The sequence below is a fragment of the Cheilinus undulatus genome, linkage group 12 (genome assembly GCF_018320785.1).
Source record: "Cheilinus undulatus linkage group 12, ASM1832078v1, whole genome shotgun sequence".
NCBI lineage: Eukaryota > Metazoa > Chordata > Actinopteri > Labriformes > Labridae > Cheilinus > Cheilinus undulatus.
This window is the reverse complement of record NC_054876.1, coordinates 45,007,411-45,123,590: the sequence shown is the minus strand read 5'-3', so window position 1 is coordinate 45,123,590 and position 116,180 is coordinate 45,007,411. Positions and strand designations below refer to the sequence as shown.

At 38.8% G+C, this 116,180-nt stretch overlaps 2 protein-coding genes across 3 annotated transcripts; both read right to left on the bottom strand.

Annotated features, from left to right (window-relative positions):
* Positions 1-34,542: 34,542 nt before the first annotated feature.
* pof1b (POF1B actin binding protein) lies at positions 34,543-94,130 on the bottom strand. 2 transcript variants are annotated; one of them, XM_041800558.1, is made up of 13 exons: positions 93,580-94,130; positions 84,566-84,634; positions 56,426-56,691; positions 53,057-53,090; positions 50,993-51,073; positions 49,230-49,322; positions 48,498-48,611; positions 45,919-46,071; positions 44,194-44,313; positions 43,607-43,750; positions 40,331-40,401; positions 39,028-39,142; positions 34,543-36,121 (listed from the first exon to the last, which is right to left on the bottom strand). In XM_041800558.1, the coding sequence occupies exons 1-13, from the start codon at positions 93,904-93,906 to the stop codon at positions 36,101-36,103; spliced, it is 1,608 nt and encodes a 535-aa protein (XP_041656492.1). In that variant the 5' UTR covers positions 93,907-94,130; the 3' UTR covers positions 34,543-36,100. The 2 variants fall into 2 exon arrangements, with proteins under 2 accessions (XP_041656492.1, XP_041656493.1); XM_041800559.1 differs by having other exon boundaries at positions 34,543-36,076.
* An 8,001-nt stretch (positions 94,131-102,131) lies between these two features.
* LOC121519077 (heterogeneous nuclear ribonucleoprotein A/B-like) lies at positions 102,132-114,706 on the bottom strand. Its single transcript, XM_041801864.1, has 9 exons — positions 114,598-114,706; positions 111,628-111,833; positions 111,175-111,343; positions 109,700-109,858; positions 109,397-109,528; positions 106,792-106,894; positions 106,287-106,433; positions 105,067-105,157; positions 102,132-102,986 (listed from the first exon to the last, which is right to left on the bottom strand). The coding sequence occupies exons 2-8, from the start codon at positions 111,807-111,809 to the stop codon at positions 105,087-105,089; spliced, it is 963 nt and encodes a 320-aa protein (XP_041657798.1). The 5' UTR covers positions 111,810-111,833; positions 114,598-114,706; the 3' UTR covers positions 102,132-102,986; positions 105,067-105,086.
* Between the last annotated feature and the right edge of the window lie 1,474 nt (positions 114,707-116,180).

The window sequence follows — 116,180 nt, the reverse complement described above, 5'->3', positions numbered from 1 at the left end:
TATTTAAATTGAAAAAAAAAAAACAGAAAAAACATTGTCATCTCATTAATATTCTTGTGAAAATATTCTTCCAAAATTAATGGAAGTTTTTCAGCCTTTTAGTCCTTATCACCTTTACTGCAGCCAGCCACTAGGGGGTGATTGAGATACACTACATTGCCAAAAGTATTCGCTCACTTGCCTTGACTCACATATGAACTCAAGTGACATCCCATTCTTAATCCATAGGGTTTAATATGACGTCGGTCCACCCTTTGCAGCTATAACAGCTTCAACTCTTCTGGGAAGGCTTTCCACAAGGTTTAGGAGTGTGTTTATGGGAGTTTTTCACCATTCTTCCAGAAGCACATTTGTGAGGTCACACACTGATGTTTGACGAGAAGGCCTGGCTCTCAGTCTCTGCTCTAATACATCCCAAAGGTGTTCTATCATGTTGAGGTCAGGACTCTGTGCAGGCCAGTCAAGTTGATCCACACCAAACTCTCTCATCCATGTCTTTATGGACCTTGCTTTGTGCACTGGTGCACAGTCATGTTGGAACAGGAAGGGGCCATCCCCAAACTGTTCCCACAAAGTTGGGAGCATGGAATTGTCCAAAATCTCTTGGTATGCTGGAGCACTCAGAGTTCCTTTCACTGGAACTAAGGGGCCAAGCCCAGCTCCTGAAAAACAACCCCACACTATAATCCCCCCTCCACCAAAATTTACACTTGGCACAGTGCAGTCAGACAAGTACTGTTCTCCTGGCAACCACCAAACCCAGACTCATCCATCAGATTGCCAGATGGAGGAGCACAATTGGTCACTCCAGAGAAGGCGTCTCCAGTGCTCTAGAGTCCAGTGGCGGTGTGTTTTACACCACTGCATCCAACACTTTGCATTGTACTTGGTGATGTATGGCTTGGACGCAGCTGCTCGGCCATGGAAACCCATTCCATGAAGCTCTCTACCACTGTTCTTGAGCTAATCTGAAGGCCACATGAAGTTTGGAGGTCTGTAGTGATAGACTCTGCAGAAAGTTGGCGACCTCTGTGCACCTCAGCATCCGCTGACCCTGCTCCGTCATTTTACGTGGCCTAACGCTTGGTGGCTGAATTGCTGTTGTTCCCAGTCACTTCCACTTTGTTATAATACCACTGACGGTTGACTGTGGAATATTTAGGAGCCAGGAAATTTCACCACTGGTCTTGTTGCACAGGTGACATCCTATCACAGCACCACACTGGAATTCACTGAGCTCCTGAGAGCGAGCCATTCTTTCACAAATGTTTGTAGGAACAGTCTGCATGCCTAGGTGCTTGATTTTATACACCTGTGGCCATGAAAGTGATGGAACACCTGATTTCAGTTATTTGGATGGCTGAGTGAATACTTTTGGCAATATAGTGTATTTTAATTATATTTTTCTGTAACCCTCTTGATGTCTCTCACTGAGTTTGGTGCTAATATGCTGTGTTGTGTTTTGCCATAAATGCATACATTATACACACCTTCTGTGAAGCTTCTAAGAGGGGATTGCACTCTTAAAGAGGCTTATGTGGAAAACTGATGCTCACAATCTGTGTGGGTGTGGGTGGAGTGGATGGCATGTGTTGCGGACTAGGTAGTAATGGTCAGAAATTCAGTGCAGTGGGGTGTGGGGGGCCTGGTTGTTTGGGGCATGCCCCATGTGCGCTGGCGGGCCGGGTTCGAATCCGGCCGGTGGCTCTCTCGTCCCTGTTTCTGATTCTGTCCACTGTCCTCTTCTGTCAATAACGGCATAAAAAAGACCCTAAAAATCTTTTTAAAAGACACCCAGTGCATTTATTCAGGACTCACCACTTGTTTCCATGGCACTGTCAGCTGTTTCATTTGTATATTGTTTTTTACTGTAGTACTTTTTTTGCGTAGCGATCGTAAAGTTTTTCTATGGCCTAAAAAAGTAGTATAATACTGCAATAAGTAGTTTTATATATATTTTTAAATAATTTTTTTGCACAGCTTCGATGGAAATATGAATAAAGGCAGCACTTAATTTTTCTCATTCAAGGAAAAGTCATCAAATTTCCAGTTGAAAAAATATAATTATAGGGATTTTCCTCTGCTTCTTAACACAGTGGTGGGTCATTTTGACCCTAAGACAACAGCACCAGGTTACACACTATGACTGATCCATGGCTGAGGAAATGTTTCACTAACTGTAGACTCAGTGAGCAAAACTTCCCCAAAGAGAGAGGATGCCACAGACAAAGCTTGATCCCCAAAGAGGAGAGACTGAGACTGTGCACCCACTGCAGCCAGCAGGATGTGGAAACAGAGCTGCACTTTCTAACCACTTTTCCTTTAAACAAGGACATCAGAGACTAGATCTTTCCACTTTCCACCAGTGAAAAAAACCAATTCACCTGTATCGGGCAAATGCTGCAGCCCATTAGGTGAGCCGTTGTAACAAAAACGAGCCTTAAAAACCACACCAGCACCATAAACAGGCCTGTCTGCATCCCTTTACTCTGTAGGGCAGGAAAGCGCATCTTATCTTTATGTTTATCATAATCTTATCTTATCCTATCCTAGCTCATCTGTCTTATCTTATCTTATCCTTTATCTTATCTTAACTTATCTCATCTCACCATGTCTTATCTTGTTTTATCTCATCCCATCTTGTCTTATCTTATCTCATCTCATCTTATCTCATCTTGTATCATCTTATCTCATCTCATCTTGTCTTTTCTTATCTTGTCTCATCTCATCGCTTTTTATCTCATCTCAAATCATCTCGTCTTGTCTTGCCTTTTCTTAACTCATCTTGCCTTATCTTACCCGATCTTATCGTTTTCCTTATCTTATCTTGTCTTATCTTATCTTATTTCATCACATCTTGTATCATTTTCTTTTATATCATCTTATCTCTTATCTTATCTCACCATGTCTTATCTTGTTTTATCTAATCTCATCTCATCTCATCTTGTCTCACCCTGTCTTATCTTATCTTATCTTATCTTATCTTATCTTATCTTATAGAGATGCAGGTGTTTGGGGGCTTATGGTCTTGATAATGGCTGATTTAAAAGAGTCAAATGTGCTGCTAGAAGACATTCATTCATTCATGTGTTCCATAAGAACAGGTGACATCACTGTCAGTGTGCTGCATGACTGTAAAATGATCCTCTTCCTTTGTGTGTGCGTGACTGAATGCTCATGTTTGTGCGTGTGCTTTTGTCTCTTTTGGTCTGTGCCCTTACTCAGCAACTTGCAACCATCCGGACCACAGCAACACACACCAGTGTAGGCCGTTGTGCACTCACGCACACACACGTTAGAGTAACCGGACACTGGATCCTAATGGTGGTGGTGGTGGTGTGTGTGGGTGTGTGTGTGTGTGTGTGTAGGGGGGGTGGGGGGGGGCTCTGTTTCCTGTCGGGGAAAATATCTGAGATGAAACAAACTGCTGGTAGAGACTCACTAAGAGATGCAGAAAACATAGGAATATCTATTGAAATCAAACCTACAGAATGTTAAAATAAATGTACAACCCCAATTTCAAAAAAGTTGGGACACTGTGTAAAATTATTCTGATGATTGTCAAATCTCATAAACCCATATTTAATCACAATATGGTGTGGGCAGCTTACACATCTGAAAAGGAACTATCAGTGCTGAAAAGTAGAGAGAGGTTTTAGAGCAACATATGCTCCCATCCAGACAATGTCTCTGTCAGGGAAGGCCTTGACTATTTCAGCAAGACCATGCTAAACCACATACCACATCCATCACAACAGCATGGCTTCACAGGAGAAGAGTCTGAGTCCTGTCTGTTGGTCAAGTTTTAACTTTCAATGGAGTGCATGGCTAGAAACCCATAGACACATCAATGACATCGCATATTGAATATAACGAAATAAGTTAAAAAGCAATTAATCCATAGTAGCACGAATCTGAATGAGGTTGCAACATGCTTTATGCTATAAAGGAGGAGGCTGGGGCGGAGGAGGTTAAGCTTTGCCAGCAGCAGCAGCAGCATGGTACATCAGCATTTATGCAAGCAGGTATTAGTATGTCACATTTAAATACACCACTGAGAGGAAGAGCTGTGATTGGCTGGGAGGAGGTAACTGGGATCAACTGATAACAGTCAGCTGATCAGGGCTGGATATGTGACTACTGTGTCCAGGCTTCATTACCAATAGGCCTTTGTATTAACTATTTAGTGAGGATAGACCTCAGAGTGGAAAAAGCCTTACACTTCCCCCCAAACCAAAGGTTTATGTGAAACATATGGTTGATATCCTAATTACCTCAGGTTTTCTGTTTATTTCTAAACTGCTAGTCTCTGTTATTGGCTTCGCATGTTTTCAGCATGTTTGTTAGGAAGAGTTCCTCTAAATCTGCTCCCTTCTCTGGATAGATGAGCTCACTGAACGTCTCCCCCAAACACAAAGACACATTCATCTTCTTGTGTAACAAATTCCTGAAATATTGCCTCTCTTACATGTGACTTGCATCCAGATTAGACAAAAACAACAGCATAGAGAGCAGCATGTGTCTGTGAGAGTGAGAGATGGAGTGATGTTCTGGGTCAGGCAGGGATCAATGTCAAATGGCCTGGTTAACAGCATACAGCTGACAAAGTCATTCATTTCTGCCGGCGCTCCACCCTCAACACACTCTTTTCTGTGTGTGCCTGTGAGTGTGTGGTGGTTGTGTGTTGTGCTGCAGTGTCAGACCCCCTGCTGGATGGGGAGGAGGCGTCCCACCCATGGAGCACATGGGTGTCAACTTACACAACACATTACAGTTTGTCTGTCACGTGAGCAACGCCACACACACACACACACAGACACACACTTGCCCTTCACTGGATGCTTTTAACCGTTGAGCTAAACCGATGAGATGAAGAGTTCTCCTTCATTTGTCCTCAAGGTCTGACTTTATACTGGAAGATAGCTTAGACCAGTGATACTCAACGTGTGGCTCTGGAGCCACATGTGGCTCTTTTATGTCTTCATTTTAAATATTATTCCCCCAGAAAAACTTCAAAGAGGGAAACTTTTTACCCTTTTCACCAGTTTTGCCACTTTCCATCTATTTAAGCTATTTTTTGCCATTAAACACCCCATTTTTCCAACATTTTTGCCCATTTTGCAACTTCTTTTTCCACCTTTTCCCTATTTTTTCCACTTTTATCCCATTTTTGCCCCTTTTCACCATGTTTTGCCACTTTTTGCCCATTTAAGCTACATTTTGCCATTAAATACCCCTTTTTCCTGATTTTGCCCATTTTTGCAACTACTTTTTGACACTTTTTTCCAATTTCAGACACTTTTATCCCATTTTTGCCCTTCTTTTAACCATTTTTGCCACATTTCTTCCAAATAAGCTACCTTTATGCATGAAATACCACTTGTTTCCTTTTCCCCAAATTTTTGCCCCTGCCTTTTGACACTTCTTCACCATTTTTGCCCCTTTTCACCATTTTTGTCAGATTTTGCCCGTTTAAGCTACCTTTTTCCATTACATACCATGTTTCCTTTTGTTTTGCCTATTTTTGCCAGTCTTGACTGCTTTTTGCCCATTTTAGTCACTTTTCACTCATTTTTTTTACATGTTTTTGACACTTTTTGCCCATTTTTGACACTTTCATTCCATTTTTGCCCTTCTTTTAACAATTTTTTGCCACTTTCTGTCCAAATAAGCTACATTATCCTATTAAATACCACTTGTTTCCTTTTTCCCCAAATGTCTTGACTGCTTTTTGCCCATTTTAGTCACTTTTTTCTCCATTTTTGTCACTTCTCATCCATTGCTACTTTCCAGCCATTTTCACTCCTTTTCACCCATTTTTGCTCCATTTTGACCATTTCTGCTCCCTTTAACTTATAGGCTCTCTATTACTACTTTAAGCCATTGTTGCCACTTTCACCCCTGAGAGAACATGTGGTTCTTTCAAAGGTATTTTTCAACAATTTGGCCCTTAGGTTGAGCAGGGTTGAGTAACTCTGGATTAGATAAAATGTGACTGAACCATAAGCTACAGAGCAATTAAAGTTTACAGTTAAAGTTTACAAAAGCTCACATTTGCAGAAATGCATCAGACACCTCCATCAAAGAGTGGAGGTGTATGCTCACATACGGTCTGTTTCCACCAGTCAGTCCAGTATAATCCAGTCCAGTACGTCTCAATAAACCCAAATCTTTCTTGTGCTCAGCTGGTCTTTTGGCTCCAAAACAGCTTATCATATGGTCCCAGTTTGGCTTTTAAAATGTGGATTGAATAATGGCACAAAAGAAAAAAGGCAACTGGTTCTCATGAAGGTACCAGATGTGTCTAGTATGACAGAAATGTGCCTTCATCCTGCACCTTTTGGTGACGTCACAAACACTGTTGGCTACAGCAACTCAATTGATATGACAGTTTCTGCTGATTTTTACAAAAGATATATTGGCTTGTGGAGGTTAATTAATGGAGATTGTGTTTTTCATCCCCATAATTTAAACATTAAAGTTCACTTTAAGGACTTTAGTTTTACTTCTGAAATGCATATTTAAAGAAGTAGTCTGACAGTGATCTGAGGTTTTCTGCATGAAGAGATGGACCAGTTGTGAAAATCAGAAAAATCTGAATCAGCGGTAAAGTGTGCTATATGGCTGCTTTAAATTGATACAAACCAACAGACAAATCTCTGCTACTGACACCGGTTAAAATCATACTATTGCCAATGGGCTTATGTCTGTTAAAAGGGCTGTTATTGGAAACAATGGTGGATATTAATCATACTTAAAAATCCTAAAATTCAGTCTGAGTAGAGCGTGTCCAGTATCTAAATCCACTCTGCTCTTACAAATTCTGTTTTCATCATGCACATTCTGAGAAATACTTTCTGTTTAACAAGATGCCCCATTTTTGATTTTTCAATCCACATTTTTCAGGCTGTAAAGGTGAAACACACATTTTCAGACTAAATGTACATTATTCAGAAGAAAAAACGGCCATTGAACACTTTTTCTTGCTGCCCAGATTAGTCAGAACATATTCAGACCTAAAGGCCTGGAAGCCCAGTCTGTTTCTGTGATGGCAGTAGAGATTTATTATCCTCTGCTGCTGCCACAACTTCAAGGAAGGCTGAAGAGATCCCAGAAATTATGCAAAGTATTCAGGGAAACAGCAAATGGATTAAAGTAAATGCAGACCAATACGAAAACAAAGGAGGAGGAGGAACTGACTCACAGCTTCCTTTAAGCTCTGTGTCATCTTGGATGTTGGCATTGTCACCATTTATAGTAAAATGAATGAATGGACAGAGCTGGGACAGGACTTTTGGTGACAAATGGGTATGCTGACAAATACTTCACTACTTTCTAAGGTACTGGCAGCAGATTACTGTACAGCAGAGAGAGCTGACATGGTAAATGTTAGACCTGATTGGGATCAGTGTCATATTTGCATGTTGATGTCGGCGATTAAGAAATAAAATCCAGATCTAATGATCTTTGAGCAAAAAAAAAAAAAAAAAAAAAAGATGATTGAAATAAACAGTGCAAAAAGTGTCCTGATCATTCTGGAAAATAACATGAAAATATAAACAATATTATCCATCCATCCCATCATCCATCCATCAAACCCATCCACCAACCCATGCATCCATCCATCCTTCCATCCATCCATCCATCCGTCCATCCATCCATCCATCCTTCCATCCATCAATCATCCATTCATCCATCCATCCATCCATCCTTCCATCCATCCATCCATCCATCCATCCATCAATCATCCATCCATCAATCATCCATTCATCCATCCATCCATCCATCCATCCTTCCATCCATCCATCCATCCATCCATCCATCAATCATCCATTCTTCCATCCATCCATCAATCATCCATTCTTCCATCCATCCATCAATCATCCATTCATCCATCCATCCATCCATCCATTAATATTGGAGTAGTTCTTACTACTTGTAATACAAAGTTATTCTCACTTAAACTTGTAAACTGTTGTTTCCTTTCTAGAAGCTTATCAGGCTATATTTCCTCATATTTACACCCTCATTGTGTATGAAAGATGCCACAATGAGAAATTCCCAATGTCCTCATATGAGTACTTGCTGTTTATCAGTGTTCTAGATTATTATTAAGAAAATGTGACAAATTTTCTTCCCACATCCAACTACAAATGTTCCCATGTTTAGATAAAGAAGATACTATCATATAATTAGGGCCCAAGCACCGAGTGGTACGAGGACCTAATTGTATTCGCTAGGATTTTTTTACTTACGTATTTGCCGTCATCGCATGGACTTTTGAGGCCCTTAACATTTATGAATTCGCAGGAAACTTTGCACGTACATCCGGTCTTGAGAAAATTTTGATATTTTTTGGGTCTCCAACATGAAAATTCAGAATTGCAAAAATAGCGTCCCCTAACAGTTTTCAAAGTTAAAGTCCCCTCCTTTAACTTTGTCTGAGATTCATCAAAATTTGTGGGCAGGTGCGGCTTGGGAAGTTCTACAAAAAAGCCTCTTGGGCCTACACTCTATCTCCAACAGGAAATCTGCCATTTTGAATAAATATGCAAAAAAGGGGCTGTTTTTGGCCTTTTCCAGGGGTCATATTTGGATTAACTCCGCCGATGGATTTCATCTGATCAACTTGTACTTTGGCACAGAGCTACATGAGACATGGACGATGAAAATGTATATGGGGTTTTCTCATTAGTCGAAAGGTGTGGCCATGGCGAGCCCTCAAATTTGCATATTTCTTTGGTAAACAGGAATTAGTTTATAACTCAGCTGTGCATTGTCTGATTGGACTCATATTGCTCAGGAATATTGACGGTAATGGCCTGCACCCATTCATATGGTCACATTTCCTACAGATTACAGCTCCACCTAGTGGTGACAGGAAATGTCAAGGTTTATGGTGCAAGCTACAGTTTAAAAACTACCCAAGATATCCACTTCAAATTTGTGTCAGGAAGGACTAAAGAAGTGGATTGAGCTTTGTGAAAAATAAAATTGACTTTTAGTCAGAGGGCGTGGCCTCTGAGGGGCGAGTCAAGTCACCATTTTGTCTCACCAAAAATGTTCATAACTCTGTTCATTCATAACTCAAGTATACATTGTCATATCTCAGACAAATTTCATGTCCCTGATAGCAGTCCAGGCCAGAACACATCCATACTTGAAATTTTGAAAAATTGTACAGCGCCACCCTCTGGCAACAGAAAGTCACTACTCCTGAATTTCACATCCCAGTACCTACATGGTTGGACAAATCATTCTGAAATTCACTCAGGCAGTTCCCAAGGAGTTGACCTTACACATATACAATGGTCAAATGTTTATGTGAAAGGGCGTGGCCATGGCGATTTTTTGTTTGCCATGAAACAGGAAGTAGATTTTTCAAATGGTTATAAGACATCTAGAGCAAAGAAATTTGACCAAAAAAAAAAATCTCATTGGCATTCTGAGATGATTAATATTCATTTTGTAGGTGGGCGTGGCCTATTGGCTGAATGGCGCCCCCTAAAATATTTCAAACATTCAGCCCCCCCCCCCAGCAGGTTTGACCTAGGATTTTTAACATGTGTGTGCAGATGTGTCATGTCAGGACACAAAATAAAAATCCTCTTGGACCCATATCGTAAGTCAAACAGGAAGTCGGCCATTTGAATTTTTTTGTAAAACAAGCCATATTTTAGGGGTCATATTTGAACGAACTCGTCTGTGGGTGTTCATCCAAACTACTTGATCTTTGGTGGAGAGAAAGAAGAGATGTCTTAGGTCAAAAGTTATTTGGGCCATGGCGGCCCCTTGAAATGAAATGAAATGCTTCATCACATGATAAAAGTGGCTGGTGCTCACTAAAAAATTTCCATTTATTACATGATTGGCCAAATCCTGCTGAAATTAGCCCAGGCACATCCCTCAAGGTTGATATTACTCAAATTTCCAGGTCAAGAGTCCTTACCTAAAATGGTGTGGCAGTGACAATTTTTCATTTGCCATATAAAAAGAAGTAGAATTATCTAGTGCTTACAAAACTTGTAAAGCCATGAAACTTGGCATAAAAATACCCAGTAGCAAAATGAGATGATTGATAGGATGATTGTCGGTGGACATGGCTTTTTGGCTCAGTAACGCCCCCTACAGTAATTTGAAAATTCAGCCCCTGCAGCAGGATTATCTGAGGATTTTGAAAATTCTTGAGCTTATACATCATTTTAAGTTCTACAAAAAAAGCCTTTTCTGTTGAGGAAATTAAACTCTTTTAGTGTGGACAAACCTGTTTTAAACCTTTTTTATAGATCCTTTATTGAATCAGTTTTAACTTTCGCTTTTATATGTTGGTTTTGGCAACCTGAAGGAGAGGTGCAGAGCCAAATTGCAGAGAGTGGTGAACACCTGCTCTAAAATTACAGGGGTGCCCCCAGTTGAGTCTGTCTGCACTATATGACAGACATTTGGTCAGAAAGGCCCTTTCAATTGTTGCTGATCCATCACACCCATTACATCAGGAGTTCCATCCTCTGCCCTCAGGGCGGCGCTACAGAGTACCTGGGCTCAAGAGCTCCAGAGCTCAGTGCTCATACATTCCCAAGGCCATCGCGGCTCTAAATAAACAATTATAGGTTTGCGTCTCTCCCGCTGAACCTGTAGTTTCATCAGCACCTTACTCTGTGTCTCTGTTATGCATTATTATCTCTGTTTCTGTAAATCTGATTACTGGTAGGTGGTTTGTACTTGTATAGTTAAACTGTTGCCTCTAGATTTGTATTTGTCTTAATCTGTATTTGTATTTGTGCACTTTGTCTAGTGTGTATGTTTGGCTATGCTGCATCCGAATTGCCCCTCGGGGACAATAAAGACTTACAAACAAACAAATAAACAAACAAAAAAGCCTATCGGACCCATGCCGTAAAACAAACAGGAAGTCTGCCATTTTTATTTTTGTGGTCAAAGAGCAGCACATTTAGCATAATTATCACTACAGCCATTTTTACACAAAAACTATCCTCTGAGAACAGAATCCCTTTTCTTCTTTGTTTTTGTTTTAGTTTTATGTTTTTTGTTGTTTTTTTCAGGTTTGGTGTTTAAATGTCAATCAGATCCACTAATGTGCCTGAAACTGCTGTAGTATGCATGCCAGGCCAGTAGATGGCAGTGTGACTGACAATGAAACACATGCATGCACACCTTCCTCCTGGTGGTGTCAACAGACAAACATGGCTGACACACAAATGTTTGTGTGGACAGATGAAGTCAGGTTGCTTCCTAGTGACAGTCAACCACAAAATAAATAGGTATTTTTAAAAAATGGGAACATATAAACGTTGACAGGAAGTGAGCAGCTCAAACAAACAGCACATTTTTGTGTGGTCTGTGCAGCACCAGGCCAAGATCAAGTCTCTGACGGACTACATGCAGAACATGGAGCAGAAGAAGAGACAGCTGGAGGAGAGCCAGGACGCTCTGACAGAGGAGCTCGCTAAGCTGCAGGCTCACGGTTCGCACATTTATATTAACCATTAAAACATTTTAGTTCAAGTAAAAGAAGGTTAACTTGATGGAATTTTCCTCTTTGTTTTTCATCAGAGAAAAGGCACAAGATGTCAGGAGAGGAGAAGGAGGACATCGGCAGACAGGATGGGGACGGGGACATAAAGGTGAGGAGGAAACACGTCACTGAGAGTCTCTGTTATAGAAATGTTAAATAGCTGAAGGTTTTTGTGTCTGTGTGGCACAGAAAACTCTGGAGGATCAGCTGGAGAACCACAGAGAGGCTCACCACAAACAGCTGAGCCAACTAAAAGACAAGATCGAAGACGAAGATGTAGGACAAGCTCACAGAGTAAGTCTGACTGTTTTAAATCCAACTACATTTTTAAAGATGTTAGAGACCACAGACATAAAAAGAAACACATAGCATGAGATATTTTAATCAAAGTTTGCAGTAAAATAAGTACACTAATTATTTAGACCAGTGTTACTGAAAACTACATACATAGCCACATTTAAAGTGGTGAAAAGTGGCAAAAATGGATTAAAAGAGGCATAAATGGTCAAAAAGCAGAAAAAAATGGTGTAAAGGTTCAAAATTGGAATTGAATGGCAAAAACTGGGTGAAAAGTGTCAAAAAAGAGTTACAGATAACAAAAATGGTCAGAAAGCAGCAAAAAAATGTGCAAAAACAGTGAAAAGGGACTAAAACGAACAAAAAGCGGCAAAAATGTGGTTAAAAATTAATGAAACATGACTAAAACGGTCAAAAAGATGCAGAAATATAGTAAAAATTAATAAATAGTGATTAAAATGACCAAAAGCAGTAAAAAAATTGGTGAGAAGGTGCAAAATTGGAATAAAATGGCAAAAAATGGGTGTAAAGTGGCAAAAATGGGTGAGAAGCGACATAAAAAGGAGTTACAGATGACAAAAATGGTCAGAAAGCAGCAAAAAGTGTGGTAAAAAATAGATTAAAGTAGGTAAATTGGTCAAAAAGCTGCAAAAATGTGGTAAAAATAGTGAAAAGTGACTAAAATGGGCAAAAAGATGCAAAAATGAATGAAAAGTGACTAAAATGGCTAAAAGCAGCAAAAATGAACGAAAAGTGACTAAAATGGCTAAAAGCAGCAATAAAAAATTGGTAAATAGGCAAAAAATAGGCATTAAATGGCAAAAAGTATGTGAACAGTAGCAACAATGGTTGAGAAGCGACATAAAAAAGGAGTAACAGATGATAAAAACGGTCAGAAAGTGGCAAAAATGTGGTATAATAATAGTGAAAAGTGACTGAAAGGGGCAAAAACTGGCAAAATTGGCTAAAAAAAATTATGTGAAAAGTGACTTAAATTGTAAAAAGCAACAAAAATGTGGTAAAAAAAATGGTGAAAATTGAGTTAAATCAAAAAGTGGCAAAAATGTGGTAAATTATTGGTGAGAAGTGACTAAATGGTTAAAATGCTGCAAAGAGTGACAATAACATGAAAAGTGTCATTTAATGTCAAAAAGCAGCTTAAGTTGGGTGAACAGTGGCCAAAAAAGTGCCAAAAAGGGGAAGAAATTGCAAATATCAAAAAGCAGGATGAAACTGGCAAAAACTACAAAACTGGCAAGAAGAGGTTGTACAAATGGGCTAAAAGCAGCAAAATGGATTAAAAGTGTCAGAAAAAGGGGAGAAGAATTAGAATGAAAGAAACTAAGAAAAAATAAAGGTTGGCAGTTAAAGCCTCCTGTATAAGATTGGAAACAAACTGATTAATGTGACTTAATATGCATTCCTGAAGTGATATTTTTCTGGGGAAAAATATTTAAAATGAAGACACAAAAGAGCCACAAACCATCCCAATGAAGCCACACATTGAGTTTTACTCATTCAGACTAATAACAGTTTGTGACAAGACTTGAACTGGATCTGGAATTTAGTCTAAAACTGTCTAAACCAGGAATAAAATTTTGACTTCAAGTCCACAGAGACGAATGAAGCAGTAGAAAAATCAACAAACCTATTCATGTTTGATGTTTTTTAGATCTAGGATATTTCCACAGATTTGATTGGTTCTCATTGAACCACTTATGCCGGTTTAAATGATCCTAAAGTTTGTTTTTTATTGTTTTTTCAAACGAAAGTACTGACAGTCATTACGACTGTCTACTGTGTGTGATCCTCATGAGGAAGGATGTAAAATCCTCGTACCACTCCTCTTTACTGAGCCAGGAACTTTTATCTGCATACGACTGTAGTCTGGCTTTACACTGGCTCTAAAAGTCTACACACACCTGTTACATTGTTGTCATGTGAAGGTTCCCTACCTGGGGTCCAGGCACCCCTGGGGGGGCACCTATTATGAACTTTTATTTATAGAGTCATGATTGAAAATGTGATGTAAGAGGCAGTATTAGAGTCCTCTAAAAGGTCTGTACATTTCTTGGAAAAAGGTGACATTTAAAAGTACATTTTTGAGATGATAAATTTGTATTTTTTCAAGAACCTGAATTCAGAATTTTCTAGTTCAAAAGTCCTAAATTATTACATCATGCACTTTAAAATTTCAAATTTGTAATGTCAGAATTGAACATTTTAAATTAGTGAATTTACAAGGATCCACACTGAAAACAGTGAATAGAAATGTCTCTTCAGAGTCAGGGGAATAATGATATGTGATCATTCTTGGATCATTTCCTCACTGATCAATCCTACTAAGAAAAATCTCCTGATTAGGCGATCAACTATAGGACTTATGGAAGGAAAACAGCTTCTTCTCTTGTCATTTTCTTTTTCCACGGCTCTTTTGGATTTTATAATGACAAAAAAATTCTACCTTTTAGTTGACATAAATTTCCAGTTTTCTTTTTCGGGTAAATTAATGACTTGTTAAATTAGAAATGTTTGAGATTTTACTTAAAAATTGACTGAACCTTCTCATTTTGGTATTCTTATGGTGGCTAAATGCCGTTGTAATGATGGATAGTTTATACGCAGATATTTATCAAGAACTAGTTTATTATGTTAGGCTGTTATGCTGGGATTTAGTCGATAAAACAATTAAAAATGATGTTTAATTTTTCAGAGATTGTCCTGGGGGGCTTTAGATTGTTTAGAGTAGAGGGACCCCAAAGAAAAAAGGTTGGGACCCACTGATGTAAAGGTCTATCATTTCAGAAATGTTCTGCCTTCTACCATTTTTCAAGCCAAATAACTGTTTGGAGAAATTTCCAGAAACCAGATGAGCAAAATGAATCTATGTTGATGTGGGTTGTTGACATTTCTCCAGACAGTTACTCTGCCATTAAAAAGCATCCAATCAGAGCTCAGCGAGCGTCTCCTCTCAGTCTGAACCAGGGTCTGCTGCTGGAGCAGGAGAGGCTGATGTCAGACTACAACAAACTGAAGACTGAAGAGCAGGAGAAGGACACCAAGCTGCAGAAACTCATGTGAGTAAAGGACTCATCCATACATTTATTTATGTTGAATGTGAGTTCATGTGATTTTTGTTTGCAGGCTGCTGACTGAGCAGAGGAGAGCAGGCCAGAGAGGACCTGAAGGGCCTGGAGGGTCAGGGTACCAAAGTATCATTTATTTTAAAGGGCATTTGAACCTATGGAAATCAAGAAAATGATTTCCATACGTTCAAACGCCCTTTCAGAATAAATGATACTTTGGTACCCTGACCCTGGAGGAGAGCATGGTAAGTATTTCCTGTTTCTACAGCGGAGGAGATGAAGTCCCCATGAGGGGGTTCAGTGATCATCCATGCATGCAAATAAAGACTCCATCCTGTAAAACTCCTGCTGTGTCTGCGTTTTTGTTCCATAACCCCCTACTTACATCCCTGACGGCTCCCCAGGGGGGCGCTGCGCCGCGTCCCCCCTTCTCCATCAGGCATGCCTTGATCCAGGTACCGGCCACAGTGGGGTTTGAACCCCAGCATCCCCTGCAGAACTGGTCTAGTCCAGTGCTCTGTGCCACCGCCGCCATACCTTTCACACTACCATCTCTTCTCCTGGCGCATTTATCCTCTTTGTTCAGGATGTGGTTTTAAAATTCACTGAGACCAAGATGGGAGTCGAACCTGGAACCTCCAGACTCTGAGTCAGTCTACTATCTCTTTAGGCTACAGAGCTAGACATGCAGCAGAGCCTCAGAGGGGCTTTTCCTTCTTTATTTGGACTTAAATCTTGAAAACTTAAAGACATTGGTTAGATTTGAAGTCCCATGGTAAGATTTGAACCTGTAAACTTCTGATTCAAAGTCACTTGGCTTTTCCACTAATCCACAAAGACACACACCTGTTCATGTTTCTCAGAGGATCTGATCTCTGCTTTTGGGGACTGGACTTAAAAATGCACCAAGAATCAAACCCACAACCTTCCAAATCTATGATAGTCCTCTTTACTCCTGAGTCAGCAATTTACACCAGCAGCTTCAAAAATCCACAAAAGATTTGATCCAACAACCTCATGACTCCAGGGCATTTACCTGCTCAACTGAGCTAACACACAGGATTAATCTAGCTGCACTTTCTCTGAGACTTCACATCTGAAGTAGAACATCTCTACGATCCACAATCTTTGCTGCTGGAGACCATTTTCATATTGGAGTTGCACATCTCCATGAGTGACATTCTTTGCTGCTGAAGGCCTTTTTCACATCTTGAGTTGCACATCTACATGAGTAATGATCTTTGCTGCTGAAGACCATTTTCATACTGGAGTTGCACATCTCCATGAGTGATGATCGTTGCTGCTGAAGACCATTTTCATACTTGACAGGAGATATAAATAGATTTAAAAGCATTGACAAAAATGAAGAAACGAACTTGTACACATCTTGAGCTTCTATTTGCTCCTCCGGTCAATCTTCATCATCAATGATTGGAACATTCAGTTATTGCTTTTAGCCACTCGGTCATTTTTCTCCTGTGGAGTGAGCGTGCACAGGAGGGAGAGGGAGTGAGGTTGCAAGCATGCAGGAGAGAGAGGGAGAGAAACACTGGCTGAGCCAAGCAGAGCAGAAAGAGGAGCTGTGAAAATGACAATACAGTGATATGTTCAAAATTTGGAGCTGCATTCAAAATTTTCAGGGTTCATGCCTCCTTCTCATTAGTTTTACTGCCAAAATAATGGCAAGCTCTGGAAATTAATGACGGGTATCACCCTCTGTTTCTGTGACACTGTGAGTGTTGCAAAGCTCACATAACTCATGGGTGCAGCGCGCCTCGTTGCTGGCATGCAAAGGTTGCTAAATATCCGCTTTCGTGTAACACCTCGACATGCAATGGGTTGCGAGGGCCGGTTATCGCTGCCTGCAGCTTTAATTTTAATAGTTTTTGTACCTCTAACAGCTGTTGGCAGACAACGTGTCCATGAATGAGGCTGACAGGACTAAGATGAGCAAAATCAATTGTATTAGTATAAGGAACCCAAATGTTATGTCTCTAGATATGGATGCAGGGCTGTAGGAGACTAGAGCAGAGTGAGACAAAAACACAAACTGTGCAACCTCTGTATATGAAACAGCTCTAGTATATATTCTGTTGGCCAGTAGTTCTTCTCTGCTGTTTTGTTGAAACAGTAAATGAATAGAAATAGATCTAGAATTGAAATGAAGGCTGCAGTTGTCATCAGTGTTGGGCTCTTGTGCTTGTCAGCCTTTTGCAAGTCATTCTTTTTATGTCGTTAGATTTAGCCTGCTTCCTGTGGGTACGGGTAGGAAGGTTTAGACATCGCCTGTCTTGAAATCCTTTAGAAATCTTCAGGAGTGCACATGTGCAGCTGACTTAGACTCCATCATTACTCTGTTTTTCAGACCATGCTCACTCACTTTCCTCCCACAAATGTCCCACCCTGGCCACCGCCCACACCTTCTAATTGCCGCTGATATTTGGGTGCAGAGAAGAAGAAGAGCCTCTGATCCATTAAGTGACCAGACCCAGCTTGATTGGCTCCGGACGATCCCCTGAAATAGCAGGATTGGCTGCCGGCCAAGAACACATTTCCTGTGTGTCTGAGAGGAGCTTCAGCCACCGGGGCTCAAATGCATTTCCTGACTGTGTATAAAACTTTTATTAATGACCAGGAGTGCATCAGCGGCTATGCCCACTCGCCCACACGCTCACTCTCTCACCCACTCATTCACTCACTCATCAAGGGGAGAGGGAGAGATAAAAGAAGGGATGATGGGAGTGAAAATGAGTTGCAAAGACTCACGATGTCAGAGGATGAGGAAGAAGAGGATGTGTGTTTGTGAGAGTGTGAGAGACACTGATGGATGGATCAGGAGATGACGAGATAGAATTAAGTGAAACAAACCAGAGGCCAGACATTAAAAGAGAGAGAGAGAGAGAGAGAGAGAGATGGGAGGGAGGTTTCCTATAGGCTCACAGTCTACAGTATCTCTTACAGTGTAACTCTATTACACACCCATTCACCCCAGGTCACTCGGTGCACCTTTTTCTTTCCTTTGAATTACAGGAATATCACAAAGAAATTGACTAAGATTAAAAAAGCATGTCCTAAATAAGATGACTGATAATGGTTCTAAAGAAGTGTTCCTCAACCGCAGAGCCAAATTGTTGAAAAGTACCTTTGCAAGAGCCACAATCTAAGAGGTGAAAAGTGGCAAAAACAGTTTGAAGTATCAATAAAAATAAGTTAGAGGAAAAAAATGGTTAAAATGCAGCAAAAATGGGTAAAAAGGGGTGAAAATGAGGAGAAAAAGTGGAAAATGGTCAGAAAGTAGCAACACGGGTGAGGAGGGACTTACAGGTGAAAAAAAAGGTTAAAAAAAAGTGGCAAAAATGTGTCAAAAAATGAGTGAAAAGTGAGTTAATTGGGCAAAAAGCAGTGAAAATTGGCAAAAATTGGCAAAAAATTGGAAACGAGTGGTATGTAATGGAAAAAGGTTGTTAAAATGGGCAAATTTGGTATTTAATGGGAAAAGGTAGCTTATTTGGACAACAACTGGCAAAAAATGGTTATAAGAAGGGCAAAAATGGGATAAAAGTGGCAAAAGGAAGTTGCAAAAATAGCCAAAAGATAGGAAAAAAATGGGTATTTAATGGCCAAGGTAGCTAAAATGGGCAAAAAATGGTGAAAAGTGGCAAAAACAGTTTGAAGTATCAATAAAAATAAGTTAAAGGTGGAAAAAATGGTCAAAATACAGCAAAAATGGGTGAAAAGGGACAAAATATGAGTTACAGGTAGAAAAAAATTGTAAAAAAGTGGCAAAAATGTGTCAAAAAACTAGGAAAAAGGGGTATTTAATGGCAAAGGTAGCTACAATGGGAAAAAAGTGGCAAAACATGGTGGAAAGGGGCAAAAATGGGATAAAAGTGGAAAAATTTGCAAAATGGCCAAAAACATAGGAAAAAAGGGTTGTTTAAAGGCAAAAAATAGCTTAACCCTTTACCTACTGAGCCGGCGCTGTGTTTTATATGTCCGGAGTATTATTACCATAACTCTGTCAAAGTTTGTCCGATCAGAAAAATTCTTTACGGTACTTGAAACCATACGATGTGGGCATTCATAGCAAAACACCAGAAGTATCGCGAGACCGCTACACAGATTCTTAACACTATAACTCCTCGAAAGTTTGCTCAATCTAAAAAAAATCCCAACGCTGACAGAGAGCTGAGAATCTGTGCTTTCCGGCAATATATGATGTGTGGTATATATATTACGGTAATGTTGAACAGCACCGTGAAAACGGCAGCTTTGGCAGAAGATTAGTGAGAAAGGAGAGTGAAGGAAGAGAGTAAAAGGAGAGCGAGCCAGAGTGGTGTTTTGTTTTCAAAAAATTGCCTTAGATAGTGGCATTTGTGCGTGTCTGTCATGTGCAATAACATGTTACTTGAGAATGTTGAGAATGCATTTTTCCACCTTTATTTGCACTAATTGTCATCTATGTATATAGTTATCTTTTGCACTGTGTTTTGCACACCCAGGGTCCTAGACTCAGAAAATGACTGGTCATTGTTCTAAACATGTCTAGGTTCACATTTCAAATGTCAAATCAAAACTTCATGAGCAATAACAAAATTTCTTCTCATAAAAGCCATAAAAAACAAATCTGTTTTTGTGTTTTTCTTCTTTTAAACTGCTGACAATTCCATATAATGTGCAATAATCATTAACCAGATGTTGAAAAGTCAAGTTCAAATACTCCTAGGAAAAGAGACCAAAGCCCTCAGACTTAGGGCATTTCCTGACTATTTTACAGCCATAATAACAAAATATGTCCAAATTGCCATTTTAAGACTCAGTAGGCAAAGGGTTAAATGGGTGGAAAGTGGCAAAAATGGTGAAAATGGCAAAAAGTTTCCTTTTTGAAGGTTTTCTGGTGGAATAATATTCAAAATAAGACATAAAAGAGCCACAAATCATCACAAAAAAGCTACATGTGGCTCCAGAGCCACACGTTGAGTATCACTGATCTAGAGGTTGCTGTTTTCAGTACACTAATTGGTGGTTAAGGTTTATTTAAAATGTGGACCATTTCACTGTTCTAGCACTTGGCTCAGAGAACTCCCAAACACAGTTCAACTTTTAGAAAAGAGGAGTTTTTCTTTGCAACATTTTAAATATTAGCTTACAGCTCTAGTTTATTACACTACTTATGTTAACAGCAGAAAAGGAACCAGGGCCTCACTGGGAAATCATGATTGTTTTTGCTCATTTATCCCTGCTTCATATGCCCCAGAATCAGAGGACAAAATCTTGGGGAAAATGGTTAACGATATTATTCTACCTCACTCCTCTCTATCTCCACATTCATTTTCGCTCTTTCGCTGCATCTCCCTCTTCTCTCTTTGTGCTATCTTTCTTCCGTCTCTTTTCTATGTCTTCATCTCCCTCCTGTTTTCCTGCATCTCCATCTTTTTCTGCACCCTGGTTTTCTCTCTATCTACAACTTCTTCTCCGGCCTTTTTGTGTCTCTCTGCCACTCCCTCTTCTGCCTTTCTGTGTCAACCTTTTGTTTCTTTCTGCATTCTCAGTTCACTTCAAGTCAACTGTGCCTTTAGCATTCTCTGATTTTTCCACATCCCCCTCCTCTTTTCTTCTGCTCCTCCCTCTTCCATTTTCCTGCACCTCCCTACTGCTCTTTTTCTGCATCTCCATTTATTTATCTCGAAGTCAAACTTTCAACTCCCTCTGTCTTCCTGTATTTCCTTCCTCTCACTTTCTGCATCTTCATCTTCTCTCTTTCTGCATCTCTCTCTTCTCTTTCTGCATCTCTTTCCTCTCTGTTTCTGCATCTTCCTCCTCTCTATTTCTGCATGTCCTTCCTCTCTCTTTCTGCATCCTTCTACTCTGTCTTCTTTTGGACACAACAGCTCACAGTGACATAATAGTGCAGCAGCAATGGCACACTGTTTCACTCCACTCTTTCACAGCTTTGGCAGATGGCTGTTCATCATGAATCTTGTTCTGTTCCAGATTTCTTCCAATAAAAATGAAGGTTTTCCTCTCTACTGTAACTTTTCCAGATGTTTCTTAGTGCTGAGCTCATGGTGGATTAATGTTGGGTTCACCTTTATAAATAACTGGTCTACAGTATGGTCTAGACTTGGCCTTTTTGTAAAGTGCCTTGAGATAACGTTGATGCTTTATAAATACATACTGATCGATTGATTGGTTAGTTTCTACCATGGGATTGGCTGATGATAGATTTGCATTTACCAGCAGTTGAACAAGTGTACCTAATAAAGTGGTCAGTGAGTGTATATTCATACACATTTATTGATTAAATCTGCTGTTGTTGATGCCACAGTGCATTATTATGAGTGTTGCAGCTGCAGCAGAGGGTGTTTGGTTCCTGCTATGACGTACTTCTGCACAGTTTTAGGTGGGATGTTGTGCGTCACGACTAAGTGCCTTCACCTCAAAATAAGCGAGGGTTTCCTGTAAACACATTTCCTCCATCCTCTCTTCTTTTCCTCTTACTGTATGTCTCTTGCATTCCCATTGGGAGGAGTTAAGACGTTGAGGAAACACGTAAGCAGAATGGAAAACACCTTAATGTCCTGTTAAACTAGAACACAATATCTCTGTCCAGGACAGTCCTGTTTGACAAAGATTCACTCTGTAGGGAGCATGAAGGGGATTAGTGAACTTAATGGGGTTTGATGTTTAAACAGGAGAAACTGAGAGAAAAACATAAAAAAGTGAAAGTTTGAATGTGTGTAGAAGAGGATGTTTCATCAAATGGAAAAAAAAGATGAAAGATGTCAATGCTTTCCAGGCAGGATGGAAGACAGAGAATGAGACAGAGCTTCCGTGACTGCTGAAAAACAGAAAAATGATTCGATAAAACCTGGATAGAACTTGGACAATAATTCAAGGCATCACATTTACCTTTGTAGTTTGTGTTTGTTGTGAGTCCTAGAGTTCAGGGTTTACCTCTTGTCATGCATTCGCTCCTGCAATGCTCTTTGTGCAGTTTGTAAGTCAAATTAGAACTACTGACAGACAGGGGAGCAAAGACAACAAGGCAAAAGCCTTTGACCTTGTACCTCCAAAATCTAAACAGTTCATGTTTTAACATTCATGAGGCATAGAGCCCTTTGACCTTGACGCCAACCTTTGACCAGTGGCTCTCTCAGGATGTTTGAGGGGGAGGAATAAAAAAATAGTAGAATGGCATGGTGATGAACTGTCTTTACCCCGAAGCATAATGAGTCTGAGTTACCACCTCCAAGCAAAATGCATCTTTGCTAATTTAAGCAAAGATGCTAACAAAAACATAGGCTCAAGCCATGATAGCTAATGTTGCTAATGCTAGCAAACGCTAACAACAACATGTTCAAGAAATGCTAGCTAATGCTGCTTATGTTAGCAAAGACGCTAACAACAACACAGGATCAAGCCATGATAGCTACTGTTGCTAATGTTAGCAAAGACACTAACAATAACACGGGATCAAACCATTATAGCTACTGTTGCTAATGTTAGCAAAGACGCTAACAACACGGGATCAAGCCATGATAGCTAATGTTGCTAATGTTAGCAATGACACTAACAACAACAACAAAGGATCAAGCTATGATAGCTAATGCTGCTAATGCTAGCAAAGACACTGACAACAACATGTGATCAAGCCATGATAGCTAATGTTGCTAATGTTAGCAAAGATGCTAACAACAACACAGGATCAAGCCATAATGCCAAGCTACCCCGGTGCAGTTCATCAGACATGGAGTGGCCCCCAAAACAACAACATAAGCTAACTAATGCGATCGCTAATGGGTCACCAGAGACTGCAGACCATCGACATCGTTGACAACAAGGGGCTTCAAGACATCATCCAGGTCGCCTCTGATGACCTGTACCTCAGAACACCTACGAGAACTATTGTCACAAGAATCCGTGAACTGTATGACAGCTAAAAAGGCAACTAAATTGGAGCTGCTGGCCCGAGCTACATTTGTTACACTGACCAGAGACCACTGGACATCAGTCAGCAACTTCAGCTACCTCGGCGTAACAGCACACCTGATCATTCACTTTACAGCACAAGTTATTTTCTACCTGATGTGTTTGTCTGCTGGGCTCGTTTGCAGTTTATAAATATTATTGCTCAGTGAATTAAGACACTCTGATTAACAAACCACAAATAAGTTTAAAAACTCTAATTTGTTTAATATTTCTTCATTTAAACACTATACTTGTACTAATTTATCTCAAGCAAAAATGCAAGTAAATGGTAGTATTTTAAATTCTTAATTTATAGATGATAATAATAATAATAATAATAATACATTTTTTTAAATGTAAAGTTAAAATAATTAAGATAAACATTTGATAATAAGAACGTTTAAAAATCTAAAAACACTAAAACTAAAGTGATTAATCACAGCATAGTGATGTGAGTAACTTGATTAATTTTTTCAATCAAATGACAGCACTAATTTAGATCTATAAAATAAAGGTCAAAGCCACTAAATGTTATTTTATTTAGACATGTCACCCTCTGGGCTGCATGATGGGCTTTGCAATCAGTGAAATAACCTCAAAACATCATAGAAGTGCAATTGATTAAAAAAAAACAAAAATCAAAATAACACAACAAATGTGCCTTCACACTTTTATTTTCAAAGAACTAACAGATGATTTAGTTAGTTTTGGCTACAACAGTCTGATCAATTGCCTCTTACTGTAAATAAGATTTTTAGACTTTAAAAATACACTGTATCAACTGATTAATTGACAAAAAGGTTGCATCACTAACTATAATAAATAAATCTCTGCGTAGTGATTTTGGATGTGCTTCTGAGTGAGCTGCTGTCGTTCATACTATAAATTCCCGGCGTTGCCCCGATGAAGAGCACAAACACACACATCAGCCCCACAGCCACACAGGGGGCTTCACAGGGCCGCTGACTCCAGGCATGGGGCCTGGTTACCAGGAAAGAGGGGTCGATACGCCCCACTGCGAGGGGCAGAGGGCGTCAATAAAGACGAGTTTAATCACTCCAAACTTTGTATGGAGGCTTTTTCTGCTCATGCTGTTTATTTTGGGGTTTGTATCAATTAAGTCAAACCATAGGGATGATTTTACACAGCTGTCACTTTTACTACTGAATAACTAGATTTAATCAAAAACAAGATAACCAGTTGGAATACAATGTTTAAACACACGTTAGTATTTTTGAAATACATGTTTAGCTGCTCAAATTAGGACCTCTCCTCTCCCTCTGACCTTAATTGTTGACCATAATTTACACTACATGGACAAAAGTATTCGGACTGTAATGACACTTTATTCAAACACATACTTTAATATGGAGGTGGCCCCTTTTCCCAGCCATAACAGCCTCCAGTGTGTTTCTATGGGAATTTGTGACCATTTATCCTGTAGATCAGTGTTACTCAGCCCTGCTCAACCAAAGAGCAAAATTGCTGAAAAATACATTTGCAAGAGCTGCAATCTAAGAGGTGAAAAACAGCAATTAAAATAAGTTTAAGGTGGCAAAAATGATCAAAAAGTGGCAAACACTGGGAGAAAAAAGGCAAAAATGGGTGGGAAGTTACCAAATAACGAGTTTAAAGTGGCAAAAATGTTGTAAAAATGAGTAAAAAATGACTAAAATGGATAAAAATCAGAATAAAGTTGGGAAAATGGGCAAAAAGTGGCATTTTATTGCAGAAGGCAGCTTAAATTGGTGAGAAGAGGCAAAAAGGAGCAAAAAATTGCAAAAAGCAGGATAAAAGTGACAAAAAGAAGTGTAAAATATGTGTTCAAAGCAGAAAACACTGGGAGAAAAGTGGCAAAAAATGGTCCAAAAGTTGCAAAAATGTTGCAAAAAATGAGTGAAAAGTGACTAAAATGGGAAAAAAAATCTGAAAAAAGGTGGGGAAAATAGGCATCAAGTGGCATTTTATTGCAAAAGGCCGCTTAAATGGGTGAGAAATGGCAAAAAGGGGTGAAAAATTGCAAAATGCAGGATAAATGTGACAAAAAGAAGCAGCAAAAATGGGCTTAAAGCAGCAAACACTGGGAGAAAAGCAGCTAAAAACGGCAGAAAGTGGCAAAAATGGTCCAAAAGCAGCAAAAATGTGGCAAAAAATGAATGAAAAGTTACTTAAATGGGCAAAAATCAGAATAAAGGTGGGAAAGAGGGGAAAAAAGTATGAAAGCATGGGAAATTAGTGGCATTTAACTGCAAAAGGCAGCTTAAATTGGTGAAAAGTGGAAAAAAAAGGTGAAAAAAGAGGGAAAAATTGCAAAAAGCAGGATGAAAGTGTCAAAAATGGGCTAAAAGCAGTAAAAATGGGATTAAAGTAGCCAAAAATTGCAAGTAAGGGCAACAGAAATATGCAGACAAAAATAGAGGGTGACAATTAAAGCCTACTATGTTAGTGTGGGAAACAAACTGATAATTGGATAATTTTGGATAATTTATGAGGTATTTTAAGGTTTTCTCAAGGATTAATTTTTCAAATGAAGACATAAAAGAGCCACAAATCATCACAAATGAGCCACACGTTGAGTATCACTGCTTTAGAGCATTAATGAGGTCAGGCACTGATGTTGGACCAGAAGGCCTGGCTCACAATCTCAGTTCCAGTTCATCCCACAGGTGCTGGATGGGGTTGAGGTCAGGGCTCTGTGAGGGCCAGAACCATGTCTTTCTAGTCCTTACTTTGTACTCTGGGCCACAGTCATGTTGGCATAGAAAAGGGCCTTCTCGAAACTGTTGCCACACAGTTGGAAGCATAGCATTGTCCTAAATGTCTTTGCATGCTGAAGCATTAAGATCAGCCTTCACTGGAGATAAGGAGCTGAAAAACAGCCCTATATCATTATCCCTCCTCCACCAAACTTCACAGATGGAAAAACGCAGTCAGGCAGGTAAAGTTCTCCTGGCATCTGCCCAACCCAGACTCACTTATCCGATAGCCTTACAGAGAAATGTGATTTGTCACTCCACTGTGCCTCAGTCCAGTGTGTGCTTGGCATTGGTGATGTGAGGCTTGCATGCAGCTGCTCGGCCATGGAAACCCGTTCATGAAGCTCCTGCTGCACAGTTTTAGTGCTTATGTTAAGGCCAGTGGAAGTTCAGAACTCTTCAGCGATGGAATCAGCAGAGAGTAGGAGACTTTTATGCAACATGCACCCTTGCAGCCATTGACCCCGCTTTTGTGGCTGAATTGCTGTTGTTCCTAAACTCTTCCACTTTCCAATACTATCACGTACATTTGACTGGGATATCCAGGTGGGATGAAATTTCACAAACTCTCTTATTGCAGAGGTGACTTCCAATCATCCTACCACATTTAAAGACCCTGAGCTCTAAAGGACGACTTACTTATGATCTGGTCTTTAGGGGCAAGAGTACTTGGGTCTAGGCCTGAGTCCCTATATTGAAAGAGAGTGATCTGAAACCACTTCACCACAGCATGCCATTGCTGTTTACTGTGAGTCATCTGTTCTTGGCTTGGTTTAAATGTGCCTTTTTGTATTTTAGTATCATTATAATTGAGGAAACCTCAATGATTTTCAAGGATAAAGTCTCTCCAAGTTTTGTTACCATTAAAAAGTCAGATATTTATATTTATTACATCTTAAGTACGGATGCAAACATGTTGAATACCTCCCCTTTTTGTGAATATTAATATCATACTTCCATTCATGCCAATAAAGCGTATTGATCTGATTATAGAGAGAGAGAGAGGGAGAGACTGGAGAGCGTAATGGGGAAGCATTGATTATGGCTGTTAACTCTGGCTCTTTGATGTGGATAATGCAGTCTCTCTCTTCCTGCCTCTGCGCTGCCTTTACACTCTAAAACCCCCGGGCCCCGGAGGATATTGGGTTTACAGAGACACAGAGAGGGAGAGAGGAAGAGAGAGCATACATCAGCTGTGTTGCAAGAGTCTGACGGGGGAAAGAAAGGGTCAAAAACATGTCAGCATAAATCTGAAGAAAGTGTTATGAGAAAATATTTAGAATATTTCAGACAAAGTTGGAGAGGTTCCCTGGTAGAAAAACAGAGCACATGAAGCAGCTGTAGGAATTTGGATATTCGTCCTTTGGGAGTGAAGGAGGAAGTGATGTGACGTGATTATGAAGCAATAAAGTCTGCAGAGAGAGCGAGGAGGTCAGAGTGGAAGGATGTCAACCAAACACTGGGCTCAGAGATGTTTGCTTCCTGTTTTCAACTCACTATTCTTGTCCTTTTCTTTTAGAAAATCAGAACACCTCCTTTAACTCAGAGGCTATCACACATTTGCAAAGCTCAATCCATCTATGGCACTGATCATCAACTGGCAGCTTGTGGGCCATATCAGGCCCCCCCAAAGCTTCCAATCCGGCCTCCAGAAGATCATTGAATTCAGAAAAGGAGGAAAAGAAGACGTGGTTTTATGGGAATCTTTTGGCTAAAGCTGTTAAATACACCCCCAAAACATTAATACTGAAACACACTATATTGCCAAAAGTATTCACTCACCCATCCAAATAACTTAAACCAGGTGTTCCATCACTTCCATGGCCACAGGTGTATAAAATCAAGCACCTACGCATGCAGACTGTTCCTACAAACATTTGTGAAAGAATGGCTCGCTCTCAGGAGCTCAGTGAATTCCAGCATGGTGCTGTGATAGGATGCCACCTGTGCAACAAGACCAGTGGTGAAATTTCCTGGCTCCTAAATATTCCACAGTCAACTGTCAGTGGTATTATAACAAAGTGGAAGCGATTGGGAACAACAGCATTTCAGCCACCAAGTGATAGGCCACGTAAAATGACGGAGCGGGGTCAGCGGATACTGAGGCGCATAGTCTGCAGAGGTCTCCAACTTTCTGCAGAGTCAATGGCTACAGACCTCCAAACATCATGTGGCCTTCAGATTAGCTCAAGAGAAGAGAACGGTAGTTGTCTGACTGCATTGTGCCAAGTGTAAAGTTTGGTGGAGGGGGGATTATAGTGTGAGCTTGTTTTTCAGGAGCTGGGCTTGACCCCTTAGTTCCAGTCAAAGGAACTCTGAATGCTCCAGCATACCAAGAGATTTTGGACAATTCCATGCTCCTAACTTTGTGGGAACAGTTTGGGGATGGCCCCTTCCTGTTCCAACATGACTGTGCACCAGTGCACAAAGCAAGGTCCATAAAGACATGGAGGAGAGAGTTTGGTGTGGATGAACTTGGCTGGCGTGCACAGAGTCCTGACCTCAACCCCATAGAACACCTTTGGGATGAATTAGAGCAGAGACTGAGAGCCAGGCCTTCTCATCCAACATCAGTGTGTGACCTCACAAATGTGCTTCTGGAAGAATGGTCAAAAATTCCCATAAACACACTCCTAAACATTGTGGAAAGCCTTCCCAGAAGAGTTGAAGCTGTTATAGCTGCAGAGGGTGGACCAACATCATATTAAACCCTATGGATTAAGAATGGGATGTCACCAAGGTTTATACTAGAGTCAAGGCAGGTGAGCGAATACTTTTGGCATTATAGTGTAGTTTCAGAACAACATCACATTTGATCTGTTTGTACAAAAATTCACGTGTCAGCTATTATTTGTAAATATTAAAAATATCTATATTTTAAAGGATGGGTAAAGACTGGTGGAAATGTTGCAATGGCCAGAAAAAATGGTAAAAAATAGTTCAAAATCTGGCAAAAAATGGGTAAAAGAGGGAAAAGGGGGCAACAAGCATCAAAAATAGGTTAAATGGGCAAAAATGGTGCAAAAAAGTAATGAAAAGGGGTTAAAAAGTGCAAAAATAGATGAAAAGTGGCCACTATTTTGCCACCTTTTTCTCCCCACTTTTGACACTTGTATCCTGCTTTTTGCACTCTTTTTGTCCATTGTTGCCTATTTTGTAACTTCTGACCCATTTAAGCTGCCTTTTGCAGTTAAACTCCACTTAATTCCAATATTTCCACCTGTTTTTCTGATTTTTTTCCCATTTGAGTCACTTTCCACTCATTTTTTGCCACTTTTTCTCCCCATTTTTGCCACCTTTACCTCAGTGTTTGCCATTTTTTGCCTATTTTTGCCACTTCTCACCCATTTAAGCTGCCTTTTGTAATCAATTATTGTCGCTTTGTGCCAATTTTCCCACCTTTTTTATCTGATTTTTGCCCATTTTTCCCCACCTTTTTCAGATTTTTGCCACTTTTAACGACTTTTTGCCACCTTTAACTTATTTTTTGGTCACTTCCCACCATTTTTGCCACATTCTGCCCTCTATTTGCCACTTTTCTCCCAGTGTTTGCTGCTTTTGACCACTTTTGCCACCTTTAACTTATTTAAATTCCCACTTTTCTCCACTTAGATTGTGGCTGTAGCAAATGTATTTTTCAACAGTTTGGCTCTTTGGTTGAGTAACACTGGTTTAAATGCTCATCTGGCTGATTTGTATAAACACCACTTACTTTTCCAGCCTTATGTTGCCCTGTCCCTACATTTTTGAGATGTGTTGCTGCTATCAAATTCAAAATTAGCTTATATTTTTCATAAAATGGTAAAATATCTCAGTTTTAACATCTGCTATGTTGTTTTTGTTCTATTGTAAATTTAAGTGACAGTTTAGGAAAATCACAAATCATTACATTTAATATTAAGGCCATAACTGTTAGGGATTTCATAAAACCTGCCTCATATCATCAGAAATATTATCAACAGCATTATAAAAAAAATTAAATTAAAATCTTTAATCACCCGAATATCTTGAAATCATACCCCTTTATATTTTTCTGTTTCATTTATCATTAGTTATTATAACTGATAATCAGCGGGGTCTTCACTGCTCCCCTCCTGCATACCTCGCCCCCACTCAGGCATCGCTGTGTCTCAGGACAGTCCTGACAGTCTGTAAACCTCGGTGATGGTTCGTGTTTCCTCCGTGGCCATGTGGGCTCTGAGAACAGTGACTGAAGTCAAAATGGTTGACAAGCAGCCAACTGAGCCAAGCCCTACAGAGCTGGGATGACCTCATTCTCGGTCTCTCTGCTCCATCAGCTCCACTCATTGACCCCGGGTGTGAGAGAGCTGCAGAGGGGAGCTGGCTCCCTCTGGTGGAGGCAACTAACCAAGCAGAACCATGCAGGAACATCAGAACTTCATTAGGACTGCTACAAATCACCCATCAGTTCAAAAGTCTCTTCTATGAGGGAAAGGGGAGGGTAAAATCTTATTTTTTTATACTTGGCTGTCGAAGAAGCAAGTGGTGTTTGACCATGACCATTTATTCTAACTAGTGCTGTCATCATATTTACATCCAGACAGCTACTAGTTAATAAAATACTTTAATGAAAATGGAATTGCAGCTGCTACCAGGCTGTTATTAGCTACATTGATAAGATGTTAGAAAGACCTGCACCTTTGGCTGCAGTCACAGCTCTGAGTCTGTATGGATGGGTCTCAGTCAGGCTGCACATCTAGACTCTGCAATTTTACTCCATACTTCTTTGCAAAACTGCTCAAGCTCTGTCAGGTTACACAGGGATCAGGTGTGAACAGCCATTTTCAAGTCCAGCCACCAATTCATCTATTGGGTTGAGGTCTGGGCTTTGACTCGGCCACTCCAGAGCATTGCCCTGGTTTTCTTTGAACCATTTCTGTGTAGCTTTCATTGTTTTGCTCATTGCTTGTGGTGATGTGCAGTGTTTGCCGTCTTGTCTGATGGTCTACAGCTCCATTTTGGTCTTATCAGACCAAAGAACTTTCTTCCTCTTGACCATGGAGTTTCCCACATGCCTTTTGGTGAACTCTAGTCCAGATTTAATCTGAGTTTTCTCCAACAGTGTCTTTCTCTTTGCCACTCTCCCATAAAGCTTTGACTGGTGAAGAGCCCAGCCGACAATTGTTGTCGCAGAGTCTCTCCCATCTCTCTTTCTCTGAGTTGCTTGGAGTGTTCTTTTGTTTATATGGTGTAATGGTAGCCATGAATACTGATTAACCAGTGACTGGACCTTCCAGTATAGTATACTACAATCACTGAGACACATTCGCTGCACTCAGGTGATCCCATTTCACTAACTGGGAGACTACTAGCACCAATAGGCTAGACCTCTGTTGAATTAGATCAGTCACTTTAAAGGGGGTGAATATTTCTACACTCACTTATTTTACATTACACATTTTTATTTAATTGGCATGACTATGTAGAAATTGTTTTCATTTTGACATTAAAGAGGGTTTTTTTGTATTTTTTTTGTCAAAAAAGCCAAATTTACGCCAGATTATTGAAGCCCAGTTCGGAATTTCCTTGAAGAAACTCACCTTACTTGTGCAGAACGCTTTCATTTTGAATATTTCCCAGCTCAGTTCAGCTATACAGTGGATGGAGTCACTCGGGGGATTTGATGAGGTAATACTGTGAAGAAAGACAGGACTGTGCCAGTAGGGACACGCAGCTAGCATGCAGCACACACACTTGGTATGAAAGTCGTGATGGTGTGTGTCAGGGCTGACACACACAGCAGCTGCACACAGCAAAACAAGCTGCCAGTCTGCAACGGGCCAGTCTGCAGTCAGTCAGTAGGAGGAGCTCTAATCTTCTTGGCTTCACTCTCAGATAGCTGTTGCTTTGTCCACACTAATATAAAGCCTATCTTTTGGATCATGCAGTTTTAACATGTGGACTGAAACATAAAACAAGCAGACGTTTTCAAAGTTACATAATTGATTTTAATCACAATCTCTCACAGCTGAAACATTTCTCTCTGGAGTGGACTGAGGCAGCTTAGCCCAAACCCTGTTCAACTGGGAAAACAACAGCAGTTTGCATATGAAAATATATTTAAAGACACATCTATGTGCAGAGTAGCTGCAACCTGTTAATTCAGCTCAGCTTACAATTAATTTATTCTCAAAGAAAGGCAGGATTTGGTCTTTCTGCAGATCACCCAGATAGCGAGCTGATGAAGGCCGATCGTTATGGCAACCAGAGAGCCGATGAATGGTCTGATTGTGCCAAAACTGTTTGGTCAGTTGGTCAAAATCTGGCAGGAATATCTTCAGATTATAATGATATACCAAACAGTGATGCAGGCCTTTCATTAGCTTGCTAAAAAGCAAACAAAATAAGGCACATGAGGTCCCATGACATTCAAAATATTTTACAGAACTCCTGCAGATGCTCGGCTTTGTGTCCACTGTGCAGCTCTGTTTTCAGTAGTGTTAAAAAGATTAAATGGAGATTGTCATTGCCACAAGGCTGAAAGTTATGCACGAGCTAAGTTTTAAATATTCCAGCATGCTAAAAATGGGCGCTGCAGCCTGTTAGACTCTTTACAGTACATGCATAAAATATTAAATATTTATATATAAATAAATGTAAATATTTATTGCACATCCTCTATCCATGAATCCTGGTCAGTATTTTCTGTTATTTTTTAATCAAATCTGGATGTTGAAGGCACTGTGGATCAGAGAAACAGGCTGCTGCACCTCCAGGACGAGCACCCAGTGGACACAAAGCCGTCAACATGCTTCCTGAACAAAGACAACCAGAGGAATCCACAAAGTTTACATCATTTGTGCTTAAAAATATCTTCCACCATCTTAAACCCCCACTAAATCATGCTCCACTTCCAAGCCATCCACCCCGTAATCCCACCCTGTAAGACCCACCCTCTGAGATGCAGACCCAGACCCCACTGTCATCTACAAAATCTACCTGTGATCAGCACATACCCAAGCACCTCTGAGGCAAACATATCACAAAATAAAAAGACAATAAAACACATAAAAACTTCAGCTTAGCACAAAAAAGCAAAGCAAACTACCCAATCAGAACATTTTTTTAAATGTTCCTCTCATGGATTGTAGGAGGGGGCTGCTCTACAGTCACACACATTCACCAAGCAGGCCCCTCCTACAATTATTTATATATATTTATATAAATATGTACATGCAGAGTAGCAATCATAGCATCGCGTTCCTCGTCCCCTGGGCTAGCATGGCTGTGGTGGCTTTGAGGGACATGCTACATGCTAGATGGTACCAGGCTGTATGGACGTGCAGAAGTGACAACTGGAAGCTGAGATGGTGCTGGTTTGGTAGATTTGTCAGGGTTTAGTTCAATGTTTGCAAATTATCTTCCTCTTGTGGAGCTAATATGAAGAAATGCATGATGTTTACTGTTAGGGATGGATCCCTCTCTTAAAATACTGATTTAAAATGAATCATGCATTTCAGAGTGATTGTGTTTCTCATGTTTTTTACCTAGCTGAGAAGCAAATTTCCCTTCGAGGACAACAAAGTTGAAGTTAATCAAAAAGACAAGAACTAGAATCTGCTTTATTGGCCAAGAGGTCTTATTTCATATTTTCAATTTAGCATCTCACAATTAGGACTCAAACTTAGGATTTTGACTTTTTTGAGCATTTTAACTCATAATTTTGACTTCATATATAATATTTTTAGCTTTTGGATTCATAATTCAAAATTCTAAGTCATGTTTTGATCTTTTTAACCGGTTATTTTGTATTTAAGCTTGTATTTTCAACTCCAAACTTTCACTTCATAATCCCATAGATTAAACTTTAAAACTCACAATTTAAAAACGCAAATTATATTTTGACTTTTAATTTCATGCTTATAAATTCTGTTTCATATTTTGACCTTTTAAACTCATGATTGTGACTTTCTTTATAATATATTTGCCATAAAAAAAACTTGATTTTTCAATTTCAATTTCATGTTTTGACCTTTTTGAACTAATACATTTACTTTTCTCAGATTGTGAGCCTTTAAACTTATCTTTTTAACTTTTTTAATTTCAAAATTTATCATCAGTGCTACGATTTTTTTAATTTTATTTTATTACTGGTGAAATGAGGTTGACAGTTTCTGGTTAAAAAGGTGACCCTGTTAGGCCCTCAGGCAAGACCTGAATCCAGAATCTGGCCCCTGCTATGACTGAGTTTGACACCCCTGGCCTAGGTGTTTATTTTCTATCTTGCAACCTAGAAAAAAAGTCTATTACAACAGCTCTGATGCCTTGTTTCCATCTACATATGTGATTGTTGTTACTACTAATTCTCCACATATTTCTACCGTCATTAGTGATATTAAAGCCACATCCTACAAAAAAGGAGATCAGTTTTTGGCTATGACTACCATAAATTTGCCCTCCATTTGTTGTTTTTTTGTTTCTCTTGTCCCTCGTTCTGTTTCCCCCTCTTCTCACTTCCTGTTTCTCCCCTCCCTACGTCTCCTGCCTCTTTCCAACTTAGTGCTGCTTCAGCAGATAGCTGCCAGCATGAGTCTGGCTCTGCTTGAGGCCCCTGCCCGTAAAGGGAAGTTTATCTCGCCGCTGTAACGAGGCTGCAAGTGCTGAGCTCATGGTGACTAGCACTGGGTCTTTATAATAATAATACATCAGAGAGTACAGTCTAGACCTGCTCCCTCTGTGATGTGTCTGCAGATTCATGGTCAGTGTATTTTCTGGCAGATCCATTTCCTGGTTAAAACCAGACTCAAAAAATGGGAGAAACTCTTGTTATTCAGTTTTTTTCGTTTTTGACCAAAAAATGAAAAAAAAAACAGAAAAATGAGTCGTTTTTCCACTTTTTCAATTTTGATTATAAATGGGAAAAATGGAAAATGAACAACATTCTAAAAAAGAAAAAAGAAATGTTTTTAAACATTTCTTGTTTGTTTCAATTCCATTATTTTGTTTTCTTCATTTAATGGAATTCTTGAGGAAAAGGAAGTCATGTGACCACTGGGAAAGTCTAACATTTCAAAGTAAAAGCCTCCATGTCAAAACAAGAGCCATCCATTGTGTTTAGCAGTATAATAGTTATATATATGTATGAAATAAGAAAAAATATTTATATAAAGGTAATAACATCACAGTCCATTAAATTGCCAGTACATTTAACAATTAACATTATTTATCATACATTGTATATGGAGCATTTTTGCCTATTATAATACTGTAAAATTTCTCCCATTTTTTGAGTCTGGTTTCAACCAGGAAATGGATCTGCCAGAAAACACACTGACCATTTAGTTTAGCTTTAGTTCATACAGGACATGGTAGTCAGACAACCAGGCGTGATCAGCTGACGGCCAGCTGATCCCAATTATCTTCTCGCATCTTCCACAGCCAATCACAGCTCTTTCTCTCAACACAGCGGTGTATTTGAATATGACATACTTCTCACTAATCCATGCTTGCATTCATGCTGATTCACCACACTGCTGCATGAAAGGCTTCACCTCCTCCACCCCAGCCTCCTCCTTTATAGCATAAAGCTTGTTCCACCCTTGTTCAGATTCGTGCTACTATAGATATTGGCTATCATGTTGATTCCAATAGGAATGAATGGACTTCTGGTTCACTTGTCTTATTAGAAACAAGGCGTTAGGCTTCTTCTGAGGAGCTCAGGCTGGGAAACGTGCCCTGAAATGTTTTCTTGGTCAAAATGATCAGCATATGTTTTTCAGTGAAATATTCTATGTAGTGTTAATGTCCAGAGAAAGATTAAGAGATTAAGTGTTAAATTTAGATGTGAACATGTTAAGAAATTTTAATTTGTTCATTTTTTTAATGTTAGATTTATTTCTCAAGTGAAGTTACTTAAAATAGTCTACATCTGTTGTGAGGTCAGTAAATTAGAGGCTAAATAAATACTACAAAGTGCTTCTTTTAAAGATTCGCCCACCCCCTAAACATTAACCTGATGAGTGAGAATACAGTTAAAAGGTGAGCGAGGAGAGGAAGTGTTTGTCTCTGAGAAAAGTAAACCAACACAGCTCAGATCTGGTGGTATTACCGCTGAATTTCCACCCAGTTCCCAGTTGTCATGATCGCATAATTCCTACCACCTTAAACCATCACACAACCACACAGCGTGTGTTGCATACTCTAAAGATTTCATCTTTGATTGTCAGATTATTCATTATTTAAAATAAAAAGCCCCAGTTAAAAAAATTTCACCCCAAACAAGCTCAATTTGGCCAAACCAAAAACTTGAACCAATGATCACGTATTTAGGGGAGGAGAGGGGGATTTCAAAAACCACCACCAACCCTGGGAGCCCTGAGGAGGAGGAGGGAGGGGAGGGAAGGGGAGGGGGAGGAGCATGCAAGGGGGAGGGCAGGTGACGTCTGGGTCTTCTCATCGTTCAATCATTCCTGTCGGAGAGAAGCAGTGTGTCTTTAAGGGCTTAAAATGATTTCCTGTTTTGAAGAAAACACAGGTACAGTTGTTACAGTTTGGATTCAGTCAATGCAGGCTGAACAGACAAAAACGAGCGGTCTAAATGCTGGACAAAAACAACATGGCTGACCGGTTTTCACCATCTAAACAACAAGCTGGAGTTTAATTATCCATAGATATAATTCTGAAAGTTTATGGTCTTTGTTTCCATGTTGAGTTTTACTTCCAGAACCACACTGTTGAGCTGTTTATGTGATGTAATGCCATATTTAGTCATGACTTGATAAATACAGGTTTCATAAAAGTGAAATCTTAAGTTGTTTTTTTTTAAATTCTATTAAATAATATCTAGGGTTATTAGGGTAATCAAAACTACAATTTCCAGTCTGTAGTCATTGTGACTACTACATTGTGACTTATGCTGCGCTCAATTGTACTCGGAACTTGGAAAAATCCGGGTCAGAAATTCTGACTTCCGAGGTAAATGCGTTTCATTGCATAAGCTCAGACAACATGGCTGGCCGCAGTAAGTTGATGCTTGTTTTGATGTTTTTCAAGGATCAAAAATTACTGTTGGGGAAATATATTAGCTACTTGAGGGAGAGAAAGAAAGAGAAACGTCAAATGCTGTAAGTATGACTTGAACGCACTAGTGAGGGGAATCCTGCATGCACCATTGAACTTATACTGGCATCAAAGCGAGCTGTGCAGAGGCCTGTACTGTAGTAACACAAATGCTAAATTAGACAACACATAAAAGTAAAAGTTGAGGAGAAAGTGACTCTCACGGTGTGCGAAGCCATTTTGCTACGTCATTCAGACCGACTCGGGCTACTTGGATCCTACCTGAATTCCCAAGTCGGAGTCCTGAACTCAAGGGCCGTTCTATTGCACTTTTCTGATTTGGAGGTCGGATTTATCCAAGTTCTGAGTACAATTGAACGCAGCATAATACACCCCCACACTATCACAGTGTGAGGGTGAATGAGTGCCCATGGCCTCTGTGAAGGTACCATTAATACTGAGGGGTACAGATGGGGTTTTGAAGCAACATATGCTTCCATCCAGACGTCTTTTTTTCTGGGACGTCCCTGATGATTGCAGGGAGACAACGCAAAGACACATTCTGCACAAGTTACAACGGCATGGCTTCACAGTGCAGGGCCTAACAATGTAAAAACACTGCACTGACAAGTTTGTATTTAAATTTTTGAAATTTCATTGACTTATTATGTTTAATTCTGAATATGTGGTCACTCATCATTTTCAGTATTATTATGTATTTAATTTATCATTAGTGTATTTTATTTTTCAATTTTTCACCGAGAATGTTTTTTTTGGAAGGGGTTCTTGTTTTTTTTGAATGACTTTGATGTCTATTGTTAAAAAGTTAAAAACTCAATAAAAGACTTCTGGAAAAAAAACACTGTATTGTTGAGAAATTAAGATGTAAATGAAACAAGAATGGGAAAGAATTCCTCTTTTAATATGCTTAAAGAATGTTACTAAAAAGGTGATGGGGCACAGTGGTAACCATGCTCCTGTCCCAACTTTTTTGGCACATTTTGCAGGCATCAAATTCAAAATGCAATCAAGTTTATCAATTAAAATATTGAATATTTTGTCTATATGCTGTGTTTAGTTTAATACAACTTCAATGTTTTACTAGATGTCCCAGCTTTTTTGGAAATGTGTTTGAAAATGTCCCTATTTAAGCAGGTTTTCTCATCTTGATATGCCTGAAACAAAAATACAATTAAACTTTTGTAATCTCTTAAAGACTGCATGTTGCTGAGGAGCAGATGTGTAAAAAAGTCTGATTTAAATCTTTTAATTTGATGTTTCCACTTTAAAAGCTGCAGCAGCAACATCCTTCCACAAGGTGGCACCAATTCATCTCATTATTAGGCAAAAATGCCTTTTTAAGTTTTTTCATTTTTAATTTAAACACAGAAAAAGTCAAACTAAACCAAGGCAAAGGAAGAGCTAGTCAAACAGGACAAGGTTCTCTGACGTCACATTGATGGTAATGTTTTTCAGAGACATTTAAAGTCAGTAGTTGTGCATCTAAACTTAAGATTTCTTATGCTAAATTTTTGTCTCCTGTCTTATAATTTGAATATATACATTTTAAAAATGCTACATATTTTGAGGCATAACATGCAAGCTAAAACATTCAGTTTCAACTCAGTTCTGCTAACTTTTCTTAGAGAATTTAATCTTAAAGTAAGTCATGCAGAGGTTTTCAAACATTTGCTGCAGATGAGTGAGTGTTCAATTTATCCGGCAACTATGAGACTCAGCGTGAGAATCAGCATCCTTATCAAAATAATGAGTTAAAAACATCTTTGCATGCAAGCACTCCTATTCAAAACCTTCATTTTAAACCTGTTTTCCCCTTTACTATGAATTGCTGTTGGCCTTGAGCCTTAACACTGTCCAGAACTCTCTGGAAATCTGATGCAGTTAGGAAATGTTCACATAATTCCAGAAGATGAGGAAAGTTTTCATACCCTGCAAAATGGACTCTCTTACAGTATGATATCTGGGTGTTTTTCTACCAACCTGGCAGCTGCTCTCTCAGATTTTAAACCTCCACGACCCTCCCTTCATTACATTGGTGTTAAATCTGCTACAACTCTGTGAGGGTCATCTGGAGTAATAGTCGGGGGGGGGGGATAATTTAACACCAAGACTTGATGCCAGCTGATCTCTCAGAATTATTCTTCCTCCAATCACATAAGTGCTCTCATTCAGCAGCTGTGATGAATGTTTGTACCACATGTGATTCATGAGGAAGAATCCTAACCATGCAAACCGTCCACTCACGTATTTGTTGCTCGTATTTTACCTGTAGTATGCCAGTGGCTCAGTTTTGACATTTTAAAACATTGATCTCTTTATTTTTCATCTTCTATTAATTTACCTGCTTGATAATCTCCCCGGTTCTCTCGATGACAATGGTTTTGTCTTCTTTGATTGGTGAGGTGACCTTGTAGTCATCGCTCAGCAGACCGAGGATTGGGTACTGGTTCCTGTACCTGCAAAAAAACACAAAGAAATACATTTATCTAGGTCCTAAAACAGATATATTACTGTGTATAATTCTGACACCTGCCTGGCTTTTACATCAGATAAACAGAATAAATGTTGAAGTAGCTACACCAACTTAAAAGAGTCATACTTGCAAAAGTTTCCATGGACATAAAGAAGGGGTGTCAAACTCAGTCACAGCAGGGGCCAGATTCTGGATTTGGGTCTAACAGGATCAACATTTAACTACTGACTATTAACTATTAACCTAAATGTTTTTCAGATTAAAAGATCAATATGATATGATAAAAACTCAAAATCTGAGATAAAAAGTCAAACTTAAAGTTTAAAAGGTAAAAGAACATGACATTTAAAGTCAAATGTTTTAAAAAGACAAAGCATGAAGTAGAATACTGAAACCATGATTTTTCACAGTCAAAAAATTATGAGATAAACACTGAAATTCATGAGTTTTAAAAGTCAAAATATGAAATAAAAAATCATGAGTTGTAAAGGTCAAAAGATGAGATAAAAGTGAAAGGAGTTTAAATGGTCAGCAAAACTGAGATAAAAGTAAAAATCATGATATTTAACAATTAAAACTTGAGATAAACATTGATATTGTGAGTTTAGAATGTCAAAATATGAAATAAAATTACAAATCATGAGTTTTAAAGGTAAAAAAATGAGATAAAAAGTCAAAATCATGACTTTAAAAATAAAAAAAGGTTTAAAATTTTAAATAATTAATATAAAAGGTAAAAATATGAGATAAAAAGTTGAAACCATACCTTTTAGTCATAACTGCTAGATGCAAGCAAAATTGAACATAGAGAGAAAACACAAATTTCTCCTACATTCCTGACTTTTATCAAATTATTTTTACTGTCTACTTTTACAAATTTTTATGGCTCAACAAGGATATTTAAAATCATCCAGATTAAGTTTGGATTTTTATACTGGAGGAAATCTGCAGACCTCATACTGGTGGGCCATTTATCATAAAAATACCATATCATCTGGTGGGCTAGGTATAACTGCACCACTGACCGGATTTGGCCCCCGGGCCTTGAGTTTGGCACCCCTGACATAAAGGAACCTAAACTTAAACAGTTCATAAAAGGAGATTAATACAATATACAGCTTAAATGTGTATTGTGTCCCGTTAAAGGGGTTAGGACGGTGTGATGTTGCACCTCTTGGTGATGATGGTCTTGGTGACGTTCTTGGAGCTGTCGTTTCTATCCAGCATCAGCCTCTTGATCTCCTGTAGACACAAAACATCAACAATCTAATGTTAGCAGGATGATAAACAACAGGAACAGTGTAGAGTTCTGCAGGCCGGTTAAACTGAGACAGATGGATGAGAAAAGAGCAGAATTCTGACCCAGGATTTCCACTTTGCTTTCCAAGAATATCTATGCAAAGTGTGCAATCTCTACCCAACAACTGCAGTCTTTCATCTGCAGAGACGATGAAGTTTTCTGTGTGGGTGGTATCAGATTAAAGGATATTTTGGCTGAAGTATTCTCTTTAATGGATGCCATCATTTACAGTTTGTCTGCAAACCTGAGAGGCAAAATAGAGCCAAGACAAACTTCTGTGACCTGGACTTTATTCTAAATATCTCTGTCAAAGAGATTAATAAAATGTAAGGATGCGCTGATCAAATTAAACATTTTTATAGGATGACAGCTGCTCATCAGGAAATAGTTCAGATCTGTGCAGAGGTTTAGTAATATGAAAATAACAGTTTTAATAAAACTACAGCTCAAATACTCATTTCTCCCTGCTGCTGTGGCACTGAGCACCTTGTGTGTCGTTTTTGGCGCAGAAAAAAAGTTGGCAAGCCTTTTGTAAAGCGGTACCAACTGACAGTTTTTATAATTGTTGCAAATTAAAGTTGTCTTATTCTGACTGACTTGATTTATTGCAGGATTGCATTTCAGTCTGTTGTTTTCCAAATCCTCCCTGCAACAAAAAAATCATCTCCCTCACTTAAATTCTCAGCATTTATGTGCAAAGATGTGTTAATAGTTTTTACAGAGAGTTTAATACGGGGATTTAAAGTGATAAAGACCAGCTGCAGACCTCCTGAGAACACTGTCACCTCTAAATCTGCTGTCATATACATATAGGTATTATGCACCTCAGTCTGTGCTTATGGGTCTGTTTGGTGAGACATCAATACTTGTGGCAGCAGTCTGTCAACTACAGAAGCATTCTCTATGCACTGTTTCTTTTTGGTTAGTTTGTCTAACTGCCACCAAACAACGCTAAAAGTATCTGTCAGCACCTTTTGTGAGTGTTTGTGTGAGAAAGTCTAACATTGTCAGCAGCCTGAGCTGACATAAACATTCCTGAGTCCATGTTAACTGAGACGGTGCTGAACAAAAACAGAACAGCATCAGAATGTGGTCCAACCTGAAAGGTGAAAACTGATCAATGTCATGAAGAAACAGATCAGAGACACACCAACCCTCCAGGCAGGAGAGCGGTTTGTGTTTGAGCGTTTGAGCGTAAACTGATCAGGATTTCTGTGATGGCAAACAGCTGGCTTGGTTTTCATGACTGATACGCGTTTGTGCATGTCTAACCACACAAATATTCCAGTTTCTGATTTGGAAAACCTGCAATTATAGAGCCCAAAATGTTAGGAATGTCTTAATCACTGTTGTGGCTTTAACTGATATTAAAAGAGCCTTCAAACACACTACATGGACAAAAGTATTCAGCTGTCTGACCACTATACCTGCAGGGTTTTTAAGACACTGTATTCAAATTCATTTGCTTCAATATGGAGTTACCCCCCTGTTGCAGCCATAACAGCTCCACTCTTCTTTCTGGAAGGCTTTCCACAACATTCTGGAGTGTTTCTGTGGGAATTTGTGCCCATTCCTTCTGTAAAGCACTTATACTGAACGTACGGCTCTGAAGCCTCATGTGGCTCTTCTATGTCTTAATTTTTTGTCACTTTTCACCCATTTTTGACAATTTTATCCTGCTTTTTGCATTTTTTTGCCATTTATAACCCATTTAAGCTGCCTTTTGCAGTTAAATTCCACTTCATTTCCATTTTTCCACCTTTTTACTGATTTTTGCCCATTTGAGTCACTTTTCACTCATTTTTTGCCATGGTTTTGCCACTTTTGGAACATTTTTTTGCCACTTCTCACCCAATTTTTTCCACTTCTTTTTGACACTTTAATCTGGCTTTTGCAATTTTTTGCCCCTTTTTTGCCACTTTTTGCCCATTTAAGCTGCCTTATGCAATTAAATGCCACCTATTTCCCATTTTTGCAACCTGCTGACTCATTTTTTTTACCACATCTCACCCTTTTTTGCCACTTTCTGCCCTTTTTGCTACTTTTTTCTCCCAATTTTTTTTCTTTTTGTCACTTTTCACCCATTTCTGACACTTTTATCTTGCTTTTTGCTTTTTTGCCTCTTTTTGCACCATTTTAGCCACTTCTGACCCATTTAATCTGCCTTTTGCAGTTAAATTCCACTTATTTCCAATTTTTCACCTTTTTCCAATTTTGCCTTTTTGAGTCCCTTTTCACTCATTTTGTCACTTTTGGACCATTTAAGCCACTTTTGGACCATTTTTTTGCCACCTCTCACCTATTTTTGCCTATTTTTGCCACTTCTCCCCCATTCAAGCTGCTTTTTGCAATTAAATGCCACTTTTTGCCACTTTTCCCACCTTCCTTCAGATTTTTGCTACTTTTTTTTTAACTTATTTTTTTGGTCACTTCCCACCCATTTCCGCCACATTTTGCCCATTTTCGCCACTTTTCTCCCAGTGTTTGCTGCTTTTTGACCACTTTTGCCAACTTTAACTTATTTTAATTGCCACTTTTCACCACTCACATCGTGGCTCTTGCAAATTCATTTTTTAACAATTTGGCTCTTTGGTTAAGCAGGGTTGAGTAACACTGTTCTAATCCCTCTTTATCTTGGCCAACAACACATTTTTATAATCATAAGCCAAAATATGACTAAATCAACAGCAATTAAAGGATCATCGCCCAAGGATTTACATGTGTTTGCATGAATTTACAAAAACACAAGCACTGAGATTTTTTTTCCAAACCTGCTAGAAAAATCAGTGAGTGTTTTCTCCTGATGTCAGCTCATCTTTTGGTTTTCATCTATCTTAAAATCACTGACAAAAATGACTGGTAGGCTCCTGAAACTTGCTGTGATCTGGCAGTTCTTCCTTGTTTGCATTCATTCTGCATTAATGTCCCTCAAAATGACAGTAGCGCTGCAGTTTCAGCAGCTTGGAACGATGTTTGTCTACTGTGCATTATAAGCTGAATGGATAATTTTAAAAAAACATCTAAATAACTAAAAGTAAATGTCCTTAAGTTTTTCCCAAAGATATTTTACCACTATATAAGACCAAAGTCAATCTCTCTGCTCTCTTGGTCACAGTCATATTTTAAAAGTGTGTTTTTGTTGTGAACCTCCTCCTGTCTGGTGATGACGGTCTGCCTCTGCTCCAACATGGCAAGCAGCTCGGAGATTTTCAGCTGCAGACTCTTCTCTGAGGAAGAGGTGGTGGTGGATTTCTCGGTGGTGATCTGTGTCTGGATCTTTGTTATCTGGGTCTGGAGGGTGGATGGAGAGACAAAGGACAGAAAAAAAGAGAAGTGAGGGGTTAAAAGAAGAGGTTCCTGTGGTCTTTCTGAAAAGATATGATCTATGTCTCTTTTGTTGTGAGCAGTTCTTTGCAGACTGTTTTGATTTTAACTTTATATGAATATGTTTATGCACATTAGCTGTCTGAGTTTGGTGTGCAAACTTTTACTGATGCACTCTGAAATATAGAGCCTGACAGGAACGTCATGATTGCTGCAGGTATTTGGCAGTAAATGAAAGAGATCCAGCTCTAAAATTATTAACTGCCGATAAATTAAAGTCATTACAATACAGCCTGAGGGGAAACATAAATGTTTTTAAAGAAAACAACTAATAACGCTGTGGAGTTTAAATTCCCACGATATTCTAAAAGATTTTATAATTTCAGTTAGAAGTGTCATATCATCCTCACCCTCAGCCTCTGGATCTCCTGGTCCTTCTCTTGCCTCATGCTCTCTAGCTGGTCCTTGTACTGACGGGACAGCTCCTCTGTCTTAATTTGCAGGGTGGAGCTGCTGGCCTGGCCTGCAAGCTGAGAGAAAAAAACATTTTTTTATTGAAGATCAAGTGCTGGATAATGTCTACCTTTTTATTTCCTAATCCAAATAAAGATATGTAAAATACTCTTAAACATCAAATTCATCAGTTTTCCTTCACTTTACCGCATTAGCATGCCCAGATATCTACCAAGCAGACATCCAGGCACGTGGAGGTCTTCATACCATAAAGCAGTGGTTCTCAACATGGGGGTCGGGACCCCATTGGGGGTCACAAGACATTTGAGGGGGTTGCCAGGTGCCTTAAAAAACTATGAATACTTTTGAAATGATTTTCTGCCACCCAATTTTTTACAAGTATTTGCCACTTTTCATCAGTTTTGGCCCAATTTGGATGAATTCTTGCCTCCTTTTTACCCATTTTTGCTACTTTACACCAATTTTGCCAAATTTGAACCCATTTTCATCACTTTCTCCCCACCAATTTTTGCCAATTTTAACACATTTTGCTACTCTAAACCCTTTTTTTTCATTTTAAACAATTGCCTTGCCTCTGTTGGTCCATTATTGCCACTACTAACTCCTTTCATTCACTTTTAATTCCAATTTGTGCCCATTGTAATCACATTTCAACCACATTTCACCTTTTGTGAATCCAATTTTTGCAAGTTTAAAACATTTTATCTCACTTTTAAATCCAATTCCACCAAATTTTCCACACTTTCTTTTGCCACTTTAACCCTGTTTTGCCTTTTTTTTTCTTTTTTTTGCCACCTTTATCTAACTTTTAACACTTCTAACACATTTCTGCTTTTACACTCCATTTCATCACCTAAAAAGTTGCAAAAAGATGAGTTACAGGTGGCAAAAATGGTCCAAAAGTGGCAAAACCAGAGAAAAAAATAAGTGAAAGTGACTAAAATGGGCAAAAATCAAAATAGAGATGGTAAAAATAGGCAAAAAGCATGAAAGAGTGGCAAAATGAAAAATCACTGGCATTTAATTGCAAAGGGTAGCATAAATGGGCAAAAGTGGCAAAAAGGGCAAAAAAAAGGTGAAAAATTGCAAACAGCTGGATAAAAGCATTGGCTAAAAGCAGTAAAATGGCATTAATGTAGCAAATAAGGCCAATGGAAATATGCAGACAAAAACAGATGTTGACTATTGAAGCCTACTGTGTAAGTGTGGGAAACAAACTGATTAATGCTACTTGCAATGGATAATTTCTGAGGTAAAAGTTTCCTTTTTAAGGTTTCCTGGGGGAATAGTGTTTCAAATTTAGACATAAAAGAGCCACAAATCATCACAAATGAGCCACATGTTGAGTATCACTGCTTTAGACAAAGGATATTTATACATATCTGCTGCATTTTCAATAATTTTTCCCAAATGTTTCACTACTTATGGGACTCAAAAGGAGCTCAAGAATGTTTTTTTTTTTCAGGGAAGTTGAGCTGTTGGCACAGTTGTCAACAGCACCAAACTTTGCCACTTTGATAGCCCTTCTCATGCAGAAATCTCTTCCTGCCCCCCATCTGGAGTTCTCCACTATGATGTGCCGCCATCTGAAAAGCACTCTGTTGTCACAGGTGGATGTGTTTGGTGAGCGTGCTCTGAATCAGACCGCTGGTGTGCGTTACCTTCTGTCGGAGCATCTCGTTCTCCTTCTCCAGTGCTCTCATTCTTCCCTCCAGCTCTTTGATTTTAAACTCACGGCCAGAGTCATTGCTTTTGGTGCTCATGAGCTGACTCTCCAGCGAGCGCTGGGCGGCGCTGGTTTCTTTTAGAGACAACTGGAGGAAGAATCACACACACATCATAAATCAGAGACATACAGAGTAAAGGGATAAAAGAAGACAGAAGTGAGAGTCCGCTCAAAGGTCAGCCTAACTCCTCTGAAAGAGAAAGGAAACTGAAGTTCAAAGTTTATAGATTTCTGCTTTGATTTACCATACCAATCTTACAAACTTCACTCTTAAAAGTTGCAAATTCTCAATTTCCCACCTCTTATGCTAGTAATAACCCACATTTTTGTGTCATATTCCCTCTAGTTCTATAAATATTGGGGGGGGGGTTGTTAATCACCTTAGCTGGTCCTTTAACTTGTGGATAATTCACCCCTAATTATTTGAATTGCAACCACTTTTATTAAAATAACATGCTGAATTATCTAGCCACAAGCAATCAGCTTTTCTTTGTCATTTTGTCATGAAAATGCCCACAGCAATAAAACCCAAATTCCAAAAAAGTTGGGTCACTGTGTATAAAGTAAATAAAACAGAAGTCAATAACTGTGAAATCTCATAAACCCAGATTTTATTCACAGTAGAACATAAACAACATATAAAATGTTGAAACAGAGACATTTTACCATTTCATGAAAGCTCATTTTTAATTTGATGGCAGCAAAACATCTCAAAAAGTAAGGACAGGGGAACCAAAAGGCTGGAAAAGTCAATGCTACCAATGAAAAACAGCAAGAGGAGAATTTTGCAACTAACTGCGTTAATTTGCAACAGGTGAGTAACATGAGTGGGTATAAAAGGAGCATTTTAGAGATACTGAGTCTCTCAGCAGTAAAGATGGGCAGAGGTTCACCAATCAGTCAAAAACTGAATCTAAAAATTATGAAAAAACATTCCTCAACATAAAAACCATCTACAGTCCATAATATCAATGATTCAGAGAATCTGGAGAAATCTCTGTGAGCAAGGAGACAAGACTGAAGGTCAATACTGGATTCTGGTGATTCTGTACTGAAATCACTGCATGGGCTCAGGAACACTTCCAGAAATCATTGTCTGTCAACACAGTTGGCCGTGCCATCCACAAACAACAGTTAAAGCTGGATCATGGAGAGAAGAAGCCATATGTGAACAGGATCCAGAAACACCGCCGTCTTCTCTGGTCAAAGCTGATTTAACATGGACTGACGAAACATGGAAAACTGTTCTGTGGTCAGAGGAAACCACAGACGCCATGTCCTGTGGACTGAAGAGGAGAGGGAGCATCCAGCTCATTCTCCTGGCTCAGTTGGTATGGGGTTGCATTAGTGCCTATGGCGTGGGCTGCTCTAACATCTGGAAAGGAACTATCAATGCTGAAAAGTACAGAGAGGTTTTAGAGCAACATTATGCTCCCATCCAGACAACGTCTCTGTCAGGGAAGGCCTTGGCTATTTCAGCAAGACGATACTAAACCACATACCACATCCATCACAACAGCATGGCTTCACAGAAGAAGAGTCCAGGTACTGAACTGGCCTGCACCTATTTATTTATTTAACCTTTATTTTATTCTCGAAAATCGTTGAGGTTTCCCTCATTTACAATGATGTCGAGATACAACAGAGCCACATTTAGAACAGGTTAAAAAACGAGACGAGAAAGTATGATCAGTGAAAACAATTACACATTGTGGTGAAATGATTTGAGATCATCTTAAATTTACCAAAAGAAACTAGTGTATTAATCCTCAGGTTTTGTTGTAAGTTGTTACACATTATAGGAGCCCAGTAGCTGAATGCAGATTTACCCAATTCAGAGTAAACTCTTGGGACCTGCAGCATTAAGCAGTCAGTAGAGCGAGTATTGTAATGTCCAGTGGTCCAGTTCAGTATAGATGTTATATACGAAGGTGTATGACCAATTAGGGACTTATAGATAAAAACATATAAGTGTTTATCACATCTAGTCCGGTGAAAGTACTGGTGAAAGATTTGGTCCAGATCTTTCACCAGTAGAAAACATTTGGAGCATCAGAAAAGGAAAAAATTCAGCAAAGAAGAACCAGGACTGCTGTGTAGCTTGAATCCTACATTGGATGAGACTGAGACAACACTCCTCTCCCTAATCTTTACACTGTGGTTAAAAGAAGACGGTATGATACACAATGGTAAATGTGGCCCTGTCCCTGCTTTTAAGATAGGTGTTGCAGACATCACATTCAAAATGAGCTAATATTTGCAGGAAATGGCTGTGTCCCAATGTTTTTGGAATTGGGGTTGTACTTTATAGCAGATAAGACTTGTAGAGTACTGGTACAACTGAGATGTCACAGAAACAAATCAGTATTTAATGTGATCCAGTTTATTTATACTTGTAGACATTTGATATTTGATGATCAGTGCTCTAGGCTAAACTGTGTCGTCTTCAGTGGCAACCTGGTCTATTCTAATACCATTACACCCCCCATTCTCCCACATACAGGTGTACCGTACCTGGAGCTGTCTGTTGTTTTCTCTGACGGCCTCCAGCAGACAGTCGTACTGACGAGCCTGGTCTGCTTTAAAGCTCAGGTCTCTCTCCAAAGCCTCCTTCTCACTCTCCAGACGCTGCAACCACAGACAGACCACACACATCAGAACATTAATCCTGTCACAAATGAGCATAGATGTAAATAATAGTGAAAATGTTTCAGGTTTCTCTCTGTTACATTTTGTCTGTTGAGCGGTTAATCATTCCTCCTTAGGAATGTGAGCACATAATTAAAAAAAAGGCTCCACCAAACCGCATTATCACTTGCAATAATGAGTTGTTATCTGGCATAAAGCCTGCAAACGTCTGCTGTAATCTAGAGCATTTCATTAGCTCCCATGCCTCAGAGAAGCTTGTTGATCAGGCTGCAGGGACGTTCTGTTCTGGCCTGATGTAAACTTCTGCAGTGACCTAGATCAGTCTTTAAATCTAACCCCAATCATCAACGTGTGTGCATGAAGTTTATGCACACAGCATGATTAGATACAGTGGGAATGAAGAATATAATTTCAGTCTTTGCAGGAGTTGCAAAAGGCATATGAATAAAGAGCAGGTTGTTGTATTTACATACATGGCCATGCAAGGTTTATTTATCATCCTTTTAACCATGAACACAGTAAAATGCCAGCGTTTATCTCCAGGGCCATGGAGATGGAAGTTTAAATGTAGTGTAAAGATGATCATTCCTGTCTTACCCTCAGGTCCTCAGACATGTGCAGCAGCTCCTCTCGAAGGCTGCTGAAGGTAGACAACAGCAGACGCATGCTCTTATCTGCTGTCAGACGAGTCTGCACTCAAAAACAAACAGAGATAAGAATAAAACAGATAGAATCTAGTCTTCTGGGCTAAAAATAAACACTTCATTTTGACCTCACTCAACCATTAAAATTTGTTCTCCAAACATTTCCAAACCATCTGTGATCTGTCCTTGGCTGAGAATAAACTCCAAGAACACTATTTAAGTGCTGATATGACAGAATGAAGTATTTGATTTTCCACTTATCAGCACTCAATATGCTAGATTAAGAATGGCACAATAACACAGAATTCTGAATCATTTTTGAGCGCATTTAAATCCATTTGGTGCTTTTGCATGTGTGCATAAAATGCAAAAAAAAAAGTTAAATATGGTTAACATTTAATTTTTTAACCATGCAAAGTTTGCTGGAAATATGAAGCCTAAAGTTGGTGTGGCCATCATAACAAATAAATATATATAAACTGAGCATGTTGTCAGATTTTTTTTCAAAGAATATCTTGCTGCAGATGTCCACTGTCAAGCTTTTTGTGAGACTTACACCACTACACGACAGTAGATGGCGGTAATGAGCAAAATGTTGATGTTTGCCTGATTACATCTAAATTTGAATAAAAATTTCTCTGTTAGGTTAAGGCACAGGTGTCAAACTAAAGGCCAAATCCGGCCCCCGGAACAGCTAAATCCGGCCGGCAAGATCATCTCATATTTCCGTTAAAACTGGCACATCAGTCTGAGGTCTGCAGATTTCCTCCAGTATTAAAATGTGAACTTATCCTTGATGGTTTAAGATATCCTTGTTAAGTCACAAAATCTGGAAAAGTAAGGAGTAAAAATAATTAGATAAAAAGTCAGGAATGTGGTAAAATACATTTATGTTTTCATTTCATAGTCTTAATTTTGCATCTCACAGTTATAACGCAAGACTTTGGTTTTGACTTTCTATTTTATATGTTTACCTTTTCAATTCACAATTTTAACTTTTTATCTTTTTTTCTACCTTTTAGATCCTCAATTTTGATTTTTTTTAAGTAATATTTTGACCTTTGAATTTAAAAACTTAAATATTTTTCTCAGGCTTTGATGCTTTAAACTGATTATTTTGAATTTATCTCATATTTTGACTCTTAAGAATCATGATTTTAACTTTCTATCTCATATATTTGCTTTTAAAAACAGTATTTTGACTTTAAATGCCATGTTTTGGACCTTTTGAGCTTTTTTTTACCCCACAATTCATTGCTGGTGAAAATTAGGTTAACAGTTTAAGTTTAAATGTGGACGCTGCTCGGCCCTCAGGTTGGACCCAAATTCAGAATTCGGCCCCTGCTGTGATTGAGTTTGACATCCCTGATCTAGACACATTTAAACACACTTAAAACAGATAAATACATCTTAACACTTTGCCTAACAGAATGATTAGTTCAAAAGTCAATTAGTTGAGGGATTGTGAAATTAAAGGGTATGACTGGCGAGGTCTCTAGGCTGCAGCGTTACGAGTCTCCTGGACACCTACAACGGGACGCCTCTCCCTGTTATCTCATTAAACACATTTAAATAATCTCAATCACACTCCTTTGTTGTCACGGTAGGTTTCCATCGGATCATGTTGATAAAAAATAGGTTACAGCCTTTATAAGCATCCAAAAGAGATCAATTTAAAAATGATAAATCTACAGAGAAGTATTCAGAGTGTCTCACCTGCAGCAGGTAGCGGATCTGTTGTTTGGTCAGCTCAGTGGCTCCTTTAGGAAGTAAAGCCTCCACATCCTCTTTCTCCATCTGAAAATACAGAATTACAATAAAAATGGTAAATTGAGTAGAAACACCAAGCCAAAAAAGTTGGGACGTTGTCTAAAATGTGAATAAAAACCAAAAACAGTGATTTCAAATCCTTTACATTCAACTGACTACAGCACAAAGACAAGATATCTAATGTTCAAACTGCTAACTTCATACATATTTTGAATTTGGTGCCTATGACACATTACAATAAAGTCAGGACAGGGGAAAGAAAAGACTGTAAAAGTATGGAATGATCAAAACCACCTGGAACATTCCACAGGTACGCAGGTTAATAGGTAACAGGTGGTAGAACCACAATCATAATCATCATTTTGTCATTTGCAATCAAAATTGGCATGAAGTTCTCAGTTTTGTCAAAGGTTATGGAGGTAAACAGTCCAACAGTTTATGAATGACATACCTAAATAACTAAGGAATTCAGAGATCTGACCATCTACAGTCCAAAATATCAAAAGATTCAGAGAATCTGAAGAAATTTCTGCAGGTAAGGGGGAAAGGCTAAAAACCAACTCTGAATTCTGCTGAGATCTGACCCCTCGAGCAGCACTGGGCTAAAACCCATCATCATTCTGTGGTGGATATTATAACGTGGGCTATTAGTGCCCATCATGGCATGGGTGACTTGCACATCTATAATGGTACCATTACTACTGAGAGGTACATACAGGCTTTGAAGCATCATATGCTTCATCCAGAAAACGTTTTTTTACAGGGAGACAATTCCAAGACACATTCTGCACGAGTCACAACAGCATGGCTTCACGACTTGCCTCATTGTCTAACACTGAAAATGCACAGTGCATTATGAAGCACAAAGGAAAACCGACATCAACAAGAATGTGAAAGAATTCCACCTCTAATACCTCAAAAACTAGAGGGTGTTTCTAGAAGAAAATGCGATGTAACATAGACAGACGGTCGTTTATTGTCATTGCATTGCAAAAACGCAACAAAATTATGTTTGGCAGTCTCCTCTTTAGCAGTAAACACAATCATCCAAGCAGTGATTAGAAATCTGCAACCTCATATCATCCATCCTGCTGGCGAGGGAGCAGGCACCCGGGAGAAAGAAGCTTAGTATGACAGGTTTGTGCGGGGCGGCTCTTAGCCTAGTCTGAAGCCCAGCTTGTTTGCCCCCCTTCCGCCTTCTAGCACGATGTCGTCTCTTCCTCCTCCCCACTGGCTGGTGTCATGCTGCTCCTCGTCCTATTCCTGTCAGTCTCCAAGTCTCCATCGATAAAGACGTAAACTCCATGGGCATACTGTCAGTTCTGGTATAAGTGTAGGGCTTTTGCTGCTAGTGATGGAGCGCCAGGCCAGTGTGTTCATACATGCCGCCCCTTGCTACCTCAGTAGGTAGCATTCAGTAGTCTCCTGTTGATCAGGCAGTGTTCCATTGCAGTTACCAGCAGTTGTTGTTAGCTTTTAAGCTGGCCAGGAGTTGTAGTTGAGACTGAGGTCTTCTTTTCACCTTTTTGGGTTTTTTCTTGATAGAAATTTCCTGTTCTTCCTCTCAAAGGTGTCCTGGACCATCCATCTTATTTGCTTTAATAGGTTTTAACATATGTTGTCAACTTCATTGTGAAAAATACTACAAGTCCAAGATAAAACTCAAGAGTGCACCTTTCTTGCTGCCAACTGGTCTGGTTGCCCAGCAACCAACACAGTGGTAAGCATGCTCCTGTGCCACCTTTTTTGGAACATGTTGCAGACATCAAATTCAAATGTGTTCATATTTAAGAAAAAAATTACATTTATCAGTTAGAACACTGCTTATCTTGTCTAAAGTATCGGCTGTGTGACCAGTTCGGATTTTACATGTTATCTGATTGTTATTGTATGATATAAATCTGGAAATATAAGCTCTATGTTGACCTAAACCTCAGATGAATCAGTGTCTGCTGAGCTAAGATCAGATGCATTTAGCAGCTGTGTGTGATGGAGGTGTTTTTTTCTCACCTTGTAGTCATTGCTGGGATCCAGCTGGTGTTTCCTGTAACACACAGAGAGGAAAGACAAACAATGAGGATGGCAGCATGACTTAAGAAGACTGATGAGCGTGAGGGAGAGAACAAGACTCCGTTTGTTTCCTACAGAAACTTGTACTTTTAAATCTTTTTTATCGAAGCAACAAATCCTGCTTTTCCTGTAAAACAAAGTCTTTACTGGTGCAACCTCTGAAAGCAGAGCTGGGCCATGGTAGAGTTTTAAATTCTGCATGTATGCATCCTTTAAAAGTCATAGTTTGTTTTATCTGCTGTGTACACATGTAGTCTTACAATGCTTATGAAAAGTATGCCCCTCCTTGATGATTTACCCTTTCACTGATTTTTTAAATCAATCATAAACAATACAATTTGGCTTTTTAAATATATATACGCTTTCTAACAATGTGAATAAAATAAAAATTTGTTAGTAAAATAAGTGACTGCATGAATATTCATCCCCTTTAAAGTGATCGGTTTTTCGGTATTCATGGCTACAATTACACCATGAAGATAAAAGGACACTCAAGGCAACTCAAAGAAAAGGTTATTGAAAATTTGAAGTCAGGAGATGGATACAAAACATATCCAAGGCTCTGAACATCCCCCAGAGTTCAGTTAAATCCATCATGAAGAAATGAAGGAATTATGTCACATGTGTAAATCTGCCTAGATCAGACTGTCCTCACAAACTGAGTGAGCGTGCCAGAAGGAGACTAATGAGAGAGGACACCAAGACACCTATGACTACTCTGAAGGAGTTCCAAGCTTCAGCAGCTGAAATGGGAGAGACTCTGCAGACAACAACTGTTGCAAAGTTTTATGGGAGAGTGGCAAAGAGAAAGACACTGTTGAAGAAAACTCAGATTCAATCTGGACTACAGTTCACCTAAAGGCATGTGGGAGACTCCATGGTCAAGAGGAGGAAAGTTCATTGGTCTGATGAGACCAGAATGGAGCTTTTTGGCAATCAGACAAGACGCCAAACACTGGCATCACCACAAACACACCATCCCCACTGTAGAGCACGGTGGTGGCAGCATCATGCTGTGGGGATGCTTCTCAGCAGACAGCTGTCAAAGACAACTAGATAAGGCACCAATTTCCATGCAACCTGACACAGCTTAAAGACTTTTGCAAGGAAGAATGGCGTAAAATTGCACAGTCCAGATGTGCAAGCCTGATTGAGACCTATCCACACAGTCAGAACTGTGATTGCAGTATTAAATACTGACTTGAAAGGGATGAATATTTACGCAGTCACTAATTTTATTTTCACTTTGACATAAAAGACAATTTTCATTTTCAAAAAGCCAAATTAAATCAACCATGATTTCTAAAATCAAAAAAGCGTAAAACCTCTGGGGGGGTCAATACATTTTATAGGCACTGTATTTTTATTCATCAGGTTTTTGTTAGAATAAATCTTACCCACACACAGATCTACATCCTTGCCTAGGTATGCAGAGTTTCTATCTCCACTCCTAATCTCTATTCCTGTTAAAATAAGGCCACCTTGAGGAAACCGTGGCTGTTAATCATGGCTGCCAAACTGTTTATCACTCCCAGTCAAAGCAACTTTCACAATCAGTGCAGTCTGGCAACAGATAATCCATGAGAACAAACTTCAGCTGGCACAGATCCTTACAAACGTCACCCAATACTTTCATAATGACTCAAAATGTAAGAATGATATGCATAATAGCCCCTGTATTGATTTCAAAGTAGAGCTGACTGAGTAAATACAGCAGCCATACATTCACAAGTTTATGAACTAGAGGATTTGGAGTCTCATTTTTCATCCGTGGATGAACATGGAGGTGAAAAGTTGAAGAAAGTTCATGATCTCATGGTTAATATCTTCCTGGCAGGCTCATAATTTTAACCTCATGAATGAAATGGGTGGGAACCTGTTGGGCAGCTTTCTCGCTCTGATTGGCTGCTGAGGATCACCTGATGTACTCTTCATGTAACTATCCTGAGTTTCCTGTACCTACTTGCCTTATGAAGCACTTCAGGTGATTTACAGAGTAGTGAAACAACAGAAATAGCATGGACCTATTAAAAAAAATTACAGGTGAATGTCAAGGATAGCACCTGTCATATTTTTAAGTAAAAAAAAAGAAGAACTATGTGAACAGAAACCTGATGATACTCCTCTCCAGCAAGTTCAAACGTGCCGTTTATGACAGTAATCACAGATAAACCTGCCCTTCCATCTTTATGACAACATCCCACGGCTGTTGTCTGGGAATCTACTAATCAGTGTGCCAGGACGCTAAAATCAGACTGTAAACTGACAGTGATAACAATGGTGTCAGTTTCATTCAACATTTGGCGTTTGTAGGATTGTTTCCGGAGTCGTCTGAGATGATCAAGTGTCTTCTTGAGTTGACGGTCTTATGTTGGTTTGGATCAGACCGCAAGGAAATAGTTTGACAACTATCCAACAAACAGATCTCAAACAACGGCAGCGGAAAATGTTTAATGTGGTCAGCAAAGGAGTAGCTCCAGTATCTATCCATGAGCCACTTCTACAACCCCAGTTCCAGAAAAGTTGGGGCACTGTGTAAAATGTATATAAAAACCTACAGTAAGTCAGTGATTGTCAAATCTCATTAACCCATTTTTTATTTACAATAGAACATAACCTATCAGATGTTAAACTGAGACATTTTACCAATTAAAAAAAAAATATTAGCTCATTTTGAATTTCATGGCAGCTCAAAAAAGTAGGGACAGGGTAGGGCTGGGTATTGCTAAGAACCTCAAGATTCAATTCAATTTCGATTCTTTAGGTTGCGATTTGATTCGATATCGATTCAATTTGATATTGGTTTAAAGGGATACTTCAACATGTTGGCAAATTCGCCCATTGCCATAATCCCTATAGTCTTAGTAATAGTTTCATTACCTTCAGTTGTTGGTGCAAGCTGTTTTTAGATCAGCCGCTGCCGAGTTCGGACCTGCTGTGCCAACTCAATGTAAGCAGACGGTATTCCGGCTTTCCCTCATCAAACTCATCAAATACACAATCCAACAACTCCAAAACACTCTCGTGGACAAGTTGTGACCTGCACGCTATGAAATAATAACATATTTAATTATGTAACATTACGACGCATGAAGCAAATACTCGGAACTATTTCTTGAGTAAACCACTGGGTGGAGTGACACAGTGCAGCAGCCATGCCTGGAGTGTAGTTCCGGTTTTGCATTTAGCTTTAAAACATCTCCGTCTCATAATGTTCCATGATTATTTCATAGTTCCAAGTTAGCTGAGTGTCTAACGTGGTTAAGATGTGATAATTCATCTAAACGTCTGAAATGCAGATGTACTTACTGCCCTCTGATCTTGGACACATGCTCAGAGATGCAGGAGTGGATGTCACAGTTCTTCCTGTAGACTTCAGCCAGCAGCTCACCAAAGTACCGCGTGTCCATCTTGGCTGGCTGGGGGAATTCTCTCACCTCTGTCTTCACCTCCTTCTTTAAGATCTCTACCACTGGAGGAGGCTTCATCTGAACGACGTTGACAATCTCCACTTCCTCCACCTCCACTATCTCCTCTTCCTCCTCCTCCTCCTCCTCCACTTCCTCTACTTCCTCCTAAAGAAACAAAAGGAAACCATTTAAAACGATTTGATCTTTATTCAGATTTTATCTATTTTCTTGTAACAATTTCAGCATTTCTTCCCTCAGTGTCGATGCACTGATGTGCTGTCCAGTTTGACTGCTCATGTTTATCCCCTGAACATAATATCACTGTTCATGTATGATATAGAAATAATGAGGGAGAAAAGTTGCTAAAAAGTATCACTGAGAGCCTTCTACCTTTCACAGTGAAATAGCGCAATGGAGGACAACCAAGGAAGAGGGAGCACAGCGTGCAACTGTGTGGGAGACTTTTGTGTAGGCATCATCGTTATAAAGAATAAGATCCATTTATTTTATCCCTTCTGTTTAATCAAAATGAAAAAGGATGTTTCAAAATTTTAAAAAGTACTGAGCAAGACTGAAGGTGGAGGATGATCTACAGCTATTAATTTCCATGGTGCAACCCTGCATAGGGCTGAACCATTTGGGAAAAAAATCGAATTGCGATTTTTTTACTCAATATTGTGATTTCCTCATCTCATTTATTTACCAACAAAAACAAACAATAATCCATTCTACACAATAAAGAAAATAAAACATTAAAAAAATGAATAAAACAGGATTTTTTGTGCACTATTTCAGAAATATGCCGTTACAATGATAGCATGATATTACGTCTCTGCTGCAAAAAATCTTTAAACAGGTATTTGACACAAATTTCAGATTAAAGAAATATTGCACCCTCTACGATTTGTAAACTGCCAGCCATATTGTGATTTAATCTAATTATTGATTGATTGCCCAGCCCTAGTTGCACACAGAGAAGATCTGCTCAAGCCAGGACAAGAATATACAAAGTATCCAGGAAACCTAAACACATAACAATGCACAGATTCCAGACTGTGAATCTCAGCACTATATCAACATTACAGCACAACCAATGGTTGACTCCAGGTCATTAGTTAGACACATGTCACCATGGGCAAAGAAAGGATCATTATGAGGGTGCCAAACCTCAGGATATATGTGACAGCATGAATCAGTTCAAGGCAACTTTTAACTTTCTAACAGAATTATCCATGGATGCAAAAAAATCATCAAAGTTTGACTCCTCAACACATGATTTGCAATCCCCATGTCGATTGGAGCAAAACTGTGGTGTACATGCAACCCTGCTGACACAGAGTGTGTGTATTTTTGGGAATGAGGTGGGCATAATGATGAGGAGCTGAAAATTCCCTATCACCAAAGATGGATGATTTAAAGCAGTGGTTCTCAGATGGTGTGGCAAGGCATGCTGGTGTGTCTGAGTGAAGTCTTGAATTTGTACAACCATGCACAATTACTATCTTGCTACAACTTTGTTTCTTATGCAAGTTTTTTTGGAAAATTTGGTGTAAAAATTGCCTATATCAGGTACAAAAAGTTTTGGATATACTACAACAAATTGTTGTGAGTAAGGATGATTTGGCTGAAATGTATGTTGCAGAAATATAACTTTTAGCATGTAATCATGTAATTTCTTATTGTTGAATCATGAACTCTGACCTTAACTGAGTCAGTGAGGCCTGCAGGTCTTTAGATGTTGGTCTGGGTTCTTTTGGAACCTCCTGGATGAGTCCTCTATGTGCTCTTGGAGTCATTTTCCAAGGCTGGCCACTCCTGGGAAGGTTCACCACTGTTCCTAGTTTTCCTCATTTGTGGATAATGGCTCTGAGCATGATTGCTAGATGGTGGGCCTTGAGTGAATTCTAGGTGTGCCTCGGGAATTTGTACAACCATGCACGATTACTATGAGTATAAAAAATTGGAAACTATTCTGAAAAAATAACATTATCTGTAGTATTTTTGGATTTTTTTTTTTTTTTGCTGCATCTTTGTTGTTTTTTGGAAAATTTGGTGTAAACATTGTCTATATCAAGTACAAAAGTTTTTGGATGTACTACAACAGATTGCACTAGGGAAAAATTCAGTCCTTTAAACACAATTTTAGGTTTGAGGATGAAAAAAAGAAATGAACTTTTTTTCTTAAAACACACTTTAAAGTTTAAAGAATGAGGATGAATAAAGAAAAAGATTTCAACTGACATAGGTCTGTTAGTCTAGCCTAGAACTCCACTAGTTTATTAGTGTATGTGGCCAAGTTTTACAGTTGATATATGCTGATATGCATGGCCAAAATATGCGATATCAGCAAAAATTTTGATATCTGTCAATACTGATATTTATTATTTTTTTGCGAGTATCTGGCCGATAATATCGTGCCTCCCTCGATTGCACTATCACCAGCTGTGAGTAAGGATGATTTGTCTGAAATGTGTGTTGCAGAAATGTAACTTTTTGCATGTAATTGTGTAATTCAGTTGGTCCACAAATAGTGTAGCATTGTGAAATTCAACACAGCTGTACATCAACTAAAAATACTGCACACCTACAATTTTGCATTTACACGGGGAAGGTTTTGGCTTGATCTCAGGTGTGTTTTGGGAAAAAATGTTTGAAAATTACTGATTAAAAGAATATGTGGGCAAAAATATTCAAAAAAATCTTTTTTTCATTTTTTAAACCCTTCTTTAGGGGGTTAATCTCTGTCCCTGCAGGGGAAGCTCAATCTCACACTTGTAAAAATTCTGTACTACAGCACCTTGTGCTTAAACTGTCTGCACCTGGTGTCCATTTATTAGCGTACAGTCTTTGGTGCTTCATCACTGCTGAGACTCTCACTGACAGCGTCTGATTCTCATGAACTCCACACGTCATCCTGCGTGGTCCATGTGCACCTACACGTGATGTCAGCCAGCACACCTATCTGCTCCTTTATCTACATGTAGCTGAAGTGCAGTCAAACACTTGTTGCATAACCTGCTGCATGAATCCAGGCTGACAGAGTGGCTGTAGAGAGAACTTTCACTATGCAAACACCTGTCAGTCTCTCTGTTTGCTTCCTGACACAAACATGACACACTGCAGATCCACATCCACTTTAATGATTGTGTTTGGCATCCTTCAGCCTCTTTTCTTCTATTTTAAGGTCCTATGAGACGTGTGGTGACAAAACCAGTAGTTAATGGGCACATTAAAAATCACTTTTACCATCCCGCCCACCAGACCTGAGTCCAACCTGCAGCTAAAACCATCTATCTGTAATCTTCAGCTTTCCTGGAGAGCTGTAATTAAACCTGATACAGGGGAATGAATGGAAGTTGGCACTTTTTGTGGCGGTAAAGACAGGTCTTTTTGGTTTTCTGACATGCCTGTTTGCTCACCTAAACATATGAACTGATTTAACCCTCCCATCTGAAGGTATAGAAATTATTCTAGGGTGTAGCTGTTTTTCTAACAGGGTGTGGGGCTTAAAAAAAGGCCCCGGGCCTCTGCAGGGATCTCGTCCCTACCTGCCTACCTGTCCCTCCTAATACTACACAACATAAATATAGTTGACAGACAAGTTTGGAGAAAATTAAAGGCTTAGGAACGAGAGGTTTTAGTCCCTGAGTCAAGAAATGCACAGTATGTATATATGGCTTTAAAATCTCCACAACTGAAAGAAGCAGGTAGACTTAAGGAAGTGTGACCAACTTTCGACATTTAAAGGGATATTTTGGTATTTTTTGAGTTGAAGTACACCTGTGATTAAAATAAGAGCATAAAAAAGATGTCAGAGGAATTCTGTCCCACTCTTCTTCGAAGAATTGTTTTAATTCAGCCACACTGGAGGATTTCCAGCATGAACGGCCTGTTTAAGGTCATGCCACAGCATCTCAGTCAGATCTAAGTCCAGACTTTGACTAGACCACTCTAGAACCTTCATTTAGTCTTTAGTCCATTCAGAGGTGGACTTGAGGGTGAGTTTGGGATCATTGTCCTGCTGCATAACCCCAGTGTGCTTGAGTTTGAGGTCATGAACTGATGGCCCGACATTCTCCTTCAGGATTTTCTGGTAGAGAGCAGAATTCATGGTTCCATCAGTCATGGCAAGTGGTCCAGGTCCTGGTTTATAGTCCAATGTGAGATGAGCCTTTGTGTTCTTTTTGGTCAGCAGTAGTTATGATGACATTGTTGCCAAGTCTCTTTCTTATTGTTGAATCATGAATTCTGACCTTAACTGAGTCATTGAGGCCTGCAGGTCTTTAGATGTTGTTCTGGGTTCTTCTGGAACCTCCTGGATGAGTCCTCCATGCACTCTTGGAGTCATCTTGGTAGGCCGGCCACTCCTGAGAAGGTTCACCACTATTCCAAATTTTCCTGATTTGTGGATAATGGCTCTCACCATGGTTTGCTAAAGTTGTCAAGCCTAGATATGGCCGGCCAATCCTGGAAAGGTTCACCACTATTCCAAGTTTTCCTCATTTGTGGATAATGGCTCTCACCATGGTTTGCTAGAGTCTTCAAAACTTAGTAGTGGCCGGCCAATCCTGGGAAGGTTCAACACTGTTCCAAGTTTTCCTCATTGTGGATAATGGCTCTCACCATGGTCTACTAGAGTCGTCAAGCCTTAGAAATGGCTGGCCAATCCTAGGAAGGTTCACCACTCTTGTTTATACCAACACTGCTTTCTCATGTTGAACGACGTTTGTTGGTAACTTTTGCCACACTCACAGCAGTTAAAAGTGACCTGAATCTGATTTTGTTGCTCCCGTGTGACTCGTATCAGATTTTTTTCTGACAGTGTGAACAGTGCAGGTCACATTGAATCTGACGGTTTTGGATCAGAATCAGGCCACTTCGTATGTGGTTCTAAATCAGATACGTATCTGATCTTTTGGAAGTTTACCGCAGTGTGAACAGGCAAACAAAAAAAATCAGATCTGTGAAAAGATCAGAATGGAGAATTAAGGCCTGCAATGTGAACGCAGCCTGTGAAAAGTGGCATTGTTGGTCTTCTATTTGGCAAAAATGGAGTGAAAATGGCCCCAACATCCCCAGCTTCACCAGCATTCTATGCTCTGCCTTTTAAACATTGATCATTTTGCTCTTTACCACCTTGACCACCTGATGGGTCGTAGTTGTGCTTTTGGAGTCATCTTGGTAGGCCGGCCACTCCTGAGAAGGTTCACCACTATTCCAAATTTTCCTGATTTGTGGATAATGGCTCTCACCATGGTTTGCTAAAGTTGTCAAGCCTAGATATGGCCGGCCAATCCTGGAAAGGTTCACCACTATTCCAAGTTTTCCTCATTTGTGGATAATGGCTCTCACCATGGTTTGCTAAAGTTGTCAAGCCTAGATATGGCCGGCCAATCCTGGGAAGGTTCAACACTGTTCCAAGTTTTCCTCATTGTGGATAATGGCTCTCACCATGGTCTACTAGAGTCGTCAAGCCTTAGAAATGGCTGGCCAATCCTAGGAAGGTTCACCACTCTTGTTTATACCAACACTGCTTTCTCATGTTGAACGACGTTTGTTGGTAACTTTTGGCTACGTTCACACTGCAGTTAAAAGTGACCTGAATCTGATTTTGTTGCTCCTGTGTGACTCGTATCAGATTTTTTTCTGACAGTGTGAACAGTGCAGGTCACATTGAATCTGACGGTTTTGGATCAGAATCAGGCCACTTCGTATGTGGTTCTAAATCAGATATGTATCTGATCTTTTGGAAGTTTACCGCAGTGTGAACAGGCAAACAAAAAAAATCAGATCTGTGAAAAGATCAGAATGGAGAATTAAGGCCTGCAATGTGAACGCAGCCTGTGAAAAGTGGCATTGTTGGTCTTCTATTTGGCAAAAATGGAGTGAAAATGGCCCCAACATCCCCAGCTTCACCAGCATTCTATGCTCTGCCTTTTAAACATTGATCATTTTGCTCTTTACCACCTTGACCACCTGATGGGTCGTAGTTGTGCTTTTGGAGTCATCTTGGTAGGCCGGCCACTCCTGAGAAGGTTCACCACTATTCCAAATTTTCCTGATTTGTGGATAATGGCTCTCACCATGGTTTGCTAAAGTTGTCAAGCCTAGATATGGCCGGCCAATCCTGGAAAGGTTCACCACTATTCCAAGTTTTCCTCATTTGTGGATAATGGCTCTCACCATGGTTTGCTAAAGTTGTCAAGCCTAGATATGGCCGGCCAATCCTGGGAAGGTTCAACACTGTTCCCATTTTTCTCCATTTGTGGATAATGGCTCTCACTGTGGTTGGCAGTTGTCCCAAGCCTTGGAAATGTCTCTGTAACCCTATCCAGACTGATAGATGTCAGTGGCTGTGCTTCTCATCTGTTCTTGAATTTTTTTAGATGGCGCCATGATGTTTTTAGCCTACTTCACTTTGTCAGTCAGGTTCTATTTAAGGAACTTCTGGACTGATGATCTAAAACATTTTAGTGTGACAAATGTGCAAAAAAAGAGACTAAGGAAGAGGGGAAATACTCTTTCTCCCAGCACTGTAGTTCTAAATCACAAACGTCAGATTTTTGAAGATCGCTGATGTTACGTAAGGCCAGGACTCTTGCTAATGACTTTGCCTGTGGTGGTTCAGCGTTACGGATGATGAGTAGCATGAACAAGCTCAAACCAGTCACAACCAGGAAGGAAACCTTTATAGAAATACTTCTGGGGAAACTGCAGTCATGCATTCACAGAAATCTTGTTTTCCTTGCATAAACTGAGAAAAAATCTTGATGTAAGGCTGACTTTCTGACTAGAATACAAGTTTGTAAGAATTATGGTAAGTGTCATAAACATAAAGAGTTCTTTAAAAACACAATCCAGACAAGCAGCATGAGCAGCTTTCTGCAGGATGCATCCCTTAGAAGGCTGTTTGTAGCAGGCTTGTTACCAAAGTGCTATCTATTCTTAATTCTAGAAAGAGCTAACTGATTAGAGGCCTTTTCCCCAGAGTAGTGGTTTTTTTTTTACCTTTTCAAAGTGTTAAATTTGCCCTTTGAATCTGGAATAAGAAAAGGTAAGAGCTATTAGTCTTATTATCAGAGAGGAACATTTGGTCTGACATCATGTCTTCTTAAATCTCCAAGCTAGCGTTGATCTGAGCGGTCTGGCCGGATTCCATGTGAGCCCAGGGGATGATCAGGAGCCAAACTTTCCCGGCAGGTTTAGTTCTCACTATTGTGCCATTGGAGGGACACCAAGAACCACATGAGGACTGCGGCACTTCAGTATCAAGTTCTCTCTGAGTTGAAAATGGTCTTTCAAATGTTTGGTCACATTAGACCAGTGATACCCAACATGTGGCTCTTTTATGTCTTCATTTGAAACATTATTCACATTTTTGCCACTTCTCTTTGACACTTTTGTCCTGCTTTTTGCAATGTTTTGCACCTTTCCTTGCCTTTTTTGCCACTTATTGCCCCTTTAAGCTACCTTTTGCATTGAAATGTTACCGATTTGCTAGTCTGATGCATTTTGCCGATTTTTCCCACCTTTTTCGGATTTTTGCCCATTTAAGTCACTTTTCACTCATTTTGTGCCACTTTTTTGCCACTTTTGGAACATTTTTGCCACCTGTAACTCTTTTTTTTAACCACGTCTCACCCATTGTACCACCTTTTCTCCCTCTTCTTTGCCACATTTCTCATATAGTTTGCCAATTTTAGCCCATTTTTGACACTTCTTTTTGACACTTTTCACCTATTTTGACACTTTTTTGGCCCTGTTTTGCCTATTGTTGCCTCTTCTTACCCATTTAAGCTGACTTCTGCAGTTAAATTCCACTTAATTCCCATTTTCCCACCTTTATTCAGATTTTTGCCACTTTCAGACATTTTTTTGCCACCTTTAACTTGTTTTTTGGTCACTTCCCACCCATTTTTACCATATTCTGCCCTTTTTTGCTTCTTTTTTTCCAGTGGTTGCTCCTTTTGACCATTTTTGCCACATTTAACTTATTTTCACCACTCAGATTGTGGCTCTTGCAAATGTTTTTTAACCATAAGGCTTTTTGGTTGAGCAGGGTTGAGTAACACTGCATTAGAGGCTGGAATAGCAGCCAGTACTAGATTGTGATATACGGAGAGGGTTTTAAATGTCTTTACTTATCCTTAGAAAGAACCATGCTCATCCAAGCAGATCTAGAAGAACTGAGAAGGAAGGCTAAAAAATGTCAGGGATAAGGAACCAACACTGCAGGACTTTCACTATTGTTTTCACACGTAAAAAAATAAATGAAGGAAACTCCAGACAGGAAGATCAACAGAGGCAATGAGGAGGCCGAGAGGCCTGAAAGACTGCAGGCTAGATATCAACACTGTTAACACTGCAATGACTGGTTCCTCGAGGAATCTACTACCAAGGTTATTATAGTTATAAAACTAACTTAATTACTAAAATGTAAAAATAATTTTAGTTAACTGAAACTAATTTAGAACTAAGCTTTCAAAAAAGAAAATAACTAAAACTAAATTCTGTGCTGACAAAACTAACTGAAATTAAATTTAATCAAAAACAAAATCTCCTCAGTTTTAGTCGTTGACAGCAGCATAATGACTTACATGTTTGCCCAAGCCTGGAGAGACTAAAATCCCTGAGTTGATTGGAGAAGACTTAACACAACAAAAATGTTTGGTCTTAAGTTGTATAGAAACATCAAAATTGAGTAACTGAAGTGAAAAGTGATGAGCCCTTTTGAGCTCACCTTTAACCAACCAACAATTTGTTGCCTCCTGTTCCTTGTTGTAGCCATATTTTTAACCCACATTTATGGAGAAAACCATCCAAAAAAGAAACATATTCCAGCTAAATCTGCATCTTTTAATTCTGTAGGTACCCCCTGATGAGTGTGAGGGTATGGGATTGACAGATGTCACATGACTCATGTGATCAGTGCATGATGAGATATTTTACAGAGATGAGATATATCAGATGATCTGATCCAGGATCAGCAAGTGTCGACTAGGGACTACAGAGAAGTTTCGTCTATGTACGGGACAAGGGGCATCTTGTTGGGACAAACAAATGTGGCTCAAAATACGAGACGTCCTGACTAATACAGAACTACCCTAGAACAGCATTAGTTCCTTCTGTGGTTGACCTTCCCTCTATGTGTAGAAACGTTTCAGCCAGGTCATCCATTTTTTCCCGTTTAGGTTGAAACAAGTAACTTCAGATACCTGAAATATCTACAGTTTAAGCAGAACTATCAGACCTGCGCCTGCTTAAATGAATAGTAAATACACTATACTGCCAAAAGTATTCATTCACCTGCCTTGACTCACATATGAACTTAAGTGACATCCCATTTTTAATCCATAGGAGGAGGATATGACGTCGGTCCACCCTCTGCAGCTATAACAGCTTCAACTCTTCTGGGAAGGCTTTCCACAAGGTTTAGGAGTGTGTTTATAGGGTTTCACCATTCTTCCAGAAGCACATTTGTGAGGTCACACACTGATGTTGGATGAGAAGGCCTGGCTCTCAGTCTCTGCTCTAATTCATCCCAAAGATGTTCTATGGGGTTGAGGTCAGGACTCTGTGCACGCCAGTCAAGTTCATCCACACCAAACTCTCTCATCCATGTCTTTATGGACCTTGCTTTGTGCACTGGTGCACAGTCATGTTGGAACAGGAAGGGGCCATCCCCAAACTGTTCCCACAAAGTTGGGAGCATGGAATTGTCCAAAATCTCTTGGTATGCTGGAGCACTCAGAGTTCCTTTGACTGGAACTAAGGGGCCAAGCCCAGCTCCTGAAAAACAAGCCAACACCATAATCCCCCCTCCACCAAACTTTACACTCGGCACAATTCAGTCAGACAAGTACCGTTCTCCTGGCAACCGCCAAACCCAGACTTGTCCATCAGATTGCCAGATGGAGGAGCGCGATTTGTCACTCCAGAGAACGCATCTCCACTGCTCTAGAGTCCGGTGGTGGCGTGCTTTACACCACTGCATCCGACACTTTCCATTGCACTTGGTGATGTCTGGCTTGGATGCAGCTGCTCAGCCATGGAAACCCATTCCATGAAGCTCTCTACGCACTGTTCTTGAGCTAATCTGAAGGCCACATGATGTTTGGAGGTCTGTAGCCATTGACTCTGCAGAAAGTTGGTGACCTCTGCGCTGACCCCGCTCTGTCATTTTACGTGGCCTACCACTTGGTGGCTGAGTTGCTGTCGTTCCCAATCGCTTCCACTTTGTTATAATACCACAGACAGTTGACTGTGGAATATTTAGGAGCCAGGAAATTTCACCACTGGACTTGTTGCACAGGTGGCATCCTATCACAGTACCATGCTGGAATTCACTGAGCTCCTGAGAGCGAGCCATTCTTTCACAAATGTTTGTAGAAACAGTCTGCATGCCTAGGTGCTTGATTTTATACACCTGTGGCCATGGAAGTGATTGGAACACCTGATTTCAATTACTTGGATGGGTGAGTTAGTATTTTTGGCAATATAGTGTATCTTTACAAAAGACATCCCAGCTGCCCAAGACTCAAGCTGTATACCCATGACTGCTAGTTGTTAGCCCTTAAGTTAGCTTTGGTAAATTCCTCACAAGGTCATTGTGTCAGCGGGTGTGATGTTAAGCCTTACATCCTCTCTACAGCATGGCTAACATTAGCAGCTAGCACCACCCGCCTTTGTTCCTCTTTGCAGATTAATATCGTGCTTTGATATTTGGCCTCTTTTCACTCTGTTTGAGTAGTTACACTTGAGTTAAACTCTCCACAGCCTACATATTTATTTATTTATTTCCATCTACTAAGAACGGTCATACTGCACTGTTCCTGCAACCGCTTACCGCTAAGCCCCCGCTGAGCTTCTCATATTTACATCCTGTAAAGTACCAGATAGGAAGTCAGCGGCTATTAACTACAGCGACCTCTAGCGGCAGGAGGTTCGTTACAGTTTAAAAGAGCATTATAGACCAGGATTTCAAGCCTGTGTTTATAAAAAAAAAATCATAGGTAATTAGTTTAATCGACTCTTAAATCCCGCGCCACTAATTTGATAAACACATGCAACTCTGTGCAAAGATAGTAAGCATGTGAGATAGCTCACTCCTTATCGATCTCTGCTCCAAAACAATATCATGTAAGTGATCGAGGTGTTTGCTAAAAAAAAAAAAAAAAAAAAAAAACCTGCAGAGCACATCTGCATCAGTACATGATCTACAAAAGTTGATTTTCAATCCAGGTAAAAATGTTCCCTAAATCAGCTGTCCTAGGCTCTACTGTAACCTGCAGACCTGCACACCTGCAGAGCTATGAAAACACACATCAGACTGATTGATTTAAAGCTTGGCTCTAAAACCAGTCCCTCCAATGACGCACTGCTCTGGTATCTCATGATGCAGGCTTGTAAACTGAAGTCAAACCCCGTCTGAAGGCTCTGAAGACAAAGTCAAAACCAGGAGGAGGGTTTATGATCCTGCAGAGCTCAAAGGTCACGGCTCAAACAAAGGTCTCTGCTCTGAATTCTGCTCTTAGATAATAACAGCTGACAGTGGAGTGAGCATGCAGCAGTGAGGATGAGGAGTGGAGTGGAGGAGTATATGTGATCACATGTAGGAGGGTGTGTCTGAGTGCTGCAGGGCTGCAGGGCTGCAGGGCTGTGGCTGATACGTAAACATGCCTGTCATTCCTGCACAGAGAGGGAGAGCAGACACACAGACTTGAACCAGTCAGGAGACAATGAGCTGGTTATCAGCAGGAATACAGGGATGTATCAGCACCACACATCAGTGGCTGCTAACTTTTACTTTTGTGTCTGCTTAAAGGCATTCAGCCCAACCTGCAGCATTATGTAAAGTAACTGACATCGTTGCCTTAGAGCAGTGTTACTCAACCAAAGAGCCAACTAGTTGAAAAATACATTTGAAAGAGCCACAATGTAAGAGGTGAAAAGCGGCAATGAAAGCAAGTTAAAGGTGGCAAAAGTGGTCAAAAAGCAGCAAACATTGGGAGAAAAGTGGTGAAAATGGGTGGGAAGGGACCAAAAAATAAGTTGAAGGTGGCAAAAGATTGTCAAAAAGCGGCAAAAATCAGAAAAAAAAGGTAGGAAACTCGGCAAACAGTGGCATTTAATTGCAAAAAGCAGCTTAAATGGGTGAGAATTGGCAAAAATAGGCAACATGGGGCAAAAAATGCAAAAAACAGGATAAAAGTGTCAAAAAAGGGTGAAAAGTGACAAAAAGAAGTGGCAGAAAAGGGCAGAAAGTGGCAAAAATGGGTTAGATGTGGTAAAAAACGTGGCAAAAAATGAGTGAAAATCAGCAAAAAGGTGGGAAAATGGGCAAAACGCATCAAAGAGTGGCAACATGGGAAACAGGTGGAATTTAATTGCAATATGCAGCCAAAATGGGTGAATGTGGCAAAAAGGCAAAAAAGGGGCAAAAAATTGCAAAAAGCAAGATAAAAGTAGCAAAAAGAAGTGGTAAAACTTGGAACATGTTTCAATTTAAGACATAAAAGAGCTACAAATAATCACAGAAGAGCCACATGTTGAGTATCACTACCTTAGAGGGTGAGAACATTGTTTTTAAGACAGAAAGGTGTGGAGGAGAACTCGATGGAAATATTGCAGATGAGGTTCTGATTACTGACATTTAATGTATTTGTTCATTTTTATCTTTAACTAGATTACAGTAAATGGCCCGTGTAAATCAAATCCAATCCTGACTCTATCCTCTTTATTCCTCTCTAAAAATGAAGGCACAGAAAAATTGAATTTTGTCATATTGTTGCCAAAAATCAACATCCATTTAATGGGTGCACTGATAAAACCCTAAGGAAATTGATCTTCACATGTTTTTCTTACTAAAAGAGGATTGTATAAACTGTTTATCAAGTGCTTTGTCATGATTTTACTTAATATTCGTGAATCTAATTTTGACAACCTCAGAGCAGACAAAGCCCCGCCCCCAGCTGACGTTTGCCAACAGTACTGAAGCTAAACCCATATACCTGTGCATCCGTTGATAAAATCATCATATAAGATGCTAGTTTTGGCTAATCTAGTGAATCTAATAGAGGGGTGTCTAAACTTTGACCAACAGGTCAAATGCAGTCTCTTCTCTAATTTACATTCTAAAAATAAAATCAAATATGTCCCATGTTAAAGTGAGGCCAGTATTGTACTTCTCAGTTCAAACATGCAGCCCTTCTACCAGGTTTTTCTTCAAACAAACATTTCGACAGGAAAATTTTCTTGACAGGCTTTTTTTCAACGTAATGCTCAACACATAAAAACCAAAATAATTAGGACATTTTGATTCGTACACAGATTTGAGAACAAATGATGAAGGGAGGTATCAGGATTAAATCAGTGAAGCTGTCCATGTTTGTGTCATTCTCAGCTCGTTGTTTTGGTGGTGGTGTTTATTTTTAGAGGTCGACTGAGACACCGCTGAAGGATCAGCTGACCTGCAGAAGTGAAATTCCTGAGCTCACACCGCCGTCTCAATGAGAACATGAGAGATATCGACAACCTGATGATGACGGGTTAGCAGGTCGCTCCAGGGGAGTGTTTACATGTGAGGGTGTAAAGCAGTGATACTCAACCTGTGGCTCTGGAGCCAAATGTGGCTCTTTTATGTCTTAATTTTAAATATTATTCCCCCAGAAAACCTTAAAAAGGGGAAACTTTTTTGCCATTTTCACTATTTTTGACAGTTTCTACCCATTTAAGCTATTTTTTGCCATTGAACACCCCTTTTTTATATTTTTTTTTTTGCCATCTTGTAACTTCTATTTGACACTTTCTTCCTATTTTTCAACTTGTATCCTATTTTTGCCCATTTTCCCCATTTTTGCCACTTTTTGCCCATTTAAACTACCTTTTGCCATTAAACACCACTTTTTTCCTTCTTTTCCAAATTTTTGCCTCTTCTTTTTTCCACTTTTTGCCCATTTTCACCATTTTTGTCTCATTTGCCCATTTAAGCTACCTTTTTCCATTACATTACCACTTGTTTCCGCTTGCCCAATTTTTCCAATCTTGACTGCTTTTTGTCCAATTTAGTCACTTTTCACTCATTTCTTTTGACACATTTTTACCAGTTTTTTGCCCATTTAAGCAACATTTGGCCATTAAATACCCCTTTTTCCTATTTTTTTTGCCCATTTTTGCAACTTCTTTTTTCCACTTTTATCTCATTTTTGCCTTTTTTCAACATTTTTTTCCACTTTTTAAGCTGTTTATGCCAATAAATACCAATTTTTTCCTTGTTTCCTACGTTTTTGCCTCTTCTTTTTTCCACTTTTTGCCCTTCTTAACAATTTTTGTCACATTTAGCCCATTTAAAGTTCCTTTTTTCCAATACATACCACTTGTTTCCTATTTTTTGCCCATTTTTTTCCAATCTTGACTGCATTTTGTCCATTTTAGTCACTTTTCTCTCATTTTTTGACACGTTTTTGCCACTCTTTGAGCAATTTTTGCCACCTGTTATTCATGCTTTGTCACTTCTCACCCATTTTTGCTACTTTCTGACCATTTCTTCTGACCATACACTCTTTCTTTCCATTTTCACCCATTTTTGCTGCATTTTGCTGCATTTTGACCATTTTTGCCACCTTTAACTTATTTTTATTGCTACTTCAAGCTGTTTTTGCCCCTTTTCACCATTTGTTGTCACATTTTGCCAATTTAAGCTACCTTTTCCACAACATTACCACTTGTTTCCCATTTTTTGGCCATTTTTGCCACTCTTAACTGCTTTTTGCCCATTTTAGTCACTTTGCACTCTTTTTTTGACACATTTTTGCCACCTTTAACTTTTTTTTTCATTTCTTACCCCTTTTTGCTATTTTTTGACCATTTTTCCATGTCTTCTTCCCATTTTCACCCATTTTTGCTGCATTTTGACCATTTTTGCCAGCTTTAACTTATTTTATTGTTTTTGTCACTGTTCACCGATTAGATTGTTGCTCTTTCAAAGGTATTTTTCAACAATTTGGCTCTTTGGTTGAGCAGTAACACTGCTGTCAAGTAATGTGAACTAGATAGGAGGGAACAGCCATAGGACAGAGGAACAGGAATGTCAAAACAGATCAGATTAGGCCTAAAAATCCATTCTTCTAGCTGACTTTAGTAAAATAGATAGCTGCAGTTTGAAATTTTTATTTTCTTCTTCAGCCTGGAGAAAAATCCAGGGTGCATCTAATGAAACATGAGGTGTTATCACAGGCTTGTTTAATCCCGCCAAGTCAAAAGGCTGCAGATTCCTGCTCTGATGAAAACAAAAATCTCTCGTTCTGGTTCACAAACCCACTGATCACGTTTCAGTTCAGCAGGCTGTGAAAGAGAACGTCCTGAAAGAGAAGTAACCCAATATTCAGGGTGAAGACATCACCTCACCTATTCAGCAGCACAGGCTCTCTGCTCTGAGAGGATGTAGGTCAGTGTGTGAGCCAGGCTCTTAGTGTGCTTCAGTAACACTAGAGTTTGTTATTGGAGGGAGAAGAGTCGCTTTACCACACAGGCTCTCTGTGGGACTGACAAACAGCTCTGGTTTAGTCAGACGTTTATGTCGGTGATGTAGTCTGTTAGTGCAGGACAAGGTTTTTAACCAGATCCATGCCAATATTTAACAGTGGCTGCAAAAAGTAAGATTCATTTACTTGATTCTTCTTCTGAAACCATTTGTACAGTATGCATTAATTTCTTAGTAAGCACGGACATAAGTTTATACTGGAAACAGAACAAAGAACTGGGAAGATTTTTGTCCTCTGAGGAGGGGTGAACACTACCAGATAATTGGGCCAATTTGAGCCAATTCCCCCCTTCTGACCAAAGTCAGCAAGGGCTCTGTTGTGCTGTGTTTCCATCATGCAGTCTGGTTTGGCTCAATACAGTTCAGAAGAGTTCCATCCATCCATTTTCTTCCGTTTATCTGGGGTCGGGTCGTAGTGGGAGCAGGCTAAGCAAGTCATTTAGGCATCTGATCAGAATGCACCCTGGTTTCCTCCCTGTGGTAGTCTTCCAGGCAACTGGAGGGAGACCCCGGGGCAGACCCAGAACTTGCTGGAGGGATTATATGTCCCATGTGGCCTGGGAACACCTTGGAATCCCCCAGGAGGAGCTGGGAACTGTTGCTGAGGAGAGAGACGTCTGGGTTGACTTAGGCCCCGTTTACACAACAACTTTTTGCTTCGTTTTCTGTTTTTGTTTCCAAAAAGTTCCACATTCAGACAGCAATGTTTTCAAAATGATCTCCGTTCACACGAGACTGCGGGAAACACCAAAAACAATGTAATATACATGCCAGGCCAGTAGATGGCGGTGTGATTTTGCAATGAACCAAAATAAGCGCATGCACACAGACACTTCCTTCCTCTGAACATAAGTAGGAGTGCAGCGCTATCCCCCTACAGTGTAAACATCCAAAATGGCGAGTAGGACTTTTGTTTGGACCGACGACGAGGTGGAACTGCTGCTTCGAGAGACCCTAAACTACAAGGCAGACAAATGTCAAGAAAAGTGGGTGAGGAGTATGAACAGTACACTGGTGTCAGCCATCTTTGTTTTGTTTTGGGCTTCCCATCCGTGCATGCGTTATAAGCCTACTCGCGCATGGGTATTTTCTGCAGCTGCAGTGGACATGTCCGTTTTCAGAAAGAGCCAGTTTCCCTGTTCACACGGAGACAGAGATGGGGGCATTTTGAAAAACTTCCACTCTGGAGCCCGTTTCCAAAAAGTTCAGTTTTCAGGCACCACAATGCCGTTGCCATGTAAACGGACAGCCAAAATGCTACAAAACTTTTGCATTTTCACTCGAAAACCTTGTTGTGTAAACGAGGCCTTAGTTTGGAAGAGTTCAGTACAGTAAACCTTGATCTTGCTTCCATTCCCACAACCAATCGTACTCTTACGTGGCGGGCCACTTTCCACCCTTTAGGGCTGGATAGGAACCCCAACAGAGTGGTAGGAGAGTATAGATTGATTATTTTGGTGCCTTTCCGAACTTTTGACAGTAAAAACACAAATATTTGAATACCGTACTGAACTGGACCACTTGGTGGAAGCTGCCCATTATTTGATGGTTCTAAAGATTATATTTCCAGATTTTTCTTTGGTGTGAGATGTGTTAAAGTAGGGATGCACAGCTGCATTGGTTTTACATCAGTGTTGGGCAGATTTGGCTAATAAAGTGGACATGAACTGATGTCAGTCACAGATGTTTATCTGTTGTTTTTTATCTAAAGCTGGCATTTAGCACATCTTCTACTGATCCAGAGATTTATTAGATGTGACCTGATGGACAAACTCTTATCTATTTTCATGGTCAAAAACAGTAATGTTATCTGTTGTTTGTTTGTTTATTTGTTTATTTGGATCCACCATTAGATAGAGCAAATATGCAGAAGCTATTCTTCCTGGGGTCCTCATATTACATTTTCAAACAATATTTTCATCTTAAACATATACTTACAGACAGACAATACAATCTGTTGTCATGAGATCTCACATTTGAAGAGTCTGTTAAGATTTAAAGGCCAGGTATAAGAGCAAACTAACTCCATGTAAACTGAATTGATTAGAGTGAAAATGAAATAAAAGAACTAAAAGACAACACAAGTCTGTCCCTTATGGCTTTGCAAGACCCTGAAATTTCTACGGACGCCTTTAAATATGCAAAGAAAAACAAAAAAAAAACGTTCTGGTCATGTGATTTAATCAGCTTTGTTGTGGCACTGAGTAAGTCTATGGACATACCTCTCTTTGTCTGCAGACGGATATTTAGACCGACTGAGGCTGTAACCGAGCAACACAACACTTTTTCATCTCCCTCCATTCATTCATTTTGTCGTTTATCAGAGGTCTGGACACTACAGCGGGCTAAGAAAGTCAGCCCAAACATCTCTCACTCCAGACTCTCAAATGTTCCCAGGCCACATCAGATTTGAGTCCCCCCTGGAAGCTCTTCACCTTTCTCTACAGGGCCTCCTACAGTTCAATATGCCATGAAAAAAGGCATGGAACATCCAGACCAGTTCAGCTCCATCAGTCCTCTTAGTTCCTGATCCTACCACTAATCTTACCTAATCCTAACATTAGACCGGTGGTGTCTCTGTAAGTCTCCTTTGTTTCCCATCCTTCTACAGTGATACTGAGGAACTATTCCATGATCCAAACAGCAGTCTCATCTTTGGTGGGCGTGTCAGCGTCGACCTGCCATAGAAGTGATTAAAGTAAACAAACAATGATGGGCACTCGCTCACCGACGCCGGGCTGTGACATAACCTGAGGCTGGTTTCAACACACTGTAAATTATTATTTTCTGTTTTTACAGAGAAGGCAATTGAGAAAAGAGAAGTCAAGCCGTGTCTACTGTTATTACCAGCTGGATGGGATCCAGAAGTTACCACAGCATTGCTGAGTTGACTTAGAATAACCTCATAGTAAGACTCCAGCAAACACTCGTGTTGCAATTAACATCCATCATACTTCCAGAGAATGCAAGTGTAATTGTTGGCTTAACCGGTGTTTCTGGATCCTGTTCACATATGGCTTCTTCTCTCCATGATCCAGCTTCAACTGTCATTTGTGGATGGCACGGCCAACTGTGTTGGCAGACAGTGATTTCTGGAAGTGTTCCTGAGCCCATGCAGTGATTTCAGTACAGAATCATCCCTGTTTGAATGCAGTGGCCCCTGAGGGCCCCAAGCATCCAATCCTGACCTTCAGCCTTGCTCACAGGAATTTTGTTAATAATACGTGTTTATCAGATTTGACAATCATTGACCTCTGTATTTACTGAAATTTCACACTGCGCCAGCTTTTTTGGAATTGGGGTTGTACATAAAGAAGGCTCTCTGTACTACAGCCTGATGTTTTTCAGATTGACATATCCAGCATTTACTTCAACTCACAAAGTGAAAGCCTGACTCTACTCCATCAAACTTGCTTTGTTTCTCAGCAGAGGTGAATAAACCCAGAGTCAGACTGACGCTCATTAACAGCAGAGTTAAATTCCACCCATGCTCTTCAGCAGTGTCAGGGTTTTCCTCACTGGATGCTCAACAGATTGACTATGTTTGAATGATAATTAGTGCTGGTTAAAGTAATCAGTGCTCTAAATTAAACTACAAACAGACAGAGGAGTGACTGCTAAAGATTAGTTGGAGCTTAAACAGAACAAGGGATCTAAACAAACCCAACAAACAAACCCAGAGTCAGAAATCTAGCTGCATAAGGGAGAAGCAAACTTAAGGATTTTTATTTTAGCCCAAAGATGACCATGTGGAGGTACAAAGCACACGGTTATAGCTCAGTTACACCATCAGCCCCACATATGCAGAAATAGATATGAGCAGACAGTAAAGCAGATGTCTCACAGATGTGGAGAGATGAGAATATACTGCTAACTGCAGTGAAAAAACCTACATACAGGGTTCTGTATGCACCAGTCTACCAAATATTGTCTATTTAACATCAGCTCTGTCAGAAGCAAACAGGAACAGCACTATCTCATTCAGAGTGTTTTAAATCCATCTTGTCTAAGAGTGAATGATTTTTGAAGCAAATAAAACTATGATATATTTCACTAATGAATGAACAGTGATATAAAAATATGTAGCTCCATCATAGATGTGTCAAGAGAAGGTAACTGAAAAAATGTGTTTGGGGTTGTGTAGAGATGCACCATCATGGGTTTTGCCCATATGCATTATGCTGATAGCCAATAATAATGTTATTTTAACTCAGACCTATAATTTCAGTTCTTAAAGCACAAATTAAAATAAGGAACAAGGATGTACAAAGAAATAGGACTGAGCTGAGGCAGATGTGCTCTAGACACATATTCAGAAAAAAAATTCAGATATTTACAACTGATATAGGCAAATATTTACAGCTGATATAGGTCTTTATTTAAGCTCATATAGGCAAATATTGACAGCTGATAAAGGTCTATATTTACAGCTTCTATAGGTCTATATTTACAGCTAATATAGGTCTATATTTAAGCTCATATAGGCAAACATTTACAGTTAATATAGGTCTATATTAAAGCTCATATAGGCAAAAATTTACAGCTGATAAAGGTCTATATTTACAGCTTCTATAGGCAAATATTTACAGCTGATATAGGTCTATATTTACAGCTGATATTGACAAATATTTAAGCTCATATAGGCAAATATTTACAGCTGATATAGGTCTATATTTAAGCTCATATAGGCAAATATTTACAGCTGATATAGGTCTATATTTAGGCTCATATAGGCATATATTGACAGCTGATAAAGGTCTATATTTACAGCTTATATAGGTCTATATTAACAGTTTATATAGGTCTATATTTACAGCTGATATAGGCAAATATTTACAGCTGATATAGGTCTATATTTAAGCTCATATAGGTCAATATTTATAGCTTATATAGGCAAATATTTACAGCTGATATAGGTCTATATTTAAGCTCATATAGGTCAATATTTATAGCTTATATAGGCAAATATTTACAGCTGATATAGGTAAATATTTACAGCTCACATAGGTCAATATTTACAGCTTGTATAGGTTTATATATTTACAGCTAATATAGGTCTATATTTAAGCCCATATAGGCAAATATTTACAGCTGATATAGGTCTATATTTAAGCTCATATAGGTCAATATTTACAGCTTGTATAGGTTTATATATACAGCTGGTATAGGTCAATATTTAAGCTCATATAGGCAAATATTTACAGCTGATTTAGGTCAATCATTTATAATATTTAAAAAAAAATTAAATTGTCAGTGAAGAAGTCTTTTGCTTTAGACCATTTACTTCTTCAGTTTTTGGTCACCATTTTGTCAACCATTTCCTCATATTTGGAGGGAAATCTAAGCAAACTTTCACCGTCTCATTCCTCACAGTAGTTTTGAAACTCTTAAACAACAGCTCAAACACCCATGTGTTAGTGGTATGTGGGTGAGTTGTTTGTTTGCAGGCAAAACACTCCAAACTCAGTGGCTGCATTTGTTTTTGTGCTTCTGTTAGACCCATGGAGTAAATATCCAGACTGTTTCATAATCTCTAAATTAAAGTGTCACCTCCTGCAAAGATTGTTTATCACCTAATCCTGCGATTGCTGCAACAATAACAAACCATTTCTGCTAAAGAGAGAGTGAACATGTGCATGCTCTTTTAATTAAAGCTGTGCGATCACATCTGAATGTTGAGGCATCCTCATGGTAAACATTAGAAGTATGACGTGCTCTTTAACATTCCTGCCGCTGTCACCATCCTGTAATTAAGCCTGGATGCTCCACATACCCCACAGTGGTGAGAAACACCTCCTCAGCAGCACAGACAGAAAACTATTTTAAAACAGAGCACTGCCGGGGTTCGCCTGTCAGATAAACTCTGTCATGGTTCTTGGATCTGTCTCATGTGAGCTCAAACACTCCAAAGGTTTTAGCTGTTAGAAAAACCAGAAAAGTCTCGAAGGCTGACAGGATCTGTCCTCACAGAAGCAAACGTCTGTCAACAATCTCTCTGCTTAGACACACTCGAACCCCTCACTCCTTCTCTCTGAGTGTGATCAACATTTGACCTCTGACCTCCTCCAAAATGATTATGAATACATGGGGTCAAAGATCAAGAGGTTTGGTTCTGCTGTGTAGATCTGGAGAATACGAGGAGAAACTTAACGGAGAAATAAGTATGGAGCTTCCTCTTCTCCTCATTGAATTAATTAAATGTTAAATATTATGATTCTCTAAGGACCTGAAGATTTTTTATTCATTCCTCACATCATTTGTTAACAGTTAGTGTTTTCTGTTAAATGTGAACGGTGTTAAATGTTGTCTTTTTACGGCTGCAGCATTGGTGAACAGCCCAAAATAAAACCAAGATAAAAACAGCTGTTTATCATGACTTTATAAACTCATTATCCTTATCAGAGTAGAACAAGACAAAATCAGATACTAGCAGGTCAGGAGAGAAAGGGAGGGATATATCACGTGCTATAAATCTGAAACCTTAAAGTGCTAACTTTGATTTAAAAAATGGGGGGATTTTGATAGAGAAACTGATGTGGAATCAAAGAAAATAAGATGATGGAGGCCGCCATATAGGAATTACAGTGGAGTATATGAGAAGGATCAGTTCACTTAATATGCCCTCTCTATCAGTACTCTCCAGATCATTTTCTTTTTTCTTTTTTAGCTGTTTAATTTCATTTTATCTATTTATTTTGCTCAGTTTTTTTTATTTTTAAAAGAGTTACTTATTATATTGTTATTAAGGTTGATTTATTTTTAATTCATTTTAAATATATTTCATTTATTTGATTTATCTATGCGTCTATTCAATACATTATTCAATATAAAACTGTTTTTTTCTTTTCTTTATATCTTATTTTAAATTTGTTTTTATCCAACTTTATTAAGTTAATTTAGTTGTTTATTTCATTTTACTGAAATAAAAACATGATACATTATTTTATCTTATTTCATTTGTCGCTAAAATTTTTTACTTAAGTCATGATTTTTTTATCTCTATGAAAATCTTTTTTAAATTTTCATTTTTGTTTGCTATTTTGCGGTATTCCATTGATTTTAATTTAAATTTATCGTATTTATGTTTTGATTAATGTTTTGTGAGTTATTTTATGCGATTTTTATAAAAACCTTTATCACTATGTTTAACTATATTTTGTTTCCATTTTATCATATAATATCTTTATTTTAGTTTATTGAGTAATTGTCTAGAAAAGTTATTAATACTTTCAGAGTTTCATTTGTTTAATTTATTTCCATTTTATATTATACTAGCTATTATCTAAGATTGGTCATTAATTTTGGTCATCTAATTTTACTTTGATTCAAACATTTGTGTTTCATTTATTTTACGTTGTTTTGTTTTATTTTATTTCTTTTGTTTCACTTCCTTTTAACATTATATTAGTTTTAATTTAAGTCTGTGGAGTTCTTTTATTTTTCAATTAAAATATTTTTATTGAATCTATCGTGTTATTTTGAATTTAATTAATTTAGTTTTGATTCCATTTTATCCTTTTTAGTTTATTTATTTATTTTAGTTAGTTTATTTAATTTTAATTAATATCTTTTTTATTTTTCATCTTATATTTTTGTATGATTTATTTTACTTCTTTTTTTTGGGGGGGGGGTAATCATAATTTTAAGTTTTACTTTATTTTCTTTGTTCCATCTTTATTTTTAATGATACTTGCTCTCATCCTGACCCAGTGGCAGATCCAGTGATACCCAGAGCTGAGCAGGAACATCTGAAACCTGATTAACTTCTTTAAAATCCTTACCAATGACTTTGTCCTGTTAACATTAATGGAGCTGTTATGCAGCTTTTCTTTCTCTTCTAGAAAATCAGATACTGAGCATACATTAACCTCCATTGGCTTGTTTTTACTAATATTACTATTCTAAAGGTGAGGTACATGAAAGTGGCCCTATCATCCTGATTTTTTCCTGTTTGTGGCCCGCAGTGAAAAAGTTTCTGTTTCCTGTTCTAATCCAAACTTGATGAAAAAGTCTTTACTGAGTCATATCAGTTAAAGGGGGAAGCAAAGCTGCAGATCTGATTTCCTGTTTCCTTGTAGAACATTCATCACTAACCAGTAATGTTATTGCTCCAGGATGACTTATCCACCATTCCTACCTGAACACAGAAACGCCCAAACTTTCAGCTCAGAGCAGCAGGCAAAGCTCAAGACTGAACCTTGTGGAATGTTCGACCAGTTACTAAAAGCTGGCTGAGTCGCTGTGAGAGCGTGTCACGGATGGTTCTCCTCCTAAAGGGGGGACATATCTGCTAAAACCAGGTCAATATGGCTCCCATTCTAAATGTCCCCATCTATTTTAGTCATAGAAAAAGGTTTTCATTTTATAGATTCTCACCGTGTGACGTGGTGTTCACATAGGCCATGGGTGTCAAACTCAAGGCCCAGGGGCGAATCCGGCCGTGGTACAGTTACATCCGGCACGCGAGATCATATCATATTCTTATTATAACTGGCCCTAAAATATGAGGTCTGCAGTTTTCCTTCAGTATAAAAATGTAAACTTAACCTTGATGATATCAAATATCCTCAAGTCATAAAAATGTGAAAAAAAGGGTTAAAAAAAAAAATTAGTGAAAAAGAAATGTGGTAAATTCATTTGTGTTTTCATTTCATATTTTCAATTTTGCATAGCACAATTATGACTTCTATCTATTATTCGGACTTTTATCTGATGTTTTGAGCTTTTACTATTTACTATTTTGACTTTTTATCCCGTATTTTGACCTTTTACATTTATTATTTGGACTTCTGGCTAATATTTAGGCTTTTTCAATTATTATTTTGATTTTTTATTTCATATTTTGGCCTTTGCAATTAATAATTTTGACTTTTTATCCTATATTTTGACCTTTTACATTTATTATTTGGACTTTAATCCAGAATCCGGCCCCTGCCATGATTGAGTTTGACACCCCTGACATTGGCAGTCTTAAAGGCTCGACTTGTCATCATGAACGTTGAAATAAAAATGTGATGCTGTTGTCATGCTGCAAACACACACCCAGTTGGAAACAGGCATGAGCAAACAATGACAACAGAACACTGTAAAGACAGCTTTAAGAGTCAGAGTCACCAAACAGACGATGGACTTGAGCCAAACACACAACACAAGTACATTTGTCACACAGTGGCCCACCCAGCTGATCTGTTTTCACAACAAAGGAAGTCTGAGAAGAGAGACTAAACCCCTTTGAAGAAGCCAGAACCAGGATGACAGACAAAACCAAAGCACTCTTTACATGTTCCTAATGTCTAAAAATCCTGAAACACAAGAAACAGACAATCTATCAGCAACACTCAGAAACAGCTGTGTTCACTCCTATAGAACAGCATAGAGAGGTGTGGTACATCTCTCCCTCAGAGTCGCTTTCATTCAGCATGCTCTCTACAAAACATGAAAGGAAAGACCACAGGTAGATTACTGTTTAAAGCTCAACAGCAGAACAATTCTCTAAAGACACAGCTGACAAGTTTGGGCAGAAACAGAGAAGAAGCAGCAGCTTCAGCAGACATGGACGGTGTAAGAGGAATCATTCTAAACTCAGTGAGACTAAGACTGCACTGCTGTTATGTAAGGACAGATAAACACAGAGAAGAAGACAAGCTGTTTAACTGCTGCTTCTGACCACACAGGGTTCACCAACGATTCAAGGGAGCTAGAATGACTGCTGGCTGGTTGAATGGCTCTGCATGACATACAGATGCAGGACTGTAAGTCCAGAGGGGGGTGAAGAAGAATTAATTTTGCAATCATTTTTCCTGTGTTACTGCAAATTACATTGGGTGTTTATAACTCCTTAAAGCCTGCTGTATCATTTTTGATACATACTTGTATGATACTTCTATCTAATCAATATGACCAATAAATGACAAAAAAAAAACTTCTGAATACAATCTGAAAAATGATAAAAATGCCCTCAAGTGGATCATCAGTTACCAAAAACAACTAATGTATCAAATGAGATTTTAAAAAATAGATGTGTTAAATTTTATGGAAATTTAGATTTTTCTGGATTTCATTAGAAAGTGAAATACATATTTCAGTTCCAAAAAATTAGAATTTTCTGGCTGTAATTTGTGTTTTCAGGCTTCAAAGGGTTAAGGTTTTTATTAGGGATCCACAATTTTATCGACCAGATATCGGTATAGAATATCAAAATTTGTGTTAATATTTACATCGGATATTTTGACCATAAATATCAGCATATAACCACTGTAAAATTTGTTCAAATATACTAATACATTAGTGGAGTTTAAGGCTGGACCAACAGACCTATGATGATCTGCTGTTACGCAATACTGCATCAATTGCATAGATGCAAACTTATAATTCCCACTAAATAGGAAGGTAGAGCATAAAAATCAGGTCATATTGGCAATAAGCTAATCACTGAAATCAAATAACTGATTGCCTTGGAGAGATGGATGTTTAAAAATATATTGTGAACAAAATATAACAATGTTAAAATGAAAATGCTTAAAGATAAGACATAAACATTTGAAAATAAAGTTGTTAAAATTGCATTTCTTCATGGTGGTGGGGGTCCACGGAATAAATTATTTTCTCTTGGGGGAGGCTCACTTTTCTGTACTTTGAAAACCCCTGATTTATAGCTTCCAGTCACATGACCAGCACAGAAGGCTGGAGGGCACTAGCAGCTACCGTTGAACACTACGTGGAGCTGCAGCACTTGACATTTTATCCTCCATCTCTTCAAATCAACACATTTACATCACCTGACAGCTGCAGAAAAACATGTCAGACCCTTCGACAGCACAGGAAACTTTTTCAATCACTAAAATCAGAAAAGTCCCAGCAAGAACTGAGCCTCAGTGATGTTTACAAACTGGTATATCTTGGAGATTCCTTCTCCTCACACCACCGTCACCATACAAGTCTGCAAAAGTACGGACAGTTTGATGTGTTTATGATGTGTTTGGGTGAATAATCTTTCTGTTTCAGAAAAGAAGGGCAACTATCAAAGCATAAATGAGTGCTAATTGTCTAATGTTAATTAGTTTGCATTACTTGATATTATTATGACGATCACTGTCAGCTGTGAGTCAGTGTTCTGGTGCTGTAATGTTAAAGACAGTCAGATTTCGATCTAGTTAACACGATTTTTGACAGCAGGATTAGAAGTATGTTTGCTGCTAAGCTATTGTGCCCTGAAGGAACAACACATCATCTAACTGTCTGAGGTATGCATTAGTTAATTACAAAAGCATAACACAACTAAATGGGATTTTAACTGAGCAAGTCTAATTCATTTCAGTCTGATCCGAGCAGTCTACAGATGCATGATCCTTTGGAGACAACACAACAGATGATTAGGTGCAGCCGTAACGCTAACTATCTGAGACACCTGAGCTGGAAGTAGGGCTGGGCAATTAATCGAAAATTAGATGAAATTGCAATATGGCCCGCTGCAATTTTCAAATTGCAAAAGGTGCAATATTTCTTTGACCTGAAATTTGTGTCAAAATAACAGTTTTTGTTTTTGTTTTTTTTGCAGCAGCAGCAGCAGATGTTATGCATGAGATATCATGCAATCATTCAAACGCCATTTTTTTAGAACAGTCTACAAAAAAATCCTACCTTCTTCATTTTTGTACTTTTTTCTTATTAAATATAAGAATGACAAAAATCTTTTAATGCAACAATTCATAACCAATTTGCAACACGAGTCAAATTCATCAGAATTAGACACTTTCAAAGAATTCTTCAGCCCATGTTTAGAAATAAGAAAAGTTAGGGAATAATCGCATATCAAATCACAATTGCAATATTGGGGAAAAAATCGCAATTAGATTATTTCTCAAAATCGTTCAGTCCTAACCGGAAGGTGCTTCATAACGTTTTCTCACCATAGCTGACTGCTTCAAAGATTGGCTGCCTTTGTTGTAAATCATTTAAGAAAATGATCCCCATAATTAAACGTAAACACGACGAGGACTTTCCCAGCTAATGCCAAAATGCAGGACATCAAAGTGTCGTCAAAGCTGCTGTCACTCCAAGAACAAACCTGTATAGACAGCAGTCATATACATGGTGCTGCACGTTCACATCACAGGAATGCACCCGCCCACGGCAGCGGCCTGACACACCTTAATCTGACATCCACCCTGGATGGTTCATCAGGGCTGAGACAGTTACAGGTCCTGTGATTGTGAACAAAGTGCTGTTGTAACTGTGACTGTGGAGGCAGCAGGGCGGTGCGTGGACTGGGGAGTTTCTGTTTTTAAAGGACTCTTGTTGTGCTACTGTACTCTAACACAGTGACATGTTCCCATGTCGAGGCTTCACACTGATGGGTGTGTCAGGTTTAGGACTTCACACCAACAGAACATATTTTCTTTCTTTTTGTTTCTTAGGCAGGAGAGAAAAACTTCACACTCTAGGATTTGACATCAATAAAAGGAGCTCATAGTGAGGCGGACTTGTGTGTGATCTGACCTCCTCAGGTTCAGGGCTCTTTACTGGGCTGGACAAACGGCTGAACACGGACGACTGCCCACTGACGCTCTGAGAAAAAAAAAAGGGAGAGAAATGAATAGATGGTCAGACTTGATTAAAATAACGATGGTCACTGGTCAGTATTCCTGGCTACCATTATGCCCTGAAGACACAAGAACACTCCAAGCAACTCAGAAAAAAGGTTATTGAAAAGTTGAAGTCTGGGGATGGAGACAAAAACATGTTCAAGGTTCTGAACATCCTCCAGAGTTCAGTTAAATCCATCATGAAGACGTGAAGGAATATGGTGCATGTGGAAATCTGCCTAGATCAGACTGTCCTCACAAACTGAGTGAGACTGCAAGAAGGAGATTAGTGAGAGAAAGACAGTGTTGAAGAAAACTAAGATTCAATCTGGACTAGAGTTCACCAAAAGGCATGTGGGAGACTCCATGGCCAAGAGGAAGAAAGTTCTTTGGTCTGATGAGACCAAAATGGAGCTTTTTGACCATCAGATAAGATGCCAAACACACCATCCCCACTGTGAAGCATGGTGGTGGCAGCATCATGCTGTGGGGATGCTTCTGGAAGGCTCCTAAAGGTAGAGGGTAAATGAATGCAGCAAAATACTGGAAAATCCCGGAGGGCAATCTTATTCAGTCTGCAAGAGAGATGCAGCTTGGGCGAAGATTTATTGTCCAATGAGACAATGAGCAAAAAAATACAGCGAAAGCAACACAGCAATAGTTTAAAGACAACAAGAGGAATGTTCTGGAGTGGATGAGTCAAAGCGCAGATCTCAATCTAAAAGAGAATTTGTGGCTGGACTTGGAAAGGGTTGTTCACACCTGATCCCTGTACAACCTGACAGAGCTTGAGCAGTAATGGAGTAAAATTACAGTGTCCAGATGTAGCAGCCTGATTGAGACCTGCCCACACAGACTCAGTCACATTTTTCATTTAACTGACATCACTTTGTAGAAATCTGTTTAAGCCAAATCATATTGACCATGAATGACTTATAAAATCAATAAAAGGGCAAAACATTGAAGGAGGTGAATACTTGTAAAGGAGACTTTAAAACAGCAGTATTCAGAACAGAATAAGACTTAAAATAGGGATGCACAATGGGAGAAAAGCAAAGCTTTTCAGTTAAAATTCATGTAATACATGGTTAAGGCTAAGAGTTTCAGTACAGGGGAGAAAGAGAGAGAGAGAGAGAGAGAGAGAGAGAGAAAGGAGCCTCAGCCACAGCTCTAAAAAGCCAATCGTCCAGTTGACTGGCCTGCAAGCATGTTCTAAAGTTAACAATGGCTATCAGTAGTTATGGGAACATGATTAACGGAACCAAAGAGTGTGTTTTTTTTCTGCTGCAATTTCAGATTAAAAAATGACTCAAAGGATTAAAGGCATGATTTTGGTGCTTCTGCAATGACTTGGCTTTGGACGTCCTCTAAAACAGGGGTTCTCAATGTTGGGGTTGGGACCCCATTGGAGGTCGCAAGACACTGAGAGGGGGGTCTCCAGATGCCTTAGAAAAACTAAGAACATTTTCGAATTATACCATGCCACTTTACACCAATTTTGCCTAATTTTGACACATTTTTGCAACTCAAAACTCATTTTTTGTCAATTTTAAACCCTTTCCACCACTTTTTTCTGCCTGTTTTTGCCACTTCTAAACCAAATCTTGCCACTCTCTGCCCATTGTTGGCTATTACCCTCTTTTACCACTTTTAAAGGCACATTACACAATTTGATATGCCCATTTTTGCCAGTATCTGACTATTTCTGCTTCAGCTAGACCTTTTTTGCAAGTAAATATCAATTTTCATTCAATTTCACTAAACTTGCACCTATTTTCGCCACTTCAACGCCATTTCAGCCACGTTTGGATCCCCTTTTACCACTTAATATGCACATTTTGTCACTTTAAGCCATTAATAACCCATTTTTTTGTTATTCTTTGCCACTTCTATCTAATTTTTGGCATTTCTAACCCATTTCTGCTACTTTTAAAATCTAATTTCACCACCTTTCCCACCATTTCTTGCCATTATTAACCCATTTTAGATATTTTATGTACTTTAATTCTGTTTTCAACAAAAGGATTTACATTTTCAAGAGGGCTACCTACTACACAAATGAATTAAATTGTTTTTCTTTAATAAGAGTGGTTATTATTCAGGTTAAATCTAAAATACCACAGTTTAACTTTACAGTGGATCATGATTTTGCTTACCCCAGTCTGGCTGGGCCCACGAAAGCTCCCCCCGTTATCCCCCTAATGGGCAGCCTTGTCCCCACATGACTATTATAGAACGCTCATGGCTGTGTTCAACCACCTTCAGCTGCAGTGCGGGTCCCGGTCTCTGGCACCTTTATTTTGGGGGCCGCAGACTGAAAAGGCAGAGAAGCACTGCTCTAAAAAACCAGAGCTAACTTGTTCTTGTCTTGACCTGCCAAAGTCTCGCAGTGACAGCCTGAAATTTGACCTGAACTTTGCTCTGATAGTTTCTGATTAAACCATTAATCATCACAGAGCAAAACCACAGAGACAATTACTGACTCCACCTTAAACTCTGTCGACTGTTTTCCCTCCAATTTCACCTCGGCTCAAACTCTACTACAGTGCATGCTGGGTTGGTATTTGAGGCCTAGTTTGACCTGGACTAAGCTGTTAATAACAAAACAAACTCTGTGGTGATTGTTCTTTGGAAACCTGACACTGATTTGTCCACTGACAGAGGTGGAGAACTGAATTTTTCTTGTGAAACTGACAAAAGAAAACACTGAAGGGAGTATTTTTCAAAACTTCCTTTTAGGAGTAAAGAAAAAACTAAGAAGTTTAAATAAAATAAATAAAAAAATTCAAAATGTGCTAATACTAGAGCAGATCCCACGATCCAACCTGTGATGAACAGAATCCTAGCCAAAAGAAGTGATCCAACCAGGTGGAAGAATGTGTTTGTCTTTTAATGTGAGGGTGCGCCCGCCAGCGGAGTTTAACCGGGTGTGGCAGCGGTGCGATTTTATCAAACACACCATCATCATTAGACTCAGAGCACCGTGACTGAGACAGCAGAATAAGCTCAATCAGTACAGGGACAAAAACAGGACTCCTGGAACAAAAACAGAACCAGGAGCTGAGGGAGCAGAGAGAGTAAAATAAAATAACGATTATTTCTATCCAGTGGAGGAGAGCTGATATGACTCAGATTTCCAGTGAAGTTATCATGTAAAGCATCAAGAGAGAGCAAAGGTCACAGGAGGAGATTATTTATCAGAACAGGAGAGTTTTCTAGTGAGCCATAAAAGACCAGACTGATGCCTAGGAAAACTGATCAATGAGGAGAAAGAGTCCGAAAGAAACAACAGAGAGAGCAATGATCCTCCTGTGATGCAGAGCAAACAGGTGTTACTGATCAGAGAATAAACTATTCATAATGCTGCATTAAACCTTGGTGTTGTCAATGTAAATCAGGGGTGTCAAACTCAAGGCCTGGGGGCCTTTGCATTTCACAGTTATGACTAAAAGTTATGGTTTGGAATTTTTATTTCATATTTTAACCTTAACATCTCATAACTATAACTTTTTGTCTCATATTTTTAACTTTAAATCCTATTTTGACCTTTTAAAGTCATGATTTTGACCTTTTTCTCAATATTTTGACCTTTTTCAACTCCTAACTTTGATTTTTATTTCATTTTTTACCTTTAAAACTCATGATTTTTAATTTTATTTCATATTTTGACATTTTAAACTCACCATTTTGATGTTTATTTCATATTTTGATTGGTAAATATAGTTTTTAATTTTATCTCTGTTTTGCTGACCATTTCAACTCCTAACTTTCACTTTTATCTCATTTTTTTATCTTTAAAACTCATGATTTTTTATTTTATTTCATTTTTGACTTTTAAAACTCAAGAATTTTAAATTTAACCTCATATTTTGACATTTTAAAATCTATGTTTCAATGTTTATCTCATAATTTTTGACTGTTAAAAATCATGGTTTCAGTATTCTCATATTTTGCCTTTAAAAAAAACATTAATTTGACTTTTAATGTCATGTTATTACCTTTTAAACCTTTAAGTTTGACTTTTTATCTCAGATTTTGAGTTTTTAATCATCATGTTGACCTATTAATCTGAAAATCATTTAGGTTAATAGTTAATAGTCAGTGGTTAAATGTGGACCCTCTTAGGCCCCCTCTTAGGTTAGACCCAGATTCAGAATTCGGCCCCCGCTGTGACTGAGTTTGACACCCCTGCTCTAATGCTTCATAAAATTAGCATAAATGCAGCTTTTACTCTTTTAGTTTGCTTCATTTTGAAACAACTTAACATGGACTAAGCAAAAAAAATCAACCTGGGGTAATCAGCTTGAGGTTTGGTTAAACTGGATTCTGTGTTTATTTTAGGATTAGTTTAGGTGCCGATGGCCGAAAAGATCAAATCTTTCACTGAGTATTATATAAATATTTATTTTTCTACAAACCTGTTCTCCTCCTTCACTAAATGAGCTTCAACTTTTCAACTCTTGAATGTTTACTTTATCTATTTATGTTCAAACAATGCAAAAGTCTTACCTGAAGAAATACAGAGAGCTGCAAGCATAAATCAACTATTTAATACAGTGATACTCAATGTGTGGCTCTTTAATGTCTTAATTTTAAATATTATTCCCCCAGAGAACCTTATTTTTTGCCCATTTTTGCCCCTTTGACTGCTTTTTCCCCATTTTAGTCAATTTCCACCCATTTTTGCCACATTTTTGCCACTTTTGGACCATTTTTGCCATCCGTGACTCATTTTTTTGTCACTTCTCACTCGTTTTTGCTATTTTCTGACCCTTCTTCCGCTTTTTCTCGCCATTTTCGCCCCTTTTCACACAATTATGCTGCATTTTGACCATTTTTGCCACCTTTAATTTACTTTTCATGCTACTTAAGCTGTTTTTGCCACTTCTCACTACTTAGATTGTGGCTCTTTGGCTCTTTGTTTGAGCAGGGTTGAGTAACACTGATTTAATACAAAGACAACATACTTAGCAAACGCCATGATTAATGCAATTTAAAATCAAATCTTGTACGTCTGGTTGGCGCTTCGGTGATGGTGATTTTAATCTAAATAGGCAGAATAATCAACATATTTCTCAGTAACTGTAGAAGAAATTAAGTAGGCCTGCACTAGATCACTTTAAGATATTTTCAATATTTACAAAAAATACTTGGATAAAAAATCATCTCCTGAAACCGTACAATCTCAAAGTCCTATACATTAGTCTATGTCCTGAAACAAAGTGAGGTTTTAGCTCTCGTACGTGTTTACCATGTATGTATCTTCACCGCCACAGCTCAGCCCTGTCCATCCTATGAACCCGTTTATCTCCGACCATCAGCTGTGAAAACTTAAAGCTCCATGTCGGAATTAATAAGTCAGCGCTGCTATGACAGAATCATGCTTACACCGTTTTAAACATGAGGTCGACCTCTGACCAACGAGCCTGATTGTGACTGACAAACCAATAACACGCTCTTCAGACATTTTAACAGCCTGCTGTGATCAATGACTGATTTATGTGTGAACTTTTTCTCAAAACAAAGATCCTCTTTACAGATTGATGATGACATTTAACAGAAAGCTGACGAGAGGCCTGACCCTGTCCACACAGGTCAAAGTGATGCTCATCCTCAGCTCTATATATCAGGTATTGTTATTCTTATAATCTAATGCAATGGCTCCCAACATTTTCCTTAGGCCCCCCAACACTCATATCTAAGAAAAGCTAACCCTCTAATACCCATTTGGAAAAATTAAACATCAATTTTAATTATTTTCTTTGAAAAAATCCCAACATAATAGGCCTACATACATTTGTTCTTGACAAAATATCTATGCATATGTCACAATACTGTGACAGTGTATAATACAGAGGGTCTGTTCATGTTTAAGAAAAAAACTCAAAATTCTTAAATCTAAAAAGTTAATTACAAGAAAAAATACACTTTTTTAACTTTAAAAGTTGGAAATGTACTTGAACCAAAATTTAGACATTTTCAGAATATAAAGTTGAAAATCCCACCACTTTTTTCAGCTTTGTTGGTTTTTTTTTACTTTACTTTACACTGTTGTACATTTTAGGTTTTAAAACTTTACATTTCTGAGTTTTTGGCGCCAAAATTTAAGCCTTTTTAAACTTTGAAATTTCAAGTAAATTTCAGAATTTTTGAACCCTAAAATTCTGAGTTTGACTCTTTGTAAACAGACAGGATCTCTTTTATTCTAAAGTCAGGTCCATACATAGCAGGCTTTTTACGGCATGCATTTGCTGATATATATATTAGGGATGTGACAAGACACTTATCTCACGAGACGAGACAAGATTTGGGCCCACGAGACGAGACTAGATTTTATACCTTTTTTTAATTTTGGAAAAAAAAATACATGGGTGGATAATATGTCCTCTATACAGCTGAAAGTCATTATTGCAGTGCATTCAGGTCTATTAAAACATGTTTGAATTAAGTACTGAATAGGCTATTAATGCTTCCAAAGAGTATCTTTTGTCTAACTTTGACTCAAACTGTACATTTTAATGCTCTTCAAATCAAACCTTTCATTTTAAGAGTCTACAAAATCTTTAATTTACTACACTATGCACTCATCGCTACAATTACAATAACTATTTTTAGTATTATACTTAGTTATATATAATAAAAGCATTTAGATTATTTTTAAAGTACTTTAAGCACTGTTTACAACAGACTGAAATAAAAAGAGCTACATCAGCAGAATCAAAGTATTTATCATCCTCTTTAAGGACGTCCATATTTAAAACACTCAAAATAAATCTTTAAGTCAATAACTTGTAATTTACAGAAACAGATTATTTGATCATTTTGTGGTCTATTTTCTCATATGAGCTTTAACAGTGTTGGACACATGAGCGTGTGTGTTATTGTGTGTGCATTGGTGACAGTGTGTGTCTCTGTCTGCTGTCATACAACAAACAGGGGATGTTTAACTGAGGCTCTAACTTCGCTTATTGGAGCTAACATGGCGCTCAAACAGAGTTTGTTTTGCTAAGTTTACCGTTACGCTACACATGCCAAGCTTCTAGAAGCGTTCATCTCTGCCTGAAGATCAGCAGTGGTCTTCCTTCTGTCTCTAGTACTTCAGATCTTGAGGTGTCTGACATCTGCTTCAGTTAACTTTGGTTTCTTGCCTCTTCCTTGGCGCATTTTGTCAATACCAGTCTGGGCAATTGACTCCAAAGCATAGTGGACCCACTGTGAGAACACTTTATGTCTTTCCCTATTTGTCTCAGAGACCATCCAGCATCATGAAGTGCTTTAATGCAGACTCCTTCATTTTCAGTGAGCGTTTTTTGATGTTTTTTGAACAGGAATGAGGAATTTCAAACTGAATTTACCCAAATTTGAGCCGGCTCTGGGGTTCTCTGAGAAGTCAGAAATTAATCAAGCATAACATTCAACCACTAAAACTTATTTTTCTGTTCAGGAATGCAAGTAAATAACTATGATTTGGCATATTAATCAAGAAAAATTCATGTGCTTTACTATATTCTCAGTTTTTTTGTAAATCAGTAAATTTGAAAATTCATGGATAACAATAATAATTATATTTTAGCATTAAAAATATTATTTCTGTTAAAGAGCTTCAACATATTGGTGTATTAACCATTGCAGAAACATAAAAAATGATTTTGGTAATTACCAATGCTGTTAATTTAGGGCAACTGTGGCATAAACATTACTTTGGGTGGTGGTCTAATAAATTTGTTGAGCACTGTATAAACAACTATTATCATACTGTTGAAGACAATGGATGGCTCTTGATTTGACATGGAGGCTTTTATTTTGAAATGCTCAACTTTCCCAGTGGTCATATAACTTCCTTTTCCTCAGGAATTCAATTAAATGAAGAAAACAAAATATTGGAATTGAAAAAAAAAAAAAAACATTGGTCAGTGTAGTTTCTGGCAGATCCATTTCCTGGTTGAAACCAGACTCAAAATACAGGAGAAACTGTTGTTATTCCATTTTTGACCACAAGTGGAAAAAAATGGAAAAACAAGTCATTTTCCATTTTTTCATTTTGGTCAAAAAACGGAAAAACGAATAACAACATTTTTAAAAACGGGGTCGAATTTTCGTTTTTCACTTCTGTTATTTTGCTTTCTTCATAAAATGAAGAGGGAAATTGGAAAACAGCTATTTTTTTTTTCATTTTTTCCCTCTATGGTAAAAAAAAAAACAAAAACAAAAAAAAAAACGGAATAACGACAGTTTCTCTTGTTTTTTCAGTCTGGTTTCAACCAGAAAATGGATCCGCCAGAAAGTACACTGACCAAAAATTGGACCCCTTTTTTTAAAATGTCATTATTCGTTTTTCCATTTTTTTCATTAGTTGTCAAAACCGGAAAAATAGAAAAGGTTTTTCCATTTTTGGTCAAAATTGGAAAAAACGGAATAACAACGGTTTCTCCTGTTTTCTCAGTCTAGTTTCAACCAGGAAATGGATCTGCCAGAAAGTCCACTGACCTAATTTAGTCCTCATATGTGCACTATGATGCTGATAGTATCATGCATTCCTGGTAAAACAAAAACAGACTTAAATGTGCATTCTGCCTCTTGCTATGGGCATATTTAACCAGAGTGTCTCATCTGTTTTCAGTATGACTCACCATCTCATCATTTTGATTTTTAATCTTGTAATTCTGCATTTTGATCGTACTGTTTTTTTAATAATTACCTAACTTTAGTATATTTTCTTTTTTCGAGCTTCCATGGATGGTTACTAACAGCAGCCTGAGTGTTAGCCACAGGGGTCTTCTTTCAGCATCACTTTAGTGCACTTTAATCTTATCTAACTGTCCCTAGAGCCAGTTTAGGACAAGTATGTTTATTATAATAATAAGGAGCAGGTATCAAACAGTGGCTGTAGTCCTGTTCCACTAAGTAAATCATGAACTGAGGGCTCACCTCTCGGGTGCTCCTCTGCTGGAACATGAGGTCAGACTCCTGGCTGCTGACGCTCAGGTGGGTCATCCCCTGCAGGGCGGTCACTCCCTGCAGGTACACCGGAGACATCAGCTGCTGCACCGTGGGCGGCTGCATGAAGACGTAGGACGGCTGCTGCACGGCCTGCTGCACCGGGACCAGGTACCTCACTGTCTCATAGTTACCGTTCACTGTGTACGGTAACGGAGACACCGGCGCAGGAGAGATCACCATGTTGGTGACCGGCTCCGGGGAGGCCACTTTAACGGTCCGGTAGGTCGTAGTCTGCTGGCTCGTTTGGACAGACATGTTGATGAGGTGGAGGAGCGGATCAGCTCAAATCCAACACAACAAACGGGGGAGAAAAACGAACACAGCTGCCGAAAAGTTTCCCTCGATGGCTGTCGGAGAAAAGCGCGCAGACTCCACGGTTTGTTTCCTGTAGAGAGGATTTCAGCGCTGGAGGAGCGGAGACGTGAACCAGTCCGGGCTAACTTCCTCCTCTGCTGGGTGAACTGGAGAGGAAAGTCCGGTTAGAGGAGTCTATTCAACCAAACGTGAGAGGGAGGCGCTCTGCCCGCTGCTCCTCTCCATGCAAATAATAATAGTGATGCAGGAGGAGGAGGGCGGGGCCAGAGGAGGGCGGGGCTAGAGGAGAAGGAGGCTGGTACGAAGGTTATCTGTCACTATGACAGTTTGCGAATTCGGTTTCTGCTTCTGTTTTAACTTTAGAGTGCTTTTACTCCAGCTGCTGACCTAAACACTGCAGATTGATTAGAAACTTAAAACTAAAACTGAATATGGGGGACAGAAATTGTGATTCTTTCGTCTACTACACCTCTGTTATCAATAAATAGGGAATTATGAACTATTGACCTTTTAATTTCACTAAGACACAAACGTGAGGATGTCAGCTTCACCTTCATTAAGAGCAGCAGTCAGCAACTACGTTTTCACAACAACATTTAGAAACTCTGAGGGCTGGACTTGGGCCCCTTTTCACTACTGTTTTGCCATATTTTTGGCACGTTTGATACATTTTTGATACTTTTTGCCTCTCTAACCCATTTTTTTTCGCTCTTTAACCTCTTTTCACGACTTTGCTAAGCTATTTGTGCTGTTTTTGCCACTTTTAACCCATTTTTCATACTCTTTTACCTCCTTAGCCCAATTTTTAAATTCTTTAGCCCATTTTAAACCACTTTTCCTGCATGTTCCATCTCATTTGTGCCCCTCTTTTATTAATTTTTGCCACTTTTCTTCTATTTTTGCCACTTTTTAACCCCTTTTCATTACTGTTTTGCACTATTTTTGCCACTTTTAACCCATTTTTGATACTTTTGCCCCTTTTTTCCTCTTTTACCAATTTTAACCCCCTATTTAAACCATTTTTTCTGCATGTTTTACCCACTCTTTAATCAATTTTGACCACTTTTTAACCCCTTTTCATTACATTTTTCAACAGTTGTTGCAACTTTTAAATCAATGCTTGCAACTTTTCACCCATTTTGGCACTATTTAACTCCTTTTTTTAAACTTTCCTACCAATTATTCCCCTTGTGTGCCACTCTCTCAGACATTTCCACTATGTTGCCAGGATATTTGTGCCACATTTTTGTCTTGTTTAATCCATTTTTGATACTTTTTGCCCCTTTAACCCATTTTTTAGACACATTTTAACCCTTTTTGGCAACTTTCTTGCCTATTGTTGCCCCTGTGTGCCACTCTTTAACCCTTTTCCACTTCTTTGCTAGGGTATTTGTGCTGTTTTTGCCACTTTTTGCACTATTTTTTCCTCTTTTAACACATTTTTGATACTTTTGCCCCTGTTTTTCTCTTTCACCATTTTTTGCCACATCTTAACCTCTTTACACCACTTTATCCACCATTTTCTGTCCCTTTGTTCCACTCCAAAACCCAGTTTGCCATTTATCACCCATTATTTTTTATTTTTAACACTTTTGCCAACCTTACCCCTTTTTTTAAAATATCTTCTCAGCAGATGGAAGCATGAAGGTCTCTCAGATCTCCGGGTGGACGGCTGACAGTGTTGACTCTGGACTTGATAAAGACCATCAGACCATCAGCAGCAGATGACATGGGACCCTAAGCTACCTCTGACTGTTAAAACACTAGAGTTGACCTGAAGGTGAAGACCTGAAGGGTTCTGGGCCCCTGGTTGTCTCAGACTCTGGGACCTCGATTTACAAATGAAATTCTAAATTGACTTTAATCTGAAAACAAGACTTTGGACCACTGAGTCATGGTCCGGATCGTTTCCCCTTAGCCCAGGTGGGAAGCTTATAATGTCTGTGGTTTAGGACTGGCTCTGCATTAAGAACACCACACTCGTACTCCATTTCCTGGACCTGCCTGGGTGCTGGTTCTGGATCCACTAACTCCAGTCTCAGTCCAGTCCTTGTGAAGCCCCCCTAAGTTCTTCAGTCTTCTTCTTTTGACAATCGTCTGAAGGCTGAGCTCATCCCTGTTGCTTGTGCTTCTTTTCTTACCACACTTTTCCTTTCAGTCAACTTTCCGTGAATAAGCTTTGATCCAGCCTCTGAGAACAGCCTGACCTTCCAGCAGTGACCTTCTGTGGCTTACCCTCCTTAAATATCTCTGATACAGCCTCTGAGAACAGCCTGACCTTCCAGCAGTGACCTTCTGTGGCTTACCCTCCTTAAATATCTCTGATACAGCCTCTGAGAACAGCTTGACCTTCCAGCAGTGACCTTCTGTGGCTTACCCTCCTTAAATATCTCTGATACAGCCTCTGAGAACAGCCTGACCTTCCAGCAGTGACCTTCTGTGGCTTACCCTCCTTAAAAATCTCTGATACAGCCTCTGAGAACAGCCTGACCTTCCAGCAGCAACCTTCTGTGGCTTACCCTCCTTGTGGAGGAAGTCAGTGGGTGTCTTCTGGACATCTGTCAAGTCAGCAGTCTTCCCCATGATCGTCGTTGTGAAAACTAAACCAGAGTGAATGAAGGCTCAGGAGACCTTTGCAAATTTGACTTTTCAGAAATATTATAATATTTTGAGATAATGGATTTTTTTATTTTCATAAGCTTTGAGCCGTAATCATCATAATCAAGGGCACCGCAACACGTTTAGTTTATTGGAATAGGTACCTACGGATTATTTGATCACATTTTATCCACTGGAGACATCCCCTAGGGCACTTTACAACATTTCGCCCACTGGAAGAACAACCAGGGGTCATTGTTTACCCCCTTTTACTCACTAAAAGGATACCTTTGCTAGCATTTAACCATGTAATGCCCACTTGAAACACAATCATGTCCACCTTTTCAATGACTTTATACTTTTCAATAAGATTTTAATTTTCTTATTTAAACAAAAGGTTTGCAGGATGACAAGGTGCTTGAAATAACACAAAAACATAACCATCTTTGGTGCTATAATGGATAGTTCAGACCTAAAACTTCAGTCCTTGAACACACTTTAAAGTTTAAGGAGTGAGGATGACAAAAACCTCATCTGCTGGTTCCTCTTAAAACTCCACCACATTCTTACATCCTGCCTGCAGAAATGTCCCCATCTTCCCATACAGATAACTAATGCTATCTGCTGTTTTCTGCCAAAAATATTGTGCAAGAAAACGTGTTGAAAAAAACAAATGAAGTAAAAACGCTGCTAAGTCTTTGGCAGCCACTAGAGGGAGACAAAGGGCCACTGATGCCAACATGTAGATTGTCATCTACTTTGATGTTACCTACATCAGGAATGTCAAACTCAGTCACAGCAGGGGCTGGATTCTGAATTAAGGTCTGACCTGAGGGCCTAACAGGGTCCACATTTAACCAAACTGTTAACCTAATTTTCACCAGTAATAAATTATGGGAAAAAAAATTAGCACTGATGAAAAGTGATTTTGGATTTAAAAAGTCAAAATGATAAGTTGCAAGGCATAAAATCTGAAATAAAATGTCAAACTTATTAGTTCAAGGGTCAAAACATAAAATTAGATGTTACAATAATGCTTAAAAAAGGCAAATATATTAAAAAGAAGGTCACACTCATGTTTTTAAAGCCAAAAATATGACTTACAAGTTAAAAGGGTGCATCTAAAATGTCAAAATATGAGATAAAGGTTGAAATAAAAAATTGAAAAGGTCAAAATATTAGATAAAAAGTCTAATAAAAATTGAAAAGGTCACAATATGAGACAAAAAGTCAAAATGATTAATTTACAAGGCTGAAATGATTAGATAAAGTCAAAAATATAAGTTTAAAAGGTTAAAATATGTGACAAAAGTCAAAATTATACATTGAAAATTGTCAAAATATGAGATAGAAAGTCAAAATATCAAATGTTAAAGTTCAAAATATGAGACAAAAGCCCAAATAATCAATTGAAGTCATAATGTTGCAGTGCAAAATTGAAAATATGAAATAAAAACACAAATGAATTTCTTTTACCACATTTCTTTTTGTGTAACTATTTTTATTCTCTATTTTTTTTTCACATTTTTATGACTTAAGGATATTTGATATCATCAGGGTTAAGTTTACATAATATATATACTGGAGGAAATCTGCAGACCTCATATTTTTGTGCCACTTATTTTAATAAATATGATATGATCTTGCGGGGGGGGGGGGCAATTACCTTTTCACACAGGGCCAGATAGGTTTGACATTTTTCCCTTAATAAATAAAATCATGTAGTAACTATATTGTGTTATTTGGGTTGTCTTTGAGAGATTTTAAAATTGGTTTGATCTTAAACGTTTAAGTGTGATAAATATGCAAAAAAAAAAAAAAGAGAGTCAGGAATCAGAGAGGGGGCAAATACTTCTTGCCACTAAGTAAAGCCCATATTTATTGTAAAACTGTGCTTCTACTCTATACTTTATGTAAACTTTAAATATTTTTTACTTTTACATGAGTAGATTTATAGTCCAGCACTTTAGCTTCAGTAAATTTTAACTAGACCCACTGTGGTTTTACTCGAGTACAATCATGTACTTCATCCACCTCTGCTGTTTGAGTGCTAGTTTCCTTTCCTCCATCCAAACAACAGCTCTTCTGAGTCGATCCAAATGATCTGGATCTCTTAAATATGGATTTCCTGTCACTGCAAGGGAGACTGACTGACATCAGCTGCTAAAAACACAGGTAAGAGAGTAAAATGTGCTAAACCAGTGGAAACAGGCCTACATGAGCGGGCTGTCCAGGTATTAGACTGAGGATTTTTTCGATTAATCCCTGCTGCTTTCACTGCGAGTTCAATTATTTTTATTATTTTTAAAATTATCATCAAATACGAGTAGATACAAGTACAAGCAGAATTCTGAGCAGTCACAGAGTTAGACCATCACTTGAACAATAACAAAAACTCTGTACTATTGTATATACTCAGTGTACTTACTCCCGTATCATTGTATATACAGTTGAAACCAGAAGTTTACATACACTATATAGAAAGGCACATAAACTTTATTTCAGATTAAACTTTTCCTGTTTTTGGTCCATTAGGATTACCAAAATTATTTCTATTTGCTAAATGCCAGAATAATGACAGAGATCATTTTTTAGACATTTTTTTATTATTTTCTTGAGAGTCAGAAGTTTACATACATTTCATTAGTATTTGGTAGCATTGCCTTTAAACTGTATGACTTGGGTCAAACATTTTGGATATGCTTCCACAAGCTTCTCACAATAGTTTGCAGGAATTTTGGCCCATTCCTCCTGGCAGAACTGGTATAACTCAGCCAAGTTTGTAGGCTGCCTTGCTCGCACATGCCTTTTCAGCTCTGCCCAAAGATTTTCAATGGGATTGAGATCAGGGCTTTGTGAAGGCCACTCCAAAATATTGACTTTGTTATCCTTAAGCCACTTTGTAACCAGTTTGGCAGTATGCTTAGGGTCATTGTCCATTTGGAAAACCCATTTTCGCCCAAGCTTTAACTTCCTGGCTGATGTCTTGAGATGTTGCTTCAGTATTTCCACATAATGTTCTTTCCTTATGATGCCATCTATTTTTGTGAAGTGCACCAGTCCCTCCTGCAGTAAAACAACCCCACAACATGATGCTGCCACCCCCTTGTTTCACAGTTGGGATGGTGTTCTCAGGCTTGCAAGCTTCCCCCTTTTTTCTCCAAATGTAATGATGGTCATTATGGCCAAAAAGTTCAATTTTAGTTTCATCAGACCACAGAACATGTCTCCGAAAATTAAGCTCTTTGTCCCTGTGTGCATTTGCAAACTGTAATCTGGCTTTTTTATGTTTCTTTTGGAGTAATGGCTTCTTCCTGGGAGAGTGGCCTTTCAGCCCATGTCGGTACAGGACTCGTTTGACTGTTGATAATGACACACTCTTACCAGCTTCAGCCAGCATCTTCACAAGGTCTTTTGCTTTTGTTCTTGGGTTGAGATGCACTTTTCGGACCAAAGCACGTTCCTCTCTGGGACACAGAACCCGTCTCCTTCCTGAGCGGTATGATGGCTGGACATTCCCATGGTGTTTATACTTGTGTATAATTGTTTGAACAGATGAACGTGGCACCTTCAGGCATCTGGAAATTGCACCCAAGGATGAACCAGACTTGTGCAAGTCCACAATTCTCTTCCTGATATCTTGGCTGATTTCTTCTGATTTTCTCATGATGTTACACAAAGAAGCAGTGTGTTTCAGGTGTGCCTCTAATTAACTCAAATGTTGTCAATAAACCTATCAGAGGCTTCCAAAGACATGACATCATCATCTGGGCTTTCCCAAATTGTTTAAAGGCATAGTAATCTTAGTGCATGTAAACTTCTGACTTTGAAGAAAGTAATAAAAATTGTCCAAAAAAATCCTTTTCTCATTATTCTGGCATTTAGCAAATAGAAAAAATGTTGGTAATTCTAATTGACCAAAAACAGGAAAAGTTTAATCTGATTTAATGTTAGACGGTGAGAAAAAAAAAGTTTATGTGCCTTTTTATATAGTGTATGTAAACCTCTGGTTTCAACTGTATGTGCTTTTACTTTTTACTTTACAGTTTTTCCTTTGCTTCTTAAAGCCTAATATATGTTGTACAGATGTATATATCTTTGTTTCACACTTATTTAAGTTCTGTGGTTTTTGTATAAGAGAGCAAAAGTTACTGGAGTCAAATTCCTCGTATGTGCACACATACTTGGCCGATAAAGCTGTTTCTGAGTATGGGAGCATGGGCAGGAAGTGACTGAAGAAATGTGTTAGAACAAGGGCATTAAAAGCTTCAATTAGAACACAAGACAGCACACCTCTATGAATGAACTTACTGAAGAGACGCACCATCAGTGGACTTCCTCTGCGCTTTCACACTCGTTCCTCTGTCCAGTGTGCATCCGACGGTAATAACATACAAGTCTTCATTTGAATTTGGCAGTTTAAGTCTGTCTTCTTTGTGTGGAAGTACATTTATTGATAGAACTTACTGCTATCAGTCTTCACTGTTCACATTTATAGAAGATTTCGGGAGGATTAAAAAAAAAAAAGCTTTAAAAGAGCCACATGTGGCTTGAAAATCACTGCTATGAGTTATTTTAAATATGCCAATTACAAAATTCAGCTAAAAAAATGTAGATTAAAAAATTTTCCTGGCTTCTAACCATTTGCAATGAAAAAAATTGAGTCAAATTCCCTGTTCAGGTCTTACAAAGTGTCACATTTAAATCGGTAGAAACCCGCTTTGTCTTGCCATGTCTTAGGACTCTAATGCAGGGGTTCTCAACATTGGGATGCGACCCCATTAGGGGTTGCGAGACACTGAGAGGGGGTCTCCCGATTCCTTAAAAAACTAAGAACATACACCAATTTAGCATAATTTTAACACATTTTTATCACTTTTCCCACCAATTTTAACACATTTGCAACTTAAAACCCACTTTTGTCAGTTTTTAACCCTTTCCACCACTTTTTTTCTGCCTGTTTTTGCCACTTCTAAACCAAATCTTGCAACTGTCTGCCTATCGTCATCTGTTAGTACATCATTGCAACTATTAACCCCTTTTACCACTTTTTAAGCCACATTTCACAATCTGATATGCCCATTTTTTGACAGTTTATATCCATTTGATCCCATTTCACAAAATTTGCACCTATTTGCCTTCTTTCTTAGTTGTTTTGCCACTTTTATCTAATTTTTGGTATCAAACCCATTTGTGCTACTTATAAAATCCGATTTAACCACCTTTCCCACATTTTTTGCCATTATTAACCCATTTTAGCCATTTAATGTATTTTACTGTTAATACAAGGATTTATATTTTTAAGAGGGCTACTTAGTGCACAAATGAATCTTTTTTTTTATAAGAATAGTCAGGTAAAATATAAAATACCGCAGCTTAACTTTACAATGGACCATGATTTTTCTGGCCCCCAGAAAGCTTGCCCAATTTCCCCCCTAATGGACAGCGAACAGACGAGGTATAAACGAGGAAATAAAAGTCCTCTATTCTGAATTATTCACCTTGAGGACTGAGACTCTGCTATCGTTAGCCTTGTATGACATTAATCATTAGAAATACACAGTTCATTACAAACCAGAATGTTTATTACTAATAAATTGCCAGACACTATCTGAGGAGACTCCAGTGAACTGAAGCCAGTCCAGAAAATCTAAGCAGACATTTAACTTCAGAGCAGTTATTTCTAAAACCAGCGGCACTTAAAGAACACAAACTAATGAGCATGGATGATAAACAATTTAAAAACTTAAAAAAAGGTGATTTAACAGGAAGTCCATATTTATCTTCAGCATTTTCCCTCTTACATCCTGCACTCTTAGATGTTTATCTCCCTGCTAAAGTCAAAGAAACAAACTTACAGACCATTTCAGTGTTCAGGATTATAAACTACTTCAAATCATCACTCGATTCCACAGAAACAGGGGAAATACCAATTATAGTTATTTTAGGGGGCATGGTGAGCACAACTGAGTATGAAGACAACTTATACCTTTCATAATTACAGATAATGTGTCACTAAATCTGGTCAGCATTTTGTCATCAACCCCACGAACCTAGAAACTCAGGAAAAAAAAGGTACTGAAAACTGTTTTTATTGTGTCAAAAAAGCTCCTTTACAGCGCCAAGATTTTCAACCTGTAAAGCCAGCAAACATGTAAAATACAAGCCTTACAATACATTAGAATCAAAACAGGTACCAAAAAGTACAGTAAAAATTACACTTCCATTGATGGAAATGTGGGAGGGAAGAAAAAAAATAAAGAACACCAAAGGGAAACGTAAAACCTAAAAATGAATAGGATTAAAAAAAAGGGAAAGTTACATTTCAGATGGTTTCTGTACAAATGGTCTTCTGTCATAAAAGAGGTCGAGTCATGCCCAGTGTGTCCGCCCAGCCGTCGTCTTACTGGATCACTGGAGGTCTGAGGAGGAGAAGAGAGCTTCGTCAGGTTTTCAGAAACATTTCCCACAGTGATGCAACAATTCCTTCAACTGGAAAGAATCACCATACTGGTTTGTAGGGCAGAGCAAACAGGATAACTGTTGATTTTCAGCCTGATTCCCCAGTTCTGAGTAAAGTCAGAAAAGCTCTGAATATTTAAATTGATATTAAAGGCATAAAAAATCTAGAGGCTGAATGGTAACCAAAACTGATGTTCCTACACAAATTATGGCTCAATAGCCTTCAGGATTTTGAATATTCATCCTTTAGGGCAGTGATTCTCAGCCTCAGGACCCACCAACATCTCTGACTACAAAACACGACCCAAATTACTCCAAAATTTGAACAATGCATGCTTAGTTAGTAAAAATGTAGCACTTACTAGGGCCGGGAAATTAAGCGAAAATTAGATTAAATCTCAATGTGGCATGCTGCAATTTTGAAATCGCAAAAGGTGCAATCAACATTTGACCTGAAATTTGTGTTAAAATACCAGTTTTAAACTTTGTTTCAGCAGAGATGTTATGCATGACACATTCATTCAAGTTCCATTTTTTAGAATAGTCAATAAAAAAAATAATATCCTGTTAATTTTTTTATTAAATGAGAATGACAAAAACCCCTTCGAGCAGCAATTCAATTCCAATCGGCAATACGTGTCAAAATTTTTAGAACGCAAATTTTTTAAGATTTATTTTTGGGCCTTTTGTGCCTTTATTTGATAGGACAGTGGATAAAGTTGGAAACAGGGGCGAGAGCAGGGAAGAGACAAAACAGGCCTCAGGCCGTTCGCGTATGTACGGCCACCTTAAACCAACTCTGCCAACTGCGCCCCAGAATGCAATATTTCTAAAGAATTGTTCGGCCCTTGTTTAGAACAAGAAAGTTAAGGAATAATCGCATATCAAATCGCATATTGGGGCAAAAAAAAAAAATACAATCCCAGTTAGATCATTTTCCAAAATAGTCTAGCCCTACTTAAGATCTTGGATCAGAATTTATGATTGGAAAAAGACAGGACAAAACTGGCATGTTTTACACCCCTCTTTCCCATAATAATGTGTACATTTAAGCCATTTTTCCAGAGATCTTTAGAAATGAACTTAAGAGTCTAAACAATGATAAAACATTTCCCCATTATCACAATGAAACAGTAAAATAAAAGGAATGGATGCATGTTCTAAAACTGCTCCATGACCCACTTTTGGGTCCTGACCCAACAGTTGAGAACCGCTATTTTAGGGTAATCATTGCTTCTACTGGGGGGTTGCCCATAACCATAATTTCTCATCCTGGCCCCCTTCTGTTGACTCGCTACTCCTCTTGGCCATATTGTACGTAAATGTAAGAGACTTTCACTGCTATGAGGATGACACACAGCTCTTCCCATCTACTAGGGCTGCACGATTTGGTAAGATGTGATTGAGATTATTCGAGACAGTACAGTGATATTATTGAACTTGCATCACTATCTGTGCTGAGAGGCTGCCACAAGTCAGCATTGTACGTGCTCATCGCTAAAAACTCCACACCAGTGAAACTCAACATTTGGCTCTGGATCCACATCTGGCTCTCTTGTGATAATTCATGGCTCTTTTATGTCTTCATTTTAAATATTGTTCCCCTAGAAAACCTTAGAAAAGGGGAACTTTTTGCCATTTTCGCCTTTCCACCCATTTAAGCTATCTTTTCCATTTGGCGCCCCTTTTTTCCTTTTTTTTTTTTGGCCATTTTGCAACTTCTTTTTGCCACCGTTTCCCCATTTTTTCCACTTTTATCCCATTTTTGCCCTTATTAACCGTTTTTGCCACTTCTTGCCCTGCTACTTTTAGTATTAAATATCATTTTTTCCTATTTTCTATCCTATTTTCATCTGGACATGCTGATTGTGGAATGTTCAATCGTGCAGCACTACCAAACTGAGCTACATCCTCCCACTGCCTCCCTCTGATCGTTCGAGAAAGCTGTGCTAGAACCAGGTTTTGATTTCCTTCAAACTCCAATATCCCAGGCAAATGAAAAATGCAGCATTACTGTTAACAGTGATGGTCATGGCATACCTTGAACTACCACGTGATCATCAGTATGGCTTGTATTGGCTCTGATGTCCCCCCCGCCGTGGGGTTTTACCGTAGCTGGCGTTGCCCTGGTCTGAGGAAGAGGAGACTAGTCAGACAAGCAGAGGATTTCATTCAAAAAGGTCAATCCATCAGCATGCAGAAAATAAAGCACTAACACAATTAACTGAAGAATTATTCAGATTTTTTGGATATTGGCTCCCTCTGTTTGTTGGAAACGAGGCAGTTTGTAGAAAAATACCAGCCAACTTTGATGGTCTCTAGTCTGTGAATTATGCACAGAAATTAGAGAAACAATCGCCGAATTTGAATCCTTCCATCAAAAATGACATTGAAAATGTTGATTTTGATGATACTGTGTAAGTAGAGGGTTTGGATTAAGGGAAAGGGCTTAAAAACAACAAGGGGGTAAATTACCATGCATTTCCCAGATTGAGTGAATTTTTAAACAGGACGTACCAAAGCCGAGATTAAGGCTGCACAACAAATTGAAATTCTAAAAATCACAATTTAGACTCTGAGATAAACAAAAGCGCAATAACCAAGATTTATTACCTCCACCAAGGAGGTTATGTGATCGGCAGGGTTTGTTTGTTAGTTTATTAGCAACATACCTCAAAAAGTTTGATGAAATTTTCAAGAAATGTCAGAAATGGCATGAGGAAGAACTGATTAGATTTTGGAGTGATCCAGATCACTGTCTGGATCCAGGAATTTCTTAAAGGATTCTTTACTGTTGGGAGATAGGGCTAATGGCGGAGGTATGCGCTATAAGAGTGATTTTCTAGTTTTTATTCAAACAGGCAAAGCATCTCTTCATTGTAATGCACTTTGAGCTACCAGTTAACCTCTACACATTCGTTGCAAATTCACATGTAGTAAAACGCTATAGTCATGAATTTTCATACCACCACAATACCTATGAAGTGCAGGCCAAGGATAAAAATAAAGTCTCAAAGTCCAATATTACCAGATTATGTGTAAGTTGTGTAGCAAAAAGTCTAAGTAGGGCTGAAAAGTTATTTCCCACAGCAGTTTCATGAAAGTTAACGGTCTGTAAAGCACTACTTTAAAGACATTTTAGATCTATTTCCCAACCTCTGAATTTGAAGCACAGCTGTTAGCCTCCCGTTTGACAGTTACTAAATAATCAAGCCCATCTTCTCCTGTGATTCAAAACATAACACTGCAAGAGTACTCACTGTAGTCATATCCGGGGCCATATCCATAATAACCAGATGAATAGTCGTAGTTGCCATAGCCCCCATATCCTCCATAGCCGTATCCCTGGCTGCCGTATCCCTGGTTCCAGTAGTTTCCGTAGCCCTGGTTCCAGCCCTGGCTCTGACCTGAGACGGAAAGGGTGAAGATTTAAGACATTTTCTCTTACCCTCATGAGATACTAGTAGCTTAGACAGTACCAAGTACCTGCTGAAGACCTCCCTTTTGATTTCAATTCCTTTCCACAGACCAGACTGTCCGTTATCAGTGTTTTCTCTTCCCCATGCCTGCCTCTATCATAAAGCACTTTAGTCAGTGCGTTTAAATGTGATCTCTAATAACCTTTACATTTACTTTGCAGCATGAAATCAATGCAGAGACCTGATTTTAGTCTTTTCTCAATGCTTTTCATAAATGAACCCAGTGTGCACTGCAAAAAAAAAAAAAAAACAACTCAAAGATGTGCTCCAGATGCAGCGTCCTCACCTCCACGGCCCCTTCCTCCCCGTCCTCCATAACCACCGCCACGTCCTCCACCGTACTGCTGCTGCTGGTAGACCTCCTTTGGCTGGGCGATCTTCAGCTCACACTGTAAAAAGGATGCAAACAAGGCACTTAAAACTCTACACGAGTGCCTTTAAAATTGAGATTTTTCACAAATAAAGAACTTTCACAATAGTTTGACTTTAATTTGCTAACATCTCTAACCTTTTTTATCTATTAAACTTGTACGAAGCCTTGCTATTACAGCTTAGCTGCATAAAGATGAAAAAAAAAAAGTCACCAGATAGGCTTGGATTGATAAAAAGAAATTAAGGGATTAGAAAACTGCTTTTTGGATTATTTAGGATGGTAAACTGGCATCGATTCAGTCGCTGGTAAAATTTTTGCCATGAATGGACAGACCATTTCTAACAGACAGGTCCTGGGGAGCTTTTGCTGTTTCAGGGCTCCTGTGAGGAAGAAGAGAAGACTCCATGTCCCATTTATCCCTGGTCAGTATGTTTTTTCTCCAACCAGGTTACCAAACTACCAATCTTGCTGTTGGAATAAATCACAGAAAACAGGTAAATGTGTTCTGTCTTCTCCCAGTTTGATGGCTGTAATAACTGCAACATACAGCCAGTGTGCAACTTTAAGAGGCTTTTTGCTGCATTTGTTCATCTCAGGTTCTAGAGCCAAGCGCTGCAGCAATTCATCTTCAGGAGTTAAAACGCACAGTTGTTCAAGCAAAGATCCTGGCTTAGCCTTAAACAAGGTCAGAGAAGCAGCTGTAAACTCTTAAGCTGCGTAAAATCCCTAGTGTGGCAGCCAAAGCTAAGCTAAATTAATGATTTGCACAGTTCTTCTGTCAGCTTCTTTACAATTAAATCATAGTAATTTTTCCTCAAATACTTTCACATTTGGAAACAAATCAGTAGTTGCGTAATCCAGGGATTCTCAACATGTTCAGCCCGTGACCCCCAAAATAAAGGTGTCAGAGACCGGGGACCCCCACTGTACCTGAAGGTGGCTGAACACAGCCATGCACAATCAAGAATAGTCATGTGGGGATAGGGCTGTCCATAAGGGGGGATAAAGGGGAGAGCTTTCTGGGGCCGAAACAAACAGGGGGCCCATAGAGGTCAACAAAATCATGGTCTATTTTAAAGTTAAGCCGTGATATCCATACTTTATATTTAACCTGAAAAAAATAACCAGTCTTATCAATGAAACAAATCATTTTACATCATTTGTGCAGAATACAGACCTCTTAAAAATTTTAATCTATTTGTTAAAAAAAAAAAAGGCTTAAAATTTGTTAAAATGGGATAATGGAGAAAGGCAAAAATGGGTAACTGTGGCAAAAATGGGCATAAATAGTGGTAAAAGGCTATTAAAAAGTGCCTGAAAAGGCTTTAAATTGGCAAAAACAGGTAGAAATCTGGTGAAATGGGAAGACAATTGATATAAATTGGCAAAATAGTGCTAACTGAGAAAGAAAAAATAGGCAGATATTGGCAGAAACTGGTCAAACTGACAAAAATGGGCATACCAGATAGTGAAATGTGGTTAAAATGGGAAAAATTGGCCATAAAAAGTGGTAAAAATTGGGTTAATAGTGGCAATAATGGGTCAACAGAGGCAACATTAGGCTTATGTGGCAAGAATTGGTTTAGAGGTGGCAAAAACAGGCAGAAAAAAAAGTGGTGGAAATGGTTTAAGATGGCAAAAATAATGTTCAACGGCAAAAATGTGTTAAAATTGGAGGGAAAAAAATATTAACTTATTAAAATGTTGCAAAATTTGTGTAAAGTGGCAACAGTGGAAAAGTGGCAATTCGGATTTTTTTTTTTTTTTTTTTTTTTTTTGAGGGAATCTGGAGACACCCTCTTACCCCAAGGTTGAGAACCACTGGCTTAACAGACCTCATCAGGGTAGAGAGGAAAGGTCAAACTATGAATGCAGTGGACAGACTTTTAAAGAGAACACTGAGTTTCTGCTAAGACATGAGCCCAGTCTGCCATCACAGGCTTGTTTTAAGGGGAAAAGGGGGTTCTAACACCTGACTGCATTGAAATGAGTTCCCTTTTTAATTTTGTTATACCGAGATAATACATTTAGCGGCAAGGGCAAGAAAAACTCAGTGATTTAAGTTTCTATAGGCCTAAGGAGTTTGAGAGAGCCTTTGTGCCATCGATAACACAGGTGAGTGTGGTGCTCTCGGTAAAGGACCCTAGTGGACAGCAGAAATCCAAGTGCTGAAGTTTCTTTCAACAAAAGAGAATGTAAAACATGTCTCCAGAGTCAAGATTCAATGCACATGCCGAGGTAAATAAAAACAAGTGAGGCTCAAAGACAGCACTTTGGTCCGCACTTTTTTTATTCTACGAATTAAAAAAAGATAAAAATAATTTGTGGATCCATTTAATGAGAAATGTAAGGTCAACTTCTGTGCATGATTCATAATCAATGCTGAGTCGTCCGTTTTTGCTACCATGGCGTTAAAATCAGGGAATGGCATAAATTTGATTTCTACTAGTTTGGTATCAAAACTGTGAATCATCACAACCCCTGGACTTTTAAATCTTTGGTGTGTGTTTTTAGTTACCCTGCCACCCTGGATGCTGTGGAACTTCTTTTCCAGACACTTTTTGACGCTGGCTTCCTCTTTGAACGTGATGAAGATGAAACCCCTCCTCTTCTTTGACTTGGGGTCGATAGGGAGTTCGATCGTCTCAATCTACAAGGAGAATAAAAAGTAGAGGATGCTCATGTTTAGAAATAAACGCATTTTTGCATTATTTCTGTTCTTTCAATTCCATTCATCTCAACAACCACCACCACATTAACAAACCTCAATTTAAATGTTTGGCATTCAACCTCTTGTGGCACTATACAAAGTCAAACTGACCTCTCCAAAAGCCCCAAAATATTCCCTGATGGAGTCCTCGGTTGCCTCTGGGTTCAAACCCCCAACGAAGATCTTCTTCACAGGCTCCTTCTTCATGGCCATCGCCCTCTTGGGGTCGATCGTACGACCGTCAAGACCGTGTTCCTTCTGTGCCAGCACCTGTAAGTAGAGGTTTTATCAAGGTTAGAGCACCGCAATGCAAGCCTGGAAAAGTTCCTTGAAAACGAGAAGTAGACAGTGAAAAGATTACTTTGGGAGAAATAAGAGAAATGCAATGCTATAGCATTTTCATTTCTTTAACCTTTACACTGTGTGCCAATTACATTTAATACCATCAGCCATAATATACCTTACCTTTAAGTGTTGAATGTAAAGCCTGAACTCTGAAAAAATGTCCTTGACACTTTTATAGTACATTCACATTACAAGGATTCTGACATGTTAGATTAGGACATAGGCAGCATCAACAAAATGGGCCTGAAAAGTGAAAGTTACACTATTTAAAAACTTAACAAAACACAAACTATACCCTGAACTGGCAGTGTCTTCATGTGCCTACACCAGTGTTACTCAACCCACCTCAACCAAAGAGACAAATGGTTGAAAAATGCCTTTGCAAGAGCCACATGTTATGTGGTGAAAAGTGGCAAAAATAGGTTAAAGTGGCATTAAAAATAAGTTAAAGGTGCCAACAAATGATAAAGTAGCAAAGACAGGAGCAAAAATGGCCATAAAATGGCAAAAACACAGTAAAAAGTAAAAAAAAAAAAAAAATGGAGAGAAGTGGTAAAAAAAAGGCAGCAAGTGGCAAAGACTGGTGAAAAGCTTCCAAAAAATAGTTCCAGGTGGCAAAATTGGTAAAAAACAGGAAAAAGGTAGGAAAGAGTGGAAAAAGTGGGTAAAAGTGGTATTTTGGCAGCTTTAATGAGCAGACAGTGACATAAAAAATGCAAATACCAAAAAGCAGGATAAAAGAGGCAAAAAACTGGTGAAAAAGTGGCAAATATGGGATAAAAATGGGCAAAAAGTGGCAAAAGTAGTGTCAATAGCAGGCTCAACGCAGTGAAAATGGATTAAAAGTGGCAAATAAGGCAATGGAAATATACAGACAAAAAATAAAAGCCATCTGAAACAAACTGACTTGCAATGGATAATCTCTGAGGTCAAAGTTTCTCTTTTCTAAGGTTTTCTGGGGGAATAATATGTCACATTGAGACATAAAAAAGCCACAAATCATCACAAAAGAGCCACATGTTGAGTATCACTGGCCTAGACTGTGTCTGACATTCACAGCTGTGGTCTCAAATTTGTTATATTTTATGGCTTCACATAAATCTTTTAAATGTTCAGATATCCTCTTTTTTAAGGGGGGGGGGTCTTTGCTCTTTTGCATTTCAATTGCAAAAGAGCTAAAAAAAAGTAAAAAGCCATGGGATCATAATGGCTATGATTGAAACAGACATTCTGTGACGGACCTTGTCAACGCTAGCAGAGTCCTTGAAGAGGACGAAGCCAAAGCCTCGCGACCGGCCGGTGTTTGAGTCTATCTTGATGGTGCAGTCCAAAACCTCGCCGAATTTACTGAAGTAATCCTTCAGGTCCTTTTTACTTGTGTCCCAGCTGAGGCCACCCACGAACATTTTTCTGCAAACAAAAACCCATTATAGCAAATTTATAGTCATTTCTTCTTGAACACAAAATAGGAGACAAAGCCCATCATGTTCAATACCATTCAGCTGCAAACACTTTATTCCTCTGTACTTGACATAATTGCTGGTCTGCACAAGTTGCTCAGCAGGGACAACTTGAACACCTTCTGGTTATACTTGAGCCTCCTGTAATCCCTTCACGGTAACCCTGGTTCATTCAGCCACAGTGCTAAATTATTTTAGTTTCTGGGAATGAGACAGGTCTCCAAGTGGACTTACCCAGCATCCTCCTCTCCCTTGCTGGCGTCGATCTTGCCTCCGTCAGTGCCGTTGTCTGTGGCGTCCTGGCTTTCGTCTCCAGCCATCAGCTCCGCCTCCTGCTCAGCTCCATTCAGGTCTTCTTCTCCCTCATTTCCGTTCTGGTCTGATGTTTCCATGAGGAGTGTCTCAGCATCTGCCATTCTGACGGTGGGTTTTACAAGAGACTGGGATAGGGGACAAGCATAGAAGGATTACTCAGCTGCAAAGAAAGGCAGCCTAGCATATTACCAGAGCGGAGCTTAAATGTGATGCTTTTATCAAGGACAGGACATTTGAGTTTCTTGGGAAGCTGGTGGATGGGGTATTTCCTTGTTGTTTTGTAATAAAGTAGATTAGGTACATGAGTGGCTTCTGTGTTGGATGCAAACCAAAAACTTGAGTTTGATAGTTACCGTGACCAATCTAAATTTAAAGTCCTGATATCACCGCCAGCAGTTAGAACTGAACATGCATGCATTAAACTTTCAAGCTCAAGGCAAAACTAGTGCCATTACAGGCCAGTCTAGGCTTTAATTCTGAAGGTGTTTGCAGGGCAGTTATTCCATTTCTGATGTCAGTGTGCAAAACTGTGCAGACAATTTCTTCAGTCATTAATCACAAATGGCAAATAAATTTAAAACACTTGAAAAATTTTGTTTAAGAGAAGAGTTTGAACTCACATCATTTTGTATCACAGTTTAACTGGGGATGAATTAACTGGAGATGTCCCGCTCTACATGCTGCTATGCTTATTGCTACCCAATTTTAAGGATATCAGTCGCCTGAGACATTTAATGCTACTAGGAAGAATCTGCCCTGCCACAGCCTACATTTACAGGGATAAATACGATTAAAGTGCCTTTAGAATTTAAGGTTTAGGAAACAAATCTCATGTTACGGTTGGATCCAAGACAATCCCAGAGAATGGGCCCTCCCTGGTTTTGATTGATGACCAATGCATGTGGTCTTGGATGTATGAAATAAGTGCTAGCTCTCTGGCTTTCAGTTAACTCATTTTGAAGCTTAAAAAGTGCGACTCTAACCTTTTACCCCCATCTTTAAAACTCAATTTTTGCCACCGTTTATAGGGATGAGTTTTCAAATCTGGTACCAACACATCTGATACCTTCCGGAGCAAGTTACAACACAGATAATTCATTTGGATACCCCACCACCTCAAATGAAAGGCAATTAAATAACGATGGAGGTGTGTTGTTATTTATGTTTAAGCTACACTGGTTTCCTCTTCTTATCCCATGTTCGACTGGCATCTTGACAGACATTTTCGAGAACAAGTCACTATACCCAGACAGCTTTTCATCTCCCAATGACTAAACATATTTCTTCATGTCCATACTACTGTTTAGGCACAATATACAAAGAATCAATTTGGCACTGGTATCAGAAAAAAACCAATATCCACCCCTACTGTTATACCACGTTTAGCCCATCTTTGTGCACATTTTTGCCACTTCGTTTAGGCATTTGCATCCCATTTTGTCCCTTGCTATTGTAGTTGCCTTTCACTCATTTTCCCCACTTTTGCACTTTCTATTTTGCATATTTTTACAATTATGTTACTATTTTCAACTTAAGGCGTCCCAGTTTTTCTTACTTTTATTTTCTGGCATCCTGACATTTATGCACGTCATAGCCTTGCTTTAAAATTTAACATTACTTTCCAAGTTATTTAGTTTAGCGTGCTGATCAACATTGTTAACTTAACCAAGAAAAGGGCAAAAAAAAGGCTATATTCACACCACTGCATGAAAACTAAGTTGTGTTGGTTTTGTAAGGGTGCTTATTGCTTGGGTTTAATTTAAAATATGACTATCACAGGCTAATATTACAATGAATCATGATTTTGCTCTCCCCTTTAAACCCTCTTATGAACGGCTTTGCAAGCAATTATGCTCATCCTTTGGGCTTCTTTAGTTATGTATTTTTATTACCATTCTTATCAATATGAACCATGTCATTCTGAAAGAGAAAACACATTGGTGTGAATTGTATTAATATCTCACAACGTTTATTTACCCAAAACAATAGAAATATTAAAGTAACGTATCAAAATTACAAGCTAAAACATACTTTTACTGTAACTGCAAGCCTTTTTCAGGAGACCAAGTGTTAAATTTATCCCTAATAATCTTATAAACCCATAAACTACAGATGTGCCTACATTTTTAGTTAAATTCACAACTGACGTTTCTTTTCTCTCCGTATAAATTTCTTTTGAAAAGAAATCCATTATATAAGTTAGTATTTACCTTTTTAAATGAAGTTCCTTTGAGTTTTGATGATAATGAGAGTGGGGTATCTGATTCCTAGATAGCTAAACAATACCGGAGGCTAGCCCACAGCTAACATAACATGCGGTGATTAGGTAACAGAATGTCCTAATATAAAATTATACCCTTAGAAAAGTATGGATTTTCTAACGTCTTGAACTAACACTTCACCCAGATTGACTACATCATGGATTGATATCTCCGTGTGTATTTATGTGACCTTGTTGTTCAGCACAAAGACCCGATGAATCGGTGTGGATGTTGGGGGTTTGAGCGGACCGCGCTTTGCTTGGTTAGCGCCTCAACTGGAGAGCAGGCCCGGCTTCCAAACAACGCGTTTAAACTGAATGAAATACCTGTCAAATTCCAGGACTAACCCCATAAATCAAGTCTCGGTAGATGCCGTGGAGGACAATGGCGTTGTTTATCCTGATATAAAAGAATGGACCATTCACTCCGCTCAAATCACCGCGTTAACGTGTTAGCATCACTGCGGCTAACACGCAGCTAGCTTCATTTCCTGCGAACAATTACTCACTTCAAAAGATACGGACTAGAATGCTGCTAATGTTATTGGATAAGTGTAAAGAACAGTGTTAAGTTCCGCGCAAATACCTTAATTTAAACCGAGAATAGAAGAGAGAAAATCTGTACTCACTTTTAGAGGGAAAAAGTGGAGACGGCGATTCGCTGCTCAAAATGGACACTCTCCAAATTCGCCGCTAACTCGTGGCAAAATATATACCACCGGATGTGCGCAAGCGCTGGATGACGTATCTAAGACAACGACTGTGATTGGATAAAGTGATCGGTTTAGTTAATAAAGACGTGTCCTAATTGGTGGACTGGTCAGCGCACTGATGACACGCAAATACAGCAGCCGATTGTCTTTCCTGTTACCTACCCCCCCTCTGCTCTTCGAGCCGTTTTGTCTCACTTCACCGTCATAAACTAGTTTCGTTTTTGTGCGCCGTGTGGGTGTTACAGTAAATTTGTAAACATTAACCTCGCTGTAAGTTGTATTTAAAAAAAAAACACACGACTAAATTTATCAAGAATGCTTAAAAATACATCGATTTGATTGATTAGGAATCAATACAATTCTTTGTCTTTCACTTATTTTGACTCCAAACAGTAGTTCTATAAAACTTCCATTCTTCTTTTAGGTATGTGCTTATTTATTTTTTGTCTCTTTTGCCATTTTTGTCTTATATTAGTGTGTCGAATCGGCCTTTTTGATTATTTTTGTTGTTCATATGTGTTCTGTCTTAAACCTGTTTCTATCAAAAGTTATTGTTCCCACTATTTTTTCTTTCTATTCAAACAAATGATAGGAAATTAAAAATTAGCCCAAGTGTTTAGATCAGGGGTTTCAAACTCAATCACAGAAGGGGCCAGATTCCCAGTTTAGTCAATTTTCACTCCTTTTTGCCACATTTTGCCATTTTGTGACCATTTTTCCTACCTTTAATTAATTCTCTTGGTCACTTCCCACCCATTTTGCCAATTTCTGCCCATTTTTGCCATTTTTCTCCCAGTGTTTGCCATTTTTCTCCCAGTGTTTGCCAGTTCTTGCCTGTTTAAGCTTCCTTTTACAATTAAATGCCAATTATTGCCCATTTTTACCACCTTGTTTCTGAGTTTTGCCCATTTATGTCACTTTTTACTCATTTTTGCCACTTTGGGACCATTTTTGCCACCTTTAACCAATATTTTGGCCACTTCCCACCCATTTTTCCACTTTCTGCCCATCTTTGCCTTTTTTTCCCAGTGTTTGCCACTTTCTGCCACATTTTTGTCACTTCTTTTACCACTTCTCAATAATTTTTTACACTTTTATCCTGATTTTTGCAATTTTCGGTCCCTTTTTGCCACTTCTCACCTATTAAAGCTGCCTTTTGCAATGAAATGCCACTTTTTGTCACATTTTTCCCACCTTATTTCTGATTTTTGCCCAGTATGGTCACTTTTTCTTCCCATTTTTGCCACTTTTTTCCCAATGTTTGCCATTTTCTGACAATTTTTACCACCTTTTAACTTATTTTAATTGCCACTTTTCACCACTTGGATTGTGGCTCTTGCAAATGTATTTTTCAACAATTTGGCTCTTTGGTTGAGCAGGGTTGAGCAACACTGGACTAAATGAATCGATCAACAGACTGAAATCTGTATCAAGTAGAGCAAAATACAATACTGCTCCTCCCTTAAAAATGTCCAAATGCTAAAGACCAGCGCTGTGAA

What these genes read in the sequence shown, in the direction of transcription:
- pof1b (XM_041800558.1), bottom strand. Translation starts at nt 93,906, where the DNA reads ATGTCTGTCCAAACGAGCCAGCAGACTACGACCTACCGGACCGTTAAA. An exon ending in GTGTCCAAGATCAGAGGGCA is followed by an intron (nt 53,091 to 56,425) that starts GTAAGTACATCT and finishes TGTGTGTTACAG; the next exon opens with GAAACACCAGCTGGATCCCA. An exon ending in TCATCACCAGACAGGAGGAG is followed by an intron (nt 40,402 to 43,606) that starts GTTCACAACAAA and finishes TTGTGTCTACAG; the next exon opens with GAGATCAAGAGGCTGATGCT.
- LOC121519077 (XM_041801864.1), bottom strand. Translation starts at nt 111,809, where the DNA reads ATGGCAGATGCTGAGACACTCCTCATGGAAACATCAGACCAGAACGGA. An exon ending in ACAGCATCCAGGGTGGCAGG is followed by an intron (nt 106,895 to 109,396) that starts GTAACTAAAAAC and finishes TCCTTTTTACAG; the next exon opens with TGTGAGCTGAAGATCGCCCA. An exon ending in TGGCCCCGGATATGACTACA is followed by an intron (nt 105,158 to 106,286) that starts GTGAGTACTCTT and finishes CCTCTTCCTCAG; the next exon opens with ACCAGGGCAACGCCAGCTAC.